Source organism: Mesoplodon bidens (assembly GCF_964165515.1).
Source record: "Mesoplodon bidens genome assembly, chromosome: 4".
Classification (NCBI taxonomy): domain Eukaryota; kingdom Metazoa; phylum Chordata; class Mammalia; order Artiodactyla; family Ziphiidae; genus Mesoplodon; species Mesoplodon bidens.
In genome coordinates, this window is record NC_138160.1 from 151,552,126 (window position 1) to 151,685,602 (window position 133,477).

The 133,477-nt window shown below is 62.1% G+C and overlaps 9 protein-coding genes across 21 annotated transcripts in view; 3 read left to right on the plus strand and 6 right to left on the minus strand.

Moving 5' to 3' along the window:
• The first annotated feature begins 484 nt into the window (after positions 1-484).
• On the plus strand, positions 485-43,841 carry SBNO2 (strawberry notch homolog 2). Of its 7 annotated transcripts, none has more exons than XM_081233350.1 (32): positions 485-586; positions 12,944-13,135; positions 17,633-17,706; positions 18,300-18,408; positions 30,249-30,410; positions 31,578-31,661; positions 31,953-32,049; positions 32,380-32,534; positions 32,642-32,775; positions 32,856-32,946; positions 33,045-33,188; positions 34,657-34,774; positions 35,052-35,157; positions 35,577-35,730; positions 36,465-36,641; positions 37,130-37,227; positions 37,978-38,060; positions 38,968-39,159; positions 39,393-39,562; positions 40,068-40,199; positions 40,635-40,770; positions 40,845-40,957; positions 41,083-41,154; positions 41,265-41,373; positions 41,479-41,553; positions 41,641-41,787; positions 41,865-41,959; positions 42,031-42,123; positions 42,281-42,412; positions 42,630-42,706; positions 42,799-42,989; positions 43,078-43,841. In XM_081233350.1, the coding sequence occupies exons 2-32, from the start codon at positions 12,983-12,985 to the stop codon at positions 43,554-43,556; spliced, it is 4,152 nt and encodes a 1,383-aa protein (XP_081089476.1). In that variant the 5' UTR covers positions 485-586; positions 12,944-12,982; the 3' UTR covers positions 43,557-43,841. The 7 variants fall into 7 exon arrangements, with proteins under 7 accessions (XP_081089476.1, XP_081089480.1, XP_081089478.1 ...); XM_081233354.1 differs by having other exon boundaries at positions 41,644-41,787; XM_081233352.1 differs by lacking the exon at positions 485-586 and adding an exon at positions 1,553-1,676.
• Positions 43,842-45,344: 1,503 nt separating this feature from the next.
• Positions 45,345-47,790, minus strand: GPX4 (glutathione peroxidase 4). Its single transcript, XM_081232025.1, has 7 exons — positions 47,635-47,790; positions 46,522-46,616; positions 46,300-46,444; positions 46,025-46,176; positions 45,889-45,913; positions 45,669-45,728; positions 45,345-45,596 (listed from the first exon to the last, which is right to left on the minus strand). Exons 1-7 carry the CDS (start codon positions 47,716-47,718, stop codon positions 45,564-45,566), a joined length of 594 nt encoding a protein of 197 aa, XP_081088151.1. The 5' UTR covers positions 47,719-47,790; the 3' UTR covers positions 45,345-45,563.
• Positions 47,791-53,761: 5,971 nt separating this feature from the next.
• On the plus strand, positions 53,762-61,326 carry POLR2E (RNA polymerase II, I and III subunit E). Of its 2 annotated transcripts, none has more exons than XM_081231489.1 (7): positions 53,762-53,902; positions 55,693-55,867; positions 59,241-59,356; positions 59,790-59,870; positions 60,280-60,368; positions 60,474-60,552; positions 60,679-61,326. In XM_081231489.1, exons 1-7 carry the CDS (start codon positions 53,846-53,848, stop codon positions 60,742-60,744), a joined length of 663 nt encoding a protein of 220 aa, XP_081087615.1. In that variant the 5' UTR covers positions 53,762-53,845; the 3' UTR covers positions 60,745-61,326. The 2 variants fall into 2 exon arrangements, with proteins under 2 accessions (XP_081087615.1, XP_081087616.1); XM_081231490.1 differs by having other exon boundaries at positions 60,310-60,368; positions 60,679-61,324.
• Positions 61,327-63,344: 2,018 nt separating this feature from the next.
• ARHGAP45 (Rho GTPase activating protein 45) lies at positions 63,345-77,637 on the minus strand. 5 transcript variants are annotated; one of them, XM_081232555.1, is made up of 24 exons: positions 77,185-77,637; positions 74,972-75,302; positions 71,782-71,925; positions 71,505-71,589; positions 71,346-71,418; positions 71,097-71,163; positions 70,869-71,006; positions 70,695-70,759; positions 70,402-70,512; positions 70,249-70,329; positions 69,958-70,137; positions 68,425-68,613; positions 68,056-68,193; positions 67,750-67,940; positions 67,506-67,630; positions 67,349-67,432; positions 67,120-67,224; positions 66,835-67,007; positions 66,309-66,497; positions 66,077-66,214; positions 65,618-65,844; positions 65,325-65,535; positions 64,493-64,601; positions 63,345-64,126 (listed from the first exon to the last, which is right to left on the minus strand). In XM_081232555.1, the coding sequence occupies exons 1-24, from the start codon at positions 77,464-77,466 to the stop codon at positions 63,756-63,758; spliced, it is 3,807 nt and encodes a 1,268-aa protein (XP_081088681.1). In that variant the 5' UTR covers positions 77,467-77,637; the 3' UTR covers positions 63,345-63,755. The 5 variants fall into 5 exon arrangements, with proteins under 5 accessions (XP_081088681.1, XP_081088683.1, XP_081088682.1 ...); XM_081232557.1 differs by lacking the exon at positions 77,185-77,637 and adding an exon at positions 76,146-76,318; XM_081232556.1 differs by lacking the exon at positions 69,958-70,137 and having other exon boundaries at positions 77,185-77,349.
• Positions 77,638-78,007: 370 nt separating this feature from the next.
• On the minus strand, positions 78,008-94,610 carry ABCA7 (ATP binding cassette subfamily A member 7; the record flags this gene model as incomplete). Its single annotated transcript, XM_081232670.1, is given in 60 exon segments — positions 78,008-78,058; positions 78,236-78,318; positions 78,321-78,463; positions 78,934-79,026; positions 79,349-79,421; positions 79,424-79,430; positions 79,513-79,647; positions 80,229-80,349; positions 80,577-80,683; positions 81,741-81,803; positions 81,859-81,979; positions 82,051-82,180; positions 82,908-83,022; positions 83,124-83,265; positions 83,551-83,666; positions 83,900-83,918; positions 83,920-83,997; positions 84,364-84,533; positions 84,619-84,791; positions 84,794-84,795; positions 84,909-84,941; positions 85,177-85,359; positions 85,361-85,428; positions 85,640-85,641; positions 85,644-85,659; positions 85,663-85,738; positions 85,821-85,942; positions 86,165-86,319; positions 86,396-86,500; positions 86,714-86,762; positions 87,019-87,210; positions 87,538-87,592; positions 87,700-87,754; positions 87,757-87,852; positions 88,031-88,168; positions 88,342-88,496; positions 88,597-88,621; positions 88,624-88,727; positions 89,093-89,264; positions 89,497-89,521; positions 89,523-89,602; positions 89,886-90,081; positions 90,173-90,394; positions 90,534-90,756; positions 91,110-91,286; positions 91,576-91,868; positions 92,022-92,084; positions 92,284-92,400; positions 92,691-92,737; positions 92,740-92,860; positions 92,863-92,930; positions 92,933-93,029; positions 93,259-93,339; positions 93,641-93,717; positions 93,870-93,981; positions 94,028-94,111; positions 94,115-94,144; positions 94,148-94,197; positions 94,365-94,458; positions 94,545-94,610. Coding segments are annotated over 60 exon segments (6,066 nt in total).
• A 2,358-nt stretch (positions 94,611-96,968) lies between these two features.
• CNN2 (calponin 2) lies at positions 96,969-104,762 on the minus strand. The gene is made up of 7 exons (XM_081233358.1): positions 104,608-104,762; positions 100,713-100,834; positions 100,120-100,186; positions 99,882-100,019; positions 98,840-98,956; positions 98,541-98,687; positions 96,969-97,971 (listed from the first exon to the last, which is right to left on the minus strand). The coding sequence occupies exons 1-7, from the start codon at positions 104,668-104,670 to the stop codon at positions 97,696-97,698; spliced, it is 930 nt and encodes a 309-aa protein (XP_081089484.1). The 5' UTR covers positions 104,671-104,762; the 3' UTR covers positions 96,969-97,695.
• A 6,486-nt stretch (positions 104,763-111,248) lies between these two features.
• TMEM259 (transmembrane protein 259) lies at positions 111,249-119,551 on the plus strand. The gene is made up of 11 exons (XM_081231492.1): positions 111,249-111,648; positions 115,745-116,020; positions 116,617-116,716; positions 116,829-116,939; positions 117,226-117,348; positions 117,428-117,528; positions 117,609-117,666; positions 117,758-117,841; positions 117,932-118,064; positions 118,137-118,236; positions 118,351-119,551. Exons 1-11 carry the CDS (start codon positions 111,424-111,426, stop codon positions 118,894-118,896), a joined length of 1,857 nt encoding a protein of 618 aa, XP_081087618.1. The 5' UTR covers positions 111,249-111,423; the 3' UTR covers positions 118,897-119,551.
• Positions 119,552-119,645: 94 nt separating this feature from the next.
• Positions 119,646-128,816, minus strand: GRIN3B (glutamate ionotropic receptor NMDA type subunit 3B). Its single transcript, XM_081231491.1, is given in 13 exon segments — positions 119,646-120,054; positions 120,225-120,283; positions 120,387-120,551; positions 120,883-121,034; positions 121,137-121,252; positions 121,342-121,397; positions 121,401-121,454; positions 121,456-121,491; positions 124,445-125,265; positions 125,268-125,485; positions 125,967-126,559; positions 128,234-128,530; positions 128,532-128,816. Coding segments are annotated over 13 exon segments (3,099 nt in total). The 5' UTR covers positions 128,661-128,816; the 3' UTR covers positions 119,646-119,651.
• Positions 128,817-133,430: 4,614 nt separating this feature from the next.
• Positions 133,431-133,477, minus strand: part of WDR18 (WD repeat domain 18) — a 6,078-nt gene continuing 6,031 nt past the window's right edge. For both annotated transcript variants that reach the window (XM_081232301.1, XM_081232302.1), the window contains exon 10: positions 133,431-133,477. This exon is cut by the window's right edge and continues 353 nt beyond it. The gene's annotated coding sequence lies outside the window, so the exon portion shown is untranslated.

The window sequence follows — 133,477 nt, forward strand, 5'->3', positions numbered from 1 at the left end:
GGCCCCTGGGGCTTATCAGACCCCTTGTGTCAGGCTCCCCGTTGGGGTGGGGGGTGGTCCCAGGACTCCTATTCTGGGGTGGAGACAGATTCATGAGCAGACTACTTTCGGTGGGGAGGCAATAAAGGGAGGGGCATGACTGGGGGACCCAGGGCCCTTTCAGATGGTTTCGAGGCCAAGATCTGGGTTGTCCCAGAGCCCCAGTGGCCGACAGGTCAGGGTCGGAGTGCACCAGGGGAGGGCACGGCCGTGCAAAGGCCTGCAGGTGGGGGTGATTCCTCATGCTGCAGAGGAGGAAACTGAGGCTCGCGAGGGTAGCCAGTAACAGTCAGGGCGGGATTCGAATCCAGGACCCATGTAGTCCAAGCCTCTCCCTAAGGCGGAAGGGCCTCAAGGGGCTCAGGGGCCGTCGCGAGATGGCCCCGCCCACGACCCCCGCCCACCAGAGGCTCCGCCCCACGGCATGACCGGAAGTGCGCGGGGCCCCCAAGATGGCGCCCGAAACCCGGAAGTGAGCGCGGCCGCGGCGAAGCTCGGAGAAACGGAGGCGCCGCGGGCTCCGCGCCCGGCCGGACCCGGGTCCGAGGTGAGGCGCGCCTGGCCCCATCCCCCGGCCCGTCCCCGCCGCCCCCGCCCGGCTGAGCCGCGCTCCCCGGCCTGCGCGGGCCCTGGCACCCCGCGGCCGCCCCCGCCCCGGGCCGGGGGTTCCGGAGTTCCGGGGTTCCGGGGCAGCGGGCGCGGGGAGCGCGGCGGCGTGTCCCCGCCCTCCTGGGCGACCCCCGACAACGTCCTCCGCTGCGATCCTGCGACCGCGTTGTCCGCCGTGAACTCTCTCTAACCCTGTCCTCCTCGGCGACCCTCGACCTTGCGCTGCTCCGTGACCCCCGCCCGACACTCGCCTTGGCGTGAACTCTGAACCCAGGCGACTCCCCAGCCTTTTCCTCTCGCTCTCCTCGGCGATTCCCTGACCCCTCCCGTCTTGGTGATCCCCGGACTTTACTTTGGTGACCCTTGACCCTGCACTTCTCTGTGACTCTCCTGCAGTTGGTGACCCCCTCCTGACTGCTCCTCCGTCATTCCCCGACCCCTTTCTTCTTGTGACTCTCCAGCTCCATTACCTTAGCCCCTCCTTTTCTGGGTGACCCCTGACCCCAGGCTGCTTGCAGATTCCTGCCCTTCCTCCTCAGTGTCCCCTCTTCCAGGACCCCTCCTGTCCTGACTTCTCCACCCTGGGGCTGTTGTTCCCTGTGTTTCCACGGGTGGGATCCTGTGGCCTTGGGATGGGGTCCTTGCTGGTATTAGCTGAGCTGGCAGAGCAAGTTGGGTGGGAGTGTCTCCCGGAGCTGGCACTGGAAACAGCCCCCAAGGATGTGCTGGGGGAGGTGGTGGGCAGAGGGCTGCCCGGACTTGGAGTGGGTGGAGGAGCATCCTGTGACAGTGAGGCCCCTTCCCAGCACCCCAGCACTGGCCGGGAGGGGCCGGGGTGGGGGAGCAGAGGCGTGGACAGCCAGGCAGAAGTGTCTCATAGCATCGTGTTGTTAACGTCCTGGAAAAGGAAAAAGAACCGAGCGTGTGAAGTGTGTGTGCCCCCCCCTTGGCTTCTGCTTCCCGGAATGCGCCTTGGTCCCTCCTGCCCTGGACATCCTTTCTGCCTGTCCGCTGCCTGGCCCGGCCAGGTTTGTTGCCATCTGCTTGCACGCGGGGCAGGCCTGGACGTGGCCTGGGATGGAGCTTGCTGGCAGTCGCGGGGTGGGGGTGGGGGGGTGCGGGTGAGTGTTCCACGTGTGGCGAGGGGTCTGGTGTCGGACGGACTTTAGGTGGGGACCTGCCTACCTGCTGCCGGGCCAGGTGATCCAGCCCTGAGCCCACCATGGTGGGTCTGTCCGCATATGAAAGGTTCGAGGGAACTGGGGCTGGTCCCCAGGGGCTGGAGAGCCCGGAGGGAAGAAAGGCCACCTGTCAGAGGCGTGAGACTCCAGACAAGTCAGTGGATGTGAGGCCCGCCCTTCCTCCAGGTTGGGCGGCCAGGGCTGGACCTGACCCTGTGTTTCCGTCCCTGCCCTGGGCCCTCCGTGCCTGGCTCTGTGGGGAGCTCTGCCCTCAGGGACCCTTGTGAACAGAGGAGAAGCTGCGGGCCCCTGTCCTTGGGGCTGAGACCTGGGGCTCTTGAGCAGTCTGGAGAAGCCACCGCCAGCCCAACTGCACCTTTTCTTCCAAGCGCCCTGGATTTTCCCAGGGGAGTCCCCAGAGATGGGTAATGGCTGTTGAGGACTGTCTGCTTGGACCCTGGGTGGGTGGTCTGGGGAAGGGTGGTCCTGGGACGCCCCAGGGCCGGGGAGATGCAGGCAGGCGCCTGACAGACCCTGGGGAGCCTGGCGAGTGTGAGACACCTTCCCCAGGGACAGCCAATGGGGACCCAGGGGAAGGCTGTCTGGGATTTTGGAGGGCTGGAGGGCCCTTTGTTTAACTCTGTGAGATGTCTGCTCACACCTGCCTGGAGCCCGACCCACTGTGTGTGTGTGTGTGTGTGTGTGTATGTGCACGCACACATTGAGGAGATGTTAACTCATTGGCGGCGGGATGGTGGGCCCCGGGGCCCAGATGAGGGGCCTGATTTCCAGGGGAGCCTCGCGGCACAGCACAGAAGAGGCAGTTGGCTTTGAAGTCCAGGTGGGGTGGGCCTCAGGTGTGCAGCCCAGGGCCAGTGCTCTCCGGCTGCCTGACCACCTCGACCTGGGTGGAGTGGGGGAACGGAGCTGGCCCCCACTGGGAACATGACCAGCCCAGCTGGCCCAGCTTGGTTCTAGCAAAGTCTCAGACACCCCTCCAGCGGGGGCCGGGCCGGAAACGCTGACCCAGCACAAGGCTCTGGCCACGTGAGCGAGCTGGGCTGGGAATAAAGAGGCAACTGTGCCCAGTCCCCAGAGGCCGCCTCCCTCCCAGGATGGCCTCCACCCTTGAGGCTTTTACAGAGGCTGCCGGGGGCGGGGATCTGCTTGTTCTCCGTGCGGGGGTCTTGTCATCAAAAAGAGGCCTCTGGAGGCTGACATACAGAGTGGGGAGACAGGCCCCCAGGGTGTCAGCACAGTTCCAGGGGGTGCGTGTGTGTCTGTGTGGGTGTGCGAGTGCATGTGTGCAGATTCGTGTGCAGCAGTGCACATACATGCCAGAGTATGCACACGTCGTGTGAGTGCCACGTGCACAGGTGTGCATGCGTGTTGCACGTGTGCATGCATGTGAGAGTGCGTGAGTGAGTGTGTGTGTGTGTGTTGCATACATGCGATCCATCAGTGGGCAGGCTTGGAGCATCTCCAGCCACTTTTCCACAGCCAAGGGCCGTGTGGTCAGATGCGGGGAGGGCTGGTTACGGAAGGCTGCCTGGAGTAGCCGAGAGCGAGGTCACTCAGGCCCGGTCCAGGCCTGGCCAGCCCTGCTCACCCACCATCTCCACATCTGCCCAGCCTGGGTGCGGCCTGGTGTCCTTGGGCCCCCTCTCCCCTGAGTGGAACCCCAGTCGCTGTCCCTTGGAACTACCCTCTCCCCTGCTGCTGACAGGTCAGTCCCACATGGGCGACCTGAGCTGGGCTGGGGAGGACAGCAAACTTCCTTCATCTTCCTTCCATGGTGACAGCCACCAGCTTCCTCACTGGGAGGTGGGGCCGCCCTGCCCTCAGGCGGGTGACTCAGGTGAGGGTGATTTCTGAGGCTCTGGGCTTGCCAGCCCCCTGGGGTGGGGAGCAGAGCTAAGGCCTGTCGTTTATGTACAGCGACAGGGACTGACTTTGAGAACACGATGCTCAGTGAGAGAAGCCAGACACAGAAGGACACACAGCGTGTGATTCCACTGATGGGAACCGTCCAGAACAGGCCAATCCAGAGAGACAGGGAGTGGGTTAGTGGTTGTCAGGGGCTGGGGAGGGGGTGGGGGGGACTGCTGATGGGAGTGAGGTTTCTTTTTGGGGTGACGGAATGTTCTGAAACTAGATGGAGGTGGTGGTTGCAGAAGTCTGTGGATGTACTATACTAAAGGCCACTGAATTGTTCACTTTAAATTGGTGAAGCGTATGGCATGTGAATCGTGTCTCCATAAAACAAAGAAGTGTTTAAAAAAAGAGAGATAGCAGGGCCTGGCTGGGCCCTCAGATGCCCAGTGCTGCGGCCTGGGGTGAGCCGGCGTCAGCTGGCCCAGAGCGTGGAGGTCTGTCTTCTCCCAGCCCCACAAGGAGGGCAGGGGAGGTGCCGTCTGCCCATCTTATGGTGGGTGAACGAGGCTCCCCTGGGAGCCCCCAAGCCCCAGCTCTGCCCTGACCGCCACCGACAGGAAGCGGTCTTGCCGGGACGTGGGCCCTGGTGCCTGGGCCGTGGTGGGAGGCCTGGGAGCCCCTCCCTGAAGCCCAGCCCTGTGGGAGGTGGCAGGCCCTCCTGTAGGTTCCCCTGATTGGCAAGGACACCCCCGCATTCACCCGTTAGGTGACTTGTCCCCTCCCAGGTCGGCTCAGCGCTCCCACTGTGCAGCCCACGGGGCAGAAAGGGTGTCCCCCGCACAGCAGGCAGGGACACCACCAGGGAAGGCATTGAACTTGGCCCCGCTGTGTGCTAGGGCGGGGGGGGGGCGGGAGTGGGGGCAGCGGTCGCCCCGCGCCTCCCTGGGTCCTCAGGCACCCCCTCCCTCCAGGCAGGCGACCGCCCCACCTTCCACGCTGGCGCCTTCCCCGCTTGCCTCGCCCCGGGCTGCGCCCTCTCCCCGCGGGCAGGTACCTCCCTCCGGGTTGGCCTCCATCCCCATTGCAGCCAGTCCCCAAGTGAAACCGAAAGAGGCCTCGCTGGCCTCGCTGCCAGGTCCATAGCTGGCGCGGGAGCCGGGCCACATTCCGGAAGGCCGGCGCCTGGCATTTCCCGGGAGCCGGGGTGGGAGTTGCAGCCCCTGGGTCAGAGGCTGACACAGGAAGCGGGATGGAGGGGGACGGGAGGAGGGAGCGTCTTGGGGCTGCTGGCGCAGTGAGCCTGTGTGGCTGTGACTCATCGCCGGATGGGGATGCGGTGAGAATCCTGCGTGGAGTTGGCCGGGAGGCGCCAGGAGCGGGTGTCCCCCAGCACCTGAGGTACGGTGAGGAAAGGCTGGCGCAGGAGCTGAGACAGTGGTGGGGGCAGGACGAGCCTGAAGGATTGGCCCTCAGCCCTCAGCCCTCACCTCTCGAGGACGATGCAGCCCTGTGGCGTTGGGGATCTCGGAGCTCTGCAGGGGCCGCCAGCAGAGCCGCTCAGAGTGTCTGCAAAGCTCTGCGTGGCCTGCACGGCTTGGGGGCGGGGCTCGGCCCTGGAAGCTGCACGGTGGGGGCGTGAGACACTCCCCACCACCCACTCTCGGCCGGCCAGGGTGCCACAGGGTGTGGGGCCCCTCCTGGTGTTGCCTAGGGTATGTCCGTGGGCCAGGGCATTTGGGGGCAGTTCCGTGAGATTCAGGCCCTCCAGAGGCTCAGCCACCGTCCTGGGCGCCGGGCTCAGGGTGAGTGAGCCTGCAGGTGGGCGTCAGGTTGCGCTCAGGAGAACCCTGGGTTGTGGGGGAGCTGGGTTGTAACTGGAGAGTCTGGCAGCTCTGCCCCCAGCGCCGTGGGCACCAGGAGGAAGGCACCCCATGCTGGGACTGCACCCCAAAATCCAGGCCTGCCACTCCCCTTGCAAAACTAGCCCTTCTGGAAGCCCCGGGCCACATCCCTGCGCAGAGGAGGCCCCGCAGCCCCTCTGTGGCCCTGAGGAGGTTCCCCGACAGTGGCGCCACCTCCAGCACCTGTTGGGTGGTACCATGCACAGGGTCAGGCCAGACCCGACCAGGCTGCCTGTCCACTCGTGGGCTGTGTCCTAGCTGGGTTCAGGGGTCTGCTCAGTAACGGCCCCAGAGATGCCCCCGACCTGGCACCGGGACCTGCAGACGTGTCACCCCACACACAAAGGCACTTTGCTGGTGGGATTAAATTAGGGGCCCTGAGATGGGAAGGACCCTGGACTCCCCGGGGGGCCCAGTGTCATCACAGAGTCCTTATAAGCAGAGGACTTCCTCCATGGAGGCTGAAGGGGACTGAGTCGGAGCTCAAGGGGCCTCCATATGCTGCTGCTGAAGCCGGGCTGCAGCCCCACCTTGCCGACAGGATCAACACCAAGCCGGGCCTCCGGAGACCCAGAGGCGAGGGCCGGCGAGCTCGCCTGGAGTTCTGACCTGCAGGCCTGGGAGAGGGCCTGAGTTTGTGGTCATTCATCTCGACAGGAGAAGCGGATGCAGGCTCCATCTGCTGTGATTTGGGGCGGGTGCCCTTTGGCTTGGGCAAAGGTCTCTTAGGATGTTCTTGGCACCAGGCTGGACCTAAGGAGCCCAAGGAGGGTGCTGACAGGTCTGACCACTCACCTGGGACTAGTGCGACCTGGCTGTGGGCAGCACCAGCCACTGTCTCGCTCCGGACTCTCCGAGGAGCTGGGTAGAGAGACCTGGTGTGCCAGCTGGCCTGAGACACTTCTGTCATCAAGCAGCAAGCGACAGGCGGGACAGACTCTTCTCTCCACAGAGCCTGGACAGACTGGGGCACATCAGTGTCAAAGGGCTAGGAAGTTGGGCCTGCTGAGATTAGGCTTTAACATCCACTCAGGGGAAGAAGACCTGGGGGTCAGAGGAGACCACAAGCTCAGTGTGTCTAAAGCCTTTTATTTTATTTTAATTATTTTTTATTTTTGGCTGTGTTGGGTCTGCCGTTGCTGTGTGCGGGCTTTCTCTAGTTGTGGCGAGTGGGGGCTACTCTTCGTTGCGGTGTGCAGGCTTCTCGTTGCGGTGGCTTCTCTTGTTGCGGAGCATGGGCTCTTGGCGTGTGGACTTCAGTAATTGTGGCTCGCGGGCTCTAGAGCGCAGGCTCAGTAGTTGTGGTGCATGGGCTTAGCTGCTCCGCAGCATGTGGGATCTTCCCAGACCAGGGATCGAACCCGTGTCCCCTGCATTGGCAGGTGGATTCCCAACCACTGCGCCACCAGAGAAGTCCTTCTAAAGCCTTTTTTTGTGTGTGTGTGTGTGTGTGTGTGGTACGCTGGCTTCTCACTGTTGTGGCTTCTCCCGTTGTGGAGCACAGGCTCCGGATGCGCAGGCTCAGCGGCCATGGCTCACGGGCCCAGCCACTGCGCGGCATGTGGGATCTTCCCGGACCGGGGCACGAACCCGTGTTCCCTGCATCGGCAGGCGGACTCTCAACCACTGCGCCACCAGGGAAGCCCTCTAAAGCCTTTTAAAGACCACGAGTAATCACAAGCCCTGAGCAGGCACTTCCCAGTGGAGGAAGCCCACGTGAAGATACCCTGCCGCTGTTGGCAGCCGCTCCACACATGTCCACGTGGACGTAGGTTAGAAGGTCCGCCAGCAGCAAGGTGGGCCAGTAGGCACCACAGCTGGAGCTCCATCCTGTGGGCTCTCCCCTGGTAAAGCTGGACCACACCTGAGAGTGGGGACCAGGGGACGGGGCCCCAAGACCCAGGCTTGGTATCCCCAGCTGTGACTAAGGAAGCTCCCGGTCTTCAACCCCATTCCCCGCTGGGCCCTCAGGTGGATACAAAGGGCTGCGTGCCCCCAAGCTGTGCCCTCAGGGCTGGTGGGGGCACTGACTGTCCTCCTGAGGGCTGTAAGGCACTGACTGACAGGTCCTTATAGATTTGGGGTGGCCGCTCTGGGTGTGTGAGTTGCTTTGTGAAGCATCTGCCCTGCCGTGGGCCATCAGAGCACCCCAGGCCGGCTGTTCTGTGCCCACATGCGGATGGGTCTGTGGGTGCGGACACAGCCAGTGCAGGTGACCCCAGGTCGGTGCCTCTGGGACTCAGCCTGAGAGTCTCCTTTTCTGCATAAACATTCAGCAAATATCGCTCTGTCACCTGGGTCTGGGGTCGGTTCTGCATCCCGGGGTGCAGTTTCTCCTAATGGCTGGCCTTGCCCTCCTGTCCTCTGGTCTGTCCGAGATGCGTGGGGGGAACCCTGACACCCGCCGCCTGCTTTTCTGGCCAGGGCCTGTCCTCAGGCATGTGCCTGCCCCCGTGGTGGCTCCTGGGGTAGCGGCACCGTCCCTGGGTTGGCGTCCGGGGTCACCGTCCCCGTGGCCGGCACCCACGTGTCTGGCTCTGCTGTGGTTGCCCTCCACCCAGGGCCTCCTCCGTGTGGCCTGGTGTTGACTGTACCGGGCCGGGGCCAAGGCTCTGATGCTGCGGCCCCATGATGGGGGTGGGGGCCAGGGGGGTGGTCTGTGTCCCAGTAGGCTGGGAGGTTTTGGAAGAGACTGCTTGTCACTTCAGCCACCCGCTGGCAGTGAAGTGTGGGAGCTGGGGAGCCTGCAGGTCCTCCCCCCACTGACAGCAGAACTGGAAGTTGGACCCCTGGCCTTCTCCGCAGGCCCACCTCGTCCTTCTTGTCCCAGACCATGGGGCTCCCCGTCCCGCCCGATGGGCGTGTGCTCAGGGTCCGGGCCCTCCCCACCGCTGGCATCCCAGGGCTGCTGCGTTCCGCAGGCCTCCTGGGAACCCGTGGAGGTCCTGGGTTGCATGCTTGGTGCCAGCCTCGCCCTGGTCAGCGGTGTGCCCAGCTCCGGGTGGCGGGAATTAGAGCCCAGTGTCAGGGTGGCTCCTTGGCTCTGCTGAATGAAGCGGCCGAAGGAAGCCTCCCCGTCCTGTCCGAGTGTCCGGGGGCGGCCGTAACAGCTGACCGCACACTTGGCTTAAACCACAGAGGTTTATCCTCTCCTGGCTCTGGAGGCCAGCCATCTGAAATCAAGGTGTGGTAGGGCTGTGCTCCCTCCAGAGGCTGGGGCAGGGGGTGGCTGGTGGGGGAACTTTCCCACCTCTTCCAGCTCCTGGGGCTCCAGGTATCCTGGGCCTGTGGCTGCAACACCCCGGCCTCTGCCTCTGTCTTCCCGTGGCTTCTCCCTGTGTCTCTGTGTCCAAATTTCCCTCTTATAAAGGCACAGTCTTTGCGTTAGAGCTGCCCTACTGCAGTATGACCCCATCTTAACTGATTTCATCTCTGAAGACCCTATTTCTAAATGAGGGCCTATTCCCAGGTTCCTGGTGGACACTGGTGTCTCCAGCACACCTCCTCTGTCCCACCACCTCCCTCTTGCACACTGGGTCCTGTCCACCAAATCCCCATACCCCCATCGCTCACCAGATGACCCTGTGTCCCCATGCGTCCCACCCGAGTACCTGGCCTGGTCAGTTGGTGGGGAGGCCCCTGAGGCTTCCCTCCCTTTCTGGCCTGTCCATGGAGGTGACTGTCCAGGGGCACGTGCCCTCCTGGGGGTCCTGAGATAGCCGAGTGGTGCCAGCCAGCCCAGGTGGGACCTCAGTGCATGGCCGGTGCCCCCAGGACAGGGCCCCATCCCCTTGCCCGAGCATCCCTGTCCGTCCGTCCCTCCGACTTCAGCACCGAGCCTCTCCGGGCGCCCCCACTGGGGACTGACCCCAGGCTGGCTCTGACCAGCAGGGCAAGAAGGGAGCTCCCCACCCCGGCCCTCCCCCAGATATCCCGGTCAGCCCAGTCAGGGCCCGGCCAGGCCTCCCGATTCCACCAGGGCCTCTGTCCCCACGAGCCCCCCACTCTGCCCCCTGTCCCAGGATCCCAGGGCCGTTGCTCAGAGCCCAGTGGAGGGGTGGCCAGAGGGCTGCCGTCCTGTGGCCTGGAGGAGGCCAGCAGGTCCCCGATGCCTGGAGACGCAGTTCCTGGGGGGCTGGATAACAAGTGGCCAGCGGGGCCAGGCACCACCCGGCAGGGGGTCCGGGCGGCCGATTCTGAGGGTGCTTGGGGGGCTGAGCCAGTAGCATGCATCATGGGGTGAGACCCAGCGGCCTGCCCTGGGTACACCGGCCCCACGGTGAGGTCCGGCCAGGGTGATGGGGTGAAGTGGGCTCAGCCAAGAGGCAGGGGTGGCTGCGGTCACCTGCCAGCTGGGCGCATCCTGGGGGTCCGGCTGTCCAAGATCTCGCCTCTTCCCACGTTCCGCCCCCCACCCCCCTATCATCTGGTCTGGGCCACCAGTTCTTTGATCTTTCTCTTTTACGATGACTCATTTGAAACCTGATCTCAAAAGGAAATCCTGCAGGTCAAAGCTGGGTGGAGCATGGGCCCTTCCCCGAGAGCACCTTGTGGGCACCCGCCTCCGCACGTGTCATGGGGCTGACATCTAAAAATACACTCTGGCCCGGCCTCCTTCAGCCCCAAGGCCCCGCCTGGTGGGCTCGATCCTGGGCGGCTGGAAGCCCCCCAGGGACGTGGCGAGGCCACCCTCAGCAGCTCTAGGGCTGGCGACAGGGTCCTGAGCCCGGGGTGGGGCGGGGCTGGTGGGGCTGCTCAGCAGAGGTTGGAAAGTGAGGGGATGGGTGGGGGGACCGTGTTTGGGGGCTGCCCCAGTGCCAGCACTGGTGGGACAGGGGAGCAGGAAGCCAAGACTGTGGAGGTGGGGGTGGGGAGATGACCTTGGGCCTGGTCATCGAAGGACAGGGACACCATAGGGGTGGCCCTGGGGGCATGGGGATGGCGATGGGCACAGTGTCGACCCCTCCCCAGCCCCCAACAACTGCTCTCTGTCTGTGGACTTGCTTGTTCTGGACATTTCCCATCAGTGGAATCACCCACTGTGTGTCCTTCTGTGTCTGGCTTCTCTCACTGAGCATCGTGTTCTCAGGGTCCGTCCACGTGGTAGCAAGTGTCAGGGCTTCCCCCCTTTGCGTGGCTGAGTGATGCCCCCGTGTGTGGAAGGGACCGCGTGCTGTTTATCCGTCATCCGCTGGTGGGGGCTCGGGCTGTGTCCAACTTCTGGCTGCCCTGGTGACTGTTTAACTGTGTGAGGAGCTGCCGACCCCCAGGCGGCACCACGTTCACTCCCACCCACCGCGTCCCCCCCGCCCCATCCCTGATAATGGTGCCCAGCAGACACCTTGACTTGCAGCCACGTCGCTCCCCTCCCCACACCCCCCTCCAGGTCCTGGTCTGAACCCCCTGCTTGGCGGGGTCCCCAAGGCATGCCCCCCGCCCCGTGTCTTTGAGAGGACAGGATGTACAGGCTCCGTTACAGGAACTCCCACCCAGTCATGGAGCCCTCGCTGCGGGGACAGACCTCTTGCTGGGGGAACGTGATGCCCTGGATGGCAGGTGACGGCGTGGGGCCTGAGCCTGCTGGGGCTGCTACTCAGGACAGGGGCCACGGGGGCCACGCAGGCCTGGCCTGCAGCCAGTGGGGGTTCCTTGGGCACAGCGCGCCCTGGGGACGGCCCGGGGGTCTCCCTCCCTTGCTTTTTGGCTGTGGGCTCTGGATGGTGCTTCCCAAGAAAGCAGCCCCGCCCTCCGCGGCCGCAGAGCCCGGAAGTGCCCGTGAGTGGGACGGGGTCGGAGGTGCTCGGGGTGTGGCTGCCAGGAGAGGGACGCTGTGGAAGCAGGAGTGTCAGTGGGGTTAGTGGGGGTCTCAGGCAGAGAGACACATGCCCTGCACTTGCTGCAGACAAGGGACCCAAGGGACACAGCGAGCCGGCCTGCCTTCCGTCCCAGGTAGATCTGCTGAGGGGTCCCACGAATCGAGGAGCTTCCCGGGGCCTCCGCGGAGGCAGCGGTCACTGGAGTAGCTTGGGATTGTGGAGGCTCTGGGCTCCACTGAGCGCCAGATGAGCCTTGTGCTCATACCCGAGCAGCCCTTCCTCCCGATGACCAAACCGAAGCTCAGAGGAGCTCAGGCACCCCGAGTTGTGGGAGGTTCTCTGACCCTTAGACGCGGAGTTGGGCTTTGACCGTCCGCCCGACCAAGACCGTGGGTCCCAGAGCGGCCTCGCATCCTCCTCCTCCCGCCGGGTCCGGCCTGCAGGAGGCTGGGGGCCGTGGCACTGGCGGCCGGCCAGCAGCTGGAGCCCAAGGCCTGAGCAGAGCGGGGCGGCCCGGCCCCCGCTCCCTTCCTGAAGGGCTGGACGCAGCTGCGGGCTGTGGCCCGGCCCCCGGGCCCCTTTCCCTCTGGGCCGCAGGGCGAGGCATGCACAGGCCGGTGCAGGCGGCCCTCCCCACCCCCACGGGATTGCACAAGCTGTCCGTGTGCGGCAGTGATTACTGGAAGTCCCGAGGATTTCTTCACTCAGGGCTTGGCCGGGAGCGCCAGCCGCCTCCCCTTCCTGCCTCCCCTGGTGATTAACGTCCTGGGGCTGCTCCCTGAGGTGTGCTCCGCCAACCTGGGGTCCCTGCTATCCGTGGCGGGCGATGGGGCCTGGGGTCCCAGGCCACAGGCGGGTGTGAATGGGGGTGATCGCGTGGGGCTAGGTTGGCCCCTGCAGCTTTTCCCGGCTGGGTGGGGACCCTGTGCGACGTTAGCCCCATCCGGGTCTGGGGGCTCTTCCCCAATCAGCTTGGCCCCAGCCACCCGGAGACCCTCGGCAAGCCTGACCTGGTGGCAGAGCTATGGGGCTGCCCGGCCCCGGTGGGGCCCCCAGCTCAGAGCTGCTGGCTGGCTGGGCTTCCTCTCTGCCAGACGTGCTAGGCACAGAGGGCCGGGGGTGCGCCCCACCCCGCGGCTCATGCTGGGCTCCCAGGGCTCGAGGCCCACTTTGTGGGTGGAGGGAGCAGCCCCCGGCCAACATCATTCAGGGGCCGGAGAACGAGGGAGGGAGAGCGGTGGGGCCTGGCCACCCGGAAGGGGTTGCCCTCACCCTGGAGGTCCCAGCCCGGGTCCCCAGGAGGGGGTGGCCGGACAGCAGGAGGGCCACCCCGGCAGCACTGCGGTGCTGGGAGCATCAGCTTGCCCCCCACGTGGATGGGGCAGTCAGAGGGGCTGGGGGGACATCTGCGGGGTCCCCTGGGGGTCCCGCCACCCCCCCAGCCTGCTGACCCTGTCCCTGGAGTGCGCCCTCCCCTGTCGGGATCAGAGGGCAACCTCAGGACATGCGTGTCTTTCCCCAGGTCATGATGCCACCACCACGGAGCAAGAAGCCCAGATAGATGCCCCTGCGGCCCGGCTCGTGGAGCCCCCCGATGCTGGCAGTGGGGCCCACCATGGACGGGGAGTTCCCTCCGCACGAGCCTCCACCAGCCGGCAGTGTCCTGTACAGCCCGCCGCCCCTGCAGACCCCGCTGTGCGGGCCCAGCGTCCAGGTGAGCGCAGCCCTCAGGGTCTCCTCCCAGCCCCTCGGCTCTTCTCTGGTGCCTCAAGCCCATATCCCAGCCCCCAGGTTTGCAGGCAGGACCCTCCGGGGGCTCCCGTTGCCCCCAAGTCCCTCACGTGTTAGCTGTGAGGTTTCTCCTTCCAGGGCCTTGGCTGGCCCTCAGGGGATGCTCGGCCCAGGCGGCTGCCCTCACCTGCCCTCACCTGCGGGACATCGAGGGCTTGGACCACTGCGGCAGGTCACACTCGTCCGCTCTGCTTCATCGCTTCTTTCTTCTTACTTTATAAGACTTTATTTCTTAAGCAGTTCTAGGTTTACAGGAAAATGGCGCAGCAAGTTCTCGTACACCTCTCCCCTCCCCACTTCCCCACGGTTAACATCTCACACTCGTGGGTGTGCTGTGTGCCAACCTGGGAGCCGGTGCTGGCCCAGCATCGTTACCTAAGGGCCACGGTGACATTTGGTTCACTCTTGGTGTTGGATGTTCTGTGGATTTTGACAGATGTCAGATGACCCACATCCACCGTTATGGCATCACACAGCGTAGTTTCACTGCCCTAAAACCCCTCTGGTCCCCACCTGTCCATCCCTCCTCCCCCCAACCCCCGCATTGCTGATCCTTCCCCTGGCTCCAGAGACCTGCCTTTTCCAGAATGTCCCAGAGTTGGAATCACAGTGTGTAGCCTTTTCAGACCTGCTTCTTCCACTTAGCGATGTGTATTTAGGGTTCCTCCGAGACTTCCTGGCTTCATAGCCCATTTCTTTTTAGCACTAAACAACTTTCCATCGTCTGCATGTCCCACGGTTGCTTCCACCCACTGAGGGACAACTCGCTTGCTTCCGAGCTCTGATGACTGCAATAAAAGTACCGCGAGTGGTAAAATGACCCTAGGGGCCGGGCCTTCTCATATCACAGAGGGTACAAGAGGCCTCGCAAAGAGAAGTGTCCAGAATCCTCCAGCGAGTCAGGCCTGGAGCCAAACGGGGGCTCTTTCCCTGCAGAAAAGAAAAGAAGCCGAGTTTCTCTGTGTGGGGACTCGAGCTGCCAGGTGGGGAGACCAGATGGGGTGCGGGCACCAGGGGGCCCCGTGGGCTGCGGCAGTGACGCGTGGGGAGAGAGAGCAGGGATCCAGCTTGGGGTTGGGAGAAGCCGGGCCCTGGGCCTCGGGACCCAAGTGGAGCTCCGGGTTGAGGGTCCAGAGCTGTCATGAGGCATCCCAGACCCCAGAGTGTAGCCTCAGACGGGGCTGGGAGGTGCGCACGAACCCAGGACTCACTCTGTGCATGGCTGTGCCCAAAGAGCACAGTGCCAAGCCACACTGAGCGGGCCTTGCCCGTCGGCAGGGAGGGAGCAAAAGCGGGTCACGGCTGCAGACCCACCCGCAGCTTCCAAGCCTCGGCTGATGGCCAGAGCCTCCGGCCAGGGCCCCGGGCGCACGTGTGCCAGGCCAGCTGTACCCACAGGGCCCCTGCCCTCCTCAGCCCCCACCTCCCTCCAAGCCTCTGCCTGCCCACGCCCACCCTGAGGCTCTCGGATGCCCCGGTGCCATCCCACATGCGGCACAAAGCGTGCTGCTTCCTTGGGTGCTATGTCGTCCTGTTTCGCAGGCTCGGAGCGCACGCTTGTCATTCTTATAACGCCTCAGGATTCCTCCTCCTCAGCATCCCATCATTTGCCTAATTATTTTCCTGTTGTTGGGCCTTTGGGGTGACTCCAGTTTTTTCTGCCACTATAAATAGTGCCACTGCATTTTCCTCCCCCCTCCTGGATGAGTCCCTGGGGGTGTGTTTCTGGAATAGAATTCCTGGGTCAGAGCGAGCCCCAGCTTGGGCGGGTTTGCAGAGGATGGAGCTGTTATACAGAGAATGGGCTCCTGCCACGTCCCGTGGTGTTGACCCAGGAAGCCGACTGAGGGCCAGGACATGAGCTCTGTCTGGACAGCCCGTGTGGACCAGAGGGGCTCAGATACTGGAATTGGGGGAGGGATGTCTGGAACAAGATAGGGACCCTTTTACAAGGGAGGTGCCACGTGGAGCCCGACCTTGGCTCCGAGCCCTACTCCAGGCAGTCAGAGCCAGCAGGGCAGGCTCCCCAGTGCCCTCCAGGGCTCAGGCTGTGCCCAGAGCCTGTTCCTCTCAGGCCACCGAACGTGGGGATTGCCCCTCAGGCCACACTGGGCCTGGCCCAAGAGTGACCAGAAGCCCGGGCAGCCCTTGTAGGCTGCGGGCATCAGTGTTGGCACTGTGCTCCTTACTTCTCTCTTGTGTCCTGCCCGAACCAAGCTTGTAAGGAGGATCCCAGGGTGGAGCAGGCGGGGAGTGGAGCTGGCCCCAGGGCTGCCTGGCAGGAACATGCCCCCAGGACTGTCAGTGTCCCTAAGGTGGCCAGATTTAGCAAATAAAAATATAGAGCCCGGTGAAATTTAAGTTTCACATAAACACAAATAAAATTTTAGTACGTGTGTGTTCCATACAGTATTTACACTAAAAATTATTTTTTGTTTATCAGAAATTCCAATTCTCGTTTTTTTGGGGTTTTTTTGGGGGGGTGGGTTTGCGGTACACGGGTCTCTCACTGTTGTGGCCTCTCCCGCTGCGGAGCACAGGCTCCAGACGTGCAGGCTCAGTGGCCATGGCTCACGGGCCAGCCACTCCACGGCATGTGGGATCTTCCCGGACCGGGGCACGAACCCATGTCCCCTGCATCGGCAGGCGGACTCTCAACCACTGCGCCACCAGGGAAGCCCCCCCAATTCTCGTTTTTTATCTGGCAGCCCTATGTTATCTGCCACCCTTGCTGCTCTAGCAAGAATATCATCTTTCTTCATCAGTTTGCACATGGCCTAGGAAGCTTCTGGCTAATCTCCCAGGGCCTGCTCCTTCCCAGAAGAGGGCCAGCCTCTCTGTCTCCAGGCAGGCTCTGATTGGCTAGCTGGGGTAGGGGCCCATCTTTGGACCAGTCTGGTCCCACAGGCCTGCCCTCTGAAGGTGGAGTCACCCCTCTGGCTACAAGTGTAAAATCCCGAGGAAGGCTCTGATTGGCTGGCCATGCTGTACCACCCCTGTGGGGTGGGGCTGGATGTCCTTGGTTGGCAGCCTTGCCAGAGCAACGTGCTGGGAGAGGAGGTTGGGGTGCTGGGTAGACAAAGTCATAAGGGACCCTCCCCAGCCTGAGGCCTCCCCAGCCTGAGGCCTCAAACTCCTCAAGGACCTGGGGGTCCCCTGGTCTGGGAGCTCCATAGGGACCACCCCAGGCCCAGTCTGGGTGCAGGTGGAGAAGGTTGGTGAGCAAGGGACCCCTTGGTGCCCGCCTCCCCGGCTGTCCCCTTCTGGGCCCAGACTAGAGCCTGGACTGGCCTCTAGTTCGGAGGCCAAGGGGCCTCTACCAGTTGATACCATCTCACCACATCTCCTACATACCTCTTCTCTGAGCTGGATCATGGGGAAGCAGGCGGGGCCCTGTAGGCAGCCCAGGGCTGGGGGCACAGTGATGGAAAGTGGGGCTGGCAACCCCCTTGGCACAGAGGGGCGGTCCCGGCCCCCCAGGCTGGTTCTGGGCCAGTACTAGATCAGTGAGTCCCGAGGGGCGAGTCTTGTGTGGCCAGGGCTGGCACAAGTGGGCATGGCAACTGTAGCCAGCGGGCCTCCCTGATGGAGTTTCACGTGGCCAGCAGCCCATTTAGGGCAGGGACGCAGCACCCCGATTCTACAGAGGGTGTGAGTGTCCACAGCCCTACCCCTCAAGCCAGTCCTGGCACATGCTGCCCCTGCTGACCTCAGGCTCACCTTCCAGCCACCCTCCGTTCCCCTGGTGTTTCCTAAAGCAGGTTCCCCAGAACCCCTGCCTGTGCCTCACTCCTGGGCCACACGGGCTTGGCCTCTGGGACCTCTGAGAAGGCCGGGCTTCAGACCTGCCTGGAGGGGTTGGGCTGTGAGAGTCTGGCTGGGACAGGGCCGTCCACAGTGCTGGTGGGAGCCCCTCACCCTGACCTCAGCCCCCGCCCCTCTGAGAAGTCCCCTGCCCCTCTCCCCGACCTACCCGCTGGCAGGCTGCGCATCTCACTCATGGGTGCTGCCCCAGGAGGGACTCTTACTGTCTTGCTTTGCACAGGGTCCCCTCCTCCACTTTCTAGAATGCAGGCGTCCAGCCTGGGCTCCTCAGGCCCTGCAGGGATTCTGGGGGCCCTGCCAGTCCAGAGTCGCGGCCATGCCCGCCATCCCCTCCCCGGCTGGCTCCCAGACCTGCTTGTGTACTGACCAAAGCCTTCCTCTTCACCACAGCCCTCTGGGTAGGTTCTTCTGTGCACACGGGGAAGCCGAGGCACCGGTGACCCAGCTGGGAAGCCCCTGGGCAGGCGGGCTCAGTGCTCTCTGGAGCCTGCCCCAGGGCAGTGCAGCGGTGTGTGTGGAGGGGGGGATGGGGGGGAGGAGGGCCAGGGACCCTGCCCTCCTGTCTTCTCCCCTGATGGCCACCACTCTGTCTCAGAATGCCATGCTGCATTACCCCTGGTGGAACAGCTTCTCGCCCACGCCATACCCAGCCTTCTCCAGCGAAAGCCAGTAAGTGCCCAGCCCCACTGCATCCTGCTGGGGGGTCCCCCCCTCGCAGGGGCTTCACTCTGCCTCCTCATCCCGCAGTCAAGGGTTAAAGAAAACTAGAGCTCTCAGTCAGGGGGGCTGTAGGCCAGGCCCTGGCCGCATGGGGAGAGCTGAGACTGACCTGCTGTGGTCTGTCTAGCGAGAACTCTCCAGGGAAGAAGGCAGAGGTAGTGGGGACAAGGGGGCCAGGAAGGGCTATACTGTGGGGGGGACACCAGGTGGTGGTAAGAAACTTTAGGGGTGAAAGGAGCCGGGAGGACAGCTTCCCCATGGAGGGCATCAGCAAGCTGGGTTTTGAAGGGTAAGTAGGAGTTTGCCAAGAGAGCACACCTGGTACCAGGCCAAGGAATGGCCCATGCAAAGGGCACGGAAGCACACAGCCAGAGCCTTGAGGTTCTTCTGGGGCGCCGTGTCCCGAGACATGGGTGCGTGGGCCCCTCCTGAGCAGAGTTTCTGAGGCGCCGGAGTTGTTCCTGCTGGCCTGTCCTGCACCTGGGGTGGGCAGGCAGTACCCTCGTCACGCCTGCTGGCTCAGCTTCCTTCTCCGCCTCCAGCCAGTTCATGAACTCCTCCTTCATTGTGGGCCAGCCCTGCGTGGACACCAGCTATGGCCCTGCAGCCGCCACCCCCAGCTTCCCGCCAAAGAGCAGCGACTTTCCTCAGGTAGGAGACCTCGGCTGGGCCGTGCCCCACGTTGGGTGTCAGTGCTGGGGGACTGGGCTTGTTTGGGGGACAGGCTGGTGTGACTTCCCCTCAGCAGATGGGGGCGCCGGGTCGGAGGTCACGTAACTGAGGCTGGGGGCCCAGCTGCGCTCCTGCCCGTCTGCGGGTTATGGGGCCACATCTCGAGTGTCCGATTGCCTCGCCCAGACCTCCACTCGCTCCATCTGGGCGCCCTAGCGCCTTGGCGGGGTCCACATTCCCATCGTGCCCCCAGGCCGTAGTGACACCCCATCAGGTCGAAACAGCATAGTGAGCATCTATGTCCCCGAAACAGCAGCTGCTTGACGAACGTGAGCCCCTCGAGTTGGAGGAAAGGAGGACATCTGACTTCTATCTTTTGGGGGACGCCAGGCAGCTCAGCCCCCAGGGAGTCAGGCGGACTCTGCCTTGCAGCCTTGTCCGCGGGATTCACAAATGGGTCCCACACCTCTGTCCCGCACGGCAGCCGTCGAACCTGAGAGCCTCAGAGGGGGTTTGCAGGAAGAAGCCCAGCAATGTCGTGGGGTGACCCCAACCAGGGGGCAGGAAGTGGGGGCAAGAGGGGCCGAGTGGCGCCGGGTTTCCCTTGGAAAGTTGAAACCCTTGGCAGCTCCTGTGCTGGCCTCTGTGTCTGGGCTGCCTTGGCGCTCAGTTTGGGAAGCAGCCCCTGGGCCCGCCAGGGGGTGGAGTGTCAGGTGCTCAGCTCCCGAGCCTCAGTTTCCTTCTGTAAAGTGGGGCTCATGGGCCCCACCAGGTGACAGGCCGAGGGAGGCCACGGCACACACGGGCTGGTGCAGACCTGCTGGCCTCACTTGGACCAAGGCCAGGGCCGTTCAGACCAGCCCACACTCACCGGGGCAGCAGCAGGGCCGGGCAGAGAACCGGACCGAGGGGTGTGTGCTGCGGTGACAGCGTGCCCCCAAATCCAGGTCCTCCCGAGACCTCAGGACAAGACCCTACTTGGCAGTCAGGTCTTTGCGGGTGTGATTAGGTAGACGGAGCTGAGGTCCTCCCAGTTAGGATGGCCCTAAACCCGCTGGGGTCCCTGTGGAGACACAGCCGCGGGGGCCGGGGTGGGGGGCAGGCACGTGGCCAGGGAGGTGGAGCCCGGGCGCTGGGGAGGTGGGGGACCCTGGAGCCTGGGGGGCACAGTCCCGCCACACCGTACCCTGAGCTGCCCTGTCAGTGACCCTCTGTGGCCACCCAGGAAGCGACACGGCTGGGCCTCGTGGCGACGGGAGCAGAGCCTGCCCCTCGGGAGCCCCAAGTCCCCCAGGGTGAGGGCGAGGGCCATGGGGCAGGAACAGGAGGCCCGTGGACGCAGCCTCCCTGCCTCTACAGAGGCATATGCGGTTTCCTCTGCCCACCGCCGGCCCTTGAGGAGACCCTTGGCCTCCAGGAGACGAAGGGCCAGTGGGTTCAGCATCCAGGGCGCCCGGCCGACGGCCCAGGACCTTCTCCCCACCCACCGTGGCCCCACGTCTCTGGCTCGTCCGCGGGTTGGCGGCTGACGGGCCTCCTATCCACCGTGTCCTGGGCATGGCTCTGCGTCCAGACTTGCTCCCCCGCTGGGGCGTCCCTGCTGGGTGGATGAAGCCTTTGGGGGTGTCCCGGCTCCTGCGGCCACCGCCTGGCCTCGCTCCACCCCCCACTTGCCCACTCCCGCTGCGCCCCCAGCTCTGCGAGGGATCCACGTGGCTTCCGAGCCCAGCAGCCCCCAGGGCGCCGTGTCCGCTCCTTGCTGCAGGTGGGGAAGCACGCCCCGCGTTGGAGGTTGCTCATCCACCTGACATAAGCTCGCTGAGAGCGGCCGCAGCCCACCCGCCCTCCAGCTGCCCTTGCTGGGGGCGACTTGGACCCAGATCTCCCTTTAGAGCAGCGAAACCTTCTTCAAACGCAATCTCACCTCACTGCCAACCGTGGGGTCAGACAGATGTGAGACCACAGTTCAGCCAGGCTGAGGGTCTGAGGCCCTGTGGTCAGCCTCCTCCACCTCCCCCAGGACCCTGGGCCTGTGGGCCAAGCCAGGACAGAGTCCAGAGCGAGCCTGGCATTCAAGGCTCTTCCCAGCCCAGCCCTGGCCCGGTGGGTCCACCACAGACACCTCTGCTCCTGGTTCAGACTGAGTGACGTTGCACGGGGACCGACACAGGGACAGCCCCAAAGACGTCCCCGTCCTGATCCCGGAACCTGTGGATCTGTCATCTCACAGGGCAGAGGGGACTTTGCAGGTGGGATTAAATTAAGGCCCCTGAGATGGGGGTGACCCTGGATTCCCTGAGGGGCCCAGTGTCATCACAGGGTCTTTTTTAAAAAATATATATATATTTTTTAAAATTAATTAATGTATGTATGTTTGGTTGCGTTGGGTCTTTGTTGGTGTGCGCGGGCTTTCTCTAGTTGCGGCGAGTGGAGGCTACTCTTCATTGCGGTGCGCAGGTTTCTCATTGCGGTGGCTTCTCTTGTTGCAGAGCACAGGCTCTAGACGCGCGGGCTTCAGTAGTTGTGGCATGTGGGCTCAGTAGTTGTGGCTCACGGGCTCTAGAGTGCAGGCTCAGTAGCTGTGGCGCACAGGCTTTGTTGCTCCGTGGCATGTGGGATCTTCCTGGACCAGGGCTCGAACCCGTGTCCCCTGCATTGGCAGGTGGATTCTTAACCACTGCGCCACCACAGAAGTCCACAAGGTCCTTATGAGAGGGAGGCGGGAGGGTCAAAGGCAGAGAGAGACGGGAGATGCTGCGCTGCCGGCTGTGAGGATGCAGGAGGAGCCGCGAGCCAGGGATGCGGCACCTCTAGAAGCTGGAAAAGGCAGGAACCGATGCTCCCCTGGAGCCTCTGGAAGGAACCGGCTCTGACAACGCATCTCAGACTTCTGACCTCCAGAACCATAAAGTAATAAACGTGTGTTGTTTTAAGCCGCTTCACCATGTGAAGCCCTCACGAGGCCCATGGCACACCGTTGAAGCGTTCACTCCTGTTTGTACATCAGAAGGAGCTGGAATGGGGAATCCAGACCTGGGCTGGGGGCAGACAGTGAATAGAAACCCACAGGCCTTAACACACCTCCTGGTTACTAAACTTGAGCCCTGAGTTTCCTAGCAGCCAAAGCGAAACGTTTTGGGCCGGGAGCAGTTCCCTGGGGGCTGCACACAAGCCGGCCCAGGCCAGGACCTTTGGTGAGGGTCGAGCCGGCCTCCGTGTGGGGTCCCCATTTCCCAGGTACCTGGGAAGGATCTCTAGCCAAGGGACTCTGCCCTGGGGAAAGCGGGAAGCCAGTCCGGTCCCTGCTCTGGGGCAGCTCTGCTTCACTGGACAGTCCTGGCCATCAGACCTGGCACCCATTGAGCCCCCAGAGCTGGGGCCCTGGGTTCCAAGTGTGGGAGGGGAAGTGCACCCAGGGGTTACCTGAAAATTTCAGCTCTGACGCTGTTGCCTACACATTACATGTAGCATCTTATGTAGCCGAGGCCAGCGTCACAGGGCAGAAATTAGCCCTGGTGCAACACTGGTGACCACACCCGTGTACACCCATGGGTGTGCTGAGGCTCTGAAAGAACCGGCCAGGCATCTGTAGGGTGCCCCACTCTGGGAGGGGGTCTGCGTCCCTGGCAGGAGGCCCACAAACACGGCACGTTGTCTTCAAGGCCCTGTGTCGATGCGTTTTGTTGCTGATGGGTTGACCTTGACCCCTGGTGAGGCGGCACCCTCTGGGTCCCCCCACTGTGCACTGTCCTTCCCGCCCTCAGGTTGGCACAGAGTTGTTCAGGCCCTTACACCCCTTACACCTTGAGGGGCCCCACGTGAGGTCTCCCACCCCAGGGTGTAGTACGTGTTGGGGGGTGTGGACGTGTGGCTTTTATTTTTTAATTGAAATGTGACTTGCATTTCATACGATTCAGCAGTTTTTGTGCATTCACAGTGTTGTGCAGACATCACCTTGGTCCAAGTCCAGAACATTCCATCCCCCAAAAGGAACCCCATCCCCCTTAGCAGTCACCCCTCCCCCTCCCCATCCCGACACCACAAGTCCACTCTCTGTGTCTGTGGATCTGCCTGTTCTGGATGTTTCCCATCGATAGAATCACACACTGTGTGTCCTTCTGTGTCTGGCTTCTCTCACTGAGCATCGTGTTCTCAGGGTCCATCCACGTTGCAGCGAGTGTCGGGGCTTCACCCCTTTGCATGGCTGAGGGATGTCCCCGTGTGTGGGGGGACACGTGTGTGTATGTGTTTGTCCGTCGATGGACATCTGGGTCGTTTCCGCCTCTTGGCTGCCGTAAATCATGCTGGTGTGGACGTGCGTGTAGACTTCAGTGTGAGTGTGTGTTCCAGGGGTGGCTGATTCTCGCTGGGAGGGCTGTTTGGGGCCTTGTTGGAGTTGGAGTTGGAGGGGTGCCCAGCCTTCCAAATGCCCCCCGAGGCCTTGTGCCTCCAGCTCTTGCTGCCCCTGCCCCTCCAGGTCCTCCTCTGGGTTCTCCCCACCCTGGTTTCTCTGGGGTCCTGGCTGCAGGGGTGGCCGCCCCGCCCTCCTTCACTGCCCCCCAGTGCTGAGCCCCACTGCAGCCCCCGGGATCAGGTAGCTGCCCTGACCCCTCCTCCCAAGGCCCCCTGGACCCTCGCGTCTCGGCCGGGCCCCGGGGAGGGGGAGGGCTCTTTCCGGTGGGCTGAGACCCCATCACGTGGTCGCAGTCGGCGGGGCAGGCGTGCGCCCTGAGGGTCCCTCCAGGCATCTCAGGTGGGCCCCGCGTCCACCCGATAAGGACACTTACCGTCTGCCAGCCCAGGCTTCTGGGAAGCAGGATGAGGTCACAGCTCAGAAAAGTGCTTTGCAAACTCTGGGCAGCTCCCCACACGGAGAGGGGTCGGCAACATCCACTGCTTCGCGAACGGAGTTCCACAGGGTCAGAGGCTTGGCCTACCCCGCCAGCAGGCTCCTGGCGATTTCTGGCGCTGGCAGGGCGCGGTGTGGGGCTGCTTCCCATGGGAAGCCCCTGGGTCACGCGGGGCCGCGGCCAAGGCCCCCCGCCCTGGGGTCCGCACTCCCTCCGCAGGCTCAAGGGGAGGGTCCATCCTGCTTTTCACAGCTCCTGGGGCCCCAGGCGCCCTGGGCTTGTGGCTGTGTCACCCCACCTCTTCCTCTGTCCCCACGTGGCCTTCTCCTCTCTGTCTGGGTCCAGACCTCCCTCTTGTAAGGGCACCGCCGTCGGCTTAGGGCCGCCCTGCTCCAGTGCGACCACATCTGCAGCGACCCCGTTTCCAAAGGAGGCCCCGACGTGGGCTGCGCCCACCCCTCCGTGGCCAGCCCGGGGGCAGCCTAGGGACCAGCGAGCGTCCCGCCGACCAGGCAGCCCCACGGATCGGATGCGCTGGCCAGACAGGGCCGACCAGCCACCTGGTGCTGAGATACCGGCGTCAGAGTCCAAGTTTAGAAACTGCTGGCAACCTGACCAGTTTCCTGCTGCTGAAATCTAATCTCAAAAAGTTTGTGCTTGTCCTTTGTGGGTCTTCTTTTCATGTCCGTTTCCTAGTAATTCTTTTTAAAATTGAGACAAAATTCACACACCTTAAAATTCATCCTTCTAAAGTGTATTCACAGAGTTTTACAACCACCACCTTTATGTAATTCCAGCACGTTCCATCACCACAAAACAAAGCCCCGTCCCCATCAGCAGTCACTCCCTCACCTCCTTCCCAGCCCCTGACAACCAGGAACCCACTCTCTGTCTCTGTCTGTGGATCTGCCTGTTCTGGACGTTTCCCATCAATGGAATCACACACTGTGTGTCCTTCTGTGTCTGGCTTCTCTCACTGAGCATCGTGTTCTCAGGGTCCGTCCACGTGGTAGTAGTGAGCGTCGAGGCTTCCCCCCCTTTACGTGGCCGCGTGATGCTCCCGTGTGTGGAAGGACCACGTGGTGTTAATCCGTCATCCGCTGGTGGACACTTAGGTCATGTCCGCCTTTGGCTGCTGTGGACGTGTGTCTCCGTTGCTCCTGGTGAGCGTCTGGCAGTGGAATCAGGGTCGTGGGGTGACTGTGACTGTTTTCCGAGGACGCTGCCCCGTCTCACGCCCCCACCGGCCGTGGAGGGGCTCCAATTTCTCCAGCTCCTCCCCGCACTGGTCCCTGCTGGCTTTGTGGGTCCAGCCGTCCGGGCGGGTGTGAAGTGTGTCCCGCTGGTTTCGGGTTGCGTTTCCCCGTTGCGTGACAGTTTGCGTGTCCTTCCTCCCCTCGTTGCCATTTGTACACATTCCTCACCTGCGGCAGTGGCCGCCGGCCATGTTCCCCCCCACCTTCCTCCGCCGGCTGTGGGCTGGAGACAGGTGAGGGCTGCAGCATTGGGCCGAGGTCTCTCTGACCCCAGGGACCCTCCCCAGTCAGAGCTCTGGGGTGCTGGGCAGCTGCAGGGAGGCCCATGGGCCCGCTCGCTCCTCTCGGCCGCGGATCCGCACAGAACCGTCCTGGGATGGGGGTGATCGAAAGAAACATGCAGGACGGGCACCGGGCCTCAGGGCTTTGTGTCCCCTGCCGCTGGCCCTGTCTGCATCCTGCCCTCTGTTCTGGGCTGCAGGTTGCAGGGGCTGACGCAACAGGGGAGAGCAGCGTTTTGGGGATAGCCAGACCGCTCGCCAAGGCTGGAGGAGGAAGAGCAGGATGGGGCCTGGGGCCCCATGGGGGCGGCCCTCCAGGTGGGGCCACGGCACAGGCAAAGGCCCTGGGGCGGGCCCTGTGAGGCACTGGAGGCGGGCTCTGGGACAGTGAAGGTCCAGGCTGAGGAGCTGAGGGCAGGCCCAGGAGGGCATGGGGGGCACGGAAGGGGCAGCCCGCCAAGGTTTCCTCCCTGCGATGCGGGGGCCTCTGAACCTCGAGTCACTGCTGTGGGCATCCCAGGGGCAGCTGTGGTCCCTGCCAGGCCCAGCTGGGCACGTGCTTTGGGGGGACAGCAGTCTGGGGGAAACTGAGGCCGTGGCCAGGAGGGCGCCTGGGGCAGGCAGGGGGCAAGCCAGTGGCAGCCCGCGGGCGTTGTTGACAGCCGTCTGTGGTAGATTCCGCCCCGTTCAGTAATTCTCCACGCTTTGCCAGTAACCGTCCTGACTTACCAGGCAGGCATCATTTCCTGAAAGTCAGCCGGCCTTAGGGGAAGTAGGCGCAGGCGGTGACTAAACCAACATGCAAATGCGGCCGGGCGGGCTGAGGGCTGAGGGCCGGCGGGCTGAGCCGCCCGTGGTCATGAGGCAGCTGCTTCCACTGCTTTCTTGGGACCCGGCGGCCACCATGTCCCAGCTGCGCTTCTGGCTGCAGTTTGCAGCCCTCGGCAAGGTAACCCTGGGCTCCTGCCTTGCGAGGGGGGCCAGGCTGGGAGGGCCCGTGGGAACCGCCGGGAACAGCCGGGCTGGGGGCGGGGGGAGGGCTCCCCCAGCCCGCTCCGTCTGTCTGTTTTTGGCAGCGAGGGTGACCCCGCTGGAGTTTTCCGGGCAGAGCCACGTGGAATGTGGGGACAGCCAGGGAGGGCAGGGGGCTGCAGGGGGCTGGAGCCGTCCCACCTGGAGTCTCGTGGGCGCTCCGTGTCCTGGGATGGTGGCAGTGGCTCTGTGGGCCGGGGTGGGGCATGGTTTGAGACGGGCTCTGATTGGACAGGTAGGATCGGTCCCCATCCCTCCATCTCTCTGTCCCTCTGTCCCTCCTCAGGGCCCCTGCCCAGGGCCAGTGAGAGGACCTGTGTCCAAAGAGTGTTTCTGGGGTCGCTTTCCTGGCTGGGAGGGGGTGCTGAGCAGACCCAGAGCTGGGTCCAGTCTGGGGGCCATCCTGTCCCAGCCTGCTGGGCGGTGGCAGAGATGAGGTGGGGGGTCACTGCGTGGGCAGCTCCTCTCTGGTCCAGGGTCCCCGACGTGCTGAGAGGCAGTAAGCACAGTGGACGACCCTGTGCCCTCCTGGCCCCCCAGAACTGTCGGGGTAACCAGCCAGCTCCCCTGCATTGGGGCCTGCAGTGGGAAGAGCGGGGCGGGGGGTGCTGGGATCCCGGAGGAGTTCCAGGTGGGGACGCAGGTCGGGAGGTGAGCCCGGGGAGGGGTAGACACAGGCTGCTGGGTTGGGGGCTCTGGTGAGGGCCTGGGAGCTGCGGCCCTGCCCTGACCGGGCCCTGGGGACCCAAGGAAGGTGATTCTGGGTTTGGGTCATCTTGGAGGTCTCCTGTGGCTGCTGGGAGTCAGGTCCCAACACTGGCAGGCAGCCCACCAGGGGGGTCCACTCTCACTCCCATCCAGCCACCCGCCCTCCACGGTGGGGAGGGGGAGGGACCTCGGGAACCCCACCCCCACCCCCTGCGACCCAAGTGAGGCCCACCTCCCTTTGCCCCCGAGGATCCAGGGGCCCCCAGATGATGCCGGCTGCCCATCAGGGCATCTGGTGGAGATGGTGTCCACAGACTGGGGAGGGAGCACCCACTTTCTTAATAAATTATATTTTTTAGAGCAGTTTTAGATTTACAGAGAGACTGTGAATCAGTTCAGAGGGACCCCGTGTGCCCACGACCAGCCCCTCGGCGCCGCCCACGTCCCAGCTGATGGGCCCGTGTTCGTACATCGTCCTCAGGGCCCCAGAGTCCACGCTTCCCCATGTCGCCTCTGCCCCAGTAACACTGTGGCACCAGGGCCCCCAGGCTGTGCCAGTGTCGCCCGCTCTCCTGGGGTGGGCTGGGGCCCTGGGCAGTCGTGGGGAGCCCGGGCTGGGACTCCTGCAGGACATCCCCAGTCTGGGTTTGTCCGGTGTTTTCTCGTGGTTGCACTGGGGCCATGGGTTCCCCGGGGGAGACCTCAGAGGGGAGGTGCCCTTCCCAGCCATCACCCCAGGGGTCCCTGCTGCTGACCTTGACCTCCTGGCTCCTCCCCGGGGGGCTTCTTCACCTGCGCGCTGTCCTCCTGGGAAGGGTCTCCGTGCTCAGCCCTCACACAGGGTGGCCTCCGAGCGCCCCTTTCAGCCCCTGCCTCTGCCATCTTTGGGGCTGGCCCCCGAGGTCCCGCCCCGCTCCCTGCCCACTGCCCAGTGACTGTTTCATCTTTGGGAAGCAGGCCCACCTCTCAGGGCTCCAGGGCCCGGGGTCATCATCACCCTGACCAGGCTTGGCGGCGCTCGCTGGGAGGGCCACGCTGGTCCCAGAGGGATTTTAGCAAAGACAGCTGTCCCTGCCTGTACGCGGACCCCACCCCAGCCAGCCTTTGGAGTCTCTGGGGGTCACTACCCCCTGTCATTTCATGCCCATGCCAGCTTCTGCAGCCCACCCTTCCCTGGCATTGTCCACCAGACTCGGGATGTGCCACCTCTGACCCCAGCTGACCGGGGGTGGGGTAGGGAGCAGGCCTTGGGGTCAGCAGAGCCAGACCCACTGCCGCCACCTCAGTGTCCCCCGAGATGGATGCTCTGGCCTGTTGAATCGCCAGGCTCTCGCATGGGAGTGCAGGGTGCCCCAAGGAGCATTGTGGAGCACCTGTTCCCTGCTCTAGGGTTGGCATTCCCCTCCTGCTTCTTCCCAGGCCTCTGCCCGGTCCTGAGCCGGTCCTGCTAGGCACTGTCTGCCATGCCTCCATCTCCTCGCCTGGACTTGCCCAGGTCGCCAGGTCCTGCACCTGCAGGCAGTGGGGGGAGGTTGGGGTCTGCCCCACTTCCGTGGGACCAGACTGCATGTGGCCAGGGGGCAGGGGCCAGGAGGGGCCTGGCGGGCAGAGTGCCCTCCTTGCAAACCGCCGGAGCCAGGGCACCCCGGGCAGTGGGAGGCGTTCACAGGGGGCCCCCTGCCTTATACCAGCTGAGCGGGCTCCACCCCTTCCTGCCAGGCCCGCTGTCCTTTTTGCACAGTGCTCTCAAGCCTGTCTGTTGGGGGCTGTGCACTCACCAGCATTTGAGCACGGGGTCCTGGGGAAGCTGGACAGTGTTGCCTGAAGGTCCCCGCACCCCAGGGCCTGGGGGGCTGATTCCCATGCAGATCAGTCGGAGGGGAGCCCCAGAAACACGGCCCTTGAGGGGTCGTGGGGCAGGACTGGGCACTGGCTGAGATCAGGGACCTGTTCTCGGTGACCTGGGACTGTGGAGACCTGCCCTCCACCCCCAGAAGCCAGCTCAGCTGTGGCCTCCAGGCCCGAGTTGGGCACATCGGGTTGACCCTAGGCCCAGGCCCACCCTTCCTCCCCAGAGTCCACTGATCTGAGTCCCCGGGGCCCCGAGACCCCCACTGGTCAGCCCTGCCCACCCTCCTGGCCTTCTCTCACTGGTTAGTGGGACACCACACCCTCTGTCCCAGCCCGCCCGGCCGCGGCCTTCCAACAGCCCTGATGGGCCGAGATGTGTGAACAGTACACGGGGCTGGGGGCTCCCAGAGGGCTGCTCTCCCTCCTCCTTGGCCCCTACCCTGCTCGGGAAATGCTCCCGCTGATGGGCCCGCTGTGGCCACAGCCCACCTGGCTCCACCCATGGCAGGCAGGCGGGGGTGGGGGGGTCCCTCCCTGGGGGGTTGGCTGAGGGCTGCCCCGCATCTGAGCCTGGAGGTGCTAAGGGAGGTGGGGGGCCTGCACCTTCCCCGGCTCTGGGCACGGGGGGCTATGCTGCACTGCCCTCCCCAGGTGGCAGGCGGTGTGGGCACCGTGACCCGGCGGGGCACCTCAGGGGACCCTGGTCCAGAAGCCCCAAGGGACTGACTCTGCATGTCCCCACGTCCAGCACAGGCCAGGCACACTCAGGAGCTCCATGCCTGCGACCAGGGCTGGGAGGGAGGGAGGCCGGAACGGGAACCCCCGGCGCTGCACCTGATTCCCTTTGTTTATTTATTTTTATTTATTTATTTTGGCTGCGTTGGGTCTTAGTTGCAGCACACGGGGTCTTCATTGCGGCACACAGGCTTCTCTCTAGTTGTGATGTGCTGGTTTTCTCTCTCTAGTTGTGGCGTGCGGGCTCCAGGGCGCGTGGGCTCTGTAGTTTGCGGCATGCGGGCTCTCTAGTTAAGGCGCACAAGCTCAGTAATTGTGGCGTGCGGGCTTAGTTGCCCCACGCAGCATGTGGGATCTCAGTTCCCCACCCAGGGATCGAATCCCTGTTCCCTGCATTGGAAGACGTATTTTTTACCACTGGACCACCAGGGAAGTCCCCCGATTCCCTTTAAATTTAGGTTTAGAAACTGTAACCTCCACAGCAGCGGATGTCTCCTGAAGCTGTGGCGGTCCGTGCGTCCTGGCATCCCTACACCGGTGTCACCTCCTCCATGGGGATGGGCCAGGGCAGGCACGGGGTGTCTGTCGCCTTCTCCCGGTGTCCCCTGAGTAGAGTCCAGCGCAGAGCCTGTGAGGTCTGGTTTCTCTCACCTCCGCTTGCCTTTTTCCTTTTTTCTTTTTTTTTTTTCAAACAGCTTTATTGATATAATTCACATACTGTAAAACTGACCCATTTGAATTGCATAATTCAGTGTTTCCAGTGCATTCACAGAGTCGGGCAACCATCACATCTGTTTAGTTCCAGAACAGTCTCATGGCCCCAAAAAGAAGCCCCGTCCCCATCAGCAGTCACCCCACACCCTCCCCAGTCCTTGACAATCAGGAACCTCCTCTCTGTCCCTTTGGATTTGCCTGTTCTGGATGTTTCCCATCAATGGAATCACACACCATGTGTCCTTCTGTGTCTGGCTTCTCTCACTGGGCGTCGTGTCCTCAGGGTCCGTCCACATTGTAGTGAGTGTCAGTGCGTCACCCCTTTCTGTGGCTGAGCAGCATCCACCGTGTGGCTGGGCCTCACAGCTGCCCTCACCCGGCCTGTCTTGCAGGACTCCTCGTACCTCGATGATCTCTCCAATGCCTCCATCTTCTCCTCGTCCGTGGACTCCCTCTCGGACATCGCAGACACACCTGACTTCCTGCCCGCCGACAGCCTCAGCCAGGTGCCCACCATCTGGGACGTGAGCACTGGCCCCTCCACCCACGACAAGGTCAGTGTGCCCCATCCTCGGCCAAACAGACACGGAGGAGGGTGTCGCTCGAGGGTGCTCATGTCTCCCGTGTAGGCCAGAAGATGCAGGGGCTCCCCAGGGGGAAGAGGGGCTCCGGGGAGTCCGGCATGCACTAGTGGACACCAGTAGGCATATGCCTAGCCTCCCTGACGGGTTCAGTGCCCATGAAACCCCCGGGCCCTCGGGAAGAGTCTGGGCCCAGTCTAGGGCTGGCAGGGGGATACAAAGTGCCCAGAGTAGGTGCAGCAGGCAACCCAGGCCCGTCCTCGCCTCGCCAGGGCCCTCCTACCGGCTCCCAGCCTCCTGGGAACCTGAGGCCCAGGCGGGAAGCTGAAACACCACGCCCACTGCTGCTGCGGCCAGCCCTGCCTGCTGGGAACCTGAGTCAGCCTTCCAGGAACCTGCGTCTGCGGCTGTTTGTTTGTTTTCGTTAATTCAAAAAAAAAAGGGGAGAGGGAATTGAGAGTAGGTTTCAGACCTCCCTGTACCTCACTTCCATTTTATTTTCATTTCAAAAAAACTTTTGTGTTTTTTTTCCTTCCAGTTTTATTGAGATGTGATTGACATACAGCAGTAAGTTTAAAGTGTACATACAGAATGGTGATTTGACTTGCATACGTCATGAAATGATGATGACATAAGTCAGTGAACATCCATAGTCTCATATAGATACAAAATTAAAGAAATAGAGGGAATTCCTTGGCGGTCCAGTGGTTAGGACTCGGCATTTTCACTGCTGAGGGCGTGAATTCAGTCCCTGGTCAGGGAACTAAGATGCCACAAGCCACACAGTGTGCCCCCCCGAAAAAAAAGTTGAAGTAAAAACCGTATTTTTTCCTTGTGCTGAGAACCCCTAGGGTTTACTTTCTTAAGAACTTTTATATATAACGTACAGCAGTGCAAATTCTATTTATCATGTTGTACGTTGCATTCCTAGTACCTATTTATCTAGTACTTTATGTATCCCTAGTACTTATGTATCTACCAGATCTAGGTGGGCGGGCAGCAGGAAGGAGGCCGGTGGCCAGCTGAGGGGCTTGAGGACCACAAGGCGAGCCCCTCTGGAGGCTGGGGGCCCATAGAAGCACTTCCTCCCCACCTGTGGCCTGCAGGCTCATGCCTACTCTCCCCGCCTCTCCCCTCCAGCTGTTCCTGCCCAGCGGGCCATTTACAGGCCTTGAGGACCCTGTGTCCTCTCTCTCCAGCACCCCACTTCTCGTCAGCTACCAGGTGAGCCAGGCCCCTTCCCTACCCCTGCCCATCCCTCCTGGGGACCAGGGAGGGCCACTCACTCAGGCACCTGTTGTATGTGGGCCCTGGGCCGGCTTAGAAGCATGGTCTGCCCATTATACAGATGGGGAAACTGAGGTCCCAGGGAGGCACCATGCTAGGAGGGGGGACCTCTCCCTATCGCCCCAAGTCACTGGGCTGGCTGGTGGACCAGGCTCCTGACCCTGGCAGGGAGGCTGGCGTGGTGCAGGGGACAGTACCGTCCCCAGCGTGACAGCACCTTGCCCTCAGTCTCAGAGTCACCCCGAGGAGGACGACGAAGCTGAGGAGGATGAGGCGGAGGAGCTGGGCCACGCAGAGACCTACGCCGACTACGTGCCGTCCAAGTGTGAGTGTCCTGTGGGAGAAGACCCCCAGCAGCAACCACCGGGCTGCACAGCCTCACGGGGTCTGCGTCCTCCGGCCAGGGGCGCCCATCTCCGGGGTCCCTGAAGGTCCCAGGTCCCCTTAAACCGCCAAGGCAGGTGTGGGAGCTGTGGGAGGGCTCCGGGGGGCGGTTCTGTAATCGGGGTTGTGCTCGTCACTGGGCACAACCGGAGACAGGCGGAGGGGGCAGTGGAGAGGTCAGCCGCCTTCCTGCTCTGCACCCATGGGCCGTGCCCCCGACCCTGTCCAGACCACGCCCCTGACCTGCCCCCGCCCCACCATGCCACTCTAGCCAAGCTTGGGAAGCAGCACCCGGACCGCGTGGTGGAGACCAGCACGCTGTCCAGCGTTCCGCCACCGGACATCACCTACACCCTCGCCCTGGCCTCCTCCGACAGCGGGGCCCTTTCCGCCCTGCAGCTAGAGGCCATCACCTACGCCTGCCAGGTGATCCCGGGGTCTCCCAGCAGGTCTGCATCCGGCGTGGGGGCGGTCTCAGTGCCCACCCTGACCCTGCCGCACGCTGACCCCTGCCTCCTCCGCCACTCCCGCAGCAACACGAGGTCCTGCTCCCCAGTGGGCAGCGCGCGGGCTTCCTCATCGGCGATGGCGCGGGCGTGGGCAAGGGCCGCACGGTGGCCGGCATCATCCTGGAGAACTACCTGCGAGGCAGAAAGAAGGCCTTGTGGTGAGCTGTCCCTCCCTGGGCACGGGGTGGGCCGGCAGGTGGGCAGGGGGTTCCTGAAGCCTGCTGGCTCGCACCCCCAGGTTCAGCGTCTCCAACGATCTCAAGTACGACGCAGAGCGCGACCTGCGGGACATCACCGCCCCTGGCATCGCGGTGCACGCGCTAAGCAAGGTGGGTGGCCCGCAGCCCCTCGCCTGGTAGGGGTGGGGGTCCCGGAGCGCAGGCGTGGCTATGCCCCGGCGTGCACCGATGCCTGGCCCTCTCCCCAGATCAAGTACGGCGACAACACTACCTCAGAGGGCGTCCTCTTCGCCACCTACTCCGCCCTGATCGGGGAGAGCCAGGCAGGCGGGCAGCATCGCACGCGCATCCGGCAGATCCTGGAGTGGTGTGGGGAGGCCTTCGATGGCGTGGTATCCTGGCCGTGATGAGGGGGCGGGGCCGAGTGCACAGGGGCCGGGAGGCCTGGGTCCTGGTGGTGCTGGAGGGTGCCGAAGCACGGGAGGAATTCCCGGCAGGGAGGGCCTGGTGGCGCAGGCTCGCCCTCAAGGACCGCTGTTACCCGTCCCTGGCCGTCTGGCTCGGCCCCCTGGCTCCAGCCGGCTGGACCCGTAACCACAGGGTCGGGGTGGTGTTTGCCTCGACACCGCGGGCAGTGGGGCCGGAGGTCTGGGGGCGCAGAGCACTTCCTCCCCTGTCCTTGTCCGGCCCCCAGGCTGGTCCCACCCAGGCTCCGTGGGGGCGGGGCAGGAGGCAGGCCAGGAGAGCCAGAGCACAGCTAGGCCAGAGGCCCCGCTGCTCCAGCTCTGCCAGCTGCTGTGGGTCCCAGGCTCTTCCTGACTGGGCCGGAGCCCCAGGCGTCTCCCTCCTTTGCTCTTCAGCCTGAGATCACTTTCTTTTTGCTCCCACCAAACTGTAGGAGACAAAAGGAAAGTCCACCAGGGACTGCCCTGGTGGTCCAGTGGTTAGGACTCCCCGCTTCCGATGCAGGGGGCACGGGTTTGATATGTGGTTGGGGAACTGAGATTCCGCAAGCTGCCTGGTGTGGCCAAAAAAAAAAAAAAAAAGGAATGTCCATCAGGCTGTAGGAAAAAGAAGTATAGGAGACTATAAGCTGGAGTCTGATGCTTGACTGGTGTTAATGTTTTCTTCTTTCACATATTCCTCTTACCAGTAACAGCCTTCAGGCCAACCCCCCTTGGCCTTCTCCCCAGCTGCTCCCCGCCTCCACACACACACACACACGCACACGCACACACGCAGAGGTGCCACAGCTTCCCCTGGGGATTTCTGCAGGGGCCCTTAGAGGACCCTCGGGCTCCGATGAGACAAGGCCTGTGGGCCCTCTTCACGAGGCATAGTCTGTTCAGAGCTCCCATGAGCCAGAAGAAGCAGCAGGGTTACTGATGCTTCTGGGTGCCCGGTGTCAGGTGACACCTCAGCTCAGCAACAGCAGCGTAAAAAAGTAGCAGTGTTAACCTCACACCTTGGGGGCTGCCTGATGGCATCAGGCTAACCTCACCCGTGTTTTGAACCCCTATACATACGTGTGGACACATGTGCACGTGCATGTGGCACTCACACCTTGCCTTTCAGGTAGGTACATGACAGACATACTTGTCTGTAACTTGCTGTTTTTCCCCCGAAAACATTAAGAACTTTCTGTGTCTTCCAATTCCTATCCACGTTGTTTGGGGCCTAGAGGCTGTTTCCCTCTGGCTTTGGTGGCCTCATACACCCCTAGGACCCCACCCCGTGGCCAGATCCCCCCAGGCACCTTCTGGAGTTCCCCCCAACCAGGAAGGGACCACCTAGGGTGTCGTGGTGGGTCTGTGGGGCGGCCTGCCTTCCAGAACAGTCCTTAACCCACACCCACCCCAGATTGTGTTCGACGAGTGCCACAAAGCCAAGAACGCCAGCTCCACCAAGATGGGCAAGGCCGTGCTGGACCTGCAGAACAAGCTGCCCCTGGCCAGGGTGGTCTATGCCAGCGCCACAGGTGAGGGCCTGGTCATCGATGAGCGAGCGATGCCTGCCCTGGCGCAGCTGTGTCGGGGAGAGAGTGGGGGGAGCGTCTGGTCTGCAGCCCAGCTCCTGCCAGGCCCTGTTCTCAGACACCAACCCTGTCAGGGGCCTCCCCTCTGCCAGCTGGCCGTGGGCACTTTCCCGAGAGCCTCAGGTCCCCATTCCTGGCCCTCGTGCCATTTCTGGGGCCACACCTGAGGCCCCGACCTTCCCAGGTCGGAGGAGCTGATGGTGGCTCCCCCTTCCCCCAGGTGCCTCTGAGCCCCGAAACATGATCTACATGAGCCGCCTGGGTATCTGGGGTGAGGGCACGCCCTTCCGGACCTTCGAGGAGTTTCTGCATGCCATCGAGAAGAGGTGTGTTCTTTACCCTCGTGCACACCCCCCACATGATGGGAGTGGGGGCCAGGTGTCACCCTCACCCCTGCCCATGCTCCTCTGGCAGCCAGAGAGATCTTAAAATGCAAATCCCATCCTTTCTCTGCCTAGTACTTCCCATTGGTCTCGGGGGGAAAGGGCCCCCTCCCCACTTTTCCTGCTCCCGTGCAGGCCCCTCCTTGGTCCAGGCAGACCACCTTCTGTCTGTTTCCAAGGCACACCAGGCCCTTGGTGGCCACAGGGCCTTTGCAAGTGCTCTCTGCTCCATGCACCTGGCCCTTCCTCGCTCTCCAGGGCTCAGTGCTGGGTGACAGCCCCTCCCCGGGTTGCTCTGTCCCTGGGTGGAACCTAGCATGTGGTCCCAGGCCGTTGCCCAGGCAGCCTGTGTTCACCTGCAGGGGTGTGGGCGCCATGGAGATCGTGGCCATGGACATGAAGGTCAGCGGCATGTACATCGCACGCCAGCTCAGCTTCTCCGGCGTCACCTTCCGCATCGAGGAGATCCCGCTGGCCCCCGCCTTCGAGCACATCTACAACCGGGCGGCCCTGCTGGTGAGCCTCTGACTGAGTGGACAGCCTGCATGTCCCCTTGGAGTTACGCCCCCGTCACCTTCAGCGTCTGCCCTTAAGGACACCACAGGGATTAGTCAAAGACTGTGGACAGGAGGGAGCACCTGGCCCGCCCACCTCGGTCTTTGGCAGGAGCCCAGCATCTTGATCCTGTTCAAGTTGGGGATTCTGTACGGACTGTACACCCGCGTCCCCGCCTCCCCTCCCCACGATTTCGTGAGCACGTTGCCCCCAGGACAGAACCTAGAGATAGTGGCCGTTTTCAGTCTCTCTCCGTGGGGCTGTCCTGGTCGCTGCGGGGTGGGAGCACCTCCCTGGGCCCACCTGCTTGATGCCTGGATCCCCCCAGTGTGTCAGCCACAGATGCCCCAGACATGGCCCAGTGTCCCCTGGGGGCAGGACCGCCCTGGCGAGACCCCTGGTCTGAAGTGTGGAGAGTCAGAGGCTGCTGGCAGGGAGCTGGCAGGGAGGGTATCCCCGCCGCCTCGGGAGGCAGTGTGCACCCACCCCTGGGCTGCACGAGCGCCATTCCACCACGGCCTCGCCAGCATCACACTTGTTGTTTCTTAACATTTCCGACCGTCCAGCTATCGCCAGGGCCCCCTTGTTGCTCTACTTACAGCCCCCCTTCCCTGGCCCACATTTCCACGGGGCGGGGGCAGCCGGGGTCCGGGCAGAGACGGTGGTAGTGAGCTGAGCCGGGCGTGTCATTGCAGTGGGCCGAGGCCCTGGGCGTGTTCCAGCAGGCAGCCGACTGGATCGGCCTGGAGTCACGCAAGTCCCTGTGGGGCCAGTTCTGGTCGGCCCACCAACGCTTCTTCAAGTACCTATGTGTTGCCGCCAAGGTGCGCCGGCTGGTGGAGCTGGCCCGGCAGGAGCTGGCCCGGGACAAGGTGAGCTGGGCTGTGCCAGGCCCCCTGCATCCCTGTGTCAGGGGCGAGTGGGCAGAACCCGGCATGCGTGCCAGCCTCATGATTGCAAAGGAGCCTGCGTGTGGCTGGGCCGAACCCGCAAGGATGGGGCTGGTGAGGGCGATGCTGAGGCCCAGAAGGTTCTGGTCCCGCCTTGCCCCAGGCTCCCTGTGTGCAGGCTGGGCTGGTGAGTCCCCAGAAAGAACAGGGCAGAGGATGGGGGTGGGGGTCTGGGAGCTGAGGCTGGCTGTGGGCTGCCAGGTGGACTTTCCAGGTGGATCTGGGCTTGTCGGGGCCTGGCAGCCCGAGGGACACAGGGGTGGGAGGAGGGAAAGACTGAGGCCCGCCCTGGGTTTCGGCTAACAGGACAGGGCGGGTGTGGGGTCTGGGGCTTCCCTGGGGGCCCCTCTGGGGCCCCGCGCTCCGGAGCTGGTGGGCAGGGCTCTGCTCACTGCCACCCACCCCCGCAGTGCGTGGTTATCGGGCTGCAGTCCACGGGTGAGGCGCGTACCCGGGAGGTGCTGGGCGAGAAGGAGGGCCAGCTTGATGGCTTCGTGTCCGCTGCCGAGTGAGTGATGCCTGCTGCCCAGTGGGGGCTACGCCGGGGACCCCTCCCTGTGCAACCCACCCTGGGGCCGACCTGTGGCCTGGCCCTGCCTGTATTCCCAGCCTAGGGAGCGGCCCCGGCCCTCAGTGACCTTAGGCCCAGCTCGCGTTACAAAGCCAGAAAGGGTAACCGTGGGGACGCCAGGACTCGGAGGGCGCTGGCCGAGGGTCCCAGGGCTTTAGAATGAGGCTTCCCGGTGCCCGCCCCCACCCCCCCACGTGGGAACCGTGCCGTTTCAAGGACGGCACTGATTTTAGGGACTGGCCTTGGTGGTCCCCAAAGCCCCTGGCCTCCCTTCCCACGCTGGGTGAGGGTCCCAGCATGAGGCCCCTTGCCCGGCTCACCTCATCCTGGCCCCTCCCCCTCAGCCCAGCGTCACCTCCCTTCCCCTGGGACCCCATCCTGGGAGCCTCCCCTTCGGCCCTCAGAGGCCGTCAGCGCTTGTGGGCAGAGCTGTGGGCCCTTTGACGGCGGGAGCCCCACCCAGCTTCCCACCCACGCTCTGTCGATTGCCCACCACGTGTGGGTGGGACCCCCACCCCCGTGTCCTTGCAGCTCCTTTCCCCTCCCACCCGCCTTCTCTGAGCCCCTGCACCCAGACCCACGCGCGGGGCCCCCTGGCGCTGGGTGTCCCCACCAGTGCAAACCCACACACGGGACCCAACCCCTCCAGGTCTCCCAGCGAAAATAAACTCTGCTTCTCACTTTCAGAGGCGTCTTTCTGTCGCTAATTCAGAAGCACTTTCCTTCAACCAAGAGGAAACGAGAGAGAGGACTGGGCAATAAGCGAAAAAGTAAGCGCCCGCCGCCCGCCTGGACCTCGGGTGCCTTGTGGCCTCCTCCCTTGCTCCTGCCGCCTCCCTCTGGCCTCCCTCCTTCCTGAGCCTTGATCTGGGTCAGCCTGTCACTCCCGCTGCCCCCTCTGCTGCTGGCTGCACAGCCATGTGGCCTGACCCCTGATGCCCTCCCCAACTCTCCAGGGCAGCTGGTCAGTCATCTAAAACCCCCAGCGCTGCAGGATGGGGGTGTGGCTAGCGCATCCCCCACGGTCTCTAGCCTCAACCCCAGAAGGCGGGGCCTTGCACTCCCCAGGTGAAAGTGAGCCCGAGGCCAGAACCACACTGGTCCGGGGACTAGGATGGAGCCCTTAAAAGCACCCTGGGATGGGGCAGTGGCCTCATAGCACCTTCTGGCATGCACTGCTCGCCGTTCTTCTAGGCAGAGGCTGAGCATCCACTCCCAGAGGGGAAGTAGGGCTCAGAGAAGCAAAGCAACTTACCTGAGGGTACACGGCCAGCCTCGGGGGCCCAGTCCTGCCCCTCCCACTTCCTGGGACTGGCCTTCTGGGTGTCCTGGATGGTAGCTTAGTTACGTAGGCCCCTGGACCATCGCCCCATCAGGGCCTGGGCTTATTCTCTGGCCAACCCACCCAGGGCCGCCCTGTGAGGGTGGGCGTGTGGCCTCCCCAGGCACCACCCGAGGACACACTGCGGTGTCAGGAAGTCTGGCGGGGATGTTAGAGGTGCCCCTTTACGCCACGCCCTGGCAACCAGCAGAGCCCAGACCTGCCAAAGGTGGATGGAGCAGGGGGCTCTGGCCCTGAGCCCTGACCATCCTGGCACCCGGGCCTGTCCCCGGACCGTGCCGCCAAGACAAAGGCGCGGGGCCAGGCGGCAGTGACCCTTGGCTGCTCCCCTGCAGGGCGGCCGCGGGGCCGTGGGGCCAAGGTGCCCAGGCTGGCGTGTGACGCAGCGGGCGTGATCCGCGTCAGTGACGACAGCAGCACGGAGTCGGACGGCGGCCTGGACAGCGACTTCCACTCCTCCCCCGAGTCCCTGATGGACGATGACGTGGTCATCGTGGATGCCATCGGGCTCCCAGCCGATGACCGCGGTGAGGCCCGCGGCCGCCCCCACGCCCTCCCCCCACGTCCCTGCTTCTCAGGCTCCGAGTGCGGGGTTCGGGGCACGTGGCTGGCAAGGGCTGGTGGGGCTTAGGGAGAAGGTTCTGGACCCCTGGCTCAGCCCCTCTCCTCAGAGACCCCCGTCATCCTCAAGGGCCAGGGCTGGGAACAGGGCCGTGGGCAGGCGGCCTGGACAGTCCCCCCTGACCCTCTGGCCCCACAGGCCCCCTGTGTCCCCCACCGCGGGACCTGCACGGCCCCGGTGTCCTGGAGCGGGTGGAGCGGCTGAAGCAGGACCTGCTGGCCAAGGTGCAGGCGCTGGGCCGGGAGCTGCCCGTCAACACCCTGGACGAGCTCATTGACCAGCTCGGGGGTCCAGAGTGTGTGGCGGAGGTGAGCTCTGGTGCCCCCTGGTGGCCAGCTCGGCGGTGGCAGGGGGGAGCGGCTGCTGGGTCCAGCGTCCCATGTCCTGCTCTACCCCTTCAGCCACTGCCGCCCAGCTGCACGCCCACCTCCCCCGCACGCCCGCTGGGCCAGGGCTCCCAGGCCTGACCCCCGACCCCGTCCCCCACCCTGTCCCCCCTTCCGTCCTTCCTTCCCCCTGTGCTCCTGTGCTCTTTCTTGGGACGTCCCTCTGGTGCCACCTCAGTTTCATCTTGGCTCAGGCGGCAGGGTTGCCATAAAAAAACTTAGGAAGATGGCAGTTAACATTCCTGCTGATGGCTCCGTGGGCACCCGAGCCTGGCAAGAGGCCAGGTCCTGGCAGCCCCCTGCCACACACACCCAAGAGCCCCAGGGTCCCAGGTGGGGGGACAGGGAAGCTGAGGCCCACGGGGACCAGCCCCTGAGCGACCACAGCGGCTGACAGCCTGTCCCCTCGCCCCCACCATGGCCACAGATGACCGGCAGGAAGGGCCGCGTGGTGTCCAGGTCTGACGGGACGGTGGCCTTCGAGTCCCGGGCGGAGCAGGGCCTCTCCATCGACCACGTGAACCTCAGGGAGAAGGAGCGCTTCATGAGTGGAGAGAAGGTGGGGTGCGAGGCTGTGCCTGGAGGGCGCCCCTGTGCACCTGCGCATGTGCCAGGAGGCGCAGGGTCCCGAGCGGCTGGCTGGAGGACCACCAGCCGTGGGTGGGTGTGTGTGCTGTGCTCCTGTGCCTGCGTGGGGCCCCGCCTTCAGCCCGAGTCCCACGTGCCCTGTGTCGGTGCCTGGCCCACCGCTTCTCTGGGCTGCCCCGTGGGAGCTGATGTCCACAGGGCAGGCAGACCCTCTAGGGGTGACCCGCGATGGTCCAGACTCCATTCTAAGCCTTCGGAGACACCTTCACGGACACACGTCTGAACTTCCTGTGGGGGTCCCCCCAGGTGCAGCCGGTTGACCCAGGGCACACAGGGTGCAGGGCGAGGAGGAGCAGGCTGCCCGCCCTGCCGCCCCACAGACCTGTCCCCATCCACGTCCCTCTAGCTCGTGGCCATCATCTCAGAGGCCTCCAGCTCTGGTATCTCCCTCCAAGCCGACCGCCGGGTCCCGAACCAGCGGCGCCGGGTGCACATGACATTGGAGCTGCCCTGGAGTGCTGACCGGGCCATCCAGCAGTTTGGTGAGCCCCGCCCCCGCCCCAGGCCACCCCACCCCGGGGCCTGCCTGGTCCCTAAAAGCCCTCTCTGCCTCCAGGCCGGACCCACCGCTCCAACCAGGTCTCCGCACCCGAGTACATTTTCCTCATCTCGGAGCTGGCTGGGGAGCGCAGGTTTGCCTCCATCGTGGCCAAGCGGCTGGAGAGCCTGGTGAGCCTGTGGGCGGAGGGGGGGCTGGGTGGGGGGCTGGGCGGGGAGGCTCCCTGGGGAGGGCAGAGGGCGCAAGGAGGAGCACCACGTGGGCAACGTGTGACCGCTTCCCCCTTCCCGGGCAGGGGGCTCTGACCCACGGGGACCGCCGAGCCACCGAGTCCCGTGACCTGAGCAAGTACAACTTTGAGAACAAGGTACCCGGGGTGGGGGGGCCAGGAGAGGAGGGTCCTCGGGGTGCCAGGACCCCGAGACCTGGGGTGCCCCAGCCTCTGACGTGGCCCGCGGCCCTCACCCCTCCCCACAGTATGGCGCCCGGGCGCTCAGCTGCGTCCTCACCACCATCCTAAGCCAGACAGAGAGCAAGGTGCCGCTGCCCCAGGGCTACCCTGGAGGGGACGCTGCCTTCTTCCATGGTGAGCTGGTGGACCCTCCCCACCCACCCCAGGGGGACATGGGTGATGAGGGGGAGCCCCCGTGGGCTGGGGCGGGCAGGCGTGCGAGGCTCTCCCTCCCCATAGACATGAAGCAGGGGCTGCTGTCTGTCGGCATTGGCGGGCGCGAGTCCCGGTCCGGCTGCCTGGACGTGGAGAAGGGTGAGTCCCACGCCCCCGGCCCTGCACCTCCCGGGTGGGTGGACAGGGAGGGCTGGCCAGACGCAGCCTGAGGCCCCCTGTCACCAGCAGACTGCTCCATCAGCAAGTTCCTCAACCGCATCCTGGGGCTGGAGGTGCACAAGCAGAACACGCTCTTCCAGTACTTCTCCGACACCTTCGACCACCTCATCGCCGCCGACAAGAAGGAGGGCAAATACGACATGGGCATCCTGGGTGAGCCCTGCTGGGGATGCCCTGCCCCCCGGGCCCGGGCCCCCAGACCGGCCGCTGACCCCGCTCACCCTCCCCAGACCTGGCCCCTGGCATTGACGAGATCTACGAGGAGAGCCAGCAGGTGTTCCTGGCCCCCGGGCACCCGCAGGATGGGCAGGTGGTCTTCTACAAGGTGAGCGGCTGCACCCGCCTGCCCCGCCCCCTCCCCTCACCCCCACCCCCCTGACGCCCGTGTGCCCGCAGATCAGCGTGGACCGCGGTCTGAAGTGGGAGGAGGCCTATGCCCGGTCGCTGGAGCTGATGGGCACCCACGACGGCTTCTACCTCTCCTACAAGGTGGGCCCCCCAGCAAGCCCCCGGCGCACCCCCACGGGCAGGACCCTGGCTGGTGGGCCGGGAGGGGAGGGCGGCGGTCCGCGCGGGCCCGCACACCGTGGGGACCCCTGCCCATCACGTGCGGCGCAGCCCCAGCCTCACGCACGCCCCCACCCAGGTCCGCGGCAACAAGCCCAGCTGCCTGCTGGCCCAGCAGAACCGCGGCAAGCTCTTCACCGTGTACAAGCCCAACATCGGGCGGCAGAGCCAGCTGGAGACCTTAGACAGCCTGTGCCGGAGGTTCCACCGGGTAGGCCCCGACGGCCCCGCAGTGCGCCCCCACTGTGCCCCTGGCGCGCCCCTCTCCTGCAGCCCCCAGGCCGACCCTCCACCTCCCATGCTCCGCTGCCCTGGCTGCCAGGTGCAGGATGAGCGGGCCTGGGGCCTTCGGACCTCCTGTTCCCCGCCTGCACGCTGGGGAGCACGGACAGGCCGCGGTCCAGGGGCTCACCCGGCTGTGTCCGCAGGTGACAGCGGAGGACGCCAGAGAGCACTGGGAGAGCAGCTACACCTTCTCGCTGACTCACTGCAGCCACAGCACGTGGTGAGGGCCGAGCGCAGCTTGGGGGGAGTCGGGGGGTGGGGGGGTCGCCCATGCCCGTGCAGCAGCTGGTCTGAGCCGTGGTCCCCCCGCAGGAACCGGCACTGCCGCCTGGTGCAGGAGGGCAAGGACTGCGCGCAGGGCCTGAGGCTGCGACACCACTACATGCTGTGCGGGGCCCTGCTGCGCGTGTGGGGCCGCATCGCCGCCGTCATGGCCGACGTCACCAGCAGCAGCTACCTGCAGATCGTGCGCCTCAAGACCAAGGACAAGAAGAAGCAAGTTGGTGAGCGGTGGGCGCAGGCGGGGTGGGGGAGTGGGCGCCCCGCCCCGCCCCTCGGCCCCTGACCGCCGGCCCCGCCCCCATCCCCCAGGCATCAAGATCCCCGAGGCCTGCGTGCGCCGTGTCCTGCAGGAGCTGCAGCTCATGGACGCCGATGTGAAGCGCAAGCAGGCGCGCGCCCGGGGTCTCCCCGCGCTGCCACCCGCCCCGCGCCCGCTCGTGCTGCCCTGTGGCCCCGGCGAAGTCCTGGACCTCACGTACAGTCCGCCGGCCCAGGCCTTCCCGCCGCCCTCGCCCTTCGCCTTCCCGGCCCCGGCCCCCGGCCCCGGCGGCCTGCTGCTGGGTGCCCCCGACGCCCCAGCTGACCCCGCGGCGCTCCTGCACCAGGGTTGCGACATCAACTTCAAGGAGGTGCTGGAGGATATGCTGCGCTCCCTCAACGCCGCGCCGCCCCCTGAGCCCCCCGGTCCGCTGGGCGCCGGTGGGGGCGCAGCAGGCACACCGGAGGGAAGCGGGGGCCCCGAGCGGCAGAGCGTCATCCAATTCAGCCCCCCCTTCCCCAACTCCTAGGCCCCGGGGCATCCTTCCCGCACGAAACTTATTTATCTGTAATAGGCGCTTTGTCTACGCGAAGCGGATGGTGAGCAGGGCCAGCACCGCTGCGGACTACTGAGAGGAGCAGGCGGGGCCAGGGGCCCTTCGTCCGGCCTCCTGAGGCCTCCACTGCAGTGCCTTCCCACCGGTGCCTGGGCAGACCCTCGAGACGCTGCCGGCCCTGGGGGTGCCCTCCGCCCTGCCTGGTGGGCAGTGGCCATGTGCAGGCCCCACTCAGGACACTCGGGGGCCAGGCAGGGCCTGGGGGTGGGGGGCCTCCTCTGTGCCTCTGTCCTCTGCTGCCCTCCTCCAGGCCGGGGTTGGGGCTCCCACCCCACCCACCTTACCAGGCCCGGTCAGGCCTGGATCCCTGAAATCCACAAAACTGGGTGGCCCCAAGAGCTGGAAACTCAGGAAACCCCAGGTGCTCAGGGCCCCACCGCCTCTGGGGGGCTCCGTGGGGCAGATCTTCTATTAATATATGCAACCCCCTCCCTGCTCTCTGTGCCCTAAATTATTGCCCAGCCACCTCTCCCAGGGCCTGGAATCTCCTGCGGAGCTGGTGGGTGGCCCCCTGGTTTCTATGTGTATTTATAATGAATTCAAGTGTATATATGTAAAGAGATCTTTTTTAAATATATGTGCCTTTTCACTACTTTCCAGGTTGTCTGCTGCTCTGGCCTGCAGGGACGGTGGGGAGGGGGTGGGGGGAGGGGACATACGGTGGTCCGGGGAGGCTGCTGGCCCTCCCTCTGCTGCCTCATCCCACCCACAGCACCTGGCCTTCTGGATGACCGGGGCCAGGCTCCAGGAGACACCCGCCCCAAGAGGCTGTTTGTCCACTGCATGGTCCTGGCATCGGGATAGCAGGCCAGCTGCCTCTGAACTGGCCGTACCAGGCCCCAGGCGTCTTGGAGCAGACACTGCTGCCTCCTGCCCACCGAGACGTGAGCCGCCTGGGCCTGTTGCTCAGAACCCCGTGTTCAGGACTGCGGGCTCTGCCTTGGTTTCTTTCCAGGTCTTCCTCCGGGTGTTTGTTGGTTGAGGCAGGCGGGGCAGCCTGGGGACAGTAGAGCCCAAGAGCTGGGCCCAGCCGGGAAGGCAGGACTGGACGCCAGGCCCTTCCTGGAAGCTGTGGGGAGCATGCCCGGCCTCTGGCCCGGAAGTGGGAGGGGGCTGCCCCCAGCCAGGAGGCGGACTGGTGGGCGGGAGTCGGGAGGCCCTGGTAGAGCGGCTCAGCCACTCTACAGCTGTGCTCCGCCCCCCTCTCACCAGGATGGCGCTCTTGAGCTGCAGGCAGGCAGGCTGTGCCCACCAGCCCTCCTTGGGGGGCTCCCTCTGCCAGGTGAAGCTTGTGGGCAGGCCTGGTGCAGACTCCGTGTCCTCACTGCAAGGCGGGATTGGTGCCCAGCTGGGCCCGATGCCCAGCTCAGGTGCAGTGGCCTCCAGTAGGCAGGCCCACAAGGCCCAGGTCGCCTGGCCCTTCCACCTGGGTACACGAGGAGACCGAGGCCCCCCGGGGGCCTAGCGCAGCGGGCCAGTCAGGAGGCGGCATCTTCGCCAGGATCAGTTCTGCCCTGGCTGGGCTGAGGAGATTAGCCGCTGGGGCAGCAGGGCGGGTGCAGCCCTCTGAACCCCCAGGGAATTCCACCTCCCACATTCCACCCCCCCAGCCTGGGGAGCTGACTACACCTGCACCTGAGCCCAGAGGGGCCTGGGACAAGACACCCCCCACCCACCAAGTAAGCAAAAGCAACAAGCAAGTGAATTTGTACTGTGTGTTTTATTCCCACAGGGCAGCAGGGGGTGGGGTTGCCGAGCCGTGAGCCAGGCCGAGGGACCTTCCTCCGGCAGGGGTGCACGCCGGGTTCTCGGGTCTGCCCCACCAGGGGCTGGTTTTCAGGCAGACCATCATGGACGCCGGGTGGAAGGCTCCGAGGGGCACAGGCGGCAGGCTTGGGTCGGGGGAGCACACTTGTGGAGCTAGAGGTAGCACGGCAGGTCCTTCTCTATCACCTGCAGGGGAAAGGGGGTCAGGGGCGCCTCTTCCCAGGGCCCTCCCGGGCAGGCTCCCCAACAGACACCTACCAGGGGCTCTTCCATGGGACCGTACCGCTTCACCACACAGCCGTTCTTGTCAATGAGGAACTGCAGGGGAGGCCGTGTCAGGACCCGAGGCCACCATGGGGCTGGGGCGAGCCAGCAGTCCCCCATACACCACCCCATTTAGGTCAGGGTCAAGGACCCTCGAAGCAGCCCAGCTGTGGCTGGGTCTGTCCCCGTCCCCCAGGCCCCCAGCATGGCTTACCTTGGTGAAGTTCCATTTGATGGCACTAGAAGAGAAGCGTGAGATCGTGAGGAATCCCATGGCAGCTGCAGACCCCCCATTGCCCCTGGGGAGCCATCCTGACACCCCCGGCTCCCCGCCCCGGCCCCCAACTCACTTTCCCAGCATGCCCCTCCCCTTGGGCTGGACTTTCATCCACTTCCACAGTGGGTGGGCATCATCCCCATTCACACATATCTTGCTGAACATGTCGAATTTGACGTTATAGCTGGCAGCGAACTCTTTGATCTCGGCGTTACTCCCTGGCTCCTGTGCAGACAGGGGTGCTGGGGTGAGTGGGGAGGAGCCCGTACCCCTTTGGCTTCCGCTTCCACAGAGGGACCCTCTCCCCACGCCCGCACACAGGGACATCCAGGGCCAGCCATGACGCACCTGCTTCCCGAACTGGTTGCAAGGGAAGGCCAGGATCCGTAAACCACGCTCAGCGAATCGGGCGTGCAGGTCGACCAGCTGAGTGTAGTTTACCTCTGTCTTGCCTCATTGCGAGGCCACATTGGTGACGATGCACACGTAGTCCCTGGAGGCAGGATGAGGCGGTCAGGTCATGGCCGCGACCTTCCCCCTGCTCCCTCCACCAAGTGGGCAAGTACCCACCGGTACTTGTCCAGGTTAACCATGTGCCCGTCGATGTCCTTAGCTGAGAATTCGTGCATGGAGCGAGCACAGCGCCAGTCGTCGCGGGACGCGCACTGCAAGGCAAGGGCATGCCGAGTGGCTGGCGGACCTCGGGGCCTGGAGCCCGCGGCCGCCCGGCCCGCTCGCCCAGCCCGGGGTACCGAGAGAGGAAAACCGGAGCCCTGGGGCAAGTAAAAGGGGAGGCTCCTCCTCCTCAAAGGCGCACGCTCCCCTGCACAGCAGGGCACATTTGACCGTAGACACTGAGACCCAGTAAGTGTTCGGAACCCCGCCGGCTACCCCAGCGGGTGGGGACGCCGCCCGCGGGTGTGGGTGCCCCCCGCGCGCACCGGATCTTGGGACTCGCTGCCGCAGCCGCTTTCCCCGGCCGCGGGCCCCGCCTGCCCAGGGCTCTTGGAAGTCGGTGGAAGCCGGGGGCGCGCCCTCCTGCGACAGCACGCTCGAGCCCTCCGCCTCCGGGGGGCTCGGCGCCGCCGCCCCCGGGGGACTCGGCGCCGCCGCCTGCGACGACCCGGGGAGCCGGCGGCTGCGCGGCCCATGCCGGCCCGTCTCCGGCCGCACCTGTGCCCACCGAGCGCCGCGCCCAGGGGACAAAGGGCCGGTAGCCAAGGGCGTTGGGCCGCTCCTCTGTGACGCCACCGCGCGGGGCTCCGGGGCGCGCAGGGCGGGGGAGGGGCAGTGACGCCCCGTGGCGCGTGATCCCGGATTTCCACCCCGTCGGACACCCCCGCTCTCCGGGCCGCAGGCGGGGCGCCAGTGGCCTACGACGCCTCCCCCAGCTGCCCCGACGCTGCAGCTTCTGTGCGTCAGGGGCGCCCACCCGGGGGTCCCGACCGCCCAGCCCTGTCCCTGGCTACCCCGGACGCGGCCCCCGCCCCCCACCGAGACTCGGGCCGTGATCCCGGCCCGCGCGCTACCCACGGCCCCGACGGCCGCGGACGGGGCGCCGAGCGCTGTCCGCGCGCCCGAGGCCGGCGCCCCGCGTCCAAAGTCGCCGCGGCCCCGCGCGCCGGAAGGCAGGCCGCGCGCCCACCCAACGTCCCGCCCAACGGCCAGTGGCGCCGCACTCACCATGGTGCTGGCCAGGCCGGGCACGGCCAGGGCCCCGCAGAGAAGCGTTGGCTTCAGCAGACGACTCAGGCGGTTGAAACTCATCGCGGCGGCAGCGGGGGCTCCCCGGGAGGCAGCGCTCCTCCCCTCGCCGAGCCGACCAATGGACGCGCGCCGGCGCGCCTCGCCTCCACGCCCTAGGCCACGCCTACCAGCGCCCTCATTGGTTGGATGCGTCGGCTCTGCAGGCGCGTGCCTGCGCCAGCCAATAGGGGGCCGGAGTGGGGGGCGCTGGCTGGAGGGGTTGGCTGGGCGGGGCCGTGGCCCGACGGCGGTTTTCATCGCTGTGACTGCGCATGCTCGTCAGCGGGCTAGGGGGGCAGCGTCGACGTCAGCGGTACGGTGAAGGCTTGCGAACAGTGATCTGCACTGAGGGATGCCCGACAACTTGAGATACTACTGGAAACCCGTGGCGGGGGGGGGCTGGCTCGAACTCTCAGAAAACTCGCCCCAGCTCATTGAAAACTGGTTTTTTGTGGTTTTTTTTTTTTGCGGTACGCGGGTCTCTCACTGTTGTGGCTTCTCCCGTTGCAGAGCACAGGCTCCGGACGCGCAGGCTCAGCGGCCATGGCTCACGGGCCCAGCCGCTCCGCGGCATGTGGCATCTTCCCGGACCGGGGCACGAACCCGTGTCCCCTGCATCGGCACGCGGACTCTCAACCACTGCGCCACCAGAGAAGCCCGTGGTTTTTGTTTTTAATGTAAATAAAACCACGCTGGGTGTCGGAGACCCCCCACTCGGGCTGCGGTGTCGCTGCGAGGGCCTGGGGGTCACCTGCGGCGACAGCCCCGGACGGCGGTGTCCCTGCTGCAGGGTGCGCCGTCAGCACAGAGCCGAGTGTCGCCGCCCTTGGACACCGCCGCCTTAGCTGCTTATATAAGTGACACGTGAGCCCTGGGGAGGGCCGTTAGCAGTCTACCCTGTGGTCCCGCCCCCCTTTCTCCTGGAGGACGCGCAAGTGTGTGCTTAGCAAGGAAAGCGCAAGCCCAGAGGGATCTGTTGTCATTTGCAACGTGACACAGCGTGTGGTTCGGGATGGGGCTCCCGCTGGCTTGGCTCCAATCTCATTTCCCCTCGAGGCTCAGGCGTTTGGCCACTGCCCAGAGAGCAGACCCACCCCATTCTCGGGACCTGAGTCACGGAATTCCACGCCGGCCTAGCTGCCCCCACCCCCAGCCGTGGCTGGACGTTGACCTGCGGCCAGGAGGGTGTTGTGCTGCCCGTGAAGTTCTCTCTCCTTGGACCCTCCCGGTGAACGTTTCTGCAGAGGCTCTGGGGGCAGGACTTTCGGGGCTGGGGTCCTTTGGGGGAGAAAACGAGCCCTCCTCCCTCTGCCCCAACCCAGGGCTTAGATGGCCGAGTTTGGTGGCAAAGGGGACAGGATCCCTGGGGCCAGGTTGCTACATTCCTTCCTTGCCCAATAGCCTTCACATGCTTCTCCCTCTCAGCCTGGTCACGAGCGGCCAGCGAGTTCTGAAGTCGTTTCTTGTCTGGGAGCTCCCATTATCTCAACTGGGTGCCTCACTTCTCAGGAAACCCCCCCTCACTTCTGCCCCCTGGCAGCACTGGGTGTCAGGCCACCCTGGTGAGTTTGAGTTGCCCTTGGGAAGCCTCAGCTGTTCCCAGTTTCCCTTCAGCTGGTATCTATAACTTTGTCGTGAAGATGGCCACCGGCTGGCTATTTACTTGAAGGTTTCTAGAAAAACAGCTCAGGGCGACCTTCCCTCCCCTTGGAGCCCACCGAGCGGGAGAGATGGAGCAAGGCCTCATCCCATTCCTGACTTCAGGCCAGTTACAATAAGAGCAGAACTGGGCAGGATGAGCTGCCCACTGTGGTCCCACTGGCTCTGAGATTTGTGCCTGGGTTTCACTGCTTTTCCACACTTTCCCCACTTTACAGAGGAGCAGTGGAATCCTGGGGAAGTCTCAAGGCCCCAGCAAGGCTCCCCTGTGGTGGCCAAAGTGCCTGTGTCCCCCAGTGGGGACGCTGAGTTGCCTACCAGCCAGAGGCCTTTCCGGAACCAGGGCCTGATTTCTTCTTAGAAAAAAAATGTTTTTAATTGAGTTAAAATCCACATAACATAAATTCACCATTGTAACCAAAGTGTTCAATTAAATCATTTTTAGTATATTCACAATGTTATGGAACCATCACCACTATCTAATTCTAGAACATTCTCATCACCCCAGAAAGAAACCCTGTCTGCATTTGTAGTCACCCCCCCAGCCCCTGGCCCCCACCATCTACTTCCTGTCTCTATGAATTTGACTTCTCTAGGGACCTCATATGAGTGAAATCAGACAGTACTTCACTTTCTGTGACTGGCTTATATCATTCAGCACCCCAAAAAGTAACCCCCTGTCCCCATTACCAGTCTCCTCCAGCCCCCTCCCCCAGGCCCTGACAACCATGAATCCACTCTTGGTGTATTTGCCTGTTCTAGACGTTTCACATCATGTACTATGTGGCCTCTTGTGTCTCGTGTCTCTCACTGAACATCACATCTTCAGGGTTCATCCACATTGTAGTGTGAGACAGTGCTTCTCTCCTTTTCATGCGGAGTAATGTCCTATTATATAAATGGACCACATTGTGTTTATCCATTTGTCCATTGATGGATTGTTCCACCTTTTGGCTTTGTAACGCTGTACAAGTTTTTGTGTGGGCATATGTTTTCATTTCTGCTGGGTATGCACCTCAGAGTGGAACTGCCGGGTCACATGGTAACTGTGTAACTATCTGAGGAGCTGCCAGACTTTCCCACAGCCACTGGTCCATCTCACATCCCTACCCAGGAGTGTGAGGGTGGTGGCCTGATTTCTTTTTTGTTTAAACATTTATTTTATTGAAGTATAGTTGATTTACAATGTTGTGTTAATTTCTGCTGTACAGAAAAGTGATTCAGTTATACATATATAACTTTTTAAAAATTTTATTAATTTAATTTATTTATTTATGGCTGCGTTGGGTCCTGGTTGGTGCGCGCGGGTTTTCTCTAGTTGTGGCGAGCAGGGGCTACTCTTCGTGGCGGTGTGTCGGCTTCTCATTGCGGTGGCTTCTCTTGTTGCGGAGCATAGGCTCTAGGCACGGGCTTCAGTAGTTGTGGCACGCAGGCTCAGTAGTTGTGGTGCACGGGCTTAGTTGCTCCGTGGCATGTGGGATCTTCCCAGACCAGGGCTCGAACCTGTGTCCCCTGCACTGACGGGATTCTTAACCACTGCGCCACCAGGGAAGCCCAGTGGCCTGATTTCTGAACCTTGGGCTCTGCCAGTTGGGCTGCATGGTGGCGAGGTTCCAAGGAGAAAGTTGCCACTCCATGTGCTGTTGCTGAGGCCACACAGTCTCAGGCAGGATTCTGAGTCATGGGCCTTGGGGTTGGGCCCGCCTGCTACTGTGAGCCCTTTCTCCTCTCTCTTCCCTGCCCCCAGAAACAGCAAGGTTACCTAATGTGCCCTGTCACTCGCACCTGGGCCCTCCCCCCTTACCGTCTAGGCCACCCTCTGGATCCTCCAGCAGTTCTGCCCCCTCCCCCACCCAGATTTGCCCATCACCTAGACAGACACCCTTTGTCCTGTCTTAAAACCACTCTGGACCCTCTCCCTGTCCCCCCTGCTACATCCATATTTCCAATACCTTTCCTCCCATAAATGCCTCCCCCAGCCGGGCCCCCTCCTTGGATCTGCCCTCTGCGGTCACAAACAGGGTCCCCTTGGCCAATCCCCTGCTCAATTCTCAGACCTGCTTTGATGGCTGCTCCATCCCTCCTCCCAACAGCTGCTTCACTGGGCTCCTGGACACCTGGCTTCCACCCACCCTCTATTTTTTTTTAATGTTTATTTACTTATTTATATTTGGTTGCATTGGGTCTTCGTTGTTGTGCCTGGGCTTTCTCTAGTTGCGGCGAGCGGGGGCTACTCTTGTTGCAGTGCGCGGGCTTCTCATCGTGGTGGCTTCTCTTGCTGCGGAGCATGGGGTCTAGGCTCACGGGCTTCAGTAGTTGTGGCTCACAGGCTCTAGAGCTCAGGCTCAGTAGCTGGGGCACACGGGCTTAGTTGCTTGAACCCGTGTCCCTGTGTTGGCAGGTGGATTCTTAACCACTGTGCTGCCAGGGAAGTCCCTCTATTCTATTTGAGAAGCACTTAAGTATTGCCAGCGCTGCAATCATCAGCCAAGTACCTATGCAGTGGGCACTGTTCTTGTCCCTGTTCTACAAGTTGAGGGGGGACATCGAGGCACAGAGAGGTTAAGTAATGTGCCCGGGTCACACAGTCAGGACTGGAGTCCAGGTGGCCACACCCCTCTACCTTCTGCTCTTTCCTCCCCTCCTCCCGGCCTCTGAACAAGGTAAGCAAACCTCGTGCCTGGCCTCCGATCTGCTCAGTGATCTCATCCAGGCTCCCAGCTCCTGTCTCCACTGTACACCCACAACACCCACGTCTGTCTCCACTCCAAGCTCATCCCGAGTTCCAGACTTGTATCCCACTGCCCCCTGGATGTCTCCCCTTAGGGTCCCCGGGAGCCCCAAGCTCACCAAGTCCAAGACCCCCTCCCGAGCCGCCCCACACCTTCCCACCCCAGTCTCTCTCCCTCCTCTGCCTGCCTCTGCGTCTCTCATCTCCACGTCCCGTCCACCTGCAGATCCTGTGGGCACTGCCCTCCGGACACCCTGGACCTGCCCGCTGCTCACCCTTCCCTTGGAGCCATACTTATCTCTGGCTAGGACGGTCTTCCCCAGCCCCCTCCCTGGTCTCCCTGCTTCTGCCCCGCGGAGATGCTGAAAATGGCTGCAAACCTGAACTTTTCAACCCAACCAGCAAGGCCTCCCAGGATCTGCCCCTCCTGACCTCTGACCTCTTCTCCCACCCCTCCCCCACCACTGGCCTCCTTGCTGCCAACACAACCAGACATGGTCCAGCCTCAGGGCCTTTGCACACACTGCACCCCTGCCTGATACACTTTCCTCCAGACATCCCCACGGCTCCTACCCTCTCACCCTTTGGGTTTTTGCTGGAAACTTCCTTGACCACATTTTTTTTTCTTTTTTTTTTTCTGGCCGAGCAGCTTGTGGGATCTTAGTTTCCCCCACCAGGGATTAAACCTGGGTCCTCGGCACTGAAAGCACGGAGTCCTAACTACTGGACCACCAGGGAATTCCCTTCCCTGACCACATTTGGGACTGCAAACCTCCCATCTCCCTCAGCCTGGTCTATTTCTTCTTCCACAGCATTGTCACCTTCTAACATACTTTATCATTTACTTATTATGTTCACTGCTTCTGTCCTGTCTCTCCCTGGCATGTAAGGGTGCTTGGCCTGTTTCATTCACTGTCCCTGTGGTTGCTCATTAAACATTGAATGAATGCATTACTGAATGAGAAGTTACCGATGCAGGGGCACTGGACTCGGCAGGGGTGGGCAAACCTCCTGTACGAACTCGGGGGCAGGGGCAGATGCGGACTGTAAAAACATGCACAGTCTTGGGGGCTGTGGGGTATCCAGGCAGGGGCTAGGCTGGGGCTCACGGGAAGGGAGAGGGGGAAGACAGAGGTGGGAGCATTTCATAAGCACCAGGAATTATTCCAAGCTCCTCCTAAGTACGACCATCTCCTTAGATCCCCAGCTAACCCTCTAAAATGGGGACACTTTATTTCCATTGTACAGAGGGGAAACTGAGGCTCGGGGGCATTAAGTTGTATGTAGCCCTGAGCCAACTGAGAAAACCCCCTACAGTTGGATGCACAAACACTCATGGAGCGCCTCTTAGGCCACCCGAGGGTCCCCGGGAGCTGAGCAGACCCCTGACCTCGTCAAGGCCTCAGTTTCCCAGCCCACACCTCGCCTTTGTTCTCTGGATTCTAAACGGCCTTCCCAGGCGGGCATTGAGCGGAAACTACAACTCCCGAGGGGCCTTGCGGTCAAAGCCTCGCGAGAACTTCCGAGGCGCGGGTGGTGGTGCTGGTCGCACGTTTCTCGCGCAGCCAACTGCCGCTTTAGTAAGGCTCGGGCTGCCTTTGGCGTTGCCGCTCCCGTAGGTCGCTTCATTCAGGCATTCGCCGGCGACAGCCCTGCAAGGGGAGGGCGACGTGAGGGGGCCTGACCGGAACTCGGCGCAGGCGCAGTGGGCGCGGGTCCTGCCGGGCGCAGGCGCAGTGAGTGCAAGCGGCGGCAGCCATGGACGATGAGGAGGAGACGTACCGGCTGTGGAAAATCCGCAAGACCATCATGCAGGTGAGCAGCGCGCTTGGTGAACGCGGTGAGAGCGAGCCTCGCTCCCCCAGGCGAGCCGGGCACGCAGCAGCCGGAGCGCGGACGGCGGGTGCGAGGCCCGGAGGTAGAAATGAGCCTCCCCACCCGCGGCCGCGCGGCTGGAGCGGAGGGGTCGGGCTCAGGCTGGGCCCCCGGTGCGGGGGTTTGCGGGGGACCGAGTCGCGAGTCCAAGAGCCCCCCGGGAGGGAGTCAGGGTCTCGCTCGAGCTGGAGAGAGGGAGGACGGCAGACGCTAGGCCGGCCCCTGTTTGTGTCCATGGAAGGTTCTGGTGTTACCTACCGGGGTTCTCGAATTCCTTAATCAGTAGAAATTGATAGCAGGCCAGACGAGAAATTCAAGTCAGGCTTTATTGGAGTTTGTGCTGCAGCATGAAGTAGCGAAAACAAGCAACAGGTGCCCTTGCTCCAAGGAGGGCGAGCTGGTCCCTTAAATGGGGTGAGGGTGGGGACGGGTCCAGGAGTCAGGCCGGAGGGGTGGCTTGGAGGGGTCTGCCCACCCCCTTGGTGGTGCTGTGTGCAGGGATCATGCCCAATACCCTGCTTTTGCTCCCGGCTCCTCAGAAGTGGCAGTTGGGTTCTTGGCCTTTTTTTTTTTTTTTTTGCGGTACGCGGGCCTCTCGCTGCTGTGGCTTCTCCCGTTGCGGAACACAGGCTCCAGACGCGCAGGTTCAGCGGCCATGGCTCACGGGCCTAGCCACTCTGCGGCATGTGGAATCTTCCCGGACCGGGGCACGAACCCGTGTCCCCTGCATCGGCAGGCGGACTCTCAACCACTGCGCCACCAGGGAAGCCCTTTTGTTTTGTTTTTTTGTTTTGTGTTTTGTTTTCCTCTTCTTGATCTTTTTGGATCTTGGTCCTTTTTTGCCCCAACTGCGCATGTGCTTAGTTATTTCTAGTCCCTTACATATAGTTTCTGGGTGTTTTGTTGCTGGAGGAGACATTTGCCCAGGTGCAAGGGCTTCAGCAAAAGGTCCCAGGTCCCAGACTGTCTTATCGGCACCACCTCAAGTGCATAACGCAGAATCCCGGGGTCGTGGGGTGGAAGGAACCCTGGTGGGTTTGTCTTACCGCTGCCTGGTGGCTACTTAGATGTCCCAGCCACCAACTTTGAATTACTCGGGCCGGGTCCGAGTCATACCAGCGTTCTCTGTGTGCCTCATTCTTTAAGCTACGCCGTGGGAGGGGACCAGTGTGATGCCACGGAGGCTTGCGGTCTTGATCAAGAGCACCCACCCTCCCGGGACTCCTGCTGGGCTAAGGCCGGGTGGTGGCCCCCAGCCTCTCTGCCCTTTGCAGAGCTGCCCAAAGACAGGACTGGAGCAACTGTGCTTCTGGCTGACAGTGTCGGGGGCCCCTGGGAGAGGAGACCCAGGGCTCTGGAGGGAGACTCGGCTGAGGAAAGGGGATGCGGGCAGGGCTGGGCTGGGTAGCGATTCCAACCTTCCTTTCTCTGTCTGGGTCCTCATCTTGTGCACGCACTCAAAGAGCCCCAGTTTCTGAGGCAGGGCCTAGAACTGCTGACCCTCAGGCCTTTTCCTGGTTTTCCAACCAGCGTCTGCCCTGCCAGCCCAGCAGCACCCTTCCAGCCAGCTGTGCCTGTCTGCCCCAGACCCTGGGGCCTGGCTCTGCATTCAGCAGCCCTCCTCACGTCCCAGCTCTGTCCCGGTCTCCTCCTCAGTGGCCTCGCCTACCCAGAGCTCTTGCTGCCGTCCCCGCTCCGCCCTGGGGTCACCTGGTCCTTTCTCTTTGCAGCTGTGCCACGATCGTGGCTACCTGGTGACCCAGGACGAGCTGGACCAGACGCTGGAGGAGTTCAAGGCCCAGTTTGGGGACAAGCCCAGTGAAGGGAGGCCTCGGCGCACAGACCTCACGGTGCTGGTGGCCCACAACGACGACCCCACTGACCAGATGTTCGTCTTCTTCCCAGGTGAGGGGCAGCTCAGGGCCAGCTCTTAGCAGCCACCTGCCTTGTGACCCAGAGTCTGCCTGTTCTCATCCTTCTGCCCCCTCACCCTCCTTGCTGTGGGGACTCCTTTTCCAGCTTCCTCTTCTCGGTCACCTTCCCTATTCTCTCTTCCTCAACGCTTTTCTCTGACCAAGGTTATCACAGGCCTCCCAGCTGGGCCCCTGGGTCCTCCCTGCCCTCACCCGTCAGCCCAGCTTCTGCTCCCAGCGCTTGCCCTTCCTGCGCTGCTGCAGGACTCCTGCCCTGTCTCGTCCCTGTCGGTTCCCCCCTCGCCTGCCTGGTCAGTGTCCATCCGTCGTCCCTGGTGACTGAGCTCAAGTGCCTCCTCTTTGGGAACCCACTCTGAGCCCCGGGTTGAGTGAAGACAGCCCCCCCAGCACCAGGGGTGTTCCAGGACCCCTGTGTTCCTCTGTCTTTGCAAGTCCTACACTGAGGCAGCCTGGCTCTAAAGCCCCAAAGGTTAGGGGGCCTTGTTGGGTCATGAGCACCTTGGGGGCCCACCCCAGTGCCTTGAGTCAAAGGGGTGGGCAGAAAATGCTTGTTCAACAGACCCAGGTGGCACTTTTTTAAAAATTTTATTTTATTGAAGTACAGTTGATTTACAACGTTGTGTTAATTTCTGCCGTACAGCAAAGTGACTCAGTTATAAATATATATACATCCATATATATATGTTCTTTTTCATATTCTTTTTTACTATGGTTTAATCCCAGGATACTGAATATTGTTCCCTGTGCTGTATAGTAGGACCTTGTTTATCCATCTTGTATATAATAGTTTGTATCTGCTAACCCCAAACTCCCAATCCATCCCTCCCCCACCCCCCTCCCCCGTGGCATCCACACATCCGGTCTCTATGTCTGGGAGTCTCTTTCTGTTTTGTAAATAAGCTCATTTGTATCATCTTTTTAGATTCCACGTATAAGTGATATATGATATTTGTCTTTCTGACTTACTTGGCATAGTTTGGTAATCTCTGGGTCCATCCATGTTGCTGCAAATGGCATTATTTCATTCTTTTTTATGGCTGAGTAGTATTCCGTTGTATCTATGTACCATATCTTCTTTATCCATTCATCTGGACATTTAGGTTGTTTGCATGTCTCGGCAATGGTGAATGGTGCTGCTATGAACACTGGGGTGCATGTATCTTTTTGAATTATAGTTTTGTCTGGATATATGCCCAGGAGTGGGCTTGCTGGGTCATATGGCAACACTGTTTTTAGTTGGTTTTGTTTGTTTGTTTTTAAGATTTGTTTGTTTATCTATTTATTTATGGCCACGTCGGGTCTTAGTTGCAGCATGTGGGATCTTCATTGAGGCACGCGGGATCTTCCCTTGCAGTGCACAGGCTCTTCAGTGCGGCGCGCGGGCTTCTCTCTAGTTGTGGCATGCGGGTTTTCTCTTCTCTAGTTGTAACATGCAGGCTCCAGGGTGCGTGGGCTCTGTAGTTGTGGCGTGCAGGCTACAGAGCGCATGGGCTCTGGTTTGCGGCACGCAGGCTCTCTAGCTAAGGTGAGCCCTCTATTGTGGCGCACGGGCTTAGTTGCCCCGCGGCATGTGGGATCAAACCCATGTCCTCTGCATTGGAAGGTAGATTCTTAACCACTGGACCACCAGGGAAGTCCCCTCATGTTTTGCATTTAAATCTTTGAGCCATTTTGAGTTTATTTTTGTATATGATGTGAGGGAATGTCTAACTTCATAGATTTACATGTGGCTGTGCAGCTTTCCCATCACCGCTTGCTGAAGAAACTGTCTTTTCCTCAGTGTACATTCTTGCCTCCTTTGTCGAAGATTAATTGACCATAGCTGTGTGGGTTTATTTCTGGGTTCTCTATTCTGTTCCATTGATCTGTGTCTGTTTATGTGTCAATATCATGCTGTTTTGAAAACTAGCTTTGTAGTATTATTGTAAGTCTGGGTGAGTTATGCCTCCTGCTTTTTTCTTTTTCCTGAGGATTGCTGTGGCAATTCTGGGTCTTCTCTGGTTCCGTGTAAATTTTAAGAGTATGTGTTCTAGTTCTGTGAAAAATGTCATGGGTAATTTGTGCTGGGTCTTAGCTGCGGATCCATGAATTGCTTTTTTTTGTTGAGATATATTCTCTCTATACCCACTTTCATAAGAATTTTTATCATGCACGGATGCTGAATTTTAACAAATGCTTTTTCTGCATCTGTTGAGACAGTCGTGTGGTTTTTGTCTTTCCTTTCGTTGATGTGGTGTATCACATTTGCATATGTTGAACCATCCTTGTGACCCTGGGATGAATCTAGGTGGCACTTTTAAGAAGAGTGTCCCCTGTGTGTGAAACGTACTTATTGTAGACTTTGGTGCCTAAGCACGTGCCTCCCGTGGTGCCATCTTGGGGGTGGGGCCACCTCACTTCCTGGTCTTTACTGACAGTGGGGGTGTCCTGCTCTCTCAGATGGGCCGTGGCACAGGGTTGAGGTCCCTGCCTGTGTTAGTTTGCACGGCTGCTGTAACAAAACCCCACAGACCGGGGGCATAAACAGACAGTGCTTCTCTCCCAGTGCTGGGGGCCTCTCGCTGGTGTGTAGACCTCCGTCTTCTCCCTGTGTCCTCACATGCTTGTCCCTTTCTGTGTGTCTGTGTCCTGATCTCTTAAGGACCCCAGCCTCACGACCTTGTGTTACCGTAATTACTTTTTTAAAGACCCCATTTCCAAACACAGTCTCATTCTGAGGTTCCTGGGGGTCAGGACTCCAACAGAGGGACTTCGGGGACAGGGCACTGCCGGTCGGTGGAGTGGGGTGTGAGGAGAACAGCGAGAGGCAGCGGACGTGCTGCACCCAGACTCCGGGGCTGCCCAGCCTCTGACCTGCTGGGCTCCTTGGGTCCAGCCGTTCTCTCGTGACAGGCCCCAGGCCCTGCATGCTGCCGAGACCGTGAGGACCCCTGGTGCTGGCAGCGAGGAGCTGGGTGGGCTGTCTCCGTGTTGGGACCGTGCTCCCCGGGTCGTCTCGCCTCCACTCACCTCTGAACACCCCAGCCCTCGTCTCGTGGGCCCCCGGACTAAACAAACTGCTTAGTCGGGGACTTCCCGAACCACAGAACCGCTGAGGCACTGCACAGACCCAGACTCCCAGACCCCACTTCCAGAAAGAGGTCCCTTAGGTCCGGGGCCCAGGGCACCTTTCAACTCCCACATGACATGCAGGCAGCCAGCGCCCCGTTCTGGGACCAGCAGCCCGGTTCTCACTCTGCAAACAGGAGGCCGAGGAGCAGCACTGCAGTGCAGGGGTGGGATAGAACCCAGGCGCCGGGCGGGGGGGTGTGGCCAGCGTCCACCAGACTGTGCTTGGTCTGCAGAGGAGCCCAAGGTGGGCATCAAGACCATCAAGGTGTACTGCCAGCGGATGCAGGAGGAGAACATCACGCGGGCCCTCATTGTGGTACAGCAGGGCATGACGCCCTCCGCCAAGCAGGTGGGTGCCCGCTGCCTCTGGTCCCCGGCTGTGGGTTGGACTGGCCTGAGTGGAGGCTGGTGGTTGGGATGGGCAGCTGGCGAGCACTTTTGTCCCCGTGCGAACAAGGGGACACAGGCTGTGGGGTCCAGGGAGGGGCTGCCGCACCAGCTCCCGGCAACCCTGGGAGCATTTTGACAGATGGGCCCTCACCCTTCTTGCGATGAGACCGAGGCCTCGGCCATGTGCTGAATGCCTGGGAGGGGTGGGGTGGGCTTCTCCCCAAGTGGAAACCCTACCCACTGAGGTGGGTTTTCCTGATGTGTGACATGGGACCTGCGCAGCTTCCCGGGTGCCAGCTGCCTACGAGGAAGGGCGAGGTGGGTGGGCCCGGGGCCAGCGCAGGGGGCGGGTGGCCGCCTTGGCTGTGCCTGAGGGTCGGCGTCTCTTCCAGTCCCTGGTCGACATGGCCCCCAAGTACATCCTGGAGCAGTTTCTGCAGCAGGAGCTGCTCATCAACATCACGGAGCATGAGGTAGGGGTGGGGGGTGAGACTGGAGACTCGCCTCCTGCACCCCCAGGCCCCTCACCTGTTCGGGGTTGGCGGACATCCAGGTCTTGGGGAGGCGAGTCCGGGAGCCCCTTCATGGTGGAAAGAAGGTGGGGCGGGGTCTCAGTGTGTGGCCCCTGGGCCAGGAGCAGCTGGGGCCTTGCTAGGAGGGCAGGTTCCCAGGCCCACCCAGCCTGCAGAGTCAGGAGCTTTGGGGTGGGTGGAATCTGCATGTCCCCAGGACCCTCGGGGCTCCGGGATTGTGCCCTGTGGCCCATCTGCACGGCTAGGGGTGTAGGCTCCAGGACCCCTGTCCCACTGTGGAGTCAGGACTTGCGCAGACGCCTGGGGCCCACGCTGCACCCCTCTGGAGGGCCTGTGGGGTCTGTTGCAGCCCTGTGGAGACCAGGTTCTCTTCTCGCAGCTGGTCCCTGAGCACGTTGTCATGACCAAGGAGGAGGTGACGGAGTTGCTGGCCCGGTAGTATCCTTTCTGGCCCCCAGCTGGGCCCGGCTCCTCTCCCCTACAGCTCTCCCCACAACACCCCCAGTCAGTCCAGTGAGGCCTTTTCCCTGACCTGCTTCTCAGTAAACTCCGAGAGAATCAGCTGCCCAGGATCCAGGCGGGAGACCCCGTGGCACGTTACTTTGGGATAAAGCGAGGGCAGGTGAGAAGCCCCTCCCAGGGAGGAGCTGGGCCCACCTCCAGCCCCCTTCAGAGCCCAGGCTTCTGAGCAGGGCAGGAGGGACCCCGGGTCCCGGGAGCCAGCCCACCTGCTTTCCTGCCTCTGCAGGTGGTGAAGATCATCCGGCCCAGCGAGACCGCAGGCAGGTACATCACCTACCGGCTGGTACAGTAGCGGCCCGACAGACATGAAGCGAGAGGGTGCCGAGGGCTGGGTGTGGGCGGCCGTCCCAGCCCTGTGAGTGAGCCCCGCCTGTTACGTGCTCTGGAGGGAGCTCACATCCAGCCTGCGCGCCCAGCTCATGCGACAGGTCACACTGCTGGCCGCCCCCTATCTCTCGGCAAGTCCCCAAGGGGATGGAAAGATGGGCTGTGATGACCCCCCAGGTCGGGAGCGTGGTGGCCAACTGCCTGGGGGAGTCTGCTCCTCCTGGGAACCTTGCCTCTGCTCCCCTGGGCCGCAGGGTGGCCCGCCTTGGGCTTGCCTTTCCTGGCCTGAGGGTCCCCGTGGCTTCTCCTGGGCTCCTGGATGCTGAGCCCCACCCTGGATCCCACCTGACGGTGCCTTGGGAGGGGACAGGATACCGCAGGGTGGCCCCGAGCTCCTCCCGGGCTTCCGTCGCCGTGTCCCCCCAACAGTGACCCTGATGCTGCTTGTCTGGGTGCTCCGAGGGCAGCGGGGAGTGAGACAGATTGCTACGGAATGCTGGGTCTCTTAAAGAATTAAAAATATCTTGAGTAAATAAGTTCACTTGTCTGAACGACCAAGACGGAATGTTTACCCGGTTTGCTGCGAGCAGCCTTGCTCGGGCTTCTGTCCCCTCAACGGGGTCTCGGTCCACTTCCCCCGCTGGTGGAGCTGTGAGGGAGGGGCTCCAGTGCCGCCTTCAGCTTTGCTTCTTGGTGCTTTTCTTGCATAGAAGTTTGGGATCAAACTCTACCTCCTTTTCCCTCTATTAATTTCAGAGGCCTCCTACCCAGGCTAAGCGCAGTTGTCTGTGTTTTTGTTTAATAGCTTCATTGAAGGATTTATATACCATACAGTTCACCCTTCTAAAGTGTATGGTTCCATGATTCTTAGTATATGCACAATTGGACACTCATCACCACAGTCAATTTTGGAACATACCATCCTCCTAAAAAGAAAGCCTGTCCCTGTCAGCAGTCACCCACCCCACCCCACCCCAGCCCCTGACAACCACGAATCTGTCTCTCTGGATTTGCCTGTTCTGGACGTTTCCCATCAGTGGAATCACACACCGTGTCCTTCTGTGTCTAGCTTCTCTTACGGAGCATCGTGTTCCCACGGTTCGTCCACGTTGTAGGAGTGTCAGGGCTTCACCCCTTTTCACGGCCTAGTGATGCTCCTGTGTGTGGAGGGACACGTGTTCATTCTTCAGTTGATGGACTGTTTCCATTTGTTGGCGACTGTGCATCATGTTGCTGTGGGCGTCCAGGTACGAGGTGGTGTGGTTGTGTTTATTTCTCTGGCTGTGGGTGTGCCTCGGAGTAGAATTGCTGGGTCCTGCAGAAGCTCTTGTTTCCTTTGGAGAGACAGGCTGTCTGTGCCACGGCTGCCCCGGTTCCTGTTTGCGTCTCCACCTCCTCACCAAATCGCGGCCGGGGGGTGAGTCGCTGTGGTTCAGATTCACTTGCCTGGTGCTGAGGGTGGTGAGCACCTTTCCCCGCCTCGCCGGCCGCCTGCCGGTCATCTCGGGGACGTGTCTCTGCACAGGTCCTTTGCCCCTTGTTTAACTGGGTTGTCTCTGCTGGCTTTTACGCAGCACCGCCAGTCCCCTACTCCGGCCACCAGGACATGTTGTGAGCCTGGGCCAGCCCTTGTCTGAAGGTGGTGCAGCCTGTGAAGTGTGTGGCATGGTCCGCAGGCCCCTTCGAGATGCTGTGGCTCCTGACAGTGGGGCGCTTTCTTGCCGCTACCTGTCCCGCTGAGCACTCTGAAATGTCAATATATTTGCTCATTCTTCTGACTGGTTTTTAAAAAACGTAGATCGGGGTCAGCAAAGTTTTGCTGTAAAGGGCCAGACAGTCAATATGTTGGCTTTGCTGGCCAGGTGGCCCTGCTACAGTTGCTCAACTCTACAGGGCAGAAGTGGCCACAGGCCACATGAAACCGAGAGGGTGTGGCCCCCAGCCCATTATCTCTGTTTGCAAAGCACTTGGTAGTTTGCTGGCTGCTTTTCCCCGCTCACTCTTAGGAAGCGTGTGCAGGGGCAAAGTGCCCTGACTGCCACAGTGGGTCTTATCTAAACCTGCGTGGGGGACTGAAGTTTGGGGTGAGCTGTTCTGTATCAGGAATGGAGGCCCAGCAGCTTTTACCATGACTGGGTGTGAATTCCATCTAATTCCTCAAATGCACAGTTGGGTCTCTGCTGAGCCGGCCCCAGCCCTCGGGGATAAACCCGACTGGGGCTCTGAGCTGGGTGAGGGGTGCTCGCCTCTTCCTCGCTCTGCCGTTCCAGTGGTGGCCGCTGTCTTCCTGAGGCCTTTGGTGCAAGTAGATTTCAGCTGCGGCTCCTCAGCGCAGCAGCCACACCTCAGTACTCGGGAGCCACTGGGGGCTGGCGGCCCGAGTCAGGAGTCAATGGGAATTGGTCCCCACGGCCACCTGGGCTCCCGCGCCTGACGGGGCTGCCTTGTGGAATTTCTTCTTCACAGCTCCCTGCCCCGCCCCCCAAGCCCAGCGAGGAGTGGGGGACGGCCCTCAGTGCCCTGTGTGTCTGGGTCGCTAGGCCACTGCTGCCAGAGAAGACAGGCTCAGGTTAAAGATTTTATTTTATGCAAGAGGAATGTGCTTGTCAACACCATTGTGGTTCACTGCATCCTCAGCCCCAGGTATCCAAACACAGTTTTCCGTAAAAGCCAGGGCATCCCAAGGCCGCCCGCCCACCATCCACAAAGGCGTCCAGCCCTCCTCCCAGCTGCCATGTGGCCTCCACAGCCCAGCGCCAGGGTGGGCAGGATCCCTCCATCACAGCCTGGGTGACTCCAAGAGCAGAATACCCCAGCTCAGCAGAGTGGGGCCTGGTGGCCGTGCGTAGCAGCGTGGGCAGAAGCTTCTGGAAAAGTTGGCCAGTGATGCCCTTGCCACTGTGGGCGGAAGGAGAGGCCTCTCGGTGACGTGTCCGCAGAGACAGGAGCCTGGAGCGGACCTGCCCGCTGCCCCAGCTACACGAACTCTGGCTGCCTCTCCCAGCCCGCGCCCCCTGCCAGCCGCCTGCCGCGGAGCCTCACGGCTGGCAGGCGGGCCGCAGCCACGTTGTTGCACTGGTTGGTATTGTGCTCAGCAAGCCGCTGGGCCGGCTTCTCCCCGAGGTCCTCCCAGACCCCAGGCCTGGGCCCATCCTCCCCCTCCCCGGTGGCAGTGCCCAGCTGCTCCTCGCTGCCGCTGCGGCTTTCCTGGCCGCCCTCCGCGCTCGCCTCGCCGCCCAGCTTCTCCAGGAAGCCGAGGTGGTGCAGGGCCACCCCATCCGCCGGGGACGGCAGGTCCGAGGCCTCCTCCAGTTCTGAGTCGGAGTCATTGGAGGCAACGTGGGGTTCTGGAAAGTCCAAGGGAGAGAGACAGGGACAGAGGGACAGATGGACAGCCTGTGAGCAGGGTGGCGGGCACTGGGCGGAGGACTGGGCGTCCGCCTCCCCCCAGCAGGCCCAGCTCCCCGCTTAGAACCCTCCCGGGTCAGGTGGAGGTGCAGGGTCTCAGACACTGGGGTTGTTTCCACTTCGGGGTACCCATTTCTCTGCGTTGGCAAAAACACCTCGAAAGGGTGTCTCTTTGCAAAGAGTTTGTAACACGTTAAAGACAGTGAAAAAGCAGGTGACACTCATGGTCTCCATGGGAGACAAACAGGGATGCAGCCCTTCAGGTAAACCCACTGTGTCATCCGCCGCCTGGGCCCACTGCTCACCGAGGCCCCCATCCTCAGCCTCCTCGGGCAGGGGGAAGGCCACGCCCCCGCTGGCCTCTGGGTACGGCTCCTGGACCACCACCTGGGCCCCCTGGTTGGACGTCATATCCTGCAGAGGCAGAACGGAGGTCAGGGGGCACCACGGTTCCGTCCATCCCACATTCCATTTTTCTGTCTTGTTAAACCCTAAAAACTGTTAATACCCGCTGCAGCTGAGCATGTGAGGCCCCCGGATCCCAAGTCACGAGCAGGCTGAGCTTGTCCAAAGCGGGCAGAGGCCCTGGCCAGAAAGGCTGAGGCAGGCCCTTCATGGACGCCAGCGTGGGAGCCACTGTCCTGAGGCCACACCCAGGCGTGTCACCTCCACAGCCAGAGACACCATATGAGGGGTTAAAGATGCACAGTGAGGACTGAGAGTGAGAGCTGATGCTGCCTAGAAGTGAACAGACTTAACAGAAACAAGGCCTGTCGGCTGAGGAGAGCAGCAGGCTGGACCCAGAGGATGTGCTGTAGGCGATGCAGAGATGGGAAATGGGAGAAGGGGCAGGACGGCGGGTCTAGTGCGTTCTGATGTGAACTCCGGGGGACGCGGGGGAAGGCCCAAGGGCCTCTGCACTGCCTGGGGCTCCGTCTACAGATCTGAACCCACCCTTCATCCAGTTCTTTGCTTAAAAGATGCCTTGGGTGCCCCTGACGGGGCTCTGGCCCCGTCCGACCCAGACATCTCTCAGCCCTTCTTCCTGTCTAATCCCCCCGTGGGTGAGCGAGATTCCTGGCCGCCATGATGCTCATAGAGCCCTGCACCCTCCCCGTCCGGGTGGACAACCCTCACCTGGCACCTGGATGCCACCTCGGGCTCCTCCTCAAAGACCAGGCTGTAGTGGGTGATGAGGGTCTCCAAGATGCAGGCCTGGTGGGGGTAGTCCACCAGGGAGGAGAGGGACACGGTGGCCTCAGTGGGCCGGGGCCGCAGCAGCGTGGGCCCAAACACGATGCCCAGGTTCCCTGGTGTCATCTTGTTGTCCTGCTCCAGCTCCACGATCCTGGGGGTCAGAGGGTTCAGGAGCAGCTGTGAGCGGCTCCCGGCACCCCACTGCCCTTGACCCCAGCCCGGCCAGCCCTCACCTGCGCAGGTGCCGCATCAGGTACTGCAGCGTGGCCCAGTTCTCCGGTGGCAGGTCCCGCAGGAGCTCCCGCAGCCGGCCCGCCATGGCCACAGCCACAGCCTCTCTCTCGGTGACATCCAGCCGGCCTCGGGTTGCCGCCTTGGCCTCGGCCTCTGCCTTCAGACTGTCCTTGGCCAGCCCCACAAGCTCATGGTAGAGGCGGAAGGAGATGAGCGGCTCAGGCAGCTGCAGGGTGACGGGTTAGGTGTGGGGGTCAGTGGGCCTGGCCCCATGCCTTCCGAACTGCACTGGCCCCGCCCCTAGCAGCAGCCCCGCCCCTGACAGCCAGTGGTCCCGCCCACCCTGTACTGACCACGCCCCTGGCCTAGCAATCACAACCCTGCTCAGAGCTGGCCACGCCCCCACCAGGCTCAGGTCCAGCCCAGGATCTGCTCTGCTCTGTCCCCATCTGTCTTGCCTGGCGCAAGTAGAGCTTGAGGACATTGCTGATGTCGTGGGGCGAGGCCTGCGACAGCTCCACCAGCTCCTTGCCGTTCTCGAAGGCCTGGCACAGCTTCTCCACACGTGTTTTCACCCCATTGACCCGGTAGATGCCCTGCGGGAGTGCACAGTCAGCCTGGGCCCACGCCCCTGCCCTCCCTGCATGGCCCCTCGGCCGGAGCCCCCGCAGCTGTGCCTGCGGCGGTCACCTTGGTGCGCAGCGCCCGCTGCTCGATCTCGAAGACACACTTCTTGACGATGAAGGGCACGCCGTCCGGGGTACTGCGGGCGGCCTGGCTGAAGTCCTGGCCAAAGAGCTGCAGGCGGCCCTGCAGCTTCTTGTGGCCACACTGGATGGCCAGGGTCTCCAGGCACTTCTTGTGGCAGGCCAGGCAGCACTGGGGGCGGGCGAGGAGTGAGCGGGCCTTCCTGGTGCCCCAGCCCCGTGCAGATGCCCCCGGCTCCCCCTCCCACCGCGTCCCCCGCTGCTCTCATCACCCCCCTACAGGGCAGCTTTCACCCCTCCTGGTTGGGAGACATGCCCCTGCCACCAGTGCAGCCTGGGCTGCTCCCACGGCCCTCTGGTTCCCTTAGCACTGGCTGAGCCCTCCGCCTGGGATGCTCTCCCCCAGGAGACTGCAAGTGCTCCTGGCTTCACTTCCCTCCAGCTCTGTGCATGGCACGGTCCTGAGGGCACACATGCAGGTGCCTGGCTCCCCCGGGACCACCACTCACCTCCTCACACTCGGCGCCCTGGAAGTACACGTAGCTGTTGCACTCCCGGCACTTGGCCGGCGTGCGGAGCTTCCGGAGCCGGTGGGTACGGGCCGCCTTGGACAGCCCCACGTGGCGGAAGGGCCCACTGGGCACGGCCACAGGCAGCTCCGGGGCCATGCCATCGAGGTCATCTGGTGGGGGTGGGGGGCAGGTGGTCAGTGTCACCGCGGCAGGTCAGGGCCAGGTGCACAGAGAGAGTCCAAACCCCCCTCTCCCCACTGCCCCGCCCAGGGGTCCCCTCACCCTGGTCAAAGGCTGATGCGCCTGTGCTGCCCTCCTGGTCGGCCAGCTCCTCGCTGGACGACATGGTGCCACTGGAAGACATGCGCTCGAACTTCTTAAAGTCCCCTGAGCAGGAAACGGGTTATCAGAGACTCCCCTGAGGGCCACCGGCTGCACAATGAGCCCACTGAAACCTGGGGGCGGGGGCGGCAGCTCTCTGAGCCCCCCGCCGCCGGCCAGGCCCCTTCACCTGAGCCAGGGCTGGGGTCCAGACTGGCGTCAGAGTCTGAGATGGCGATCGGCCACGACTTGTGCACCTGGTGTCCGCGGCCACCTGCGAAGGTGTCCCCAGTGAAGGGCTGAAGGGGGCTGCAGGGGGCCCACGCCCGCCCTTGCCTGACACTCACCCCTGCGCTCCTTGGCAAGCTCCCCATCGCCGGGCCCACCTTCCTCTGGGGGACAGCCCGCGGCCTCCGCCACCGCAGCATCACTGACGTTGAAGCTGCCCTTTCGGGCGCGCAAGACCGGGGACCTGGTGGGACCAACAGCCAAAAGAAGGGGTCACGATGGGGGTCACTGAGGCTCACTGCCCCCGCCCCCACCTCAGGAGGGAAGTCCGGCTCCCCCGGGCATGTGCAGACGGCGGGGTACCAGGCGTTGGCGGAGACGTGGGGCTCGAAGTCGTAGTGCACGTCTGGCTCCTCGTCACGCTGCAGCTGGCGCACGTGGGAGGCGTACTGTTGGCCCGGGTCGTACAGCTTGCTGCTCTCACACAGCATGTGGAAGTGCACAGGCAGCGGGGCCGTCTGCATGTGCATCATCTGGTAATAGGAGATGGTGGCCTGCGGGCAGGCAGGTGGGAGGGGCCCTAAGTGCTGGAGGTCCTGAGGCTGGATGGGCAGCCACCCTGCCCAGCCCGACAGAGGTGGGGGCTGGGGGTGGGAGCACGGTGCTCACCGACTTGATGGTCTGGTCGCTCTGCCGGATGACCTCCTGGATCTGCCGGAGTGCCGTCACCTTGGTGTCCTCAAGCTCCTGTTTCTGCGTCTTAGCATCTGCCACGCATGTGCGGTACGTGGCCATGGCTTCCTCTGCCTGGGGTGGGGGCGGGACGGGGTGCCCAGAGAGGCCTCAGCCTGGGGTTCAGCCCTCAGGGCATCTTCAGGCCCCACACGGAAATCAGCCAGGCACAAAAGGACAGGAAGGCATTCCTGGCAGGAGGCACAGCCCAGACAAAGGCCCGGCGGTGGGAAATCCTGCACAGGGCGTCAGGCCCTGACGCCATGGGTCTTGTCCCGCACCTCCTGCCCCCTGACCCGCCCTCACCTTGTTTTTGGCCTCCTCCTCCAGGCGCCGCCTCTTGTCCAGGGTCTTAGAGGCCGTGCCCCCTGCACCCGGGCCAGCGCCCACCTGCTCTTCCTCCGCCTTGGCCACTAGGAAGCGGGCCTTGTCGTGGTCTTCGCAGCGCTGAACGTAGCCCTGCTTGGCCTTGCGCAGATTGGACTCTGCCTCTTGCTGTGGACATGGGAGGGACCAGACCAGCACCATCAGCCAGAGACCGCGTTAGGGACCTCTGCCACCCACATCCCTTGGGCCAAAATCCCATGGCCAGTCAAGGAAACAGAGGCCCCCGGCCAAGAACCAGTGGTGGAAGAATAGGAGGTGACACCTACAGGGCAACCCTGGGAGGAGCCAGCATCTGGCATGCCCATTTCACAGCCAGGGAAGCTGAGGCACAGCTAAGCTCTGAAGGAGACACCAACTACATCATCCTCTTGACACCTACACCCACACCCACCAGAGCGACTTGTGCTTCTATCTCTTACATTTCCTGTCTCAGAGATGAGGACAGTGAGGCTGCTCAGACAGGAAGTCAGGCACCCTCAGGGTTGGCAGGAAGAGCACTTAGTTAAAACCCAGTGGGCCTTCTGGGGGCCACACCTCACAGTCTACACGATCAGAAGCTTAAACATAAAGAAAAGAGCTTACATGAGTACTAGGAGAAACCATGAGAGAATTTCTTAAAAAACAGCATGGGGAAGGCCTTTCCATGCGTGACACAGAACCCAGAAACCATAAAAGAAAAGACTGCTACTAACAATCTTGGGTTTCAACTGGGAAAACAAGCAACAGGTTAAATCAAAAGTCAAAACAATAAACTGGGGGTGGGGGAGTTTGTAACACATGTCCTCAAGGGCTGGATTCTCTAATATGTAAAGAGCTCTGGCAAGTCAATAAGAAAACAGGCTACTGTCCAATCCGAGGTGAGCAAAGGATATGAACTGAGAGCTCACAGAAGAGGAAAAGCATGGCTGTGTCTCGGGAGCTCAGCTTCTATGCTCATGACATCTGTGACCCAGCCATTACCTTTCGGGCACTGATCTAAATGCTAGGTCACATGTCTGAGCAACAGGGGCACAAGCTCGTCACAGCAGTGGTGTTTGAAACAGCAACAACTCAACAACAACTAAACTGTCCATCAGTAGGGGTTTACTGAACTAAGTAAGCCCTGTGGGTCTGCAGCTGAGCACTTGTAGCTGAGAAAAAGGGAGGAGTTTCACATGGAGTGAGATGGGACCAGTCCCTGGATATGGAGGTGAGTATAAAAGGCCAGAAGCAGAGCAGGGTACTCAGCAAGCTATCATCAGGTGTAGAAAAGGGGGGAGAGGCTCATTTGCCAGATGTGCCACAGGACACCACTAGCTGGAGCAGGGGCCGTGGGGGCTCTGCACCGCAGACCTTGTTAGCAGGCCTACTGCCTTTGCAACAGCCCAAAAGGGAGGTGGGAAAAGAGCAACACAGAAGAACCTGGAGCATCCAACAGACCTGAGAGAGCCTCAGTTTCCCTCTAACCCAGACCTGCTCCTGGCGGCCACGGGTGACCCGGTCCCTCCGGACATCTGACCTGTGACAGTGATGGGGGCCCCGGGCCAGGGCCTCTCCTGCTGCAGCTGCGGGTAATGGGGCTGGAGCAGTTGGGAGGCAGGACCCGCTCCAACCTGTGACGCCACAGCGAGCCCCACGCGGGCACAGGGCACTCTGCCGGGTGTCCGCAAAACTCAGGAAAGGACCACCCGGGTGTGCACCAGGGGACTGTGCTTGCACGAGCTGGCCCGCCCTGCCCCCTCCCAGCCTGCCACCCCGCGGTACCAGCTTCCTCTGGGCGCGGTGCCAAGACTCCTTGATCTCCTTCCTGCGCTTCTCATGCTCAAGCCGCCGCAGGTTCAGGGGCTGGGGGGGGAGACGGGTGTGATGGGGACCTGGGCACCCTGCACCCCACCCTCCCTCCAGGGCGAAGCCCACCTGCACGAAGGTCTGGGTCTGCAGAGTGCCCACCGCCTGTACCAGGCCGTGGCCGAACTCCAGGTCCTGCTCCAGGGCCAGCGAGTAGATGGACAGGAGGGGCATGTGCGGCTGTGGGGGCGGGGTCGGCAGTCACTGGGGTGGGACAGGCGCCCTCGTGGAAGCCCTGCCGCCTCCCCGGCGCCCTCAGCTGCCCTTGCAGAGATGGGAAACCCCTTTCCTTTGGCCCATCTTTGAGGGGCGAGACACACCCAGGCCTGAGGGACCCGGCCCCGTTCCCTCGAGTTCCCCACCTCCTGCATGACGCTCTGTCTGCAGTTCTGGACGATCTTCTGCAGGCCTTTGGCAAAGTCCATCTCTGCAGGCGGGGAGAGGTGTGAGCGCAGGGGTGAGGGGAGGGGTGTGAGCGCAGGGGTGAGGGAAGGGGCCTTCCAGCCAGACCCCGCCCCACGGGCCCCAGCTCGCACCCAGCGCGCTCCGCTTCTCCAGGTAGCCGATGAGGTCCTTCATGTACTTGGCCATGTTCTTGGCGTACTGCAGCGCGGCGTCCACACCCCCCTCACAGCGCTGCAGCAGCGTGTCCACTGCCTCCGGGGAGAGGCAGCCTGCGGGACAGACACCCCTCAGCTCGGGCTCCTCCCCAGCCCACCCTTCCTTCCGTCCTCAGCCCTCTGCCCCTAGGCTCAGAGACTCACCCTCATCACAGTCCTCACTGCTGGGGGTGGCACCGTCACTCCCCTGTCCATACAGGTTCTCCATGGACTGTACCAAAGGGAGACAGGTGAGTCCAGTCCGGGCTGGGTCCTGTTTGATGCCCACCCTGCAGGAGACAGTCACCGCCCCCCCTGGACAGAGCAGGAGACCACAGTCCACAGAGCGGGCAGGGGGGACTCACCCGCCCTGCCAGCCTGACCCCGTGCAGCACCCAGGCCATCCCTGCTCACCTGGCCCGGGTCCCCAGGGGGCACTGAGAGGAGGATGCTGCTGTCCACTTCGCCCATGAGGAACTCGGACACACTGCAGGGCAGGGGGCAAGTGTCAAGAGGCACATGGGTCCCCACCCTTCCCCACCCCCTGCCACCCTTCCCCACCCCCACACTCACGTGCTGCTGAAGGAGACTGCAATGGTCTCCAAGGCCTTCTCAAACTCCTGCTTGTCCGAATCATTGTTGCACTCATAATGGAAGGCTGAGGGCAGACAAGGATGAGAGGGGTTGGCCCAGTCTGGGAGGTGACCACCCGTGCAACTAACTGAAGGGGCAGCACTGGAGTTGTTGTGCCCATCAAACTCCTATGCATCCTTCAAAACCCACTTCAAACATCCCCTCCTTCAGGAAGTCCTCCCAGACAGAAAGCCCTTGCTGCCCTGTCCTGGCTGACCTTTGACCTTGGCAATGAGGGTGCCGGCAGCTGTGAGCGACTCCACGGTGTTCAGCAGTGGGTACTTGGAGATGACCTGGTGCATCACGCGGAGGGCCTCACCCAGGCACTCATGGGCAAGCGGCCGGCGGGCCTCTAGGAGGTCTGCCGGGCAGAGTGGGTATGAGCAGGGAGGGAAGGAAAGCCTGCCCACCTAACCACCTAACCCTAACCCTCCTCAGAGCTCCTGTCCCTGGGTGGGGAAATTGAGGCCAAGATGGGAGAAGGTAACTGCCTGAGGCTCAGTGTGTGACCTCGTTGGGGGTGTGTGACCTCGTTGGGTGTGTGTGTGTGTGTGTGTGCGGAACTGTCCCTCTTTCAACTGCTAACCAGGTCATCAAAGGCCAGATGTCAGTCTAGACAGTCCTGCTCAGGACACCCTTTCCTCGTCCCTCCAGAAAACAAACTCCCACTGACCTTCAAGTTGCAGTCCTGGTGCCTCTTCTTCCAGGCAACCCACCCGGCCCCTTCCCTGCCCCAAACTCTCAGGGCTCTGTCCAGCTCTCTCCCAGCCCTGCCTGCCTGGGCAATGGGGCTTAAACACCCCGTTACCTCACTCCCGACCAGCCACCCCATGAGGCAGGTGCTGTCATCACCCCCATTTTGCAGATGAGGAAACAGGCATACAGGGGAGAAGTCATTTCTCAAGGATCACACAGCTTTTCCATCTCCACCAGCTCTGAAGGCATGAGAAGGAAGAAGGACCCTGCCTGGCTTTACCATAAGGGCAATTGGGAGCCACAGAAGGTGTTAGAGCAAAGGAGAGTCAAGGTCAGATCTGCATCTTCAAACGTGGCTTTAAATGCCCTCCTCAGATGTTCTTAATTGGAAAAAAGCGCTGTGTGTGGGCAGAACATGCACCATCTAGTGGAAACAAAGCCGAAGGAATATATAGATGGGGAAGGAATGAGCCGACCCTGAGACCCAGGAGGGACCTGGCCACCAGCTGGGAGGATATCTCCTGCACCTGTGTGCCTCTAATTCTGTGCCTGGTACTTGATGCTCAAAAAAATAAAATAAATAAATTTAAAAAATTTTAAATGGAATCTAAAAATAGGTGTCTGATCCCTTTTCAGCACTGAGGACCCCCACTGAATGCCACCGACAGGGAGACCCCCATGGAGTCCCTGGCTCCAAATTCCTCCGAGTACAGCCCAGTGCCTCAGCACCAGGCAGGATTTGCTGCCTGAATCCGAGGCCAGCTCAGGGAGGCGGGAAGGAGCTTGCGGGATCCATGAAAGGCCGGCTGAGGAAAGGCCGGGCCACGCCCCTTCCCAGGACATTCCTCCCACACACCAGGCCCCTCGTGTCGCCTGGGCCTCGGCCCCCTGGGTCCCCGCAGCACACCCACCTGGGCATGTGGGACTCTGGAGAAGCCTGGACATGCCCAGCTCAGCCCTGGCCAAGGCAAGCGCCGGGCAGCAAATGCCCCGAGTGCCACGTGCTCCTGGCCAGGCCCTGCACCCCGCACCACCCACGGTCCCCTCACCTCGGGTCCCCGCCTGGCAGCGCACCGGCGCCTGGTCCAGAGCCGGGTGCACCGTCCCGCAGATACACATGGCGCAGCCGTCAGGGCGCAGGGACCATGAATGCGCAGGCCGGGCTAGGCAACTGGCTGGTCCGGGGTCTTTGGTGCCAGGTCCTCCACAAGCAAACCGGCTCTGGCTGGTCTGAAGACCCGCCCCCCTCCGAGGAAAGCTCCACCCCGGCGTCCTGCTAGCTCCCCAGCCTCAGGTAGCAGGGGTCTGGGACCCAGGGAGATGCAATTCGATTCGATTCGGGATGGGGCCGGCCAAGGGCAGGCAGGGAAACAGGCCCAGGTACAGGGTGTGGGGAGGTGTGGGGAGGTGCGGGGAGACCCCGCCCACGTGGATCCGGCCGCCCACTGCTTCCTAGGTGGACAGCACAGGGTCCCCAAGCCCTCTCACTGTCCCCACAACAATTACTGTGAGCTGAGGACATCTGGTTACAGTCAGCAACTCCCCAGGGCGTATCATTGCCCCGTTTCACAAATGAAATGCCAGAGGCTTAGAGAAGGGACAGTAGATCCAGTCTCACAGCCTGGCAGGAGCAGCAGCAGGATGCAAACCCACATGCTCTCTGCTCCAGGCCCTTCCCCTGGCCCAGGGCTGCCCCAAGGTTCAAAGAAGGGTGCCCCTGCCCTGGCCCATCCTCCTGCAGGACGCCCACTGGCTCAACCCTACCCAGGCCTGGCCTCCAAGGAAGCGCCAGGATCGGAAAGGAACTGAGATTAGAGAAAGTTTCCCCAGGAAATAACTCCAGCCCCACCCCAGGACCAGATAATCCTGGGGGCTGACACCCCCCAACCCAGCAGAGGCCGGGCCAGTAGAGCCCATTAGCGCCTACAAAGCTGAGGTCTCCCTCCAGTCTGAGGTCGAATCCAGGCTCTGGCCCCTCCTTGGCTGGTTGAGCCAGGAGTCAGGGCCCTTCTCTGGGCCTCAGTTTCCTCATCTGTAAAATGGGCACCTGTGGGGAGCAGGCCAGAGTGTTTAGCATGGCCCTGGCACTGCGGTTTCTGGCAGGAGAGATCATAGTGCCCTCCTTGGTCACCAGAGACAAACAGGAAGCAGATGAAAATAACTCGGCAGGAAGCTGGGCTGTCAGCAGACGCGTGGAGAAAACGGAACTGCCATCCCACAGGCCACTCACTCCTGCAGCTTACATGCCGGTCCTGCTCCTTGTCCATCCTGAATCTCTCTCTGTCCAGACCTCAGCCTGCCTCCAGTCCATCCCAGTCCAACATGCAGATCTGACCTTGTTCCACCTCTGCTCTAACACCTTCTATGGCTCCCCACCACCCTCAGGATAACGTCCAGGGTCCCTCTGCTTGCCATTCTCAATGCCTCCACCCTCACACACTTCATACACCTGAACCTTGTTCCCCCAAATGCACCTCCACTCCATGTTTCTGAGCCTGTGCACATGACATTCCCTCTTCCTGGTTGCCGCCAAACTCCTATACATCCCTCAGAACCCTAGCTGCAATGGCTTTTTCCACGAAGCCCTCCCTACAACCCTCTTTGAAGCCTCCCCAAATCCCTCCCTCCACCCTGCCTCGACCCCACAGGGTTTGGGATATCTGTGTCCAACTGCCTTCCACCCAGGCCGCGGTGTCCCTGCCACTTCTCACCTTCACGCAGAACACACTCCTTCAGCTTCTCAAGGCCCTCAGCAAAGCGGGCCACGTCAGCCAGCAGGTGGGAGATGTCCTCCACAGTGTCGGGGCAGGGTCCCTGGATGGGTCCCTCGGCTGGGCTGGCTGTTGACAGAGGGCTGCGGTGGCCACGGCCCAGCGTCCAGGTGCTGGCTCCGGACAGTGGGAAGCCGGCAGCGCTGGCGTGGCGGCTTAGGCTGGTGGGCCTCTTGAGCGTGCCCGTGGCCTTGGCATTCAAGGCGACACTTGGTGGTTCCAGGCTGGGCACCAGGGACACTGCATCAGCCCCATCTCTCCTGGGCAGCTCCTGGGAGGGTGGGGGGAGCCGCTAGAGCAGGTGCTCCCACTGGGGCCCTGCCTCAGTTTTCCCAGAAGTGAAGTGGGGCTCTGGAGGGTCTTCAGCCTGACCCCACAGGGGGTCAAAGGCCAGAGGTCAGAGGGCTGAGATTTGGTGTTGTGCCCCTCCCACACCTGTTACCCAACATCCTCTTCCCCAGAGCTTTCACAAACAACGGCCTCTGCCCAAACCACAGCTGGGGTGTGGGGGAGGGGCACCCCACTTCCTGGGGGGGGCGGGGTAGGGAGGGCCAGGGTCTCCTCAGCTCCCATCAGGGGAGGCCACTGCAGACACACCTACTCACTGGTAAAGACACCTCCTCGATCCTTTTACTCTGAGGGTCCACTAGGCCCCTGAGTCTCGTGGACACCACGGGCCAGCTTTGTACGAGGCCCACCCCATGGATCTCGCTGCACACCCCGCTTGCTCTAAACCTTCCCCCAGTGGCTGGGCTGTAGCTCTCACAACTAACCATGCCTGGAGGCCCCAAGTTCCCTGAGCCCTCACCCTAGAGTCCCGGACCCAGAGCACCCACACTCCCTGGACCCCACAGGCAGCCCTGGACAGGGTGGGGTGTGCAGTGGCCATCCCAAGGGCTTCTACCGTGAGCTGAACGTGGGGATGCCAGCCCGTCCCGCGTGGCCCCTGCGGTCCAGCCTGGGGCTGTAGCTGGCTCCAGCCCCGCGCCGCCGGCCCAGCACGGTACTGCCCGGCCCTGCCCCGCCAGGCCCGAGCGCAGTGTTCCCCGGTCCCCCTGCTGCCCGGGTGTCACTCCAAGATCCCCGCTCCGGCTCCTAGCAGAGGCTCACTCACCCCCGAGGGCTGCGGACAGGGGCTTCCCGCCCGGTTCTTTTTCGAGATAGAAGGGGTTTTCATGAGCTCCCGCTTCTTCCTGGAGAACATGCTGTGGCCAGGCCAAGTGGCCCTAGGGGCCCGAGGTGGGGCGGGCCGGGGGTCTCAGCACCGCAGCTCCTGGTGTCAGTGGCCTCGGGACCACATTGTCGCTGGTCAACCCCCCCCCCCCCCAGCTGTCAGGCCCACGTGACAGGCCCAGCCCTCATTGGCGGGTGCTTCCCCCCACAGGAAAAGGCCTCCGGAGGCGGTGACTCAGACCCGCCCCTGACCCTCCCCAGCCTCAGCCTGCTCCTCCGCTCAGTGGGTTTGAAGGTGGGGTCCCAGGCTCCGCCCCCAGCTTCCGCTTTCAGGAGCTCTGCGCGCGCGCGCACACACACGTTGGTCGAGGTGCCCCTGCCTGGCACTGGCGCCCTGGGCAAGGCCCTGGCGGGCACACGGGGACTGCAGAGACGTTGACACCCCCACTCGGCCACACCCATATGCACCCAAGAGTGCAGACACGGGAGCACGATGACACGCAGATATAGGCTTGGACACATGCTGAGAAGCCACCCAGCTCCGCAGATGCAACGGATACCCCTGGACAGAGACACCTGCCCTCCAGTCCTCCCACCTTTCACGGGTGTGCCTGCCCTATGTCCTCTGGCGACTCCCCTGCAGACCCCAGGGCCTGGGCAGCGCTGGGCATAGTGGGTCTCCTCCCCTCAGCCCAGCTCCCGCCCCTCACCCCCCCATTCTACATTCCAGGGACATGCACCGACCATGACCACGGGACAGTTGGCCAGCATCAGGGCTGCTAACGCTTCTGAGGCCACCACGCCGCCTCCTCCCTTCCCTGGTGGGGCCCCCCGATCTGGAGCCCTGGCGGGGTGTACAGCTTCCTGCCCCCTCCCCCCATGACCACCTCTTCTCTTCGAGCCCCCCAATCTGAGCCTTCTCCCCTCCCCAGATCTTCTTCCCCCCTACTTCCAGAGTCCCAACACTGGCCCCCACTGACCTCAGGTGTGATCTCTGGGCACGGGGCATGCAGGCCACGGCGCCTCATGGCAAACCTGACTCCCCAGGCCCAAGTCCATCCACAGACCCTGCCGAGAAGCCCTTTAAGGAACCTCCGTCCACCACTCATTGCTCTGGAAACCAGGAGCAGGGGGTGAGGGCCGGCTGGTGAGCTGGCTGGCTGGTGGGCTTCTGACCTGGTCGGGAAGCCTAAAGTCCGGGTCACCCCTGCTGGGCTCCTCCAGCTGCCCCAGACATTCCTGAGCCCTGACCGCATGCCCATTTCACGACCAGCCACTCACAGGTACCGCCCTCAGGCGCCAGAACCACGTGGGCACTTAGGGGCCCCAGGACCATTGTCCAGGCTCTTACGAAGGGCAAACCTGCAGGGAGACATGCCCCAGCACACCACAGAGGACTTCAGAGCTGGGAGTCCAGTCAGCTGCAGCTGGGCTCTCATCTGCCCCTTAGATATTGCACCTGTGTCCACAAACTAACTCCTGCACACACTCGGGTGCCAGGCCCGGTATCCAGACATGGAGAGCCATTTTTGGACAAGCATGCAGCCTGACGCATGGACACACGTGCGTAGGGCTTCACACCACGACTTCTCTTTATTCCCTCCAGGGCAGCAACCCCTCAGGGAGTCTGGGTCCCGGCTCCAGCCCCTCTGACCTGCCTTGGTCACTCCCAGGGCCTCCCACCAGCTCCACGGAGGAGAGGGAGACTCAGAGCACCGTCTCGGTCATGCTGTGGTCCTCGAGGAACTGGGTGGTGAGTTTGGGGGTCTGTGGGCCTGGCACAGGGTCCACCCCCACTTCTGCCTACTGATCGTCCTCCTCCTTCCCCTGGTCCTTGGAGGAGTACAAGGATACCTGGTGCTAGGCAGCCCAAGGAAACAGGAGGGGAGGTCAGCTGGAGGGTCTGGCCCCCAGCCCCACCTTCACCTCCAGCCCCACCACCAGCCCCACCTTCACCTCCAGCCCCACCACCAGCCCCACCTTCACCTCCAGCCCCACCACCAGCCCCATCTGTCCTGGTGCTGCAGTCGCCTCCCCCAGCGTGGTCTGGCTCACAGAGAAGTCCTCCACACCGTGCTCTGCGCCACGTGCCGCCAGCTCTCCAAAGAGGCGTGCCCTCCCAGAGGCAGCTGGAAGCACAGGCGGCCACCGTGCACCTCCCACAGCTCGGCCCCCAGGAACGTGGCTGCCACGAAGGCTGCCGCCGACTCGGACTGGGACACGGGCACCCACAGGGTCAGCGTGTGGCCAGCCCCGAACCTAGGGTGGGGTGGGGTGGGGTGGGGTGGGGTGGGGTGGGGTGGAGTCCCACAGCCCGCTGTTCCTTAAGACCCACCCACACCACCCTCCAGCTCTCTCCTAACCCCACCCCTATACCTGGCTCCTCTTGACCCCCTGCCCAACACACCTGACCCCAACCCCTGCTCATCCTCACCCCCACTACGTGCTCATCCCTTCTCTAACCCTGCTTCTCCCAGGCCCCGCCCACGCAATGCCACACCCCAGTCCAATCTCTGGGTCGCGCCCACTTGCAGACCTTCTTGTGTCCCCGCCCATGGACCCACCCTCAGCCATCAGACCTCATCACCCCTCTCATCCTGGACAGTCCATGATCCTTGTCTCTTCCCCGCTGAGAGCCAACTTGGCCCCGCTTGATCTCCCCTCCGGCCCCACCTACACCCCCACCTGGATCTGCCCACACCCAGGCCTTGAAGCCTCACCCCACTCACCGGCCCTGGAGATGCTGCGTGCTGCCCAGGCAGCGGAACCACCCGTTCACCATGATGGCCAGGCGCATGCAGAGTGCCGCACACTCCTCCATGCTGTGGGAGCCCGGAGCCGCGAGCTCTGGCCAGGCCTGGACGGGCGGTGCCGGGCACTGGGCTGCTCCTGCTGGGGACCCTCCAGCTCTGGACCACCCTGTGCTCTGAACACTTCCTGTCAGGCCCAGACTGCTCTGTTCCCTGGACCGGCTACCACCTCCGTGTGTTCTCCCACTCAGGCCTGGCATCCTCCCCCAAGGGAGAACCACCCCATCCCCTGCAGCCCTGTGCTCTGAAAGCCTCTAGCTCAGGCCTGGTCCACCTTTCTCCCCAGGCTGGAGCACCTGGACCCGCAGACCCAGGCGTCCGGTTTGGGGCCCACCTGTGTGAGGTGGGCGCCACAGCTGGAAGGCTGTTCCAGAGGAAACGCTGTGCGCCGGGGTCCATGCCAGTGGTGGCTCGTCCTGGGAGCGGGGAGATGCTTAAACGTGGCCCCACCCCACCCCTACTCTGCGCACACGCCCCCCCGCCCTCCCCCTCACATACCAAAAGGACCACAGCTAGATCCTCCACCAGAGCCAAGGCTGTCGCCAGTTTCCGCTTGTTGCCACGGCTGTAGGTGCCCGCGGGCCTGTCCGCATACTGAGGGAGGCCCAGGCACCCCAGGCCCGAGCTTGCTGTCTGTGGCAGGACGAAGTAGGAGGAGGAGAGTGAGCATGTGGGGGGGGCCGGGTCAGAGTAGGGGGACCAGAGTGAGCAGGGGGGCCAGGATAGTGGGGGTCAGAGAATGGGGGGCCAGATTGAGGAGGAGGGCCAGAATGAGGGGGGCAGAGTGAGCATGGGGGAGCAGGGTGAGTGGGAGGCGCTAGGGCGAGGAAAGGGGTGGAAGGTAACTAAAGGGGGGGCCAGAGTGAGTACAGGGGCGGGACTGCTACCAGGGGGCGGGGCCAGAGTAAGGGAGAGGCAGGACCTAGCCCAGGGCAGGAAGCCACCAGGAAGCCCTAAGCAGGACATGAGTAGGCGGGGCCATAGCCAGAAGGGTCAAGGAGGGAAGGGGCGTGTCCCTAAGCAGGGAGGACAGTGGGAAAGGGAGGTAGACCCAAGTGAGTATGTAGGAGCTGGGGGAGGGCAGGGGCGGGGCCAGAGGACCAAGCGTGGGTGGACCTGGACTCAGGGTGTGGCCAAGGAGCACCAGGGTAGGCTGCGGTCCAGGGGCGGGATTGGGGTCGGAGACCACAGGGGTTGGTTGTGGGGAGTGTCACCTGGGCAACCTGGGCATGCAAACAGCTCCAGGTGCTTGCAGCGGTCAGCAGCTCGAAGATGGCATCCGACTGAGGGCAGTAGCCCGTGCAGCAGTGTGCTGCGGCCGGTTCCTGGGCCACGCTGGGGATGGGGAACAGAGAACTCCAGGAACTAGCTGGGCCCCGGCCATGCTGGGGGCAAGCAGGGGTCTCAGGGCCCACCCACCCACCCACCCTAGTAAGGGACAGAAGGTGTCTCAGGGCCAGGTCCACCCGGCAGGGGTGTGGGGGTCAGGGACTCAAGCCCCACCCGGTCCGTGCATGCAAAGGCGGGGGGTGGGGAGGAACAAGGGCTCCAGAGCCCCTCACCTGTGGCCTGCCAGCACCACCTCGCCCCCGCTGGGCACCGTGTCCCCAGTCACCATGTGAAACGTGGACGTTTTCCCCGCTCCGTTCACGCCCAGCAGCCCGAAACACTACGGGTACTCCCAGAGATGGTACTCACAGAGGCCTGGACACTTGTCCCAGCATCTCTGATTTCTGGGGGTGGGTTACTCAGTTTCCACCTGGAGGGCTGTGGACAAGGGGACCCCTGGGGCAGATACTGGGGTGTGTAGGTAGGCATAAAGCTGTCACATAGCAGGAATTCTGGTTGGCACATAGTATGTGTTTAATCAATCCTGGCACGCAGTAGGTATCCTATAAAGGTCACACACAGCCAGTGCTCCATAAATATCGAGGCAGGAGATTTCAGAATATTTCCTGCCATGCAGTGGGTACCTGATGGCAATGGCACCTGGTGAGAATTCATGCTGGGTGCGCACTCAGCCCAACGTGGAGAGGTTGGCTGCACACAGTAGGCACTCGATAAAGAGTGACTACAACACTAACACACCACACATGTGCACAGGTATGTGCCAGCCCCTAGTAGGTGGCCAGTAAACGGCCCACAGCAGAAAAGTTTGCACAAAGCAATTGCTTGAATGTGAACTGGTACAAAGCAGGTGCCTACTAAATATTGGTTGTTAGCAAGTGCTTGATACATATATAGTAGGGGCTCAATAAATGCTGTTGGTTTGATAAAAGTTGATCATCAGAAAGGTGACATTCAATACACTTTTGGTACACACAAGGGGGGCTCAGTAATGCTTTAGTGTATACAACTGGTACTCAATAAGTGCTAGCACATAGTAGGTGCTTGATTAAGGTAGCAAGCACATGTATGGGAGCCCAATAGATGCTCAATAATAAATCTGTCCTTACTAGGATCTTATTAATACCTTATTGCACACAGTAGGGATCAATAAATGTAAGCATGCAGTAGGTGCTTAATGAGATTTGTTGGCTCAAAATAGGACTTCAAATATTGGCAGACAGTAGGTACTCAATAGAAGTGCACAGTAGGTGCTCAATAAAGGGCAACAGGCTCACAGTAGGTGTTCAGTAGAAGGAGGTAGGCACACAGTAAAGAGCACTGGGTGCACAGTAGGGCAGCCTCTCACCCCTGCACCAGGACCTCCACCCTGGACTTACCTCAACAGGGGGAATCCCCAGACACAGGCGGTCGACAGCCGGTGTCTTCTGCCCAGGGTACACCTGGGAGGGATGCAGGTCCATGAGAAAGGTAGGTGGGCCAGCACTCTGCACCCACCTTGGTCAGGTCCCTCAGCACCAACACGTCCCCCTGGGTGGCTCCTTGCACCACCCGTCCCCGCTCACGGGCCACATCCTCATCCTCCTCTCCCAGGGCGGGCAGCAGCCTCAGCTTGGGTCTGAGGACAGAGACATGAGTGGGCCCAAAGCCAGATCCCAGCCCCTACCACCCTCCGTGGTCCCCACTGACTGTGGCAGGAGGCAGTTGTGGTGCTGCAGCAGGAGTGTAAAGAGGAGGAAGGTGGGCCCCTGTATCAACATGGCCAAGAGGTTCTTGCCGACCACCTCCCGGCGCAGGGGTGACTGGAACTGCCCATCTCCTGTGAGGACATGAAGGAGGGATTGGGTCATTTTAGGGGTTTGGTTTCTGGGCCTCTCCCCATTCAGGTCACCTTGGGTTCTTAAGGGAAAGGATCAAGCTGAATAGGCCACTCAACTGGGGTCTAATTGGCATGGAAAACAGCAGCATCGGGGCTTCCCTGGTGGCGCAGTGGTTAAGAATCCGCCTGCCAATGCAGACGACATGGGTTCGAGCCCTAGTCAGGGAAGATCCCACATGCCGCAGAGCAATGAGGCCCATGTGCCACAACTACTGAGCCTGCGCTCTGGAGCCCATGAGTCACAACGGCTGAGCCCATGCGCCTAGAGCCCATGCTCCGCAACAAGAGAAGCCACCGCAGTGAGAAGCCTGAGCACCGCAACGAAGAGTAGCCCCCGCTCGCCGCAACTAGAGAAAGCCCTCGCACAGCAATGAAGACTCAACACAGCCAAGAAATAAATAAATTAATCTATTTCAAAATATACATAAGAAAAAAAGAAAACGAAATTAGTGGTATCACCACCTCCCTTATTTAGGGCCTTAGACCTCTTACGATGTGACCAAGTGGAATTAGATTTTATGGCTGGTTTGCTGCATGTCTAACTTGACCCTCCAGCCCTTGGGGGCCACCTAAGACCTCCAGGTCTCCTCCTGGGGGCTACTGTTTGTCCCTACCCTGTAGAACTGACTCTCATCTGGCACTTCCCCACCTGGAGGAAAGTTCTCACCCAAGCGCTCAAAAGCGTCAGCCATGGCCTGATTCCTCACCATGTCGATCAGCCCCCAGCCCAGGCAGAAGTGAGGAAAGATAAGGAAGACCTGTTTCAGGATCCGGCTCACCTCCTATAACTTCTACTCAGGGGCAGGAAGAAGGAGGTGGGTAAGGGGCTGAGGCCGATGCCCAGTCCAACCCCAGCCTGAGGCCCAGCCTTGTCGGGTCCCACCTGATCAGAGAAGAGCTTGAGCACAAAGGTGGCCATGCTGCCGTTGATGCCGATAAAGAGATTGATGCAGGTGAGCACCATGTAGGCCATGCTGGGCATGGAGAAGGAGGAGGCTGGGTACATGAGCGGTATGATTGACCAGCTGAGGGGTAACAGGAGCCACTGTTACTGCCAGACAGGAGCTGAGCAGCCCTTTAAGGAATACAGATCTCCCTTCCTAATTCTGTGTTGTAGGCCTCTATAACGTGGATCAGGCCAAGATGAGCTTTTAAGGTCTCCTCGGCACACCACTGAATTAGATCACACTTGGGGTCATTTCAGAGCTCCATACACTCTCCTTCGGAGCTGCTACAGAGCCCCATCTCCCTCAACAGTGTTGGTGGTGGGGGGGTCAGTAAGAACAAGCCCTGAAGGGCTGGGGCCTCATTCATACAGTAGTGGCAACAGCAGGAGGGCAGGCAGGTTGGCAGTGGCCACGTACGCCCTCTGCTGGAAGGCCAAAAAGATGAGCACCACAATGGACACTGGCATCAAGTAGTTACACTGCATTGGAGATGGCAGTTTCCCCCCTCAGTGTGCAGAGGTGGGAACTGGCACCCTCGGCACTGTGCCCCACCCTGACCTCCTCCCTGTGCTTTGGGTAGCAGGACATGAGGTCTCCCACAATCCCCAAGACTTCACTTGGGCCATCCTAGACAAGTCCCTGCCCAGAAAGGGCCAGAAGGGGCAGTGGCAAGTGGTGGCGGGGCCCCCACCCCTCCAGGCAGTCCCCACACCATGTCCCAGAGAAAGTTCAAGGGTGAAGCTGGCCGGGACAAAGGACATGGCGAAGACCACACAGATGGAGACAAGCATGTCCACTGAGGAGGCCATCCTGGGGGCGAGGGTACATGAGCTGTTCAGAGGGGAATTGTGCACACCACTGATGGGAAAGAGGTCCTCAGGGCTGGGCACAGATTGGGGAGATGGCCTGAGCCATTTCGGATCATTAGGCAGAGAGAGGTTTTCCAGGTCTCTAGTAGAATAAAAGTTGATGTGACGAGGATGTGCAGGCAGCTGGGGGAGACTGGAGCCCATGGAGCCTGATGATGTCCCATTACCCTGGCCTAGGGAGCGGAGAGGGGCAGTTCCTGTTCCCCATTTACACAGCAAGAACATGGCAGAGTGTAAATCCAACTCCCACCGCCCCAAACAACAGAGAAACAGAGGCTGGGTGGATACACAGAGCTGGGGGACTCACAGCGCAGCCTCAGACAGCTGCTCCTTGGTGAGGTTCAGGGGGTGATTGAGTGTGGTGATGCTGTGGGCACGGCGGGCGGGGCTTGGCGGCAGGCAGGCACGTAGGAGAGTGTTGTTGGCTCGGTTGACAAAGGCCACCACGGCATGCCAGCCCTTGTTGTTGAACCAGATCTGTGGTACGGTCAGGGCCAAGGGGTCAGCATGCTGGGGTCAGACCTACGCCCAGCAGCGCCAGCCCACCACTCCCAGTTCCCACCCTGAGGCCATCCTGAATGTCCAGACGAAGAGCCCATGCTGTGAGGTTGTTCAGGATGCAGTCGAGGGCCCCGCCCAGTTGGGGGCTCAGCAGCGCCCGCAGCTCCTCCACAGAGCGGCCCACCTCAAGCCCCGAGGGCAGGCCCGGGTCTCGGCCCCCCAGGGAGAAGCCCCATATCTGTGAGGCAGGGGAGGAGGGGCAGCTGAGGGTCGGGGAGGATGGGGTGGCAGGTCCCCCAGCAGGCAGGCAGAGGGCACAGAAATGGAACCCAGGCAGGGGACACTCCTCACCTGACCTCATTCACCCACTTCTTGGTCTTCAGGCCGTGAGAGAGACACACACAGACAGAAAGATGAGTGAGACAGAGACAGAGGGATGCTGGGGAGTTGAGTTGGGTGAGAAATAAAGAGGAGGAGGCATGGAGCGCTCCCAGGAGGCCCCAGCCGGGAACCCCAGGCTGGACATCCCCCTCTCCCCAACCTCCCCAGGACCAGAACACTTCCTCCACCTGAGGACCCACGCTACGGCCGGGCACACCAAGTCCAGGGCAGTGCTCACCCTTGGCGCACCAGGCGTGGGTAGGTCTTGACTAGGAAGTCAGACAGGTTCCAGGCTGTTAGGTTCTGGACTACTCTGCCCAAGCTGGTCAGTGCCTGGGGAGGCGGGGGGTTGCCGGCCACAGCAGGACAGTCGGGCAGCAGGCGGTGGGCACGAGGCTGGCTGCACTGGCAGGCAGGGGACAGACTCCGGAGTCCAGTTGCCGCTGGCCAAGACCTTAGCCACATCTGCAGCAACCTCGGGCACCGAGAACTGGCAGACTGCAGGCTATGTGCACTCAGGTGCCCTGCGGGGGTGGGTGCAGGGCTGGGGCACCCGGCTTCCAGGGCTCCTGGAATGTGGGGGCGCCCAGCTCCCAAGCAGGCATGGGGGATACCCGAGGCACCCTGAGGCCCACTGGCCAGAGCCCAGATAGGGAAACTAAGACCAGAGAGGAGAAAGGTCCAGGCTGGCAGGCCCTCACCTGTTGGAGTTATTTTTCAGCTAAGTCTTCTCCAATCTGGCCTCTTCCAGCAGCGCCTCAAGCAGGCGGGCACGTTCAGGGTCCCCTGGGGCATCCTCGCTGCACAAAGGGGGTGCAGGTCAGGGCTGTACCCACAGGCCCCTGGTGCTCCCACCACCAGGCCCCTCTCCTCTACACCCACCTGAAGAAGGACACTTGGGCGCCGTACATGCTGGGACTGAGCTGCAGAGCCGGGTAGTATCCGAAAGGAGGCATGAGGCTGAACACTGGTGCCAAGCCCACGAAGAGGGCAGACAGCACAATCTGAAGGACCAGCCCATCAGCTCCCCTCCCAGTCTACCCTCCAAGCTTGCCTGCACCCTTCCCTGATCCCATTCTAGAACAATCCATGGCTCCCCAGTGCTCCCCCAAAAAAGTGTTCAGAGTGGGGGATATACCTGGGGTTAGGCTGTTGAATTAGGTCACAGAGTAGAGAACAGGCACTCAGGGTCCCCCACACGCCCTCCCTGATGCCCGGCCCCTCACCTGTGCAAACAGGCCACAGCGGCTGCAGCGGGCAAGCAGGAAGCGCCTGAGAAGCAAGGCCCGGAGCTGCTGGTGGGTCAGCGCCCAGCCTTGTACACGGCCTGTGGCGTCTGACCCAGAGCCCTCCAAGGCCTGTGTCTCGGGGGCAGATCCCGCTGTGAGGGATGGAAGGGTCAGTGCTCATGCCCTGGGGACCATGATGGGCCACAGGTCCGGGTGGGGACAACTCACCCAGCCCCCCATTCTCCAGGGCTGACTCCTCTGGCAGAATCTGGAGCCTTGCAGTCGCATCCAGATGAGCAATGCCTGAGCATGGGTGCTGCCTGGGCCTACCATCTGCAGAGTTACTGGTGTTGAGGTCAGGGTCACGGTTAGTGTTCAGCCTGGGGTCTGGGCTAACACCAAGGCTCACAATGGAGGAGTCAGGAATCAGGGGTGGAGGTCAGGGCTATGCCTTGGGCCACGTCAGCCAGGGATGGGGACTTAGTCTAAAGTCAGGTCCAACTCTGGGCCAGGGTGAGGGATCAGGACAGGGACCTGCGGCTGCACCCTCTGGGCCTGTGTCCACAGCACAGTCCTCCACCACCTTCAGGAAGATCTGGGGAGACAAAGCAGGGGGCTCAGAGCCTGGGGACACAGGGGAGGGACGGGAACTCGAGAGCCATCACCCCTCATACACTGGGGGTCCCCAGGCCTCCAGGAGGGCCCCTGAGTCTCCAGGCTTCTGTGTGTACCCTGCCTCCACCCTGGGATGCCCAGCTGTCAATAGGCAGACTCCTCTTCAGCCTTCCAAGCACCACCTCCTCCAGGCAGCCCTCCTCCCGGCACCCCCACACCTCCCCCAGGAGCCACACCTCCTCCAGGCTGGTGTTGGAGATTCCGAAGCCGGCCAGTCCCAGCTCCCCCAGCCGCTGGTCCAGTTCGCGGAAGAGTTCAGTGAAGCTACCGTCCAGGGCACCCTGGTAGGGTAGCGCCAGCACCAGCTCATGTGGCAGCTCTTTGACCAGCTGTGCCCCGGGCACGTGGCTCTGCACCAGGGCCAGCAGCTGGGCATGTCAGAGGCCCTGGAGGCGTGGGCAGTCCTGGCTCCTGCCCCGCCCCTCCTATCCCTGCCCCCCTGGAGAAGGGGCTTGGGTGACCCATGAGGGACCTGTCCCCGAGGGCAGAGGACATCAGGATTAGGTACCCAAGGGCAGGACTTGACCCGGGGTCAGAGCCAGAGTCCACCCAGGGTCGGAGTCCAGGAGTAGGTCTTTGTGTCGGCTCAGCCCGGGGTCAGGGGTCAAGTCCGGGGTTGTGAAGCTCTGTTGCCCTGAACCAAGCCACTGCCACCCAACAGACCCTCACTCTGGCTCTCCCACGCCGGCCCTCACCGGCAGTGCTGGCCTGGCTGCCTGTCTCCCTTTCCTGCCCAGGATCCATGCTATCCTTCAAGTCAGTGTCACCCTGCGGGCAGAGGGGCACCAACTGCCATGGCCATCAGGGCTGGCCAGAGCCTTGAGGGCCAGGGGTCGGAGGTCAGCTCCAGCCCTCACCTTTTTGCTGGGGGACCCTTCACCAGTGTCAGGTAGTATCCGGAGCCCAAATGATGCCACAGAAGCACAAGCGGCCGCCCGCCACCACTGCCACACAGTCTCCCAACAGCTCTACCTCATCCAGGTGGTGGGTGGAGAGGACCAATGTGCGATCTGAGCATAGGACCCAACCAACTCATGCCATCAGGCTGCTGAAGCTATGGTCTCTGCCCCATGTGGTGAACTCCTACTCATCCCTCAAAACCCCATCCCCCCAAACCTCTTTGTCAGAAACACCTTCTGGCCTCTCAAGCAGAATCCAGGGGAACCTCAGGCCACCCCCAATTCTTACCATCATGGTATTTGAGCAGCAGCTCCCAAATGCCTCGACAGGAAGCAGGGTCCACACCAGCTGTTGGCTCATCCAGGATAACGACTTGGGAGCGACCCACAAAGGCAACGGCCACTGAAAGCTTCCACTGAATCCCACCTGGGTTGGGACAGGGGTTGGGATCTCAGCAGGACCCACAGGCTTGGGCAGGGCTACCTCCCTTCTTCCTGCACCTCTCCCTACCCACCTGGACCTCGGTTCCTGTCTCCTCTGGCATCCCACCATCCTCAGGATAAAGCCCTAGCCCCCTCCCCATCCTCATCTCTGCAGACCCAGAGGCTCCTCCCCAGAGAGGTGGCGAGTCTGTGCATGCCGCTTAGGGACCAGCCCCACATCCTGCATCAGACGGTCCTGCTCGGGGCCCACGGCAGCTGCACTGAGACCCTTTAACCGCCCATAGAGCCAGACGTGCTCATCCACGGTCAACCTGTGGCCATGGGCAAAAGATAGCGTGGCTACCATGGTGGGCAGGGGCCCAGAGAGCACCCAGCCCCCCACTGCCATACCCCAGGCCCACCAGAACGCACATGTCAAACAGCACACTGTACTGTGGCAGACTCCCAGGTGGAGCCGGATGGCTGCCATATTGGATCGGACATCGTGGCCCAGGACACAGGCGGAGCCAGCAGTGGGTGGGAAGAGGCCGCTCAGGATGGACCTGGGGGTGCAGGGATCGCAGAGCAGCTGCTCCTTCAGAGGGAGAAACTAAGGTTCCCAGAGGAGAGGCACCAGCACATATAGGGCACCTACTATACGCCCAGACCGAAGGAGTATTATGTTCCCATTTTACAAGCGAGAGAAAAGGAGGCTCAGAGAAAATACTTATCGCCTACCTATTGTGTATCCAAAGTGAACTTGCACGGGGGATCCAAAGTGAAATAGGGAGGGGGGTGTCCTGCCCTCACTGTACAGACAGGGGACCTTCTGACCCCAGATGTCCTTCCCCTTGAACAGGTGTGCAAGCTGAGGCCCTGGGGGGCGGGGAGAGAGGAACTGGGGGGGAGGGGAGTGACGGCTGCTCACAGAGTGGTCGTCTTGCCAGTCCCATTGTGGCCCAGAAAGGCGGTGACGAGGCCCTGGTAGAAGTCCAGGCTGAGCCCGTGCAGGGCCGGCTGCGGGTTGCCAGTAAAGCGCTTTTCCAGGCTCCATATGGAGACCCCTGGAATCAGGCCAGGGGGCGCCTCTTCCACCAGCACTGGGGAAGAAGGGCAGACTCAGCTATGGGAGTCCCCGGGGTCCTGGGGGCCGTTCAAACTGGTCTGTGGAGTCGGGGACTTGTGGGGCAGGGGTCTGTAGGAGTTAGGGGAGCCTCAGGGGGCCTGGAGAACTGGGGTTGTCCAGAGGATTGGGATCCGCGGGAACCTGGGTTTTGGGGGGGCCTGGGGATCCAGACAGGGAAGTGGCTGCTAAGGTCTGTTGGGCCTCACCCTTGGGGTCCTGTGGGGCAGGGGGCAGGGCCCTTGGGGATCTGAGGCCCAAACCAGTAGCTCCTCCAAAAGGAAAAGTTCCATGGTTCGGGGATCCTGTACTCACCTGTGGGGAGTGGTGCTCAGTTACCCCTTGAGTCCATTCCCCTGGAGTGTGCCGACTGCTGGCCATACCCCTGGGATTAGGGCATCCAGGTAGGAAGTAATCAGGAAGCCCTGCCTGCCCGCCCCAGACCATCCCTCAAACACAGCCACCTGTGCGCATGTGCTCAGGTGCCAAGAATCCCTACCCTCTCACCTCGGGCTTCCAGACCCCTAAGCACCCCCCCATCCTGGGCCCCGCCCCTCAGCCCAGCCTCCCTTGCGCCTGTGTACCTCTTACGGCCCACCTGGGCACACGGTCTCCAGGTACCAAGTGGCGAGGCCGTAGAGCGCAGCGTCGAGCAGCAGAAAACCCGAGACCTGGGCCAGGCTGAAGACATTGGCTGTAGGCCCAGTGCCCACGTTGTGCCACTGCATGCCCTTGCCCTGCTCCTCCAGCAGTGCCAGGCTCTCGCAGCCGAAGGCCACGGGCAACAGAAGGCTCTGCGGGTTGGGGCAGGTAGGTAGGTGGGTGGAAAGCAAGGGCAGCTAAGCGTGCCTCGCACCCCCGCACCCCACCCGACCCGGCTCTCACCGCAGCCACACGGCCGCCCACGGGCAGTTGGTCCCGCCAGGCCACGCACAGCACGTAGGGCAGATAGAGCACGAAGTAGGCGAGGCCCCCGCAGGCGGCTGCCAGGTTGGCTCGGGAGAAGAAGGTGCTCAGCAAGAAGCTCTGGACCACGGTGGCCACCTTGAAAGGCGCCAAGAACGGAAAAGGCACCACCGCGTGGCTGTAGGGGAGAATGTCCCCGAGCTACAGGGAGGCAAAGGCAGCTGGAGGGAGCGCACGGATTAGCCCAGGGACGCGCAACCCCGCGAGGCGCCCCCTGCCTGTTACCCTCCCGCGTACACGCGCACCCGTTCTGGAGCCGGGAAGGCAGGGGTGCGCCCACCTTGAGCACCAGCACGAGCAACGCGGTGCTGAGAAGGAAGGGCCCGAGACAGCTGAGGAACCAGCCCAGCCAAAGCACAGCGCGACTGAGCCCCATGGCGCACATCGTGCAGCGCAGCCTCGTCTCCTTCTCACGCACCACAGCCTTCACAGTCAGCGCCACCGAGTAGATCCAGGCCAGCGTCAGGAAGAGCGGCAGTAACTGGCTCAGCACGCGCAGGAACCTGGGTCAGTGGGCAGCTGGGGTGGAGGCCGGAGACCCCGCGCTGCCCCCATCTGGCACGACGCTTCGCGCCCTGGGATCCCAAGGTGAGGCCAGCCGAGGATATTTGTCCTCCCTTATCATCAGACCCCTGATGGCGCCTCAGGGTTCCGGCTGTTAGGCCACGTTCTCCCAGCTCTCGGAGACCCCCGACCCTCAGGAATCCCTGCTCCTCCCGCTACAAGTCACAGGGAGTGGTCCCTCTAAACTGTAGTTCTCAGCCTTGACTACGTGAATATTCCAAACGGAACCCTGGCCGCACCCTGAGACCCGGGATCTGGCATCTGGGTGAATGAGTGAGGAGGGGGCGCTAACGCATCGTCCACGTAGCACGGGTAGGGCATCTGCTGCAGGTAGAGGCCAGCGCGGGGCGCGGCTCCAGTGAGCACGCGCACGGCTGCGCGCTCCAGCAGGTCCTGCAGGTACACGAAGCTACCCCACATGTAGCGCAGGTCCATCAGCGCGTCAGCAGCCGGACTGGGGTCCCAAAATCTGAGGGGAGTATGGGAGTGGCTGGGACCTGCCCATCACAACTTTAGCTCCGCCCTCACCTGCCTCCTCAATTAGCTCCACCTGCCAAGCGCTCTAATCTTATCCCAGAAGCCGAGGCGTTGAGCCGCGCCTACCAAGCCCTTGGCCGCGCCCCTCACACCATAGGCTCCGCCCACCGCAGGCCCCAATTGGTCTAAGGAGTCTTGGGCTCCACCTACCAAGGTCTATGGTAGGTGGGACGCTCCCTGGCATCCCCATTCCCTCGGCCCCGCCCCACAAGGCCCCCCACCTGTCCCTGATCGTATTGGTTCTTGTGACATCATCGATGTCCATGCGGATCTTGATACGCACATGGCCAGGGCCTGGGGACTGCGAGGAGTCCGGGAAGTCCTCGGGCCTCAGGAGGACGATGCCGACCCAGAAACGGTGCTCGGAGAGCAGCTTCAGGGCCCGCTCCACCAGGACAGCCTCTGAGGGCGCAGCCTCCAGCCTGTCCAGAGTCACGCCCTGCAGAGGGGCTTGGGCATGGGTCCGAGGTCCCAGGGTCCTCCTCTGGACCTGAGGGTGGAGCCGCGTTTCCTCCTAGGAGTCCCACAGCAGGGCTGCCCCTCCCCTCGGAGAGATTTCCCCAGGTGGGCGGCCCCTCACCTCCATCACACGGCCCAGTGTGCCCACCAGGTGTCCCACATCAGTATGGGTCTCCTACCAGCTGCAGCCACCACTTCAGGGGTTCAGAAAGGCACGAAGAGCCTTCCCCCGGTCCTGGCCTCCAGCGCCTGGCTGCCTTCTTCCTGTGACCTGCAGGAGCCTGTGGGGGGTGTCAGGGAAGATGGGAGTCTGTTTCGGGCATTCAGGGCCTGTCACCCCTCTTCCCATCCCTGCGGCCGGAGCTCACCGTGGATACCACTTCCCAGCTCCACACCCTTGCCCAGAAGGCCTGCCCTTTGCCCAAATCCTCAGCAGGGCATAACCCTGCTGCCCGGCGTCCTGGCCCCACCTGCAGCCGTGCGACGCCGGCGCTGTCGTTCGCGAAGTTCAAGAGCGGGGCGCCCAGCAGCTCCCACACCTCCTGGATGCCCTTCAACAGCGCCAGCCCCTGGAAGGTTCGGTTCACCTGCAGGAGGCGGGCCAGCCCTACCTGTTCACGAACTTTCCCTCCTCTGAGGACACCTGCCCACCCCTCCTGCTTCCCCGCCTCTGCTCCATCCTATGCCTCTGAGCGCTGCCTGCAACCTAGCAAACTCCTACCCCTTCTAGACCCTGCTTCCCGGACCCAGCCCAGGAGCAGCTTGTCTCCTGGTCAGGGCCCTCCCTCTGGCCTGGCTCTCCCCACCCTGGTCTGAGGCCGGGACCTGGGACCTGGGACCCCTCCCACGGTCACCTGGGCCGTGAGCTGAACACTACTTTCCCCAGGACCAGCGGCTTCAGGCGCCTCCAGAGCCGGCGGGATGGGGGTGGGCGTCCAGGGCCCCCACCAGCTCAGTGCAGGTGGAGCCCTGCGCCCGCCCATGTCCTGGCCCCACCTCCCCGGCTGGGAAGCTCGGCCACTCAGGCTGTGGTGTGGCAGGGCCCACGCCAGCTCCTTCAGGTCACTGGCCTCGTACCAGGTGAGGGAGGGCCCGCCCGGCTTGCTGGGCCCCCGGCACTGCACAGGGCTTCTGCCACCGCCTCCAGGGGGCCACCTGGCCCTTGGGGTCTCCACAGCAGCGCCCACAGCTCCACCAGGCCGGGCGGCGCCAGGAGCTGGAGACGGGTCACCAGAGGGCCCGGGCAGGCTTCCCTTCCACGTGGTCCCACCACCAAGCCTTAACCAGGGCAGGGGACTCCGCCAGGAGCACCCTCTCCCTCTCGTTTTGCCTAAGTGCCCCCCAAAACCTACCGAGGATAGGTGCCTGGGGCTGCCCTATCACCTCCCCTTCCAGGCACCCCACCTAATTTCCTGGCTGGGGTAGAGGCTGCGCGGGCCTCTTACCTCCTGGGTCAGGTCTTCTGCTGCTTCCACAAGGCTGTCTAAGGACTCCTGGGCCTGGCCCAGCATAAACACCAGGGATTCCTGGGGAGAAAGACGACAAGGTGACAACGACGTTCACTGCTGTCTCACTAGGGGTCCAGTACCTTGCCAAGTTCCCAGGGGGTCCATACTATCGTAGGCCCCATTTTACAAACAGGGAAACTGAGAGTGCTAAAGGCAAATGGGCTTGTTCAAGGTTTCAGGGCTGGAGTATAAGGAATATCATTCCGGGCACCAGGGGGGGCCCACGCAAAGGCCTGGAGGCTGGCCCACGAGAGGCAGGGCGGGACTCCGTGAGAACAGCGTCCTGGGCTCCAGCTGGCCTTGCCCTGCCCCACCTCACCCCTTGCAGCAGTGTCCTCAGCAGCTCAGTGGCCAGGGACGGACCCTTCTTGGGCTGGTCACTCAGCCGAGGCCAGGCTGAGGGAGTAAAAGCACAGAAACCCAGGGTTAGGCAAAGCTTAAACCGAGACACGCCCCACCCCGTGCTTGTTTCACAGCCCAGCAAGTGGAGACAGGTGGATGCTCAGAGCCCGGCCCTGCCCTGCCTGCCACAAGCCCTGCTTTCTCACCTGCTCCACGTGCAGCCCTCAGCATGGGCATCAGCTGCCTCAGGCTAGCCAGCATCCTGTGGGCCCTGGGGCCCCCCAGGACAGTGCGGGCATCTGCCAGGAGCCGGGAGACCTTGGAGACAGAGAGGGCGGGAGGCGGTGGCTGGGCGGCCCTCCACCCACCCACACCCGGCCGCTCCCGGCTTACAGAGAGTCCTGAAGTTGCTGAGGACACCAGGCTCCTCGGTGGGCATGGGCCGTGGTTAGTAGGTGTTGTTCACGTTGCAGATGAGGCCCTAGAGCCAAGGGACGGTACCCGCTGACGGCAGCGGCTTGTTGGGGAAATGGCCTGCGGGGACGCCGGACGTGCGTGGGCTTCTCGTCTGAGTCCCCAGTGTGATCACAGCCCCGGCGACAGAGTGCCCCGCCTGTGCTCCGCACTCTCACTGGGGCCCCTGTGCACAGGGTGACCACTGCTAACCCTAACCCCAAAGTGCTAGACGTTGGGAGGCTTACATTCATGCTGCTCAAGTTGGGGGTGGGAATGGCGTACGGCCACCAGGATGAAGAAGAGAAAGAGCGGCCACATCAGCTCCACCAAGAGCTGCATCTGCAGGGGCAGAACAGGCGGGGGTAGTGGGGGACCGTGGGGGGCGCCTGGGCCTCCCCTCCCTGGCCCACCCGACCGGACATTACCGGCTGCCTCCTGCGGTACAGGAAATTCTTCCAAAGCAGCAGCAGCAGCTGCGTCCAGAAGACCATGGTGGGAATGGACAGGAGACGGTACTGAGGGGTCAAGCTGAGGACGTACTGTGTGGCTGCGGCAACTCCGCGGGCAACTCCCTGTCCCTCTCTGAACATCATCAACTCTACATCGCGCACGGCTCCTGGAAGCTCTGCTTAGAGCCGAGCAAACAGTACGCGCTAATTAAAGGGGCTCCTGTCTCCAAGGGGGGGAGGAGTAAGTAAGCCAATGGGAGCCCTGCCCGAATCCGTCCTCGCATCTGATTGGTTGCGGGGCCCAGGGCTGCAGCTGGGGGCCCAAAGGCGATAAATTAATCCTGCAGGGGGTGGAGCCTAGGCTTAACTCTTTCCTCACCAGGCTCCACCCTAAGCCCCACTGGTGGAGCCTCCAGGTCCTGTCCCCCAGCCTCATCCCTAACCCGGGGAAGGATTCCCTTCCCCCCCCACCCCGCGCTCTTCTCCCATGATAATAGCAACGAGTATTTTACACGACTGGCTGGAAGAGGGGCCACCCCAGGCCCCCAGGGAGACAGGCAAGTTACCTAGCTGGAGGCAGGGCCCCAGCTCTGCCCTCCCCTCACGTAGTATTCTTCGGCTCAGAAGACCCACAAGATCCAGAAAATGAGTAAAGAGCAGGGGCGGCGCCTGGAACCAGCGATTCCTGATGCTGTCCCTTGCTTGGAACTGTCCAGCCTGGCCTACTTCATCATTGTACAGATGGGGAAACTGAGGCCGCCAGAGGGGCAGGGAGTGGACCCAGGACCCCTGACCCTCACTCCAGGACTCTCCTTTACAAGTGGGTCCTGCGGGGAAAAGCCTCTGTTTCTGTATTGGTAAAACGGGGCAGAGAGCTTAGCGGCGTACTAATGGGGAGAGGGGCTGCAGGTGTAGGTTGGTGAGTCTGATGCCCATACCTCCCCGTGGAGACTTAATGATCAATTCTGCCGCGCCCAACACTCCCCGGCAGGGAGTGAAGGTGAGTAAGAGTCTGGAGTCGGGCCTCACCCCTGATTTCTCACGGAATCTGCCTCCTTCCCACCCATCCGCACCCCCGCATCCTCGAGTCTCAGGGCCTTCCTTTCTCTCCGGGACACTCCCACCGTTCCAGCTCCCAGCTCTTGCCTCCTTCCCTCCGCCCGACAGCGGCTGGAGAGAGCGGATCCTTTAAGAGGAGCCCTCGGGGCTTCCCTGGTGGCGCAGTGGTTGAGAGTCCGCCTGCCTATGCAGGGGACACAGGTTCGTGCCCCGGTCCGGGAAGATACCACATGCCGCGGAGCGGCTGGGCCCGTGAGCCATGGCCACTGAGCCTGCGCGTCCGGAGCCTGTGCTCCGCAACGGGAGAGACCACAACAGTGAGAGGCCCGCGTACCGCCAAAAAAAAAAAGAAAAAAAGAGGAGCTCTCGCAGCCGGCGCGGTACCGCGGCAGCGAGCTGTACCTGGCGTCCCGCGCCCCGGCCAGGCCCTGCCCCACCCGCTCCCATTGGCTTCCATACCCGCCACTCAGAGGCCGGGCCAACCGGAGCCGCGCGCGCCGACGGGGGAGGCGGGGTCAAGCCGGGCCTCGCCGAGCCGGGTTTCTTAAAGGGATCGTTCGCCTCTTGCTGCAGCACCCCAAGGAGGAGGGGCGCCCGGCTCATCCCACGCGGGTTACCCGGCCTCCGAACACACCGGCCAGGCTGTACACCGGCCAGGCTGTCTTCCGTCTTCCCACGTTGCACAGCCGCCTACAATACCGCAGCTCCTGGTCTCAGGAGGTCCCTTTCTCCCCACTCTCCCTGGGGGGACCCCAGTCCTAGCCAAACTCGCCCTAATACTCTTGGACTCCATTTGCCCATCCAGAAAATGGGGGTTTGACTAGTCATCATTTGTTCATTCATTCATTCCACAAACATTCCTCAGTCCTTACAGTGGGCCAGGCGATGGCAGAAGGGGGAGGGGGCCCTCAACACCCTAAGATTATAATCTTGGGTCACGATGGTGACCCCGATTTGGAAGAAACCTCCAGATGTTTCCCCCTCCAGAAAATTGGGTATATTTCACAAGATCCTGACGAAACAAGTGTGTGGATCCACAGCTCTGAAGGTGCTGGGAAAGGTGAGAAGTGTGGGAAGTGCTCCACGAAAGGAGAGTTTGTGGTGGTTGTTGTCGCTGGGGCTTTAAGGATGAGTAGGAGTTTGCCAGGAGGGAACTCCAGGACGAGTAAATGCACAAAGGCCTGGAGGCTGGATGAAGCCACCGTCCTGAGGACCTACTTAGACGTTTGCTCTTTGCCCCACCCCCAGGTCTCCCCCACCCCCAGATCCCAGGACCCCAGAAGGTATCCAAGCCAGGCACCGTCCCCCAGGCTGTCTTGGGCAGCAACTCCAGCACCTTCATTTCCGAAAAAGAGGTTTTATTTCCTTTGGTCCACAGTCGGTATTTCACATTATGTCTTGGTCCCAGGGCTCCTGGGCAGGGGCTGGTCCCTGGGAGGGCCTCCAGGTGAGGGTCCCTGTGCAGTATTTGGTGGGGTGTGGGGACAAGTATGGGGGCTTCTGGCTTTGCCTCAACCACTCAGAACTGCACTATCCTGCCTGGGCCTCAGTGTCCCCACTGGGCCCCTGGGAGGGGCCAGGCCTGGTGGTCTGAGGGTCCTAGGGAAATCCAGTACCTCACGAGGCCTAAAATATTCTGGGACTGTGGCCTGACCTTCTCCCAGTAGCCCCCTCCACCATCCCCCTGCCATTCCCCTGAAAAAAAAAAAAAAGTATTTTCATTTCACTAAAACGGCCTGAAACTTCTGTGGGTACAGAAACCACAAACTGATCGGCAGAGAAAAGAGAAGAAGGGAAGAAGCAACCGGAAACCACTTGGGGTCGGTCCCCCTCCCTGCCGGGGTTTCATCTTTCTCCCCGGCAACTTGGCCCAAAGCCTGTTGGGAAACATGCCTGGAGGTGCCCTGGCGGGGACCCCCACCCCACATGCATCTGGATATGGCCTTCACCCCTTCTCCCCAGACCTTCAGCTGGCAGCACTCAGACATGTAAGAAAAACAAGACAAAAACACAGAAAAGCCCGAAAACCCGGATGGGACAGTGATGGGAGACAGCCCGCATGGGCGCCTCAGTAGCCAGCCTCCTCCTGGTAGTAGGGGGGGTACCCTGGGGCCTCCCCCGGGTCTGGGACATCTCCGGCAGCCGCTGGAGCCCCATCGGCCGCTGGGCCTTGCGGGCAGTACTTGGGGTCGTATATCTGCCGGCCCAGGCCAAAGACCTGGCCGCTCTGATTGGCGCCCTGCGTGTAACCCATCTGCAGGGACATGGAAGAGTTGTCACATTTGTCTGTCCCCAGCTTGGTGTCGTAGATGTGCCGCCGGGTCCCTGGAGCCGTCATGCCCACCTGGAGGGAGAGAAGAGGCGTCAGGGAGGGAAGAAAAGGGGAAACAGAGGCCCCAGAGAACTTCCCCTAAATTCCCACACCTTTTCCCACCTCCCTGTCTTTGCACTCACAGTGCAAACTCCTACGGATCCTTCCAAGCCCTGCTCAGAGCCCTCTCTTTTCTGACTCTGTGCTGAGTTGATCTGGTGTTTGGGTCCAGCTCTCTCTCCCTGCCAGCCAGGAAGCTCCCCAGGCTGGGGCTCAGGCCTGCCAGGACGTGAATGCTCCAAAAGCATCACACTGATACGCCAACATAGCAGGAAAAGTGACAACTGCAGGGTCTAAAAATATCAGAGTTGGATGGGCCTCTGGGCAAAACTTTGAGGGAAACTGAGGCACAGAGCTGGTTAGTAACTTCCCCTGGGACACACAGCAGGCTGAGGCAGAGTCAGAGCAGGCACGGCCAGAGGGGTAGGAGGGAAACCCAGAGCGGGTTTCAGTGGGAGATGCTCTCAGCGACAGGGATGAGCCCTCAGGGTTTGGTAAGGTGGGTGGGTGGGTGGGGGCCCGGGGGGACTGGGGAGGCCCACCTGGCTGGCACACTTGTTTGTGCCCATCTGGAGGCTGATGGTCGAGTGGTCCATGGGGGGCAGGATATGGTTCTTGGGGTCGTACAGATGCCTTCTGGTGCCATAAGCCGTCATGCCTGACTGGCTGGCACACTTGTTGGTGCCCATCTGCAGGGACGCAGGTGGGAGAGGTCAGGCTGCCCCCATCAGGCCTCCAGACCCTGCCCCGAACTTGAGGGGCCACCAGGCTGGACAGGGCCTTGGTCGCATCACAAGCTCACCACCCATGCACCCTGGGCCTGGAGCAGCCGCGCACCCACCTGGAGCCCGATGACACACTGGCCCGCCTTCATGGTGGCATCATCAAAGTTCCGCTCCTGCTTTTCCGAGTATTTCACGCCGATGTCCACGCCACTCTGCAGCCCCTTTGTCTTGGCCTGGGGGGAAAAAGGGGGTGGGAGCATCAGGGAGGGGCAGCCGGGTCCCCCCAGCCAGGCCCGGGGTGTGTGAGCCCAGGGGAGGCCCAGGTATCTGGCTGCAACCTGCCCCCCGCACCAGCCACCCAACACCTCGGGCTCAGCAGCCCTGTGGCCCCCAGCCTTCCCTCCCTAGGCAATAGCAGCCCCAGCCTTACAGCTGCACAGGCCAAGAATTTTAGGGGGTGTCATCACTTCCTATCTCCCTCACCTTCCATCACCTCCTTCTACCCAGCCCCAGCCACTCAGCCAGGCCATGGCCATCGTCTCTCCCCTGGACGCCTGTCCCCCACGCCTCCCTGATCTCCCCACCTCACTACCCACGTGGCAGCCGCAGGGGGCTTCTGAAAGCACTGTTCAGAACATGATTCCCTGACATGAAAACCTCCTCCTCCTGAAACATTGTTCCAGCCCGTCTTGGTCTCTGTTTTAGACCCTAGGCATCGGCCTAACGCTTTCTTCTCCTTCAAGGCACTTCTCACGATTTATAATTTGTAAAACAATGATTTGAAGAGCAAACCCTAATGGGAACTCTGGGTGTTAACGAGATGTCCACAGAGGTTCACTGATTATGTAAAGTAGGGGGGGCTGTGCATGAGTGGGGGCAGGGGGTAGACGGGAAGTCTCTGTACCTTCCGCTCTGTTTTGTTGTGAACCTAAAAATGCTCTAACATAAAATTTTTTGTAAATTAAAAAATGTAGATTTGTTTGTTGTCTGCCCATAAAGGGGGACTGTGTCTGCCTTGGTCACCCTTGTATCCAAAGTGCCTGGCGCCTCGTGGGTGCTCAGAAATCTTTGCGAAGGAATGAATGAACAGCATCTGAAAATCCCCACCTGGCTCGCTGTGTTACTTTGAGCAGATTGCTGCCCCTTTCTGGGCCTCACCTTCCCGGCCAGGGCGAGAAGAGACACCTGCACCTGTGTCAGATTCCCACTCTCAAACAGATCGTTGGCCTCGAACAGGTCCACAGGGTTCATGCCGTAGCTGACCATGGCCTTGATGAAGTTGGAGAGGTTTTCTAGCTGGGAGGAAGCAGGAAAAGGATAGTGAGGGGCCTCGGTCTACCCACCCGTCAGACGGGGTCCCCCAGCCCCATCCTCGTTCCACCCCGCCGTCCCTCACCTGGTGCCAGTTCTGCATGGAGCGGTTGATCTTAGGGACTGAGCCTGGCTGCAGCTTATTCATGAGTCTGGGGGCGGGGGGGACATATGGGATGGTGGGGAAAAGGGAACCTCCATTAGTGTAGGAGAACTTCAGAGACCCAAGAGACTAATGCATACCTTCCTGGCCAACCTCACTGCCTCTCTCCGGGCCTCAGTTTCCCCTCTTGCAATCCAGTCTTCACCCACCAAAGATGCAAAGATGCCAAAGAGTTGACAATAACCAGCGCTGGGAGTATAATCCAGAACCACCGAGTTTGGGGAATGAATCTGGGAATTTCCATTAACATTTTTAAGGTGCAAACCATGGAATGTTTGAACCATAGCTGAATAGGGCGCAGCAAAGAAGGTCTTCCAGAAATGTTATAGGCTCTCCTGAGAGGATGCTCCCCGTTAGAGATCCTAGACAAAGCAGTAACACAAGAAAAAGGAAGAAGAGCAAGAAAGACCAGAGACCCATCAGGAAAAGCAAGCAGGTGTCACACAGCACGTGGAGCGTGACGTCATTGTGCAGAACAGTCAGGGTGATGAGCATATGTGGATACACGCACTCACGTGCACAAGATGATCCCATCCTTCAGACCCTTCTGGAAGTCGGGGCCAATGGAGAGGCCAGTGAGTCCCTCAATCCAGCTTCGGAGCTCTGCCTCCTTCTGAGGGTCATATTTGGATAGGAGCTGGAGGGGCAGAGGGCAGAAGGCACAGTGTTGGCGTGAGCACATACCCAGCTGGAGCCCAGTGAAGCTCCTAATGGGGCAGGGCCCAGGGCTCCAGGGGAAGAAAAGACTGAGGGGTCTGGAGGTCCCCACACCACCCAAGCAGACCCTTTCCCATCAGCACAGATAAACCACCTCAAATCTCTCACTGACAATCGTCAGGGCTAATCTACTTTCACTGGTGTCAAACCTCACAGGGCAGCCAACACAGCCCCGGAAGGATCTGCCCCCGTGTCCGCCACCTCCCTGGTCTTCCAGCACTAGAGACACTGGCCTTTCTCTGTTGTTTTTAAATTGTGTTGAGAAACACACAACAATTTTAAAGCTCATAAATCAGTGGCATTTAGTACATTCACCAGGTTGTGCAACCATCACCTCTGTCTGGTTCCAGAATATTCCGTCATCTCAAAAGGAAGCCCGTCCCTAGAAGCTGCCACCTCCCACTCCTCCCTGCCCTCAGCCCCTGACAACCATGAACCCACTCTCTGTATCTGTGGATTGGCCTGTTCTGGACGTTCCCCATCAATGGAATCACACCCTGTGTGGCCTTCTGTGTCTGGCTTCTCTCACTGAGCATCATGGTCTCAGGGTCCATCCATGCTGTAGCGAGTGTCAGGCTTCACCCATTTTCATGGCTGAGTGATGTTACCGTGTGTGGAGGGACACGTGTTTAACCATTAACCTGCTGATGGGTATTTGGGCTGTTTCCACCTTTTGGCTCTTGTGAATCAAGCTGCTATAGACATCCATTTACAAGTTTTATTTGAACACTTGTTTTCAATTCTTTTGGGTATATACCAGGGAGTAGAACTGCTGGGTCACAAGATAATCCTAAGCTTAACTTACTAAGGAACCACCAAACCTTTCTCTGCCACTTGAACTGGACACAGGGCCAGTTACTGCCTCAGGGCCTTGGCACATGCTATCACTTTGGACTCAGATGTTTGCACAGCTGGGTCCCTCCCTTCACTCCAGCTGTAGCTTGGAGAGGACCTCCCTGACCACCTGGCTATGACAGCCCTCCTGAACCCCCCCACCCCCAGCCCGGCTTTATTTTCTTTCTCCACCTTCTGCCATATGTGATCTATCTCCTAGCTTACGTTCCATCCTCACTGCAAGCCACGCCGTCCAGCTCAGACTGTCTCTGGATAAAGATGCTCATGGTCCTGCATCAGCGTTCACTGCTGTCCACAGACACAACACTCCCCGCTCCCCACGACAGCATCTCACAGCACCCAGGACAGTGTGGTGTGCGGGCAGCCCCAGGGCAGCTCCCTGGAGGGGTGGTAAGAAGCTGAGGACCTGGCTGCCCAGCTGGGTGGGCTTCGACCCCAGACCCCTGCCCACCTTTACTCACGCCATCCCTGCCCCTCTCTCTTCCTCTCCTCCACACACCTGGAGGGCACAGGGACCCGGAGCTGCCTTTGCAGCCCCAAGTCCTCCTCCCAGCTCTGCCTCCAGCTCCCCATGACCATGGAAAGGTTTCACCCTGTGCCTCCATTTCCCCATTTATGTTTGAATTGTTTTCATTAGGCTTTCCAAACTTGGGCACCGCTTCCTGCTTCCTGCATAAAGCCCCAGATGTAGGACCAGGGCTGAGCCGCCCAGAGCACAGGGGACACAAAGGCGGGAGGTTGGCCTGCTAACCCCATCTGCCCGGTCTCTGGTTCCCGCGGGCCTCTGGTTCCCGCGGGTCTCTAGTTCCTGTGGGTCTCCTCTGGGAGCAGCAGGGCTGGAGGAAGCAGAGGGTGTCATTATGAGAGCCAAGCTTGAAGCAGGCAGGCTGGTCTGGACGCCTGGCCCGCCTGCCCAGCTGGGCCCCGTCCCCGACGGCTCGCAGGGGCCAGGGGGCCAGCGTCCCAGCAGAGGCGCCTGGCCCAGCCCCGCCCGCGGCGGCTGCCTTCCTCCCCGCTGCCCAGCCAGCCTTCAGCACATTCCTCCCCACCGCAAACTGCCAGGAATGCAGCCGCTGCCTCCCTGCTAAATCGGGACCAGCTGTTCCCAGTGGTCCAGGCCCCCCAGCCGGCCGGGGATCTCAGAGGGATACACTGGACCTCAGCCTGCCTCCGGGCCACGGCGGGGGTGGGGGACTGAGGCCTAGGGGGCTGGGCAGAGAGGGCCCCCGGTCTCACTCCTCCTCTCAAGCTGGCAAAGTGGATGGGGCGTGGCTGAGAAGCCACAGGAACCTGGTTTCCAATTCGGGGGTGGCCCACCCATTCTCCAGACCTGCAAACTGAGGGCTGGTCACAGGGAGCCTTCTGACCTCATCCCCGACAGGGCAGATGTCAACCTGGCTCCACGCACTCCATCGCAGGAAGCGGCCCCCACCCCGCTGGGGTGCTGTACTCTCACCCACTTCCTGGTGCCTCAGGGGAGATGCCTGGACTGCCAGGAGGACCTGTGGCCATGGGGCAGTGGCTGCGGCAGGTCTGGGTTCGAGTCCTGACTGACTCTGCCTCTGGCCAGCTGTGTGGTTCTGGGCAGTTTGAGCGATGTCTCTGAACCCCGTGTGCAAACCAGGGGTCCTAGACCATCTTGGCGCTGGGTGGGGCCCGTAAACACCCCCCTCCTCACCGTGGCATTATTGCTGGAGTGGGGAATTGTGTGTTTAAGCGGGAATCATGGGGAGCTTGCCCAGTGACCACGCTCGGTCCCTCGACTTCCCAAACGGGCTGGAAGGAGGAGGCTCCTTGGGGCTCACAGAGGTGATGCGGAAACTCTCCCTCGTGTCTGCAGGCCCTGGAGTGCAGACCGGGCAGGGGCCTGGAGGCTGGCAGGGCTGTGTCCCCGGCGTGCCCAGGCAGGCTCCCGGCAGGGCGGCTGCCGCCGTGGGACCACACTCCCAGGCGGCGGTGTGTGCGTGTCGGGTGGACAGGGATGAAAAACTCCCCTTCCAGCTGGATGACCCTTGCGGGTCAGGCTTAGGACCTCCCTCAGGGCTGGGATCATCCTCTGCTCCTCGCTCCCTAGGTGCGCTGACCCTGCTGTGTGGCCTTGCAGACGTGCCTGCCCCTCTCTCTGAGCCAGAACCACAAGTGCTTTCTTTAAAAGTGTGTCCCCAGGTCCCAGCCCGCGTTTGCAAGTTACAAAACCCACATCTCAGGGTTACATTCAGGGGACCCCACGGGTCCTGCGGACGCCTTTGCTATCCCTTTAAAGTTTGTCAGACGGGGACAAAGAGAATGTGGAAGGGAACAGCAGGGGGGGCGGGGTGGAAGGCGGGCCCCCTCAACTCCACCTTCCCCCTGGGTGCCCCGCCTCCCAGGTGTAAGAGGTCGGGAAATTCCTGGGGGGGGCCACGGGCTTCTCACAAACACCCGGCCCGCCCCCTTCCCCTCCCCTCCCCTAAGCTTAAGTGGCCCCAAAAGCAGAAGTGGGGGAGGGGGATGAGAAGGGGGCCGCTGGGGTTCCCTCGGGCCTTCTCAGGCCTTGAAGCTCTGGAGGGGCCCAGGGCTGGGGTGTTGAGAGCGGTGGACGGGGGGCTTCAGGCGGGGGAGGGCTGGAGGAGCAGGGCTGGGGAAGGGGTTAGACCCGACCGCTCCCAGATGTTGGGGGCTGCCAGAGCACAGACCTCACTGCTTCCGCCGAGTTGGGGGAGCTTCGGGGGCACCCCCCAGAGGTTAGGGAGGAGGAGGGCCGCCCCCGACGCTGGGGGTCCGGCGGGACGCCCGCCCTGCAGCAGCGGAGCGTGCGACGGGCTGGGCTGGCGGGGCGGGGGTGCGCCCCTCACTCACCCGGTTCTTGACCTCGGCCGAGAGCCCGTACGAGGGCCCCTTGTTGAACTGCGTGGAGCTCATGGCTGGCGGGCGCGGCGCCGCGGGAAGGGACGGGAAGGGACGGGACGGGACGGACGGTCGGCCGGGCTGGCTGGCAGGCGAGCCGGCGGGGGACGCGGACCCGGCGCCCCGCCCCCGCCGCTGATTGGCGCCCGGCGCACATGTCCTTATAAGGCCGCTCGGCGCCGGATTCCTGCGGCTGCGGGCTTCCTGAGCCCCTCAACCGCCCGACCCCCACCCCGGGGCAGCACCCCGTCACCAGAAGCCCGGAGGGCCCCACCCCCTCTGAACCCACGGGAGACTGAGGCAGGGAGGGACGGGGCCCCGCACCGCCGAGACCCGGCACCCCTGCCCTCTCCCTGCTGGGAGCCCCCAGGCGGCTCTCTCACCCTTTCCGGGTCTCAGTTTACCCTTTTGCACGATGATGGCAGGAGGGAATGGTTGGGTGGGACCCTAATTCCCTTGGGACACTAATGAGGAACCCCCTCTCTGCCACTTAGAGGCGCCTCCCAGTCTAGGTCCCCTTCTGAGAACTCTCCTACCTGGGTGATTAGCAAGGGAACTAGGGCAGGGTCTTCAGAGGAGGGGCCATTGGTGCTGGGGCTTTGGTGGATGAGTAGGAGTTAGCCAGTCCAAAAGGGATTAGTGTTCCTGGCAGAACATGCAAAGACCTGGAGGGACCGTCAGTGGTTGAAAGCGTGTAGAGATCAATCTGATAGGTTGGGGAAGTAGGGGATGTGAAGGGGCCTTCAATTCTGGGCTGAGGGATGGTGGGGAATAGGGAGGGGGGTGAAACAACAGAGAGTTGAAGTCAGAAGATGCCTTGCGGGTAGGGCTGAGGCTAAGGGAACCAGGCCAGGCACACACTTGGCACTCAATAGGAGCTGCCTGCTTGTACAGATAAATCAATAAATTAATAATAGAATAAATAAATTCATTTCTTCAGTAACTCATTCATTCACACACCTATTCATTCATTCATTGAAAGCTCCCTAACGGGGCCTCTGGGCCAGCCCCTTGCTAGGCGATACTGGCTCCCAGGAGACCTTGGCTCTGGCCCTGTCCATCCCTGGGAAGACAAACCCAGGCATAGGCACCCCTGCTCCATGCGAGCAGGTACAGGACAGAAGGAGGGACCTGCGGTGGAGGAAATAGGGGAGGGTGCTCCACTGGAGGGGTTTTGAAGCATAAGTAGGAGTCTGACACATTTGACAAGTGGCTGGTTGGGCTCTGTGAGGGCTCAGAGATGACTCACCCTGTCCTTCCCTGGGAGCAGTCCTCCATGGCACCCCACTCCCCGGATACCTACTGACTTTCCCTGACTGTACGTCTCCCATTCCATCTATCTGAAGGCTTTCTTCGGGGTTCAAGTCCTAGCCGGGTGGTCTTGGGTGAGTCCCTTCCCTGCTGGGCATGTTTCCTCATGTGTGAAATGGGAACCAGTGGTCAACGAGACAGTGCGGTGGAGTGTGGGAACGGGGTGGTTCTTCAGTGTCTAGGTGGGGAGTTGTGGGGGCAGAGGGCGGTTCGGGTGGACCCCTTGCAGGTCCTGCTGGGGCACGGGGGTGGGCAGGACCCAGGGTACTGTGGGGAAGGAGGCTCGAGCCAGTCCCCTGAGTAACTACTCCAGCCTGGGGTGGTCAGTGGCTGCCAGCAACATGCCCATGGTCCTCCTGTCATGCCCCGACCCCTGGTGCTTGTCCAGGGTGGCCACCAGTGATTCTCTAGGGACACCATCCAGAGCTGGGGGCCTCTGGACAGGGAAGTTGCACATGACACCCACTGATACCCACCGACACAGGCATACTCTAGTGCAGTGGCCATGTCTGGGGCGCCGGGTGGCTGTGGGGCCTCTGCAGGGCTGGACAGGAGCTAAACCACAGAAGACTGAGCCTGGATGATTCCAAACTTTAGAACCACCTGCCTGCCTTCCCTCTGGTGAACTGGACAAGACCCCCAACGCCGCCAGGCCTCAGTCTCCCGCCTGAGAAATGGGCTTACCTCCCAGGCATTGACATTCACCAGGTGCCCAGAAAAATGCCTGGAACATTGTAGGCACCACATAACTGCTGGGTGATGCGAATCTCGGCATTTAGACCAGTGCTGACCAATGGCACCGAGATGGCACCAAGAATGCCCTCCTGGGGCTTCCCTGGTGGCGCACTGGTTGAGAGTCCGCCTGCCGATGCAGGGGACGCCGGTTCGTGCCCCGGTCCGGGAGGGTCCCACATGCCGCGGAGCGGCTGGGCCCGTGAGCCATGGCCGCTGAGCCTGCGTGTCCGGAGCCTGTGCTCCGCAACGGGAAGGCCACAACAGTGAGAGGCCCGCGTACAGCAAAAAAAAAAAAAAAAAAGAATGCCCTCCTGGGCCCCGTCCCGCTGGCTGCGCGGCTCCTGAGTCCTGGAGGTGTGGCTGGTAAGGCCAAGGAAGGGAAGCCTTCACTTTCCTTGATTTTAATTGATTCCAATTTTAAAGTGCAAACCAACACCAGATCCAGTTTTTGGAAAATGTCTGAGTATATGTGAAACCACTTGGGTGTGCATGCGTTTTCCTTTTCAGCGTCAGTTTTACGCAGTCGGGCTACATATGAGTGTCTCCGAGGAAACGTCAGTGTCGGGAAACAGGCCAGATTTCAGACTCGGGGCAGAACCAGGTGTGAAATACCTCGTACATCATTTTTCATATCAATTACCTGTTGAAATGATCATATTTCCCAGATATCAAGTGAAGTGAAATATATGACCAAAACTATTCTCTTTTAGTTCTTTAACATGAGCCAACATTTAAAATTCTGTGTATGGTTTGTCTTATTTTTCTACTGCCCAACGCTGTTCTGGACCGTGGGCCAAATTCAGATGCTATTTTTTTTTTTCCGGTATAGCCCCTGAGCTAAGAATGGTTTTTACATTTTTAAGAGGTTTTAAAGAATCAAAAGAAGAATACTATTCCATGGCATGTGGAAATCATATAATATCCAAATTTCCATGTTTGGACAGAGTTTTATTGGTGCCCAGCTGTTTGTGTACAGACTGCTTGTGACTGAGTAGTCTCTGGGCTGCAAAGCTGAAAATATTAACTTTTTGGTCTTTTACAGAAGAAAGCTTAAAAAAGAAAAAAAAAAAAGAAAAAAGGTTATTGACCCATGGTCTAGATTCTCAGCCTCCTGGAACTCAAGAAATTCAGATCAGACATCCCAGATTTTGAAACCCTGGGGTTCGAAAATCTTGGAATATTATAATTTGAGAAACTCCCCCAGGACCTAAAACTTACAGAATTATGTGGTTCTGTATAATCCTATGACCTCAGCGGCCCCCACCTGGGCCTGGGTTCTAATCCCCAGTCAGCTGAGGTAAGGGCATGTTGAGTCAATACATGTCAAAATCTTAGGAATTTTGGCTCAGCCTCAGAACGTGGCAGGGAGGTCTGGGGCCTCTGCAGCTGTCTTCCACCCTTGACCAGCCCCCCTCCCCCCCCTCGCCCCCGCACTCACCTCTTTGTCCTGGACTGATCCCCGGAGACTGCGGTGGGGGTAGGGGAGGTGTGGAATGATGCAGGCTCACTGGGGGCGGATCCAGGTATTCTGGGGCAGGACCTCCGTGATGCCAGAGGGAAACCCCAGGAAACCCCAGAGCCTCAGCCTCCGGTGCTGGGCTATGGGGGTGGGGCCTGGCGGTCTGGGTGGCTGGGCACAGGGGCTGCAGGTGTGGTGAGGGCCTTGGGCCCCTTCCCTGCAGTGTCAGGGCTCTGAGTGAGACCCCGAAGGGTCCTATGGCCCCAACGATGCAGCGACAACAAAATAACAGTAACAACAGGGACTTCCCTGGTGGTCCAGTGGGTAAGACTTCGTGCAATGCAGGGGGCCCGGGTTCCATCCCTGGTCGGGGAACTGGAGCCCGCATGCATGCCGCAACTAAGAGTTCGCACGCCTCAACTAAAGATCCCGCATGCCACAACTAAGAGCCGGTGCAGCCAAAATTAAAAAAAAAGTAACAATAAAATCTCAAGCCTGTTAGGTCAGGAACCTCCCTTGCTTCCAATCCTCCATGGCTGCCCACTGCCCCCTCAACAAAGGTGTCCTCCAGGCCCCACGCTCTCCCTGCTCCAGACAGGGGGGCTTCTCCTTGCTCTGCCTCTAATGATCAGCGCCAGGCCTGCCTCAGGGCCTTTGCCCTGGCTGCGCCCTCTGCCTGACATTCTTTCCACCTGGCCTGTTCACTGTCCACCTTCCAGCAAGCACCTTCTCAGTGAGCCCCAGCCCAGGCTCCAGGTCCCAATGCCACCCACACATCCCAGACAGGTACCACATGATGACCACAGCATCCTCCGAAATCCAGCCCATCTTCTAAATTCCCAACTGTCCCCAGAAGGGCGGGCCCGGGGTCTGGTCCTTCCCTGCGTCTTTGGCTTAGATTTGGAACTCTCTCCGCCCCCACTCCCCGCTGTACTCCTTTTCTGTGACCATGACTTTCACTTGCTCTCCAGGGCTGCATGTTTCCCTAGGTGGGAGTGAGCGCTAGATGGCGCTGCCCAACACAGGAGCTGCTCGCCACACGGGCCTATTTCAACACAAATTACACCAATAAAAGAAAAGTTTACGGGTTTCCCTGGTGGCGCAGTGGTTAAGAATCCGCCCACCAATGTAAAAGACCCATGCTGCGGAGCAACTAAGCCCGTGTGCCACAACTAGTGAACCTGCGTGCCACAACTACTGAAGCCTGCACACCTAGAGCCTATGCTCCGCAACAAGAGAAGCCAGGGCAATGAGAAGCCCACGCAAGGGAGAGTAGCACCCCCTCTCCACAACTAGAGAAAGCCTGCGCACAGCAACAAAGACCCAACGCAGCCAAAAATGAATAAATTAATTTAAAAAAAAAAGAATTTGCATCGATTGAATGCCTACTGTATGCCACGCCCTGTGTGGAGCACTCCCTATGAAACAGGAAGAGAATGATTTTAGCCTCATGGTTGTGGTAGACCCGTCCACCTCCAGGGAGTGGGGCTCCCAGGATTATGAAAGCCGGCAGGTAGGTCTGGAAGGTTCTCTCAGGCTCCAGGTCATAGCTGAAAAGTCTCCTCTCTCCCTGACCACCCAGTGCAATTCAGAATAGGAAACTCCCCCCAGGAACCCCCCCACCCCAATGCCCTGGTCTTTCTCAGAGGCCCTGACTGTGCCCTTCAGTGGGATGGTCACCATCGGGAACCAGACATCCACTTGGCGGTCTGCCTGTCTCCTGTTGGTCCCTGAGCTCTGTGAGGGCAGGAACCGGGACTGCAGTGGCCGCTGCTGTGTCCCCAACACCCAGTGCAGGCCCTGGGGCACTGTAAGCCATTTCCCCCGAACGTGTCCTCCCCCAGGGTCAGGCATCCTCTCCCAGGCCCCTCGTCTCCGGCTCCTCCTGCCCTTCCACACTTCCTGCCGCAGCCCACCCCGCCTTGCTTTGGAGCAGGAGGTGGAAGCACCTGGCATACAGTAGGTACTCAATGAATGTTAGGTCCTATTACTACCATGGCTGCTAGGAGGCGCAGAGACGTTTCAAAGATGAGAGAGTGACCGTGTATGTGGTCCAGACGTGGGGCCCCAGGCCTGGGACACCGCGGGCAGGCACCCGGTGGCAGCCAAGAGGAAGGCATGGACAGGTACGGACCTTTCGTGACCCCACTTTAGCTGGAGGAGGCCTGTCCACTCCGTCATCCCCGAATGGCCGGGACAGGGGTCTGGCGGCCAGGGAGCAGGAGAGAGATGGGGTGGGGGGAGTGACCCACCTGAGCGGCCCGGTTCTCAGAAGGAAGAGCTAAAGTCGCTAGGGCAGGGGTCCCCAACCTCTGGGCCACGGACCGGTAGCAGTCCGCGGCCTGTTAGGAACCCGGCCGCACAGCAAGAGGTGAGCAGCGGGCCAGCGAGCGAAGCTTCATCTGTCAGCCCCCATCGCTCGCATTACCGCCTGAACAAACCTTCCCCCTCTCCGTGGAAAAATTGTTTTCCACGAAACCGGTCCCTGGTGCCGGAAAGGTCGGGGAATCGCAGCTGGTAGGTGGAAAAGCAAAGGAAACCAGCTTGTTTAACCTGTTCTGCGTGCAGCCAGGCGCTCTGTAAACGCCCCAGCCGACCCCAAGGGCGGAGAGAAAAGGAAGTTTTCCTGGTCTTTACCTCCGGCGGGGGAGTAGGAGACACTGCGACGCCAGGGTACACGACACGGTTCGCCTGGGCCGAGAAAGAAAGGGGTCGGCTGCAGAAGCTCCCACAAAATGCAAAGCTCAAAGTTTTTTGTTCTGGCGAGATTATTTAAAGGCCGGAAAGTCAATCACTTTTCAGCTAGAACATCCTAACGTAATCTTATCTTCGGCATAATTTTCCAGAGCGCCAAGTAAAAAACATCTCCAGCAGTCGTATTTCCTTTCAGTTTATTTTATCACCTCTAAATTCCTCAGAGATTGACTAATTTTACCGCCCGCCTTGCAGCCGCAGAGGCTTGTGGGGGCGATAGGCAAAACACCGGACCAGACGCAGCCCCGCCTCTCGGCGCTCCCTGCCCGGGAGCCACGCCACAGGGCGGGGCCGCCGCGGGCCGCCCGACCGCATCCCAGCGTTCCCCGCGGGCGCAGGAAGGCCGCTCTTGCCGGCGCGGCTACTCGCTGGCGTCAGCTGGGGCGCGGAGGCGGAAGATGGCGGCGGCTCCCGGGCGGCTGTGAGGAGCGAGGCGGTGGCGAGGACGGCCGATGGCGGCGGGGAGGCGCCCTCGGGGACCCGCGGGCCGTTAAGGCGCGACGCTGGGCATGTCGGAGCTCGCGGCGCCCGGGGCCCCGGGGCCCGGGCCCAACGGCGGCGGCGGCGGCCCAGCCCCCCCGCGTGGGCCTCGCACCCCCAACCTCAACCCCAATCCTCTCATCAACGTGCGCGACCGGCTCTTCCATGCGCTCTTCTTCAAGATGGCTGTCACCTACTCGCGCCTCTTCCCGCCCGCCTTCCGTCGTCTCTTCGAGTTCTTCGTGTTGCTCAAGGTGACCGGGGCCCCGAACCTTCACCCCGGCGGCCGGACCCTTTCCCCTAGGTCTGCGACTTCTGACTCCGCCCGGGGCAGCGCGCCCCTCCCACCCGGTTGCGTAGGCCCGGCCCTACCCGTTGGCCCCCGCCTTCCTGCCCAGAAACTTCCACCCGGGAAGACCCGAGTCTCCCCCGGTTAGTGGCCCCTGATCCCGACTTAGAAACTCACTCCCAGCCCCCTCCAGGCCGCACCCCACCCCTCGCCCTTCCCAGCGTCCCCCACCTCCGGAGGCCGGAGCCCAGCCCCGTGACCCACGGCCCTGCCGCCTGGGATCCTCAGCCCGAGATGACCGCCTCCCCACTCTCCGAGCTTGGCCTGGCCCCGAACCCCAAACTCGAAGGATTCCGGGCCTCACCGCCACTGCCCCCTCCCAGAACACACCCCCGGACCGCCCACCTGCACTTCTTCCCTCTCCCCCTTTTTCTTGGGGCTCTTCTCCTCGGGCCCTTCTGCTTGCCCCCACTCGGATTCTTCCCGCTCTGAACCTCTGGGGGGAAGGTGACCTAGCTGAGGTCACGCCGTGGGGCTTAGTGGCAAAGTCCAGCCAGTGGTGCTGCTGGTGGCTCTGTGAGGGGCCTCCCGTGGACCCGCCCCCTGTCCTCGCTCGGGTGGCAGAGCTCTCAGCTGTTCAGCGGTGCCGGGAGGGCCGGCACAGATCCCTCTAAGGAGGGGTCTCACTCAGAGGGAGCTCGCTGGGTGCCGAGCCCGGCTGCCTGGCGGGTCTGAGCAAGTGGAGAAATGGCTGTTATGTTTCGTGTCCCGTCCCGGAGTGTCCCCCGGGGCGGGGGCCGGGGCCAGGGGTGCTGATGTCCGAGGAAGCTCGGATTCGTCGTCTGCAGGAAGGGGGCTGGAGCTGGCGGGCAAGGCGCGTGGGGTGCCGGCTGGGCCAGCTTGGTCGGGAGCCGGCAGCTCTTTGGTGTTGGGTGGCAGGGGTGCGAGCCGTCCCGCAGACCTGGGTGCGGGTCCCAGCCCGAAACCCCCGGTCCCGGCGTGGCAGGCGTCCCCTGCGGGGGCGTGGGGGGTGGGACTCCTGAGGATTCCTGAGTCGGCCTTCCTTTACCCCAATCCTGGAACCCATGGGCGGCTTGGGGCGTAGGCAGAAGGCCATATGAGGCCGTGATTGGCTTGGGGAACAAAGCACTGTTCCTCCCGACACGCTCAGAAGGAGCCCGTGTCACTCGAGGGGGTGCCCTGTGTGAGGTGGGGCCCCCGTGGAGCTGAGCTTCCCCTGAGAGCCCGGCCTGAGGCCTTGGCTTTGTCCCGCCAATTCCTGCCTGAGGAGCAGGCCAGGGGTTGGGCTGGCCAGGCAGATGGGCTGCACATCCGGGCCACGTCCTTGGTGCGCGGGGCCGGGTGATTGGGCTGCCCTCGGCCCCCTGCACCTCCTCTCTTCTCGGGGCTGCAGCCAGGAGGTCCTTCGTTCCCCAAGAGCCTGCCTGACCCCTGGCGCCTTTGGTTTCCCTCATGTGCAAAGGGAGGGCTAGGCTGGCTCATCTCTGAGGCCGCTTCAAGCTCCAGAAAGCTCTGCTCCTTTGCCTCTCGGCTGCCCAGCTTCTGGGCTCTTGCTACAGAGATCAAGTTCCGCTCCCAGCCCCGCTCCTCAGCCTCTTTCTGTGGCACCTGTTCCTCTCTGCCCACTGCTGGTGGGAGCCGCCCTTACCATCCTCTTTGCTGCCTCGTGCCAGTCTCTGGGCCCAGCGATGAGTGGGGTGACCAGGAGGAAGGGGGAGAGATGGCAGCCCCCAGGGCAGGGTCTGTGTCACATCAGGCAGCCTCAGGCTGCGAGGAAGGAGGTGGGTAGCAGAAACAGCGCATGCAGAGGCCCTGGAGCTGGCGGGACGGCGCAGCCGTGTGGCTGGTGAGTTGGAGCATGGGGGTCACGGTGCCACAGGCTGGGGGGCTGGAGCACCCAGGGCCTGTGAGGTGGTCAGGCCAGCTGGCAGGCAGAGGGCAGGAAAGGCCCTGGACAAGACTCCTGAAATCCTGAGAGCGAGGTGGGTGGGGCTGCTGAGTGCACCCTGCCTTCTCCGCGTGGGTAGGGCTGCCCTGTGTGTCTGATGATAGGTTGTAGCGGGAGGGAAGCCTGGGCAGCCAGCTCGTTCCACGGTGGGGAAACAAGTCCAGATCTGGGGCAAGCCTTGTCAAGGGGGTGAGAGAGTCCTGGCCCACCTCCGGGGACCCACGCACTCAGTCAAGGGCGATGGACCCCACCTGGGGTTTCGGGTCATGGATAAGGACAGTGATGGGGCAGACCCCGCTGAGGGGTGCTGGATAGGGCGTCGGGGTGACAGTGGGGGCATGGGGGCCACTCAGCGAGGTCATGGTGCCACCAGCCCCCAGTCAGTTCAAGTGCCCCTGCTCTCGGGGCCCAGCTGGCCCTGCCTGGTGTGTGTTCCAGGTTGAACTCCTGGCTCCACCCCTCCTAGCCGCGTGGCCTCTGTGCCTTGGTTTCCTCATCTGTAAACTGGGGGTGATGGCAGGCACGTGTATCTTCGGGGGAAGTGCTCGGGCAGCCCCTGGCATCGGGCCACCCTGTGTGTCAGCACTTTTTGTGGTGTCTCGGCACGTTGTACAGCGTTGTTCTTATGGCCCAGAGCAGACAGTGTCCCAGACACGGCTCCTGCTGGGCATCTAGGCCCAGAGAGCACGACTGAGGCTGTGGGTCAGCTCTCTGACCTCACCCTGCTGTGCTGTGGGTCCCACACTGTCGACTCCCGTCACCAGCTCCCAGGTCCCCAGACACAACGTTGGGGAGAGGTTTTGGGGGTCCCGAGTGACGCTTGGCCCGTGGCCATGTCTCAGGGCCCTGGCGCAGGCTGGCCTGTGGGAGGCTCTGCAGACGTGGGGGCCTCAGCTGGCCTTCCCCACTGCCTCCTTGGCCCCTCTTCCCCAGGCAGGGTCCCAGCTCTGTTCTCAGCTCAGCATCTGTCTGCCATGACCTGAACCCCAGGGGCTTGGGATGTGCAGTCTGTCTCTGCTTAAATCAGCAGTGCTCTGATTGCCGCCCCATCAGGACAGGAGCGGGTGCGCTGCTGACCCAGCCCGTGCCCAGTCTGCAGGGCAGGCTCCAGAGAGGAAGCCGGGCGGTCCACGGCCAGCGCTGGCACCACCCTATGGTGCTCATGGCAGGGCGTGGAGAGGACGAGGTGCTGGCGGCTCTGCCGGTGGCCGTGTGGCCACAGGCAGTTCACCACACCCCTGAGCATCATCGTTGACAGAGGACAAGGAGTGGCTTCGTACTCTGGTCCCCCACGATCGTTTGTGCCACACAGGGAACTCACCCCGGGAGCGATGCCCTTGACACGGCGTCCAGGCCGGAAGGGTGACACTTGGCCAGCCGGGACCCCATGAGAAACAGCGGTCAGACGGGGCCTCCTGGAGTGGGGGGTTGGGGTGACGTCGAGCAGGGCCTCTCCTCGCCACTGTGGACATCGGGGCTGGGACGTTCTCTGTTGGGGGCCGTCCTGGGCACTGTGGAGTGTGGAGCAGCCTCCCTGGCCCTGCCCACTCGATGCCGGGAGCCCCCCAGTCGCGATGACCACAGACGTCCCAAGATGTGGCCGTGTGTCAGGATCCCCCCAGTGAGCAGTTAAGGCTGTCCTGTCTTACTCTGGGGAAACTGAACCTCAGGGGACAGAGCGAGCCCTGCCATGGGGCTCTTGGCATGGCCAAGAGGGTCGGCTGTGTTCAGTGGCTCAGGCTGGCCCAGGAGAGGTGCAGAAGGCGCCCGGCCGGCGAGGGAGGCCGTTTTTAGCCGGTGAGGTCAGGAGTTTTCTCCTGGGGCAGCTGGGTGATGGCACCACGTGCTCTGCTTGGGCCCCTGTTGGTGGGCCTGAGCCCAGCCTGGGTGGGGGTCCTGCAGGCGCCCGGAGGGCCTCTTCCTGGCTCACGCGGGCAGTCACAGGACCCAGGCTGCCCGGAGGGGCTGGCGAGCCTTCCCTGCCCCGGGGAGCTCAGCCACACTGTGTGCAGCCTGATATGCCGGGTGGGGTCCTCCAGGCCGGGCTGTGGGGTCTCAGGCAGCGTCTGTGCTGACTGCCCCCCGCCCCCAGGCCCTGTTCGTGCTCTTCGTGCTGGCCTACATCCACATCGTCTTCTCCCGCTCGCCCATCAACTGCCTGGAGCACGTGCGTGACCAGTGGCCGAGAGAGGGCATCCTGCGTGTGGAGGTGCAGCACAACTCGAGTCGCGCGCCCGTCTTCCTGCAGTTCTGCAGTGGCGGCGGCAGCTTCCCTGGGCTGGCTGTGGAGCCGGGAGGCCTGGAGCTGGAGGATGAGGACGAGGAGGAGGAGCTGACCATGGACATGTTTGGGAACAGCTCCGTCAAGGTGAGCTGGCTGGGCACGCCATGTAAACGCACAGAGGCCCTGGTGATGCGGTCTGTGCAGGACAGGCTGCTGGAAGCGTTCCTGACCTCCAGGGCCACAGACCTCCCTGTCTGCTGCTGCTCCCGCTCCCGGGGCTTTGTGGCCGACTGGGACCCCTGGCTGCTTCCCAGCTGTCACTTGAAAGGGATTGGCCCAGTTCTGGGGGTGCCAAGGGCAGATACAGCTGGGAAGAAGGCTCTGGGCTGAGAGCTCTAAGGGGGCCCTGGGCATCCTGGTGATGCAGCGTCCCATCAGCAGAGGCATGCCAGTGGACACGGGCCCACAGCCTACAGGGAGGGCCGTGCTTGGGCAGCCAGTGGCCAGGATCCTGTGGGCCAGGGATCCATGTGGGTAGGGTATTGGTGCAGACCTCAGCAGGGGACCACATCCCTCCCAGACCCTCACCCGGAGGCAGGCTCTCAGGGAGCTCAGTGTTGGGGGTCGGGGCTTTGATGGGACAGGGGCGCATCTGCTTCCAGTCAGTCGGTGAGGGAGAGGCCTCCAGGCCCGGCCCTTTGGCACCATGGGCCTGCTGACCCCTGCCTCCCTCTCTGCAGTTTGAGCTGGACATCGAGCCCAAGGTGTTCAAACCACCAGGTGGTCCCGAGGCCCTAAACGACAGCCAGGAGTTCCCCTTCCCTGAGACACCGACAAAAGGTACTCATCGCTCACTGGGGCTAAAGGCCAGTGCCCCCGCTGGGCTGCGGTCACCCCGCCCCTCCCAGAGGAGAGAGGCTCCGCAGGCTGACCAGGCCTGTCCCACCCACAGCATGGCCGCAGGACGAGTACATCGTGGAGTACTCGCTGGAGTACGGCTTCTTGCGGTTGTCGCAGGCCACGCGGCAGCGGCTCAGCATCCCAGTCATGGTGGTCACCCTGGGTGAGTGTCAGGTGCAGAGTGAGGCTCTGGGGGAGGGGTGACCCAGAAGCACTTGCTTCCGGGGCCTGGGGGGCTGCCCCTGCTCTCCAGCTGAGGAAAGCTTCCCGAGGCTTCATTCCTTGACCGTTCCTCTGGGGCTGTCACGCACATCACTGCTCGGGTCGGAGGCGGGCGGGGGCTCCTCCACTCCCAGAAGTGGAGATCTGGCCTTCCCCGGCCCTCCAGCAGGACTGGGGCTGGTGGGGGCCTGGCCAGCTGCACACCCCTGTCACGGTCCTGCCCACAGACCCCACGCGGGACCAGTGCTTCGGGGACCGCTTCAGCCGCCTGCTGCTGGCTGAGTTCCTGGGCTACGACGACATCCTCATGTCCAGTGTGAAAGGCCTGGCGGAAAACGAGGAAAACAAGGGTGCGGGGCCCAGCCGGGTGAGTGGGGCCGGGGCGGGGCCTGGGTGGTCTGGGGCGCAGGCTCACTGCCTCCCGCGCAGGCTTCCTGCGGAACGTGGTGTCCGGGGAGCACTACCGCTTCGTGAGCATGTGGATGGCCCGCACGTCCTACCTGGCCGCCTTCGTCATCATGGTCATCTTCGTGAGTGCCGTGGGTGGGGCGGGGGCCGGAGGGTGTGGGGCGAGGCGGGGGCCCCAGGCCTCACGCTGCACTCCTTGCAGACCCTGAGCGTGTCCATGCTGCTGCGCTACTCCCACCACCAGATCTTCGTTTTCATTGGTGAGTTTCCCTGCTGGCCACCTCCCCCGCCCCCCACCCCCGCCACCGGGCGCCTCACCCGGTCTGCCCGCCCGCCACCCTCTGCCCGCAGTGGACCTGCTGCAGATGCTGGAGATGAACATGGCCATCGCCTTCCCTGCAGCGCCCCTGCTGACCGTCATCCTGGCCCTCGTGGGTGAGGACCCTGTACCCCCACACCCTGCCCCCTGCCCTGGCCCGTCACCTGCCCATCCCCCCCAGCCAGCAGTCTCCCATCTCCCCACAGGAATGGAGGCCATCATGTCTGAGTTCTTCAACGACACCACTACGGCCTTCTACATCATCCTCATCGTGTGGCTGGCCGACCAGTATGATGCCATCTGCTGCCACACCAACACCAGCAAGCGGCACTGGCTTCGGTGGGCACCGGGGTCCGTGTGGTCCAGGGTGGGGGCAGCCGGGTGGGCAGCGCCTCACTGTCCCCCTCGCAGGTTCTTCTACCTGTACCACTTCGCCTTCTACGCCTACCACTACCGCTTCAACGGGCAGTACAGCAGCCTGGCCCTCGTCACTTCCTGGCTCTTCATCCAGGTGAGGCGGGCTGCCCTTGGTACTGGTGACCCCGGGGTCCATCCAGCCTGTCGGGGGTTCTGCGGAGGCTGCGTTCTGGCTTGGGCCTCGCCTGACCCGGTGCCTGCCCCCCAGCATTCCATGATCTACTTCTTCCACCACTACGAGCTGCCCGCCATTCTGCAGCAGATCCGCGTCCAGGAGATGCTGCTGCAGACGCCCCCTCTGGGCCCTGGCAGCCCCACGGCCCTGCCGGACGACCTGAACAACAACGGAGGCACCCCGGCTGCCACGCCTGACTCTACCAGCCAGCCCCCTGCCCTGGGCCCTGGCTTGCAGGGTGGTGGCGGAGGCCCTGGGCCCATGGCTGAGGCACCCAGCTCCCTGGTAGCCGCGGCGGCCTCGGTAGCTGCAGCAGCCAGTGGTGACCTGGGCTGGATGGCAGAGACGGCTGCCATCATCACAGACGCCTCCTTCTTGTCTGGCCTGAGCGCCTCTCTCCTGGACCGGCGGGCAGCCAGCCCCCTGAGCCCCAGCGGGGCGCTCCCTCGGGCCCCCCAGGACAGTGCCCCCACAAGCGACTCCCCAGGGTCTGACACAGCCCCTCAGACTGCTGGGGTGAGTGGGCCCAGCCTTGCGTCCATGGCTCCAGTGGATGCGCCCTCGGAGGTCGGCTCCTGAGCCCTGGGCAGCTGACCACCTGTCCCTGGCCATCCAGGCCAGCTGGGTGTAACCTGGCTGGAGCCCTCCGGGGTCAGGGAGGCCGTCCCCAATGGCTCTGGGACTGCCCAGCCTACCTTAGGTGGTTTCGGAGTCCATCAGGTTTGCTTGGAGGTGGGCTTCTCTCCCCCAGGGCATGGGGCCTGCCTGCAGCCTGTCCCTGTCTATGGTGGGCCCCCTCAGCCAGTGAATTAAGACCGGCCAATGAGCCAGGGTGGGAGAAGGGACGGGGGCTTCATGGAAGGTTCTGCAAGGGGGTGGTGAAAGGTCCGGAGTGAGCTGTCCCGGGGCAAAACGGGCAAGCCTCTGAGCAAGGTGAAACGAGTGGGGCTGGTTCAGCTGGTGCTCCTTCGTGTGCAGTGCCTTTCCACCGCCACCCCACACGCCCAGGCTGGGGCCCCGGCAAGGTGAAGTTCAGGCCCAGGACGCGCCCAGGCACCAACATCGAAGGTGGCCACGGGGGGTGCCAGGGTCCCGCCCTGCTCAGGGTGAAGAGATGGCCGGTGGCCCAACCCAGTTACACCGCGAGGAATGCAGAAGAGGCCTCATTCCACTCTATTTAATTGCAGTGTACAAAATGGTGTTTGTATATAGAATAAACCGTTGACAGCGTTCAGCCAGCGTTTGTGTGGGCGGGGAGTGGGCGGGGTCGACCCAGTGGCCCGGCCGGGCCCCTCGGAGCCCCCGCTGCAGGTGGAGGAGAGCCTGGTCCTGCGTTAGCGGGCAGCGACGGGTGCTTCCTCGGAGGGCTGGAGGCGGCTACACGGCCCGTCGTGGGCGCTGTCCCCGAGCTGGGCGAGGAGCTGACCGCGCCGCACCAGCGCCTGGCGGAGCCTCTCGCGTGCGCCTGCGATGCGCTGCTCCAGCTGCTCCAGCTCACCGGGGCGCGGGGCGCCAGAGAACAACTCGACGGGCGGGCGGCCGTTGGAGCAGAGCCAGACGGAGCCCCCGGGCGGCCCGGCCGCACCCGCATCCGCGTCCAGGTCATCCTCAACGGGAGCGGCCGGCTCCAGCAGGAAGTGCGCGCGACGCTCCCTCAACGAGGCCCGGCGCACCCGTGTCCAGCCCCCTGGGCCCGCGGGGGCGGCCAGAGTGTCCTGCTGCGGCTGCTCGGGACCCCTGGGGATGGATGGGGCTGGGCAGCCGCGTCCTATCCACAGTCCCACTCTGCCCTTTAGGGTCAGGGTCCCTGAGGAGGCCGTGGGTGGCAGGAGGTGTGGATCCATTGGTCGGCTGGAGGGCGGGGATGGGAGTTGCTGGGGTGGAGAGCGGCCCCCAGGGCTCCTTACCTCGGCTCCGGCTCCTCCTGCCCGTCGGGCGGCTCCGTGTTGAGGGCGCGATGGATTCTCTAGGAGCCAAGACAGAAGTCGCATCGGGGTCGGGTCAGCAGCAGGCCGTCCTGCATGCGGACGGCGCCCCCCTCCCTCCACCCCCCAGCACCCACTCCTCACCTGGCTCGTGTGCAGCCAGTACTGCAGCTTGTTGCCCCTTCGCATGCGCGGCAGCGCCAGGCGGTAGAAGACGTGCTCACCCAGCGAGCTGAGCAGAGCACTGCCCAGGCCCAGGCAGAGCAGCACGAAGAGTCCCGAGAAGTGGTAGATGCCCATGTGGAGGGTCTGCGGGCAGGACGCAGGCACAAAACCCCTCCTGGTCATGGCAGACCCTTGGGGAGCCCTGGTCTTGGACAGGGGTGGGGGCAGAAGTTGGGCCAGAGAGAAGGGCCTGGGGCTGTGGAGCCGGATTGGAAGGCTAGGGCTCCATTTTCAGAGGTGAGGTGTCATGGAAGAAAAGCCACTGGAACTGGGGTTTTGGAGGATGAATAGGGTGCAGAAAAGCAGGCAAACACACAGTCTTGGGAACGAGCAGGGGTTGGTCACCTTGGTGAAGGACCACAGAGGCTCAGAGCCCCCCACGCCTACCCCTCCCTGCGTCCCGGGCCTGCCCTACCTCTGTAACGGCGAAGACCCGCTTGCCACAAGGCACCATCTTGTACCACTTGTCGTGCAGCAGGTCGATGAAGCCGGAGGACTTGTAGCGGCTGATGAACTCGGACAGGTTGGAGGTGAGCCGCGAATTCCGGGGCAGTCCGATGCCATAGCCTGGGGGAGGCCCAGCGTTGGGTTGGGACCGGGCTGGACGCAGACCCACAGGAGCTGTGCCCGCCTGGAGCCCGCAGATCACTGGTCCCGGGGGCCGCTCACCCTCGATGGCGAAAGGCTTGCCCACGGTCAGCAGTCTACGGTCCGCGTCGATGGACACCTCGTAGTCCAGGAGCGACTTGTCCATGATGAAGGCGTTGAGCTTGGGGGGGTCGCTTCTGCCCGGGATGGGGACGGGACGGGGACGGGGTGAGCATCCCCGCCCGCCTGGCCCCGCCCCCCGCCCCGCCCCGCGCGCCCCCCTCACGTCAGCATGGCGACGCCCTGGGGCGTGGTGGGCGCACTGTGGCGCCGCACGTGTGCTTACATCTCCGGGAAGCTCTTCTTGATGTAGGCCTCAGCGCTGCTTTCCCACACGGTGCGTGCCGAAGCGGAAGCCCTGGGACGGGTGGTGCAGCTGCGGGCCAGCGCCCGGTCAGTGCCTGTGGGGGGGCCTTGATCCCGGCCCGGCTCTCCCCGACCCCCGTTCCGTCTGCCAGCCCGGAGCGTCATCTCTGGGGGGCCGTCCTGGGCTCCGTGGGGTGTGGAACAGCATCCCTGGCCCCACCCCCTAGATGCCAGGAGCCCCCTACCCTAGTCTGACAACCACAGATGTGCCAGGATATGGCCCAGTGTCCCCTGGGGGCAGGACCGCCCAGTTGAAAATGTTCTAAAACCCGCACGTCCATCTCCAGGCCCTGAACTCCACACTTCCGCCTCCGCCGCACCCGCTGCGTCTCTCCTTAGGGTCCCCCGGGAACCGCAAGCTCACCGCGTCCAAGACCCACTCCCGAGCCACCCCACACCTTCCCACCGCAGTCGCTCTCCCTCCTCTTCCCGCCTCTGCGTCTCTCATCTCCACGTCCCGTCCACCTGCAGATCCTGCTGCCCTCCGGACACCCTGGACCTGCCCGGTGCTCGCCCCTCCGCAGCCCCCACCCAAGGCCCCCATCCCCCATTCCTCCTGCACCAGCGCTGCCCCCTCAGCCCTGGGCTCTCCGGGCCCGCCCACTGTTTGTGCAACCTCCCTAAAGCAAAGCATGAGTGGCTGCTGAGGCCGCCCGACCAGGGCCTCCTTGTCGGGGCTACAGCACTTCCGAAAAGCCAGACCTGAGGCAAGCAGGGCCATCTAGAACTTTCTGGGGAAGGAAATGCTCTACACCTGTGCTGTTCTCAAGTGGCTGTTGAGTGCTTTCAATTAAATCAATTTAAAAAGTAGCCACGGGACTTCCCTGGTGGTGCATTGGTTAAGAATCCACCTGCCAATGCAGTGGACACGGGTTCTATCCCACATGCCGGGGAGCAACTAAGCCCGTGCACCACAACTAAGGAGCCCGCACGCCTAGAGCCTATGTTCTGCAACAAGAGAAGCCACCGCAATGAGAAGCCTGCATGCCGCAACTAGAGAAAGTCTGCACGCAGAAACGAAGACACAATAGAGCCAAAAAAAAAAAATTATTAAAAAAAATTATTTAAAAAAAGTAGCCACATGTGGAGAGTGGCTGGCCCACGGGACAGCAAGCATCTAGGTCTCATTACTGGTTTAACAGAGGACACTGGGGTGGGGGAGCAGCAGGGGACGGGAGCAGCTAGATCCAAACACTGGGAGATGCTGCAGGAGAAAAAACAACTTCTCCAACAAACAAATCTCTAGTGAACAAAAAGATGGAATGTCAAGATGGCCCCATGGGGCCTTCCCAGGACAGACCCCCACCCGGTCCTCTGCCTGCCTCTTGTCTGTAGAAAAACTTTAGTCTCCTAGGCCTTCCCCGAGTTCCAAAGAATAAATTTAATCAGAGAAGTGAGAAAATGCAGAAACAAAGGAAAACAGTCAAACAAGACAAAATAATAATAATAGTTTAGCCATTAAAGTCAAGGACTTTTAATTCCTTCTCAAGGGCTGTAGATAATATTCTGAGCCAGTGAACTTCTCTGGCAGTCCAGTGGGTAAGACTCAGTGCTTCCACTGCAGGGGACATGGGTTCAATCCCTGGTTAGGGAACTGAGATCCTGCATGCCATGCAGGCATGGCAAAAAAAAAAAAAAAAAAAAATTTGAGCCAGATCCTTTGAGCTCTTTTGCAGATACTGAAACCCCCACCAGGTGGAAGAAGTTAACTGCATGCTGCCCACAAGCACATAGACCCCAGACTGATTGGAACCAGAAGGCTGATGATGTTGACTCCCAATTTCTTCACCACCAACCAGTCAGAACATCCAGGAGCTAAGCACACACTCCACAACCCCCCTCCCTCACCCTCTCTTTAAAAACCTTTCCCCAATACTTAAATAAAAATTAAAAAACAAACAAACAAAAATAAACCTTTCCCTGAAAGCCATCCAGGAGTTTAGGTCTTAAGCACTAGCTGCGCAGACTCCTTGCTTAGCGTCTGCAATAAACACTGCGCTTTCCTTCACCAGGACCCTGTGTCAGTAGATTGGCTTTACTGCCTGCAGGTGAGTGGACCCAAGTTTGGGTTGGTAACAAGGAGGTTTCTACCTTCCTCTGGGTCTGTACATTTTGGATCCAGATTCAAACAAACCGTGAAAAAAAAAAAAAAAAGACAACTGAGAAAAATGGCTGCCTGATATCTAAGTTCCCAGAATACTCATGACAAAATGATAGGAGGCCTGGGATTTCCCTCATGGTAATCCAGCGGCTATGGCTGGTGCATGGATGAAACTGGTCAGGAGTTGACTTTGGAGCCGAGCAATGGGTTCATTCATCATGGGCCTTGCTCCCTACTCCAGAATATTAAAATTTTTTCATTAAAAGAGAAAAATATGTAGGCTGGGCCATGCCCTGCTCTGCCCACAGCCCTGCAGGACTCCTGGTGAAAGTTCTGTCTAAATGGAGCTTCTGTGGAGGCCCAGGTCCTCCCAAATGTGCAGGCCCTGCATGACCTGCTTCCTCCCCATCCCTGCTCTCCCCTCCCCCCTCTCCACCTCACTCACTCCGCTCCAGCCACACACAGGCCTCCTTGCTGTTCCTCCAACCTGCCAAGCACAATCCTGTCCCAGGGCCTTTGCACAGGCTGCCTCCTCTGCTTACCATATTCCTCCCTGATATCTACATAAAAGTCCCTCACCTATCACCTCTCCCAGAGGAATTCCTGACCCCCATTTGAGAAATCATCCCTCCCCAGTGCTCCCTGTGTCCCCACCCTGTCTAATTTTCCTCCCTGGAACTTTATCACCAATTCACACACCATCTACTTTCTCTGTCTTGATTCTCACCAGCAGCCTCGCCTGTTTTGTCCCAGCTGGGTTCAACATGAGTTTGTGGGAGCAGATGGCCGCCCTCTACTGGGTGGGGACTGGGGGCGGGGGTGACCTCCAGGCTCTGACCCCTGAAACCCCACGGCTACACACCTTAGGGTCGTGGATCCCCGACAGCTCCTCAAAAGTCTTGTCCCCGACCATGACGGCGGCCAGGTTGGCCGTGTAGCTGGACAGCACGAGCAGGCAGAAGATGGCCCACAGGTTCATGAGGAGGCGGCCCGTGGGGCACTTGGGCGTCTTACTGGACACTGTGCGTCCAAAGAGGATTGCGTAGCAGAGGTTGAGGGCGGAGGAGTAGGAGAACACGGTGCCCCGGTTGCGGCCGCGGGGCGTAAGGCCGAAGGGGCTGCGCCACTCGTAGAGGGTGAGGAAGAGCGCAGTCAGGTGCAGCGCGGTGAAGACGCCCAGCCACATGGACCAGTGCAGCGGCCACGTGAAGGCGCCGATGGGCGACGCCGTGTCCCGCGCGCGCACCATGATGCCCAGGCTGGTGGAGAAGAAGGGGCTGGTGAAGTCCACCACCTGCGAGCGGGCTGAGTTGATGCTGAAGCTGGTGACGGCCATGTGCGCCCGGCCGGCCAGCAGGTCGCCCACCAGGCCGGTCCAGCGGTCGTCGCGCAGCGCGCCGTACTTGCCGTCGCCCACGATGTACAGCTCGAAGTCGAAGGGCGCGTCCTCCGCCAGGCGCTCCAGCAGATCGATGCAGTAGCCGTAGCAGCACCTGAGCAGCGTGTGGGGCGCCGAGCCGTCGGCCAGCGCGGCGAAGAGCGCGTCCAGGGCGGCCGAGTCGTTGGTGCCGGGGGCCAGGCACAGCTGCCCCGCCGGGCACCGACCGTCCTCGTCCGGCTCGCGAGCGAACACGAACGGGTGCTCCACCAGCGTCACCACGCGCAGCTTGGGCGGCGCCCGGGCGCCCGGGCGCCCGGCGGGGGCGGGGCCCGCCCGGCCACGCCCCCCGCCTCTGACTCCAGCCGCCCGTCCTGCCACCAGCCCAGCGTGGCCCAGGCCGGGGCGCCCAGCAGGTCCCGGCGGAGGCTCCACACGCGGAAGCGCCGGGAGATGTGCACCTGCGAGGAGCCAGTCACCCACACCGGCCCCGTGTGGCCCCGGAAGGACGTGTTGGCAAGGAACCTGGTGGGGGTGGGCGGCATCAGGGCGGCGGAGGGCTCCCTCTCCCTAGGTGAGACCTATCGCCCCGCCTCAGACACACCGGGCCACGGGGGATGCTGCTGTACTCCCCACCCCAGATCCCCTTCCCAGCCGGGGTACCCACGCCCTGGGGGCTGGGGCGACGGCCCAGCCCAAAGCCCAGTTGAGAGGCTCAGGTGGGGCCTTCTTGCTGCGGGGTGCTGCCCCCGCTCCAGGGCTCCCCGGGTCAGGCAGAGCCTCACCTGTTCCTTTCCCTCCCTTCCCGCTTCTCCCAAAGCCACACACACACACACACACACACACGCACGCACGCACGCACGCCCGCCCGCCAGCAGAATTTCCTTCTTGGGCTCTGCTTCCACCCAAGATGGACACAGCGCCTGGCATACAGCAAATGCCTGATAATGTTGCCTCTCACGCCGCACTGGCAGACGCGGCTTCCTGCAGCAGGGTCCCCGCTCACCGTGCCAAGAGGCGGCCGGAGGACTCGGGCCTGGGCAGTGGCAGGTCATTGCAGTTGACCGTGGCGGGGAGGAGGGCACGCTCCGGCTGCATGCGGGCCGCGCTGCCCAGCGCGCGGGCCACTAGTTCCACCGCGTCATGGATGGCGGCTTCCAGCGGGGGCCGAGAGACCTCGCCCAACGCCAGCAGCCCAGGCGGCAGGCCCTCGGTGGGGAGTGCCTCAGCGGGCAGCGGTGTGCCCAGCAGCCAGCGGGGCCCGGGGGGCGCGGCCTGCAGCACCTGCCGGGCGCCGGCCTCGTTGCAACCCAGGAGTACGGCCACGAGGACTGGGGCCGTTCCCCCCACGGGCACCCCCAGTGGGGCCAGGTGGGCCCGCAGCCCTGCATCGCTCGGGTCCGGCTGGCTCAGGTCCAGCACGAGCTTTGGAGCTCGGCCCGCCCAGCTTGTCCACAGGTTCACAAGGCCGCCAGGGTCCCGCGCGCGGCAGAGCACCAGGCCAACGTCCTCCCAGCTGTGCGCCTGCAGCACGGACACCAGAACGTCCAGCAGAGTCTCCAGGGGGCTGGCCCAGTCCAGCTGCAGGTGGAAGGGGTTCTGGCAGAGGGGTGGTCACAGTTAGGGCTGGCAAACTCAGTGTCCCACCACACTCTTCCCACCCCATCTGTACATGTTCAATAAACACACGACACCTTGATAACTGGACCTCGTGCTTGCTTCTTCCCAGTCCCACACCTGCTCTAACGCCTTCTGTGGCTCCCCATCGCCATCAGCACAAAGCCCGGCCCTGGCCTGACATTCAGGGCCTGTTCTCTTGGCTCCAGTCACCCTGAGGCTTTTTGCATTCCCCAGGTGGAATACCTTTTCCCATCTATGACAGCCAACTTCTACACATCCTTCAAAACCCAGCTCCACTACCCCACCTCTATTCAGACTTACGAGGCAAGCTAGGGACTGAGGGGACCCCCTTCGTGCTCAGGGACCCAGAAAGTTCTCCTGAGTTTGCTTTGAGCATGGGAGGGACGAGAGAGCTTTGCCAGACACCTAATGTAGGCAGGGTGTTGTCCGGGTGGGGGCAGGGTGCTGAGTGAAGGGGGAAAGGCTGGGTGCTGCTGCTCAGTCTCCCGCGGGGCAGCAGGGCAAGCCAGTAGTACCCGCCCAAAGCCTGACAGGTCCAACTGCAGAGGGTGCAGTTCCTGGATCCGGCTGCAGAGGGCGCCACAGGCATGGATTTGGATCCTGCATCTCTCCCACCAGGAGGGGGTCAAAGACAGAGGGGGTTAATGAGACCCAGGCCTCCTCTAGGGTCAGGGTCTCCCCGCCCTCAGGAGAAGGAAGGCCTGAGGGGGCTTCAAGGTGGGTTTGGAGAGAGGCAGGCCGCCTTCCAGACCCCATGTCCCAGCGTTGGGCCCCTCCTTGCTGGCCCTGGGAGGGGGTTCTTTCCCTGGGGCACAACAGGGTCCCCAGAGCTCTGCCAGTCACCCTTCTCTCCTCCTTGTCCCATTCTCTACTTATTCGGACCCAAATTCCAGCCTGGGGGTGTAATTAAGAAAAGAGAATAAACTCCAAGGATGAGAACAGGGTGGAGGAGGGTGGAGGAGGGTGCAGGAGGATGGAGGGTTTAGGAGAGACAGGGTGGCCCTGGGGACCCGAGAAGGCCATCAAGGAGGCTGTGGGGTGTGGGTAGCCTCGGCCTCGAGGGCCTCTGGTAGGATCCTGGCAGGAGGAAAGTCTCCAGCCGCAGCCCCTGAAACTGCAGCCCCTGGAGAGCGAGCAGGGAGACCCGCTTCTCCATCCCAGCCCCGAGGCCCTGCTTGGTGGGAATCCGGAGGCGCCCTCTGACCTGACCGGGGAAGGGGGCCGCGCTCCTAGTGGGATTCCATCGCCAAAGCCCAGGGAAGTGTCCTGTGGGATCCGCCATCTGGGGTCCAGAGGTATCCCGCGGGGTTCCCGAGCCGCGGGGTTCCGTGGCTCTAGGTCCCTGCGCCCCTGGGCTCCCGCCTCCCATTCCGGGTCCCTGATCTCCGGGGACATCCGGGGTTCAGGGGTCCAGGTTCCGCGAACCCGAGGGCCGTCCCTGGGCCTCTGTCATCCGGACTCCGAGTCTCCCCGCATCCGGACTCTTGCATTTAGAGTCCAGACTCAGAGGCCCGCGCGTCCCAAGGACTCAGCTATCCGGACCCCCGGGCCCCGCGCTCCAAGAGCGTCCCAGGGTCTCTCTTATCCAGACCCCGGGTCCCCGCACGTCCTGACCCCGGCGTCCGCGCGTACCGGGGAGCCGAGGGGAGCGCGGGCCTCCCGCCGCAGCACGCTGAGCACGGGGGTCTCGGTGGCCGCCGCCAGGAAGTGCAGCTGCAGCAGCTCGGGCCGCGCCTCGGGGAAGGCTAGCACGGCCGCCACGCCCGGTGCCGCCAGCGCCTGGCATAGGCCGCGGGCCAGCGAGGCGGGGTCGCGGGAGGGGGGCGCGGCGGCCACCAGCTCCAGGCTCAGGTTGTGCGGCAGCCGCGGCGCCAGGGCGGCCCGGGCGCGGGCGGCGCGGGCGCGGGCGCGGGCGGCGGGCGCGCGGGGTCAGGAGGGCGCCCAGGCGCACCGAGCCCCCCAGGCGCGCCAGGACGCCGCACTGGTGCGGGTGGCCCCCGGCGGGCCCCGGCCCCAGCGCTAGCGCCTGGGCGAGCCACAGCGCCCGCACAAACTCCATCCCAAAGTTGCCAGAGGGCGCAGCGGGGCGGAGCCGCGGGTCGCACCACGGGAGGCGGGATCTCAGCCGCCCCCGCCGCTCCCTCCCCGCCCCCGCCGGGCCGGTGCCTCCCTCCCTCCCCGAGCCCGCCCACCTGCGCCCGCCCTCCCCCCTCCCGGTCCCCCAGTGCCAGGCACCCCACTAGGGAGGCGTGGGTCCCACTACGCAGGGCGGGAAATTGAGGCTCAGATGGCCACAGCAGGCGGGGGTTGGGGTGGGGTGTGGAATCGAACCACTGCTCCTCCTGGCTCTGTGCCCACTCTACAGATGAGGAAGCCGACGTTAGCAGCAGGGAGGGATTTTGCATCAAGACCGGTGCCCACACTCACCCCTGGATCCCTCCCTCATCCCCCCTCCAGCCTGGCAACGGTTCCCATTTCTCAGTCAGGGAAACTAAGGCCCACAAGGGGTCAGTGTGCGTCCATAGTCACCCAGCTGCACCCTCCTCCTCCAGGGAGCAGCGTCTACCCAGACCAACCCGTCCACGTGCCGTACCATCGTTGGCGCCCCAGGGAAACTGAAGCAGACTTGTCTGAAGGGGACCTGTGGGGAAGGTCTCCTGCCCTCCAGCTGTGGGCAAAGCAACTTGAGCCAGATAATTCCTCTTCACCTTTCAAGACCCAGTGCCAAATGCCCCTGCCGGAAAAACTTTCCTAGCTTGTCACCCAGAAAGATGCAGAACACCCCCGTCATCCCTGCCTACATGAAATCCATCACACGCCATCGTCTTTTTGTCCCTTTATTTGCTTTATTCAGTGGCCAGCTCTGGGAGACAGGGGCGGGTCTGGCTCGTTAACTGCTGTCTCCAATGCTTGCACACAGTAGGCACTCTATAATTGCTTGTTGCTTTGAGCAACTGCTCAGACAAGGACGCGTGGTTACATCACTCTCCGCTGCCCTGGAACCTTCCTTAGCTCCCCGCTGCCTACCAATCCCCCAGCCTCTTCCTACATTCTCTGGGCCTCCCCACGACAAATGCCATGGAGACTTTCTTGTGGCCCTGGACTGTGGGAGGCTCTCAATAACCACAGGTCAAATAAGGGCCCAGGAGCACCCTGCATGGAATTCTCCCATCCCAGGTGGGGGAGTGGAGAAAGCCAGTCTTCTCCCCAGACCCCGCAGGGCACAGGGCAGCAGCTGCGAATGGAACATTCCAGCTCTAAGGAACGCGTCTACACTCAGTTGATTTTTTTCACGCACAAGAAACCATCTCCTTTTGGAGCCAGTGTTAAGAGACGCAGCGGACAAACTCTATTAGATGAAGAAAAATGCAAGAACCGACCAGCAGCATGAATGGAATTTTGAGATGACTAATGAGAACTGGGTGGCTGGCTTCCAGGTGACAAGGCCACCTCATCCAGCCACCTGGCCAGGCATCCCAGGACAGGGAGGGTCATACCAGGGAGCCCCCACCCCCACCCCCGCCACTGTTCTGGGTGAGGCGCCAGGTTAAGAAGTGTCCTCAGGGACCACCTGGGCCTCACCCCACCCTGGGGTAAGGTCCCTATGCCAGCATGAGTCCCCAGAAACGGACCCATCCTGGGGAGGGGATATCTCCTCACCTTAATGTGGCCCTCAGCAGTCAGTCAGTCAACAAACATTACTTGCTGCTGGTTCTGGTAGGTACGCGAGCACCCGAGCGCGCCTTGGGCCCCCCTGGGACTCACGGGGGAACCCCCAGAAGCCGCCCCATCTCGGGTCCTGCTGTTACACCTCACCTTCCCCCAAGGCCCACTACTTGCATGACCTGCGCTGGGTGCCCTGGCTTCTGCGCCTCAGCTCCCAGCTTTTTTTTCCAAGTCTTTTTTTTTTTTTTTTTGATGTGGACCATTTTTAAAGTCTTTATTGAATTTGTTACAATATTGCTCCTATTTTTTGTTTTGTTTTTTTTGGCCCCAAGGCACGTGGGATCTTAGCTCCCCGACCAGGGATCAAACCTGCACCCCCTGCATTGGAAGGCAGAGTCTCAACCACTGGATCACCAGGAAAATCCCTCAGCTCCCATCTTTACAAGCTCAATAGTAGTAGTTCTGACCTACCAGCTACCCTGCACATCAAACAAGCGGACACAGGCAAGGTTTTTTCCTTAATTGTGGTAAAATATACATAATATAAAGTTCACCATTTTAATCATTTTTAAGTGCACAGAGTGGTGGCATTAAGCACATTCACGTTGTGCAACCATCCCACCACCACCTCTAGAACTTTCTCATCTTCCCAAACTGAAGCTCTGTCCCCATGAAACCGACTCCCCACCCCCTCCCCCAGCCCCCATCATCTACTTCCTGTCTCTGTGGATGTGACTCCCCCAGGGACCCCCATGAGTGGAATCACACAGTATCTGTTCTGTGTCTGGCTTCTCTCACTGAGCATCATGTCCTCAAGGTGCAACCCTGTGGCAGCAGGTGTCAGAACTTCCTTCCTTTTTAAGGCTGAGTAATATTCCCTTGTGTGAATGGACCACATTGTGTTTATCACCTGTCAATGGCCACTTGGGTTGTCTCCACCTTTTGGTTGTTGTGAATCACACTGCTGTGAACACGAGCGTGCAAATATCTCAAGTCTCTTGCTTTAATTTCTTTGGAGGATGCACTCAGGAGGGGGATTGCTGGAGCATATGGTTATTCCACATTTAATTTTTTGATGACTCTCCAGACTACTGGCCACAGCGTCTGTACCATTTCACCTTCCCACCAGCAGTGCACAAGGGCTCAGATTTCTCCACCGCCTCCTGACACGTTTTATTTCTTAAATAACAGCTGTCCTGGTGGGTGAGAGGCAGTATGTCACTGCGGTTCACATAAACTCAGCGCACACGCAGGAGTCATCTGTGAATGCTGGGTGCTGCCTGCACCTGCGCCTCTGGCAGTGATGGCCCAGGATTCAGGATCAAATTGTGCTTCTACAGATTCTTACAGACAGGACAATAACAGCGGCATTGCTGGCCGTGTGCCTGGCGCCTGTCACACACCTGCTCAGCTGCACACCAGCTCCTGAAGGCTTCCCACAGGCTGAGGAGGAGGTGTACGTTCCCTTTTACAGATGACACGGAGCCTCGGGGGCCAGGTGTGGCTTGCCTGGGCCATGTGGGCATTTCAGGGAGAAATAAACGGGCTCCAGCCTTCATGGCCCACCAGCGACCTTCTCTGCAACCAGTTCCCGCCAGCTGACCTCCTGTGAACTCCCTCGGCACGGCCCGCGGAAGGGGGACAAGAGAACTTGCAGGCCCGCAAGGACAGGTGGCAGGGACAGTGTGGGCAAAGACAGTTGCGTGTCAACTGCAGGATCTTCCCAGGCCCAGCCAGGCACCCCCCTTCAGGGCCGAGTCATTAAAGTGACAGCCCCAGGGGTGGGGACCCCACCCAGGGGTGCCTACCCTCACCCCCAGCCATGGGTGTGGCAGATGAGCCAGGAGGAACCCCAGGACCCAAGGCAGCAGCTGAGGGTCCAGGGCAATGAGAACAATACCCCTGCTCCCCAGGGAAAAACCCAGAGCCCGGGAGGTGGCTGCCAGACATTGGCCGATCCCCAGCCCATCTCCTGGCCACCTGCCAGCTCCTGCCTGGGACTCCACCAGACAAAGAGCAACACCGGAACCTCAAAAACTGGCATCTCCTTCCAAGCCACTGAATCACGGGGTGAGTGCAGACAGCTGGGGGCGTGGGGCAGTATCCCAGGCAGAGGGCAGCATGCCCCAGGCTCAGCACCAGGGCTGCCAGGGACCCTCACCAGGGCCAGGGCCTGGGGACGCGGGGCCCGGGTACGTGGGACCCGGGCAGGTGAGGTGGCCCTTGGCCCCAGGGGAATCTCAGCCAAATTCTGAGGTCCTCTCCTCATCTTCCGGACCCTCTGGAAACCAAGGGGGTGAGGACGGACTGGGCGCAGACTGCAGACAGGAAGACAGCCCTGGGTGCTCTGGGGAGGAGGGCGCAGCTCCGATCCCCAGCTCTGCTCTGACAAGCTGCCTAGTGACCTGCTCCCACCCCCACCCTGCCTCACTTTTTGGGATCCACCAGGGGCCCAGGGGCTGCACCTACAATGTGGACCCTATCAGCCAGCAGGACTCCTCCCCTGGCAGCTCCCTGGGCAAGGCGGGCCATGAGAGTGGGTGCAGAGCCCCAGCAGGGATGCCCACTAGCTAAAGACATGAACCAGGCACTGGCCCCCAGCCGAGGTCATTATAGCACCTGCTAAGTCATGTGGATTTTCTGGACCATTAAGCAGACTGTCATTTGGGGGCAGCTTTCTGGAAGGTTCCATGGGCAGCCTCAGGGCCCACCTCTCGGTTGGGCTCCGGGTGCCAGCTGGCGGTGTCCCTGTCTCCCCTGGGCAGTGGGGGTGGGGGTGGGGCCTGGCCTCCCTCCAGCCCGACACCAAGAAGGTTCTGGTCAACATGACCCTGGCCCAGAATTGGCTGCCACCCCAGAGCCAGCTGCCCTGACCCAGGTTGGGGGGACGGGACCAGTGTGACTGCACTGCTGTCCTTGAGTCACTCCTGCCCCTGGGGACCTTGTCCTGCAGCTCCCAGAATGCCCCTGCCCTGTCCCACGGGTGGCATGGCCTCTGGGTCATGGAAAGGCACTGGGGCAGCAGGTGAGTTAAGAGGTGAGAACCCAGGCTTCTCGACGCTAGATCTGAAACTCGGACCCTGTGATGGCTACGGCGAGGTCCCTGAGGTAGGGCCCGCCATCAGGGTCCTGAGCCCGGCGTGGGCACAAGGAGGCCGAGAGGCAGGATTTCAGCTCTTTTGTTAGACATGGCACAGCACCAACATGACA

What these genes read in the sequence shown, in the direction of transcription:
- SBNO2 (XM_081233350.1), top strand. Translation starts at nt 12,983, where the DNA reads ATGCCCCTGCGGCCCGGCTCGTGGAGCCCCCCGATGCTGGCAGTGGGG. An exon ending in AGAGCAGCGACTTTCCTCAG is followed by an intron (nt 18,409 to 30,248) that starts GTAGGAGACCTC and finishes CCTGTCTTGCAG; the next exon opens with GACTCCTCGTACCTCGATGA. An exon ending in CTGCATGCCATCGAGAAGAG is followed by an intron (nt 35,158 to 35,576) that starts GTGTGTTCTTTA and finishes GTTCACCTGCAG; the next exon opens with GGGTGTGGGCGCCATGGAGA.
- POLR2E (XM_081231489.1), top strand. Translation starts at nt 53,846, where the DNA reads ATGGACGATGAGGAGGAGACGTACCGGCTGTGGAAAATCCGCAAGACC. An exon ending in TGACGCCCTCCGCCAAGCAG is followed by an intron (nt 59,357 to 59,789) that starts GTGGGTGCCCGC and finishes CGTCTCTTCCAG; the next exon opens with TCCCTGGTCGACATGGCCCC. An exon ending in TCAACATCACGGAGCATGAG is followed by an intron (nt 59,871 to 60,279) that starts GTAGGGGTGGGG and finishes GGTCTGTTGCAG; the next exon opens with CCCTGTGGAGACCAGGTTCT.
- ARHGAP45 (XM_081232555.1), bottom strand. Translation starts at nt 77,466, where the DNA reads ATGGGCATGCGGTCAGGGCTCAGGAATGTCTGGGGCAGCTGGAGGAGC. An exon ending in CCCGTGGCCGCCAGGAGCAG is followed by an intron (nt 68,614 to 69,957) that starts GTCTGGGTTAGA and finishes CCATGTCCACAG; the next exon opens with CAAGAGGCAGAGTCCAATCT. An exon ending in AGGTGGCATCCAGGTGCCAG is followed by an intron (nt 64,602 to 65,324) that starts GTGAGGGTTGTC and finishes CTGCCTCTGCAG; the next exon opens with GATATGACGTCCAACCAGGG.
- CNN2 (XM_081233358.1), bottom strand. Translation starts at nt 104,670, where the DNA reads ATGAGCTCCACGCAGTTCAACAAGGGGCCCTCGTACGGGCTCTCGGCC. An exon ending in CCATGCAGAACTGGCACCAG is followed by an intron (nt 100,020 to 100,119) that starts GTGAGGGACGGC and finishes GCTTCCTCCCAG; the next exon opens with CTAGAAAACCTCTCCAACTT. An exon ending in AGTGTGTCATCGGGCTCCAG is followed by an intron (nt 98,688 to 98,839) that starts GTGGGTGCGCGG and finishes GCGTCCCTGCAG; the next exon opens with ATGGGCACCAACAAGTGTGC.
- TMEM259 (XM_081231492.1), top strand. Translation starts at nt 111,424, where the DNA reads ATGTCGGAGCTCGCGGCGCCCGGGGCCCCGGGGCCCGGGCCCAACGGC. An exon ending in TTGGGAACAGCTCCGTCAAG is followed by an intron (nt 116,021 to 116,616) that starts GTGAGCTGGCTG and finishes CCCTCTCTGCAG; the next exon opens with TTTGAGCTGGACATCGAGCC. An exon ending in CGTCATCCTGGCCCTCGTGG is followed by an intron (nt 117,842 to 117,931) that starts GTGAGGACCCTG and finishes ATCTCCCCACAG; the next exon opens with GAATGGAGGCCATCATGTCT.